The 127,417-nt window shown below is 43.9% G+C and overlaps 3 protein-coding genes across 4 annotated transcripts; 2 read left to right on the top strand and 1 right to left on the bottom strand.

Annotated features, from left to right (window-relative positions):
* Positions 1–64,702: 64,702 nt before the first annotated feature.
* On the bottom strand, positions 64,703–66,009 carry LOC128422088 (A-kinase anchor protein 4-like). The gene has a single exon (XM_053405660.1). The coding sequence runs from the start codon at positions 65,903–65,905 to the stop codon at positions 64,892–64,894; it is 1,014 nt and encodes a 337-aa protein (XP_053261635.1). The 5' UTR covers positions 65,906–66,009; the 3' UTR covers positions 64,703–64,891.
* A 17,379-nt stretch (positions 66,010–83,388) lies between these two features.
* Positions 83,389–90,180, top strand: CAV2 (caveolin 2). Its single transcript, XM_053405980.1, has 3 exons — positions 83,389–83,739; positions 84,272–84,459; positions 89,535–90,180. The coding sequence occupies exons 1-3, from the start codon at positions 83,590–83,592 to the stop codon at positions 89,683–89,685; spliced, it is 489 nt and encodes a 162-aa protein (XP_053261955.1). The 5' UTR covers positions 83,389–83,589; the 3' UTR covers positions 89,686–90,180.
* A 5,858-nt stretch (positions 90,181–96,038) lies between these two features.
* CAV1 (caveolin 1) lies at positions 96,039–122,778 on the top strand. 2 transcript variants are annotated; one of them, XM_053406043.1, is made up of 3 exons: positions 96,039–96,290; positions 98,250–98,420; positions 122,044–122,778. In XM_053406043.1, the coding sequence occupies exons 1-3, from the start codon at positions 96,261–96,263 to the stop codon at positions 122,383–122,385; spliced, it is 543 nt and encodes a 180-aa protein (XP_053262018.1). In that variant the 5' UTR covers positions 96,039–96,260; the 3' UTR covers positions 122,386–122,778. The 2 variants fall into 2 exon arrangements, with proteins under 2 accessions (XP_053262018.1, XP_053262020.1); XM_053406045.1 differs by lacking the exon at positions 96,039–96,290 and adding an exon at positions 96,329–96,654.
* The last annotated feature ends 4,639 nt before the right edge of the window (positions 122,779–127,417 follow it).

Genomic DNA, 127,417 nt, shown 5'->3' with positions numbered 1-127,417 from the left:
CAGAGAGGTGGTAACAACAATGTATTTTTTTAATACCTCTATGGGAAAAAAATATTTAAAAACTCCACTAACATACTAACCCATTTCCTGACCACCAAATTAAAGAGAATTCCTGCCTCTCCTTTAAATACTTGGTGTAATTTCAAGCACAGAATGGCAAAGCACAATGTGAAGCTTATATTTACGAAGCTTTGTAATCATTCCCTGAAGTTCAAGATGTTTGGCAGAGCTCTGAAAAACTTAGGAGGCAATAAAAGGTTACCAGCAAGAATGCAGAGCAGCCTTGTATGGTAACAAAATGTACACTAGTACATATTTCAAGAATACACTGTGTCTCTTATATCGAGGGTTGGGCTGTTGTATAGTTGCATAGTCTTGCCGCTTAGGAGGCACCACAATGTAAATACTCCTTTGAGGAGGGTGGGTGGGAAGAGTTGTATTAAATAGCCATGAAGAAAACTGTGGACACTCGGGATGGTTTTTCTGCTTGCCAAATCATTTGCATAAAAGCCCCAATCCAAATTAATATAGTTTCAAATTGCTTTCAAACACTATCCATAGACTAATGTGGTAAAACAATGGGATGTGAGTGTAGTATGGACCTCACATCTTTCAACACGCTCCTACTTGATCTCCCACTGTAATACATCCTCGGATTAGTACTTCATGAGGCTCTGCAAAGAGCCAGGTGTTGAAAAACTACAAGCTATACAAAATGCAGAACCTACCTACCCCAGGGTTCCCCAACCCTTTTAGGCTCATGGGCACATTTGGGTGGGTGCCACCCTCCTTCACTTTTTGGAGCCTTGTATCGCCTGGCTCTGGTAAATTGGAATAGTAATAAAACTGAACCTTTACAACGGACGTCATTAGCTGCAAGATGAAACAAGGTGCGATGAGAACAGTACTCATGCTCTGGCGGCGCAGCAGCAGCAGGAGGCCCCATTAGCTAAAGTGGTACATCAGGTTAAGAACAGTTTCAGGTTAAGAACGGACCTCTGGAATGAATTAAGTTCTTAACCCGAGGTTTGTTGTTGTTTAGTCATTTAGTCGTGTCTGACTCTTCGTGACCCCATGGACCAGAGCACGCCAGGCACTTCTGTCTTCCACTGCCTCCCACACTTTGGTCAAACTCATGTTGGTAGCTTCAAGAACACTGTCCAATAATAATAATAATAATAATTTATTATTTATACCCCGCCCATCTGGCTGAGTTTCCCCAGCCACTCTGGGCGGCTCCCAATCAGTGTTAAAAACAGTACAGCGTTACATATTAAAAACTTCCCTGAACAGGGCTGCCTTAAGATGTCTTCTGAATGTCAGGTAATTATTTATCTCTTTGACATCTGATGGGAGGGCATTCCACAGGGCAGGCGCCACTACCGAGAAGGCCCTCTGTCTGGTTCCCTGTAGCCTCACTTCTCGCAATGAGGGAACCGCCAGAAGGCCCTCGGCGCTGGATCTCAGTGTCCGGGCTGAACGATGGGGGTGGAGACGTTCCTTCAGGTATACAGGACCGAGGCCGTTTAGGGCTTTAAAGGTCAGCACCAACACTTTGAATCGTGCTCGGAAACGTACTGGGAGCCAATGCAGATCTCTCAGAACCGGTGTTATGTGGTCCCGGCGGCCACTCCCAGTCACCAGTCTAGCTGCCGCATTCTGGATTAATTGCAGTTTCCGGGTCACCTTCAAAGGTAGCCCCACGTAGAGCGCGTTGCAGTAGTCCAAGCGTGAGATAACTAGAGCATGCACCACTCTGGCGAGACAGTTCGCGGGCAGGTAGGGTCTTAGCCTGCATACCAGGTGGAGCTGGTAGACAGCTGCCCTGGACACAGAGTTAACCTGCGTCTCCATGGACAGCTGTGAGTCCAAAATGACTCCCAGGCTGCGCACCTGGTCCTTCAGGGGCACAGTTACCCCATTCAAGACCAGGGAATCCCCCACACCAACCCACTCCCTGTCCCCCAAAAACAGTACTTCTGTCTTGTCAGGATTCAACCTCAATCTGTTAGCCGCCATCCATCCTCCAACCGCCTCCAGGCACTCACACAGGACCTTCACCGCCTTCACTGGTTCTGATTTAAAGGAGAGGTAGAGCTGGGTGTCATCTGCATACTGATGAACACCCAGTCCAAACCCCCTGATGATCTCTCCCAGCGGCTTCATATAGATATTAAAAAGCATGGGGGAGAGGACAGAACCCTGAGGCACCCCACAAGTGAGAGCCCAGGGGTCTGAACACTCATCCCCCACCACCACTTTCTGGACAAGGCCCAGGAGGAAGGAGCGGAACCACTGTATGACAGTGCCCCCAGCTCCCAGCCCCTCTAGACGGTCCAGAAGGATGTTATGGTCGATGGTGTCAAAGGCCGCTGAGAGATCCAGCAGAACTAGGAAACAGCTCTCACCTTTGTCCCTAGCCCGCCGGAGATCATCAACCAGCGCGACCAAGGCAGTTTCAGTCCCATGGTGAGGCCTGAATCCTGATTGGAAGGGATCCAAATGGTCCGTTTCCTCCAGGCGTGCTTGGAGTTGTTCAGCAACCACCCGCTCAATCACCTTGCCCAAGGTGCTCAATCACCTTGTCCAACCATCTCGTCCTCTGTCGTCCCCTTCTCCTTGTGCCCTCCATCTTTCCCAACATCAGGGTCTTTTCCAGGGAGTCTTCTCCTCTCATGAGGTGACCAAAGTATTGGAGCCTCAGCTTCAGGATCTGTCCTTCCAGTGAGCACTCAGGGCTGATTTCCTTCAGAATGGATAGGTTTGATCTTCTTGCAGTCCATGGGACTCTCAAGAGTCTCCTCCAGCACCATAATTCAAAAGCATCAATTCTTTGGCGATCAGCCCTCTTTATGGTCCAGCTCTCACTTCCATACATCACTATTGGGAAAACCATAGCTTTAACTATATGGACCTTTGTTGGCAAGGTGATGTCTCTGCTTTTAACCCGAGGTACCACTATACTAAATAGTGTTACAGACTGGGGAGGACTCCCCCTAAACCCTAGAAATTAATAAATGCCTAGGATTTTGATTATTTGGAACATGAAAGGAGAAATACAAGCTTCCGAGGGATTCCTAGGCTAGCTTTGCCTATGCAAAATGACCTGGCTAAGCTAGGGCCATTAAGAAACAACACAGGGCCAATGAAAGTCATTGGCAATGCAAGAGAACTGTTCTTCCCCCGCCCCGCCCCCTTGCCCTGAGGTGTGAACAGAGAATGGGAGTTTGGAAGATTGTCAGGGTAACTGGGTGTGAGGTGACAGGGGAAGAAAGTTTTCGGCAGGGTGTTCTGGGAAGAAGAAGGAAGACTGGGATCCATCTTGAGAAGGCTGGCAGAAGGCTGTTTGTGCTGCTGTGGAGTACAAGCCCCTCTTGAAATGACCATGCTGTAAGATCTCGTCTCCCTCCATGCAGATTGAAGGTGTAAATAGGTGAATAAACCATATTTCTGCCGTATCTCAGTTCTCCAAAGGAACACAGACCCCTCTAGGATCCTGCTATCACTCAGCAGTGAGTAGGGGTGGCACACAGCTTTTGTAAAAATAGAAACCCCCAGTTTTGTGCTCAACATGAACATAAGTGGTTTCAGAATGCTGCCAGCAGCTTGGTAGTCAATATGAGAATGTAGCTTTAAAAGCATTTCAGGAAATCATAGTTCATGACATACTAGAAATCTAAAATACATTTGCGACCAAATATCTTTATTGCTATGGATTGCAGTAAAGCAAAGGATAAAAGTAGAAAATATTTTGGATAACTTACAGCACAGTCCACATCTACTCAGAAGTGAGTCCTGTTGAATTTAATAGTTGATATCTTTCAAATGCTGTGTGGTCCTCGGTGTCCTTAATAATAAACGATATTCCTTGTGAGACAAAACAGCCTACTAGAGGAATGTGGTATGTATTGACCTAACTGTGGGTCAAAATGATTCTTAACCCTTACTTAGCATATTTTCATATATAAATTCAGTGGTAGGGACTTACTTTTTCATATATAATTCAGGTTATTAGTCAACTAAAAAGTTTACTACAGTGAAATATTAAAACAGCATGACACCATCACAAGAAGATGATAAAGCCTAGCAGAGGTCATCATGTTGAGAACTGATCACTTGAACTTTCATGAATTCCTTCATACTTTGCTAGGCCTGGACTGTGCATCTGGCTCTTCTAAAACCTACTGTATGTATCACAGTGGAAAAAAGGAGTAATCAACTTTCTTCACTTGAATTGATCACTCTGTTGGTAATTTCTCCCTTTGGGAAGTTATAGATGGGACTGGTGCACCTTTTTTTACTTGGCAGAAGATTCCGTTGTACATTTCCAAGCACAATTCAAAGTGTTGGTGCTGTCCTTTAAAGCCCTAAACAGCCTCGGTCCTGTATACCTGAAGAAGCATCTCCTCCCCCATCGTTCTGCCCGGACACTGAGGTCCAGCGCTGAGGGCCTTCTGGCAGTTCCCTCACTACGAGTGAGGTTACAGGGAACCAGGCAGAGGGCCTTCTTGGTAGTGGCGCCTGCCCTGTGGAACACCCTCCCAGCACATGTCAAGGCAATAAACAACTATTTTACTTTTAAAAGACAACTGAAGGCGGCCCTGTTTAGGGAAGTTTTTAATGTCTGATGCTGTATTGTTTTTAATATTCAGTTGGAAGCCACCCAGAGTAGCTGGGGAAACCCAGCCAGATGGGCGGTGTATAAATAATAATAATAATAATAATAATAATAATAATAATAATAATAATAATATATTATTATTATTATTATTATTATTATTATTATTATTATTATTATTATTATTATTGATTGCACTGACAGCATGGACTGCAAGTGAAGAGAGGTACATTTGGATTCTGTCATGCTTAAATGTATTATTTTATGTGTCTGCAAAACTGGAAGTGAAGGCTGGTGCTCACTGGGTCCGGGGAGGCAGAAAACAGGGAGGCCAAGGGTGGGTGAATTCAGAGCCAATGACAGGCAGAGCCGATTAATTGTCCTCAACTCAGCCTCTTCCTCAATTACTTCTACAAACGGCAACACTGAAGCTAAAGAGGAAGCTGATAGCCACTGCCACCCCTAGCCTGGCTGTTACTAAGAAGGCAGGCTGGTGGGGAATGGATAAGGGCAGCTTGAGGTTCACATGGTAATGCTGCTTTCGCACTAATGGACAGCCTCCACTGAAAACTGGTGAATGTCTAGGCCAGCCTTTCTCAACCTGTGGGTCCCCAGATGTTGTTGAACTACAACTCCCATCACCCCTAGCTAGCAAGGCCAGAGCTCAGGGATGATGGGAGTTGTAGTCCAACAACATCTGGGGACTCACAGGTTGAGAACCGCTGGTCTAGGATAATGTGACCCAACAAGGGAGAGATGTTTGCCTCAAGTTTGTTTTCAGGCCGTTATTTTGCATAGAGAAGCATACACAAAGAGTCGTGTCCACTCAAAACATTGGCCTGCATTTTTGTTACTTTTCTTTGCCAATATCTTATCTTTCCTGTGCTCATACCCCTGTGTTAAAATGTCTTAACAAACTAACCTGCTTCCCCCTGATAGATACCTATTCCAATCACACCCTTTCCTTTAGTGTTTGTCTAGGCACCCGATAAGGGGAATGATTCATCTGAAGCCCAGAGTCTCTGGGCTACTCCTCAATACGCATAGAAATCTGAGCAAGCATTTCAACAAAGTACATCTTTTTTTCCGAATGATGAATGCTCCCCCCCCCCCAAGTTTCATATAGGTGGCGATTGCATCTCCTGTGCAATAATGAGGTTTGGAAGCCAGTTCCAAAGTTGTATGGGCAAAGGAACATAGCATCATGTGGCATCTTTTTGCACTAATGAGCTTTTTGAAAAGCATTTATTTATTTATTTATTTATTTATTTATTTATTTATTTATTATTAAATTTGTACACCACCCTTCATCCAAAGATCACAGGACGGTCCACAACAGAAAAATACAAAATGAGAACACAACATTCATAATAAATATTGTTGTGCTCTGGTTTTTGTCACAATGTCCCGTTGTGCCAGAAGAGGTTTAGTCATGCTGGCCGCGTGACCCGAAAAGCTGTCTGTGGACAAACGCCGGTTCCCTCAGCCTGAAAGCAAGATGAGCGCCGCAACCCCATAGTCGCTTTTGACAGGACTTAAACGTCCAGGTGTCCTTTACCTTTTCTTTCTTTCTTTCTTTCTTTCTTTCTTTCTTTCTTTCTTTCTTTCTTTCTTTCTTTTTTGCTGAGAAGAAGAAAGGAAAGAACAAAGTCTGAGATCCATCTTGAGGAGGTTGGCTGAAGGCTGACTGGGAGAGATGTAGCACCCTACTATTTGTCAAACCAGCCCAGTATTGTCTAACTTGGGCTGGCATCTGCTCTTCAAGGTCCCCAGCAGAAGTATTTCACATCATGTGCTAATAAATGTGGATATGGGATTTCTTTCTTCTCCTCATGAACCAACATGGCTGCTTCTGCTCTTTAGCTGCTCCTTGCAACCGCTGGAGGTTCAAACCTGGTTAAACCCTGCTGGAGTTCGAACTGCTGGGTCTCCGAAATTGCCCAGGCAGTTCTGATAGTTTTAACCATGGTGTGACTTCTGCCAGCAAAATATCCTGTTGGGGAAATGCAGTGGAACGTGTTGTTTTACCTATAGCATGTAATATTATATAGAAACAAGTTAGATTTGTATATGTGTGAGAGTGTTCAATAAAGCACACACGCAAAAACAGAATCAAGTAATCCTTTTTCATGGAAAAAAAATGAAGTCTAATTCTTGGTAGGACTGGCATGAGTGGAATAGCATACTGAAGCCAACAAAATCCCACAGAGTTGCATGATATATAGGGTTTTACTGACACCCAGTGCACAATTGAGATCTCTATATTTGCAAACAGATGTTTACCTGTCTACATTTAGCCTCCCTAAACAGGGATACCGTTAACATGGATACGTTATTTGTTTATAGAAATCTTGTTTCTTAGAGTTTATTATCAAAAGGGAGGAGGATTTTTCCCTTCCAACTTAACCCAGTCAATAAAGTATTCAACCCCATCTCTGACAACACCACCCAAATAACCCAGATTCCAGACAAATGATTCACAGATAAGGTCAGTCTGATATTGCTGAAAGCTCACATAATTTGCAACATTGACAGCTTCTGTGAAATGGGAATCTCTGAAACAGCTCCCTGGGACACCTTCACATCTTGTAGGCCTCTGAAGCATCTCCTTGTCATGATAACTTATCTTCCTCTGGCACAAATGAGCAATTTGAGAATCTGGATCCACAACGTCCTAGCATCGGAGTATAAAGCATTCAGATTCATGGACAATAAATCTCACCTGGTTTTATTATGCATTGTTTTCATCACAAATGAAATTGCCCCACCTTTGGTTATAACCAGAGGCATAGGTAGCAATTTTTGTGTCTTGAGATGGCCCCAAACTTACTGCCTAATAAAAAAAAAATGGGAAGGATGCAATATTAGGTCCCACTAGGGGACGCGGGTGGCGCTGTGGGTTAAACCACAGAGCCTAGGACTAGCCGATCAGAAGGTCAGAGGTTCAAATCCCCGTGACGGGGTGAGCTCCCGTTGCTTGGTCCCTGCTCCTGCCAACCTAGCAGTTCGAAAGTACATCAAAGTGCAAGTAGATAAATAGGTACCGCACTGGCAGGAAGGTAAAAGCGTTTCCGTGCACTGCTCTGGTTCGCCAGAAGCAGCTTAGTCATGCTGGCCACATGACCCGGAAGCTTTCTGCGGACAAACGCCAGCTCCCTCGGCCTATAGAGCGAGATGAGCGCGCAACCCCAGAGTCGGTCACGACTGGACCTAATGATCAGGGGGTCCCTTTACCTTTACCTTAGTTCATTAAAGACATCTTTGAGTCCAGCCACCAATTTTGTGCTCTCACTGGTTTATAAAGCACTGAGGAGTTAATGATTTCTGGGCAGTTTATTCTTAGCCACAACTAAATTCTTTTAGCTCCTTTCTCATTAAGCAATCAGTCTGTAATCCCTGAATGTACTTGGACAGCTTCTTAGCTCTGTCATTCACATTTGCTTCTTGGCCTTTGTAGATGGCTGTCCTTGAAATGATTTCAGCATTCCCATCTTGTCCTTGAAAATTCTTTTTTGCCCCAACCCCATTTTCACAAGGAGCATTGTAATGTGGCATGATTGTTACAGTTTTTTGCCTCATAGGATATGATGTGTTAAATCTTTCTCGTGATTTGCTCTACAACAAGGGCTTCAAATGGTGGGCATTTGACAGATGCTTGCAGCAAAGGAATCCTCCATAGATTCGGCACAGATAGGATATGAATAAGACAGGATCAACTTCTGCAGACTTGCAAACCATGGCCAGTTCACACTGCCAAGTGGAACAGACTCTTGTCTACATTTTTGCTTCGGTCTGTTCAATTTTCTGATGCCAACAGTAATTTCACCAGCAGAAAAGGTCACCAAACAGATGGTTCCTTTCTGATTACTCTAAATAAATTTTGAAAAGTCTGATTCAGGGGAGCAGGGAATCATTTGCCAGCTGTCAGGCTCCATGATAAAGGATGAATCAGTTTTTCCTTTTCTAAACAGATAGGTGAATCATTGCCATTATGACCAAATCTGGCAAGAATGAAAACGTACCTTCTTTGTACAACTAAAATATGACTGCACAATAGATTCTGCCCTGACTCCCTAGTCTAACAGGTGTTCATGCAGCAAGCCAGCCCAATGCTGCTAATAGATAGCACTGCAGACCACGCCCTTTGCGGTCATGTAATAAATTGCACACACTTTCTGTATTCACAAAATAGTTACTGGTGTGGGCAATGGGAGAAAATGAAAATAAAGGCTAAGGAAATAGAACAATGGAACATCCCATACCCCTTATGTAGACTGTGTTCATATTACCATATAAGAATGCATTGGAGTTGTGATTTTCTTTGATCATTATGGCTTGCTCCCCTACAAATGGAATGTATGTGACATTTGGACTGAAAAAGTGGCCCTTCCTCACATCTATGTTCTGAAGTGGCTCAGTGGCACCAAAATATTGTTGAACTGCAAATTCCCATCAGCCCCAGCCACCATAGGAAATGGTCCTGGATGATGGGAGCTGTAGTCTTGCAACATCTGGCTAGCCCCAGGTTTCCCATCCGTGCAGTAGAAGAAAGAGATGGTAGTACTTTGCGGATGTGAAACGTACTGTTAGAGAATATCTTGTTCCAATTGATCTGAAAGTCAACAGTTCTGGCTCGTACATTAATTTTATTTCCCATAATTTCATTATATGAATTCACTGCCATGGGAGCAAAGGAGAGAAGGCCATGTTCTTAATTTAAGAAGCATGTAAATAGAGCATCTTTTATATACAGATGAGGTTTGGCTTCCCACACAGCAACGTATTCTTAACATGCCAATGTAGAGCACAGGAAAACAGGCTAAAGGTGGTATTTAATCACTGTCACATCTAAACGAATTATTCCGTAATTTGAAATACCAGGAAAACGTTTAGGAGCTGAAGAATGTGGTGCTGAAGCTAGTGATAAGTTCTCTGTACTTTAGAAACTAAACTTGATTTGACCCCCCCGGGAGGGGGTTAGAATTCTTGATATTCTAACTTACTTGCTTATTTAATATTTCCCTCCCAATCTTTCCTAAACCTACAAAGTTGTTATTACATTCCTGTACTGATTTGAGTCTTCATTTACTCATGCTTCTAGAGCTATACTTGCACCACCATGAGAGAGAACTATCAAGAGATTGTGGGTAACCCTAAGGTACACATGATTTAAATAAATTTGAAGAGGGAGAACAAAGGGGGGAGGCTCCCCAAAAAACCTATACTAACTCAATGGCAAGGAATGATGAAGGAGGGAGTGGAGGAAAACTGGCAACTAGGTAGGAGGGAGAAATAGAGGTAATCAACGTAATTCTTTCTCCTTCCCACGCCATGTGAGTGTCTGCTTGCACACTCGCTCTCTCCTGCCCTCCCTCGAACTCCTGCCTCCTCCCCTGCCCTCTTCACTTTTAACTGTTCTATATTTAGCACATAAATGAGGGATGGGGAACCTGTGGCACTCCAGATGTTGCTGAACTACAACTTCACCCATCTCTAACTGTTGACCATGTTGGCTGAGGCTGATGGGAGCTGGGAGTCCAACAACCTCTTTAGGGCAGGGCCACAGGTCCCACCCACTCCATCCCTGACATAAATTAATCCGTCCTCTTAAAATTGGGACTGAATATTTAGCATAATACTTGTGGTGGGGAAGGAAAATGTTAGGTGTAATTTATTATTCTTCCTTTAACTTGGCTGCAAAGTTGGTGGCAGACCAGGGCATTTGCCTTTTTGAGGGTGTATTTGTTGGCATGGCAACAGCAGAACCGCCAAAGAATGCTGGAATATAAGGCCAGGCTGCATTTTGCTCTCCGACCACCGAAATTTCTGAAGAACATCCTTTGATAGATATTTCCTTTTTCAGCAGTGTTGTTGCCTTTGTAAACGTTTTTCTGTTTGACCTCAAGGTGTGGTGGGTTTCATCTCACCACTTTCTGAAATAAAGAGTGCCTTCTTCAGCATCCTGAACCTTATGCAGACTAGAGAACATTTTTTTGAGGGAAATAGAGAACTAAGTCCCCAAACCCATCAGCCATACAAAACTATCTAGTTAACTTTCATGAGTACAGTGGTACCTCGGGTTAAGAACTTAATTCATTCCGGAGGTCTGTTCTTAACCTGAAACTGTTCTTAACTAGAGACGTGCTTTCACTAATGGGGCCTCTTGCTGCCACTGCGCCGCCAGCACACAATTTCCGTTCTCATTCTGGGGCAAAGTTCTCAACTTGAGGTAACTCTTCCAGGTTAGCGGAGTTTATAACATGAAACGTTTGTAACCTGAGGCATTTGTAATTTGAGGTACCACTGTACTAATAATGGTGCTTTGTTCCATGTACAGTAGCTTGGTTTTTGAACAGCTTAGTTTTCGAACGTTTTGGCTCCCAAACGCCGCAAACCCAGAAGTGACTGTTCCAGTTTGTGAAGCCACGATTTGGTTTCCTAATGTTTAGGAAGTCGAATGGACTTCCAGAACAGATTCCATTTGACTTCTAAGGTACAACTGTATATTGGTTAAAAGGGATGGGTGGTGGTGGTGATGATGGTGATGATTGCACTTAGAGCTGCTGAGTACTGCACCATCAATTGCCAGGCACTGTGTATTAGAACTAATCTGAAACAAGTGTCCTCAAATACTTGCAATTTGATATTTTCTTTCCCACGTTGCTTTGCAAATCTTTGGAGCTTGAATTCTGAAGGCAAAATTTGAACATTATGACTATGAAATGTTGAAATCTGAATGCTTTTGACATCTTGGGTGTGTTTTCTTAGGAAACTTCAAATATAAAATCTCATAAATGGTCAACTGCCGAATACTAATTATTACAAGCATCTGCTCAGTCCTATGTGGCAGGCCTTCAGGTATTTGGAAAGTATTATCCTACTCCTCCTCAGCCTTCTCTTCTCCAGGCTAAACATACTCAGTTGCTTCAACCTTTCCTGATAGGATTTCTCTTCCATACTACTCACCATCTTTGGTGCCCTCCCTTGTTTCCACTAGATTCATTCTATCTCCCTAAACCCTCAGCTCCTAGTCCCACCTTCCTTTCAAAACAGTCGCTGGCCAGCCCAACCAACTATCCTCTTCACATCACAGCAACTTCACTGACAATCTATTCTACATCTAACCCTTTTCCATCACTAGCTAGATGTTTGTGAAGGTCACATGAAGTTTGGTTATAGAGATGCATAGCCTATTCCACATAGGCTTGAGGTGAGCACCCTGAACCAAAAAAGGGCAATAAAATTTCATCACAGCAACATATCCAATAATCAGTGAGCAGGAATTCATAAGTAACAGGTAGCAGGCATGCAGCCTCTCTTATTAAATATTTTATCTTGGAAGCAAGCTGTGTAACCAGCTCCAAACCTGCAAGTTCTCAATTGCTAAGGATTGTCATTTAATTATATCATCACTCAGATATAATTAATCTGCTGCTTTAAATATAGCCGCAGGGATTAACCATGACTCAAATTAATGGCTGTTCTTGTATCTTATGAGGCCGACTGGACATTCCTGCTAACTCCCCAGAATGAGAGTTCCTTGAGGACTGTTTAGATTACCCTACTCGCTAGCCTCTCAAAAGATCTTAGCTGCAAAGATTATAAAAAGCTTTGCAATACTCTCCCCTTAGGATACGTCGCGGGGACAGTCTGTGCAGAGTGAATCAATGCCATACGCCAAGCAGTGTTTGTATATGCTTCAATGTATCCAGGCAAAGTCTTTTTAACTTTCCATCCTACGGACGGAGCTGTACTTTCCTGAACGTCAGCCAGGAAAAAATTTGTACATTTGGCAGCTGGACTGTGGGAAGCCTGGTTTAAGACCAACCCAACTCCTGCAGCACAGCCCCCCTCCCCTTTAAAAAATAAAATAAAAGGACAGAGGATTCAATCACCTTCCTTTGTTTCACTCTAAAAAGGAGCAGAAATGGAGCCCCAAGATCCTAATCAGCTTCCATTGTATAAGCTCCAGGCCTTTCCATGAGTGCGTTGCATTTCTTGGCAGGCCGGCTCCTTATTATTTTTTCAGATGTAAAACCAATTAGAATGGATTCATTTTTATCAGGGTGTTAATGCTCCAGTGCTCAGGCGTTCTGCTGGCGTTCAGCCACCATAGGGGTTGTTGGGGGCTGTTGTTGCTGTTTTTTGGATCCCTGGGGCAATGCCTGACAAATTAAGATAAAGTCACGACTTAAATGCTCCCCTCCGAAGTGAAAAAAAACACAAAACAGCTTCCTTGTCTCATTAATTGGATGAAGTCAATTTCCATGTTGGTTTTTTTCTTTTCTTTTTTTCAAACATTAGCACTCCCCATGCAGCCTGGTGGTTCCTCTTGATGGAATGTGAAGAACCTGGTTGTCAGGTTTCACCTAAGCTGTCCAGGCTCTTGGAAACATCCTAGTAACAAACAGAGTCGCTTGCCAAGCCAGTGGTGCTTCTCTTCAAGGAACTCCCTCTGAAGAGCTGGAATTTGGAGGAGGAGGAGGAGAAAGGGTGGAAAAATGTCAATGTTAGGGCAGCACTTTGACTTACCTTAAAGAAACACCCTAAACATTCCAGCCATTGCATCTGTATTAGTCAGCACCATCGAATAGGTGTTGGCCTTTGCAACTTCAGTGGAAAGTGCACGATGTTTCCCCGTTTTGTTTTCCAAGGGGCAGGACACTCAAGTTCAAGCAGCCATGGGTTATATCGATGCATATTTTCCTTGCCGATCCTTCAAGCACAAAGCGGCACTGGTATGTGGGATTCCCCCACCACCACCACTCCCAGGCCTTATAAAAAAATACCTTGTAACAAACAACATTTGCCATGGCAATGCAATGCCACCAGGAAAGGGAATGCAAGCTGTGGAGTGAGTAAAGAGGAGAGGCAAAACTCACAGCATGGGGAATGTCTGCAAGACATAGCTGAAGGTCCAGAGAAGAAGAAAAGATAGCAGCCATATTTGCCATAGGAGGATAACTGATAAAACATGGGACTTGTGGCTGCTGGTGCCGGGAATATACATTCCTGCTTTCTTCTGTGCCATAAAATGAAGTCCCAGTTTCCCAAGCAAAACTGACTTCATTAAAAGGGCAGATAGTGAGCATGCCTCTTCCAAATATATTATTTTCCCTACCATAGGCTAGCTGTTTAGAAGGGAGCTTCCTATAGGAAGCAGGTCATATTCCAAAGGCTGTTGAACTTCATGCATTGCACACATTTCGTATTGCTACAGCGCTGTAGCTGTGAACTCTCCCACAAGCCGGGCCAGTTCAAGACATTTTGCTGCCTGAGGCAAAGGGCACACCCCAGTTCCACGAACAGAAAATGATCCAACTAGCAGCTGAATCTTGCTTTAACACTGGCAACAAGATAGCTTCCTCTGGTGCTCCTGTGGGTGGCAGGCTTGATTAAGGGGTTCGTGACAGGGATACATAGCTCCGATCCTCCAACAGCGGGTGTGGCTGGAGGACTCCAGAGGAATGGCTGGAGGTATTGCCACTGCTGCCCCACAGCATCTGTTGCCTGAAGCAATTGCCTACTCTGCCTAATGGCAGAGCCGTTTCCAAATTCCTAAAGGCCCACAGAAGTTACCACACACACATACATTTGTTGCTAACATGTACCAACTCGCTTCCATTTGGGAGTCCCTGCAATCAGAACCTTGGCTCAAAAGCCTCCATTGTGTCTGGAAACATTAGCTGGCAAGGTCTAGTAAGCTAGAACAAAACGTATTTGCAGCTCCAGGCTGACGCTATTGAAATGGAAAATGGAGTGTCCCACCCACTACGCATTGGCCTAAAACCACTTGGAACCACTACTGTCTAATCTACTTCCACTTCCTAATTCAATCAAGACAACATTGTAACACTTATCAGAGGGCTATGGAAAACCTTAAATTCTCATCTCAAGTGACTTCTCAAGTTGTATTGTACTACACCCACCAAGCAGCTAGAATCACTCTCATCCTTCACTTTCTTCAGCTGGAAATATATGATTTCAGGACTGGCATATCCATTTCATACACAGTCAACCCAAGCTGAGCATGAGACTCTCAGTCTTAAGGTTGTCGGTTTGAGCCCCATATTTCATGATGTTTTTAGTCGAATCGCTCCTTCTTGCCAACACTAGTTAAAGGACCGCATGGCAGTTATGTCCAGTCAAAGGCAACTATGGGGTGCGACGCTCATCTTGCTTCAGCCCAAGGGAGCCAGTGTTTGTCCACAGAAAGCTTTCTGGGTCATGTAGCCAGCATGACTAAACAGAAACCAGACCACACGGAAACGTCGTTTACCTTCCCACTGCAGCGATACCTATTTATCTACTTGTACTGGTGTGCTTTCGAACTGCTAGGGTGGCAGAAGCTCACCCTGTCGTGCGGATTCGAACCACTGACCTTCTGATCAGCAAGCCCAAGAGGCTCAGTGGTTTAGACGACAGCACCACCCGCTCCCCTTGTTAACATGATATAGACGCCTTCTTTGAATATCCCCAGAGTATCTGTAAGATAGTCTGTAGTCCTGGGCATCTTATAGAATCATAGAATCAGAATCGTAGAGTTGGAAAGGACCATGATGGTCATTTAGCCCAACTCCCTGCAATGCAGGAATCTTTTGCCCAATGTGGGGCTGAGTTTAAAAGTCCCAGTGCTCTACCAACCAAGCTATGATAACCCCCACAAAACAGCTGATTTTGAGGTAAGTGAATGGTGGAGACACCGTTGTCAATTCAGTACAGCTCTAGACTTTGTACTTTTGTAAAAAGGTTGCAACTTCTACCTGCCTTCATTCTGCAAGGCAGCATGACCTCAATCCATTTCCTCTGGAGTAGTTGCATTGAAACCAGTGGTACTAAAGAACTCTATAATGAGGTTAACTTGGAGACTACTGTTCAGCTTTTATTTGACCAAAAGCTTGATTTTCCATTTGTGAACCTATAATGGAGGATGGATAAATCCCTTGACTTAATGTTACGGTTCACAGGGGTGTGGTGTACCAAAGAACAGAAACTGTGTCTTATTTTTTCACTCCAAGAAGCCTTTGCCACCCTACGGGCATACTCTGCAGCATGGCTCTCACATGTTCTCTTGGGTTTGGATCAGATGCTCAGATGACTCACCCCCTTCTGAACATCTGCCAAAGATAAGGCCGTAATGAGAGAGGCTAGCATGCGTGTCCAAGGAAACCTCTAAACTCCTTGTGGGTAGGGGATTTTACATATGGAATGGAAGGGCATAATTCTAAATTACATTATAGCAATGTTCAGGCATTGTTCCTGAACAGTGAACTGCAACCTGAGTAGGGTTTTGTGGGCTGTGTGCACCAGCCCACAATGTCTTCCTTCCTGCCAGCTGGGTCTACTCCATCCCTCAGCCTTCCTGTGGTGAGTGGGAAGGTCTGAAGGAGATTTCAAAGCATGCTCAGTTGAACACACTTAGAAGCCTCTGCACAACCAAGAACCTGAAACAGTGTGTGGTGTAATGGTTAGAGTGCTGGGCGAGGAGACCAGGGTTTGAATCGTCACTTAGCCATGAAGCTCACTGGGTGACTTTGGGCCAGTCACCCTCTCTCAGTCTAAACTACTTCAAAGGGTTATTGTGAGGATGAAATGGGGAAAAAGAACTCCTTGAACTATGAACACCTCCTTGAACTTCTTGGAAGAAAAGATGGTGTAGAAATGTTATAATCAAATACCCTATTTGTTTAAACTCTGATCTAACCCAATCATATACCACACTAGGGTTAAGGGTTCTTTAAGAGCAAGGGTTCTTTATGTCCCACCACTAAATTCTCGATACCCTCTCCCTCCTGCCCCAAGTAATTTTCTCCCAGTCAAGCTAATTTCCAGTATTTCAGACCACTGTAAAATCAGAGTTCTAGGGTTAACAGACTGCTGGAAGTTTTCTGTCCCTCACACACACATCTGTGTGATTGTTTTCATCCCTCACTTTGTTCTTCTCTGGAGCAGTCTTGAGTTTAAACAAGCCAGTATGCTACTGTTATAGATAGTTTAGCTCCAAATTAGCCAGGTGGTTTAAGATGCTGAACTCAAGGGAGTGAAAAGTTATATCTTAAGAAAAGCAGAAAAAGGACAAAAATAATAGTTGATTTGACTTGATGTATTAACGGCAGCTTTATTCTATTTAATAGATCAACAGAAAAAGAATACCCCAGTGAAAGAAAGAAACGTAAAGACTGTCAAAGTCATTTTCTAAAGTTATTTTATTGCAGTCTTGATTCCCTCAAAGGGTGCAAATAAATGGTTTTCCACAGCTGCAAACACAGAAAATTAACCACACGGATTAAAGCTTCAAGTGCATATCAAAACACTGAATCATTTCCAATTGGACTGGCACACTGAATTTTTACTGTTTCTCTAGATATATTGTGTTTGCACGTACTCGGAAAGTTGCCCTGGTATCCAAACAATCTGTCAGTTAGCAATGTAAGAATGCTGCACACTGAGCACAGCAAGCTTAAGGCTGAAATCCTGCACACCAAAAGTGAAGAAACTTTTTCACTGTGAGGCACATTCCCTTCTCAGCAACCTTATGGCACATGCCATCAGTGGGCAGGGTCTAAGGCAAAAGTGGATGGAGCAATGAATGCAAGCTTTACTTCTGCACAGTAAGCTAGGCTGCACACACATGTACACCTCTGTTGTCCAATGAGGCAAGCAAGAGACATTATCAGGACACATTCCAGTTGGGCAAAAATGCTAAAGGGAGATGAAAAGTAGGACCAGTGAGAGGCATGGTCTGGGGCGATGGCATAAGGTGAGAGTCCTGAGGCCAGATACAGAGACTTGGAGGAGTGTATGTGTCCCTCAGGTTCTCTACCTCTGATGTACACATTAACCTGAACATGGTGTGCTTCTGAGTAGATATGTACAGGACCGCACTGCACAGATGTGTTTTATGGACACATGTGGCACATTCTCATAATAAGAACTCTTGTTTTAAAAGTGACCATGAGGTTCACCATATATGGCCGATCAAACTGAGTTTTTGGCTTTTATGTGGTCTAGTTGCATGCCTGTCGATGAAAGAAATTTCACTATTTGTTGTACTACAATGAATTGACCACTCACGCAGTGGCAAAAAAAGAGGAAATGCATTACCAAAAAAAGGAATACAGTTGACATATTTGCGTAAAACTGGCATATGGCAATTTCTATGCATACATGCAAATTTAGAAATACTTACTGTAATTTCAATGCCATATGTCTCGCCATAGTGGGGAAGACTGTGACTAGGTGACCTCTTCCAAAGCAACTACTCTATTCCCAACTCAAGAATGGAAAGCAAAATACCAGTGGACAACAAAAAGGTTTAAAGACGCTCTCAAAGCAAATCTAAAAACATGTAACAAAAGTACTGATAACTGGGAAACAATGGCCTGCGAGAACTCCACTTGGAGAACAGCCTATACCAAAGGTGTCATGGACTTTGAAGAAGCATGAACTCAGGGAGAAAAGGAGAAATGAACTAAGAGGAAGACACGTTTGGCAAACCCTCATTGCGATAAACTCCCACCTGGAAACCTATGCCCCCACTGTGGAAGTACGTGTGGATCCAGAATTGGCCTCCACAGTCACTTATGGACTCACTTTTAAGACCATGTTCATGGAAGACAATATTACACAGCTACGAATGATCACCAAAGAAGAAGTTCCTGTCCTGGTGTCAACTGTTGATGGTCAACTACAAGGCCTCTTCTTATGGTTCTTTAGCTAAAAACCAGACTTTGGCAGGAAGGCCCTTCAAATACAGGGCTCATTCAAATAGAGAGCTATCCTCTGTAAAGTAGGACACATGGCCACCCCAATTACAACCCATGAAGCACATTCTATATGTATTTGCACTAAACCATCACCACAGTACATTCTTGTTTCTATTTCTGCATCTGCAAAGTGTCACCTTCTACAAAGCACAGACTGTATGTTCTGTAACGATTGCACATTATTCATATACAGTATTGCCATGGGAGAAGTGGGGGCATCAAGAGCAGGATACACATAACTAAAGGAAGGTGATTTGTTTATTTTATTTAATGATCAGCAGCCCTGGGGGGTGGGTTCCTCTTCTGCAGGCACTTATCGATAAGGCCAAAGGTCCTACATTCCCACTGCTGCCACCACTCTATACAATCACATGCCAATTAATACTTGCAACAAGGGCCAAGACAAAACCTATACAATTATGCATTCATTTTTCACTTCCTACGTGCATACAAATAACAACTCATCCCTTGTCCTTCTTCCACTTCCTGACCTCCCAGACAGCACTCCAGTCCCAACCTGAACAGCACCACCATTCTGCCGAAATCCATTCCCAGTTCAGCCATCGGAGCAGAGCAAATCAAGGCAGAGCTGGTGGGAGGTTAGCAAGTGGAGCAAGCAGGGGGCAGAGCCCTCTAGTCATAAAATGGAGACTCTTTCTCTTCCCAGAGACAGGGAAAGGATATTAATGTAATAAATGTGATAAAAGTCCAGTTCCAAATCTTTTGACCTGTTGTGATAGATGGGGCTTGTCTCACTGAGAGTTTGGAATTCTCTAAAAGCACTCCATATAAATGAGTAAAAAATATATCCATAAATAGTGAACAACTGGGGGTGACCACAGCCAACTATAGATGAGAAACAAGGAAGGAATTTTCCTGCAAACAAGGGCCTCTAGGGACCATTCCCTTATTTCCAACCTCTTCAAGCTGCAAAATGGTGACGAACGACAAGCGGTTTCCATGACCTAATGCCCTGGTGGTTGCCCAGGCTGGGGGGGGCGGAGATTTGCATTGTGAGAGGGCTAAGTGAAACTACAATGTGTTTCATCTTTCCCCAGTTCGTAACAGTAGCCAATCTCCAAAGGAGTGTTTCTGCTTGTTTTGCATCAAATTACAACAGTTTAAACATCAGGAGTCCGTATTACAAGGATTAGAACAGGGCAAGGACAAATTGCGCAGTTCCTGCAGGCTTCTCTATGCTTTCTTGTAGCTTCCAAACATGTGTAATTGTGGTAAAGTGAACAGTTACACAATTATTCGCATGTTGCAACCTTCGTGGGTGTGGAGGGGAAGACGTGAAAATGTCCCCAAAACTTGCAAACATCACAGGAACCAAATATGTGAGGACTTGATAAATCTTACAAAAAAGGTGGGGTGGGGGGTGTATTAGAGATGTTCACAGAAGCACCTGGTATGAACAAAAGTAGACTTGGCTGCCGTTGTGTAAGTGGATTAGGACCAAACTACTTGTAATATTTGCACTTTGAGGGCAGCAGTGTAGTGGTAAATTCAGAAATGCAGGGGGCCTTATAACAGCCACAGTCACACACCCTTCTAAGATTGTACAATAATCTTATATAATAATAAGAAGAACAACAACAATAATAATTAGGGATGCTTTGCAGGGATCAATGCAGATCTCCACGTTTTGCCTTTTAGGTAGATCTGTGCACATACATGGGCAATTTCTTTGGAGTGCTCCAGTATCTTCTTTCAGAGTGACATAGGTTGTGTTTCCCTTGAAGGGGGGCAAGGGGCAAAATGGGCAGGGCAGATTTAGGTCGTGCTCGGGGGGGGGGGGGATTTCCCACCTTAAGTGTTGGTTCACAGTGCATGTTCATCATCTGATGAATGCAACATCAAGTGATGACTTAAGATATGTGAAACCACCATTCAAAATCAAGTGCCACAAACAGCTGTCATGCCACATGTTAGTACCACATTCAGCTGTTACTGATGGGTGACACTAAGTCATTGAAGGCTATGAAGGGACGAAGCTCCATGTATAAACCAGCCCATGAGAATAGCTGCATTGGCTGCTAGAGCAATTCTGCCTTTAATCTCTTCTGGTTTCTGGTTGTTGTCCTTGGCTAACCTCTGCAAAATTGTCTAAAACACTCTAGAATTTGCATTTGCATTCAATTGAATATTGCGATGTCAAAATTCTGGGAACTGATGAGGCAGGGCTTGGCCTACGTCTCTTTGGCTGTCAGTGTATGCCTTTCTCACTCACTGAAGATCTGTGTTTTTAATTATTATTTCCCCTCCAGATGTGTCAGCCTACATTTTTCCACACTGAATCCTATTTTGTCATTTCCTGTCCGCATTTCTACTGTTTAAAACAAGTTTTGTTGTTCTGCAAAATGGGAGAAAGAGGGGGAGAAACAAAAGGGGGTGAGATTTGAATAGGCATTATTTTAAAAATTAACCCCGCTTGCTTGTTTATGCTGTCCAAAGGGTGTCAACAATAAAAAGAAACATACTACAAAATTTCAATTTATGTTGCGCACAGGGTTCAAGTAAGCATACTTGTGGTGAGTCCCAAATCAAGAGAGTCATGGCAGATTATGCTATGTGAATAGTGATTAGCAAATTTATTATTATTATTATTATTATTTAAATTAAATTAATTCATTGCTTTCAAATAGTTGATAGAATAAAAAAGCATCATCATGTTTAAATGCCCAGCAACAAAGCAATGATCAACCACTCTAGTTTTTGCAATGATGATTATGTGAAAGAATTGATCATTGGCTGCTGCAAATCTCTAAATCACTTCTTCCACATTCTAGACATGTGTCCTTGTCATTGAGTGGTGAGTGCAACAGTCCACATCTTGCTAGGAATTTGAACTGTGAGGCGAAAGGGTCATGATTCAATCCAACATACAAAAACAAAAACTCTGCAAAAAGGGGGCTCTAAACATTAAAAAAAATCCACAAAGTAGAATGACTGATTATATGAAAACTTTACATTGTGAATATAAACAAATTAACATTAACATAACCCTTCAGGGGCATACTTAGGACTGCTTACAGACTTATAAACATTTAAAATTTTCTCTTGGGTACACAGCTGGAATGAAAGAGTAAGAAGGGGGGATTTTACCATCCTCTGAATGTATTTTGAAGTGTTAAAGCATCATTCTAGATATCTAAGTGGGCTTTCAGGAGATTTAATTATTACTTAATTGTTAATGCAAACTACCAGGTTGGGGATCTGCATCTTGACCCTATAACTCAAAGCAATGTCAACTCAAACGCTGAGGTGTTTGTTGTACTTATCTTCCAGCATTTTATCTGCTTCAAGTTAACTGTGGCAGGGATCCCAAAAGGCCTCATATCATAAAGGTCGGTGAACCTATTCTAGCACACATAGTTTCACGAATTATCCTAAGAATGATGAGTGGAGCTACTTGCCTTCTCGGGCTTGCCTGTGAATGCTCCTTTTCCTGGTACCCACCAAGACCTGCAGGCCTCCTTCACTCTCTGGAATGCTGCCCTGCACTGAAATTTACTAACTCAACAGCCTAAGAAAAATGGAAAATCCCTGTTGTGCCTTGGGAATCGGAGCAACAGTTTTATCAAGCTATTCTTTCCCCCAAATAATCTAAAATAAGACTTGGCATAAGACGCTTGCCAGCTGTTGCACATCTACCAATCCAGCCACATTTTTTTCATGTCGGAGAAGTTTCATAAAGGGCTACTCTTGGCCTTATTTGGATTAAACTTTGCATCATGTTGTACAAGATTTTTTTATTATTGTTATTTGCAACTTTATTTGCTGCGAGCACTTCATTTTATTGGACCCAGATGTCAGCGCTGTTCTAGGCTCCCTTAATTACCATAAATGCTAAATGCTAGGAGAAATGGAAAGGGAGTCTCTTTTGTGGCAGTTTATATCAGATTCATGCAACACAGGGTATCACTATGTCTTAAATTGCATTGTTTCAACTGTTAGGAACATAGGAAGCTGCCTTTTACCGACTCAAACCATTGGTCTGTCTAGCTCAATATTGTCCACTCTGGCGAGCAAAGGCTATCCCAGGTTTCAAATGAGATGTTCTCAATCCTACCTAGAGATGCTGGGAATTCAACCTTAGACGTTCTGCATTCAAAACAGATACTCGTCTACTGAGATATTCCCTCCCGCTCATGTTATCTGCCCTAAACTTTCAGAGTAGGACAGACTCTTCTTTTTTAACATTCAAATTCTTAAAAAATAGAGTTACATTAACCAACATCAGAAATTATTTCATTGAGCAATTTTGAATTCTGTTGCTTTTCCACCAGGCTAAAGCAAGTACAGTAGAATGATTCAGCAGCCTTTGGTGGAAATTCAGTTTCCTACCTAACAAATGTTGCCATGTGATTGCATGCTGTGCTCATTAACCCGACATGCATTCTTAAATTATCACTGGCAAAAAGTACCAGATTGACATCACTGGAAAACAAGTTTCTTTGTCCCTCGAAGAACAGGGAGCAGCTAAGCCTCCCTCCTTATGCCATCTTCAAGGAATTTCTGTGCCCATTTTCTGGCGTAGTTGCTGCTGACTATTCTAACAAGGGTGCCAATTACTACCAATTAGAATGGTATTTTGTTTTATGTGGGCATGGACTCACTAGCAGCTGGACCAAAGAACTGTGATTTCACAGATTTTCTAAAGGCATGGAGGATTACGTGTTTGCGCTATATAATGTGATTTGTTTTTTCTGGCACCATGTTGTGTTCTGTTTAAGCACAGAGTCTCGCTCTGCTCTGTTCATGAAGATGTGTTGCTGATCCTCATGGAGAAGAAAAATGAGTATCAAAAAACCTACATTTGTAATAATAATAAAAAAGTTAGGCCAACTTTCCCCAATCTGGTGCCCTCCAGATATTGCTAGACTACAGCTCCCATCATCCCTGATGATTGGCCATATTGGCTTGTACTGATGGGAACTGGAGTCCAAAAATATCTGGAGACCACTGGTTGGGCAAGGCTGAATTAGGATATAAGGAGGCATCTCTACAGTATGTCCTATGAATCTCTCTTTATGCTTTATTCCTGATTATCATATACAATAACTTTTACCACCTTAAGGAAGAAGATACAATTGGTTTGACTTGAAAGCCTAAGTTTCTTCCTCCTTCTCACTGATCTTAATGCTCCTCCCTTTGGACCCCTGGCCAGGAATTCCCCTCACACAGCATCCACTCACTTAGCGTCATTCAGACATGGTGATTATTGAGTTAGTTTTCCTGATTATAATGCTAGCGCTTCTATTCCGGATTCGAACATTCCTTTCAAAATACATTGGCTGTTGCATTGTGGAACTGTGGCTTTTTGGTGGATACACTGCCATATTGCACTAAATTTTAAAAGGCAGGAAAGAAAAATATGCTGGAATACGAGCCCAAATTTCTTCATATGAAATTACAATGCAAAACTCCTACAATCTCCTGGGTTAATGGGGTTGCAAATAGATTTTTTTTCCTGGAACCAATTAACGCGGAAACTTCCACTAGATTATGCTAATTCTCCGGAAGTGGCTTAATGTGAAAAATAGTGTAAAATGTGGAAATTTGTGGAAGAAGTGCTGTATGAATGCAGCTTTAGGCCCCAATCACATCAACAGAGTGATTGCCGTTAAAACACATCTCACAATAGTAGGGAATAACTGTGACCAAGAAACCTTTGTGCTTATTCTGATTGCTGCTGTCCAGCTGCTGTCAATTGGTAACGTAACTTTAAAGTCCTTGATCTCCTCCCTTCTTAGTGTTCTCTAACTTCTTCTTCTTTTTCTTTTTCTTTTTCTTCTTCTTCTTCTTCATTTATACCCCGCCCATCTGGCTGGGTTTCCCCAGCCACTCTGGGGGGCTCCCAACAGAATATTAAAAACACAATAAAACACTGGATCCTTTGGTGCCACTAAATAGAAGGCCCTCTGTCTGGCTCCCTGTAACCTCACTTCTCACAGTGAGGGAACCACCAGAAGGCCCTCGGAGCTGGACCTCATTGTCTGGGGTGGATGATGGGGGTGGAGATGCTCTTTCAGAGCCAAGATGGGCCAAGTCTGTTTAGGGCTTTAAAGGTCAGCACCAACACTTTTAATTGTGCTCAGAAACATACTGGGAGCCAATGTGGGTCTTTCAGGACCTGTGTTAAATGGTCTCAGCAGCCATACCCAGTCACCAGTCTAGCTGCCACATTCTGGATTATTTGTAGTTTCCGGGTCACCTTCAAAGGTAGCCCAACGTAGAGTGCATTGAAGTCCAAAACTGTACTTGAGCTGTACTTGACCCGGATAGCCCTTCAAATAGAGGACATTCCTCTGGCAGCTTTACAGATAGAGAACTATTCCCTGTAAAGTAGGACATAGGGCCAACCTAATAGGCAAACATGCACATCCTCTACAACAGCTCGAACTATACTGCCCCAACATGTCTGCACTGTGGAAAGGAAAACATTGTTCATGTTGTTACAGTCCAAATTATTTCTGAGGCCACACTTCAGCTTGCTTACACATAACCCTTGATCCCATAAACAAGTGATGGCCAATTCCACTCCAATAGCTCTGTAATATGAAGTGCACCTACTCCCTACGGGGAAACATTTGAAACTTTTTATCCCTCCTACTGCAAAAGCATTTCTCAACATTATTTTTAGGTTTTGGATTTTTTTTCAGAGCTCTGCCTGGTCTCTTATTTATTTTCAGTTTCCATTTTCTGAGAGAGGCACTGACCCTGCTTGGAAGAACATCTAGTTATTTAAACATAACTGCCATTGTGGACCTGTTTCTTGGCTTTAAAAAAAAGTTGTCGTTTGTTTTGCTAAATGCCAGAGTTCCATGAATAATTCCGAAGACGCATTTAATAAACATTTGGCTTACTAAATGGAGACTTTAGGGAGTCGAGGCTGTGCCAAACAGAAACAACCTGGGCAAATTCACATTCTGTGGGAGGGTGTGTCTCTGTACAGTCTATCCAAATGGATTAAGATGGCTCAAGACCTTTTGCTGCCTGAGGTGGAACAAGGAATATTGTCTTCCCACCACCAATAATGGTCCATCATGCCAAAGGTTGGCCAAGTTTTGGCACTTGAGGCAGAAAATCCCACAAGCATATTTCCCTGGGTGTATAACTCCACTAAAAATGAAAATGAAATAACTAACCACTTGCCACCCTATCATGACACCCAAAATTAGCTTCCCCTGGTCACAAGGGCCTTCAAAGAAGATCTCTTATGATACATACATGACCCATGACTAAATATCTGCTACAGTGGCATTATTTCCTCAGAGAGAAAGCATACAACATTACAGGCCAAGATCTGTTATCGCTTCTTGCCATCTGATCTTTCTTTTATTAAGATCCCTGGATTGTATGTAAATCGCAAGGCATATTGAAATTTCCACAGAGTCAGTAAGGCGTACTGGTGTTGAGAAATTGATTTCACAAACTTGTTTCTTCCAGATAAGCTGATAGGTATTTTGAAACACATATAAAATGCCAGAGACTCAGAGCCAAAACTGGCATGTGGAAACACCTTAAAGGTGTCAATTCTTTGCTATGTACATAGCAAGTATGGGGAAGCCTGAGAAGATTGTGACCATGGAAGATACGGTAATGAGCAACTAACAAGTCTAATAAATAATAATTGTACAGTGGTACCTTGAGTTAAGTACTTAATTCGTTTCGGAGGTCTGTTCTTAACCTGAAACTGTTCTTAACCTGAAGCACCACTTTAGCTAATGGGGCCTCCTGCTGCTGCCGCGCCGCCGGAGCACGATTTCTGTTCTCATCCTGAAGCAAAGTTCTTAACCTGAAGCACTATTTCTGGGTTAGCGGAGTCTGTAACCTGAAGCGTATGTAACCTGAAGAGTATGTAACCCGAGGTACCACTGTAATGTGCACCCAAACTTTAAATGTTGTCTGCAACCTTTAAATGCTTAATATTAAGGTTTGATGGTGGTTTGTAAGGACCTTTGCCCAAACAACTGAGAACCCTAGGGTTTCCATATTCCCAGAAATGAAAATTCGGACAAAGTTTTGGCAAAGTTGTTGAGCTTTTTTAAAAATAAATAAATAAAAAGTTTGGGGACTTCTGGGGGATTTTTAAAGCTTTTTATAATTAAAAGAAATCACCCTACTTCCCTTATGTCCAGGTTTCCCTGGACATTCTACCGTTTCATCCCGGACACCATTTTGCAGTCCAGTTCTCAGATGTGTCTAGGAAAACCTGGACCTATGGCAGTCCTAGAGAACCCTGATCAGGATTTATCCTCATGTGTCCAGTCTGAAGAGGATTTATGAGTTGCTGGTATGGAGCATCTGGGAGCGGTTCTTGCTTTGGTAAATCTCTGAAGCCGCTTCTGGAATATGTTGTGCTTTGTTTTCCCTTGGGAGTGTTTATTTCTTCTCCATGTGTGGCTTACGTGGGCGTGAGAGATTGTGGTGTGAGGCACCTTGGGAAGGCTTTAATAACCTTCCTCAGATGAAGTGGGAATATCTGGAAGGCATGATGAGAAAACAAGCTCTGTGATTGATCCAGGAGGATGATGGAGAAGCAAATGGTTTATTAAACTGGCTCACATGATACAGCTTCTTTTACACGATGGAGGAAAATTTTAGGAAAGGAAGTGTTCTGAAAATATTATGGAGACTTAGGGAAAGACAGAATTCAGAGTGCCAATTTGTACTCTGGTTGGCACAAATTCCAACCTTAGATCCAGAAGCTGAGTTTGAGACTAGGAGAACATAAGAGAAATTGTTTCATTTCAAGATGACGGGCTTTATATCCACCAGGTTCACATAACTGTAAAAGGTTCCTAAATAAAATGCTTACAAACAAGAAAATGCTGTACCGACAAACAAACTTGCATTATTCAGGTGTCTAGCTCTTAGGGTCCTTGAGTTCTTGCTTTCTCTAGCCCTTGTGGGTATTGTGTGTGTGTGTGTGTGTGTGTTGTTTTTTACAAGCAATACAGAACAATTGCCATGAAAATATGTATTACATTATTATTGAACTAAATGCACTCTTCCCTTTGTGAAAACAATGTATTGGTTTGTTCACTTAGAATCATAGAATCATAGAATCATAGAGTTGGAAGAGACCACAAGGGCCATCGAGTCCAACCCCCTGCCAAGCAGGAAACACCATCAGAGCACTCCTGACATATGGTTGTCAAGCCTCTGCTTAAAGACCTCCAAAGAAGGAGACTCCACCACACTCCTTGGCAGCAAATTCCACTGTCGAACAGCTCTTACTGTCAGGAAGTTCTTCCTAATGTTTAGGTGGAATCTTCTTTCTTGTAGTTTGGATCCATTGCTCCGTGTCCGCTTCTCTGGAGCAGCAGAAAACAACCTTTCTCCCTCCTCTATGTGACATCCTTTTATATATTTGAACATGGCTATCATATCACCCCTTAACCTCCTCTTCTCCAGGCTAAACATGCCCAGCTCCCTTAGCCGTTCCTCATAAGGCATCGTTTCCAGGCCTTTGACCATTTTGGTTGCCCTCCTCTGGACACGTTCCAGTTTGTCAATGTCCTTCTTGAACTGTGGTGCCCAGAACTGGACACAGTACTCCAGGTGAGGTCTGACCAGAGCAGAATACAGTGGCACTATTACTTCCCTTGATCTAGATGCTATACTCCTATTGATGCAGCCCAGAATTGCATTGGCTTTTTTAGCTGCCGCGTCACACTGTTGGCTCATGTCAAGTTTGTGGTCAACCAAGACTCCTAGATCCTTTTCACATGTAGTGCTCTCAAGCCAGGTGTCACCCATCTTGTATTTGTGCCTCTCATTTTTTTTGCCCAAGTGCAATACTTTACATTTCTCCCTGTTAAAATTCATCTTGTTTCTTTTGGCCCAGTTCTCTAATCTGTCAAGGTCATTTTGAAGTGTGATCCTGTCCTCTGGGGTGTTAGCCACCCCTCCCAGTTTGGTGTCATCTGCAAATTTGATCAGGATGCCCTTGAGTCCATCATCCAAGTCGTTGATAAAGATGTTGAATAAGACCGGGCCCAAGACAGAACCCTGTGGCACCCCACTAGTCACTCTTCTCCAGGATGAAGAGGAACCATTGATGAGCACCCTTTGGGTTCGGTCAGTCAGCCAGTTACAAATCCACTGAGTGGTAGCATAGTCAAGACCGCATTTTACCAGCTTCTTTACAAGAATATCATGGGGCACCTTGTCAAATGCCTTGCTGAAATCAAGGTAGGCTACATCCACTGCGTTCCCTTCATCTACCAGGCTTGTAATTCTGTCAAAAAACGAGATCAGATTAGTCTGACATGACTTATTTTTCCGAAATCCATGCTGACTATTGGTGATCACAGCATTCCTTTCTAGGTGCTCACAGACTGTTTGCTTAATGATCTGCTCCAGAATCTTCCCTGGTATTGATGTCAGACTGACTGGGCGGTAATTATTTGGGTCCTCTCTTTTCCCCTTTTTGAAAATAGGGACAACATTTGCCCTCCTCCAGTCTGCCGGGACTTCGCCTGTTCTCCAGGAATTCTCAAAGATGACTGCCAGTGGTTCTGAAATCACATCTGCCAGTTCTTTTAATACTCTTGGATGCAGTTCATCTGGCCCTGGAGACTTGAATACATCTAGACTAGCCAAGTATTCTTGTACTATCTCCTTAGTTATTCTGGGCTGTGTTTCCTCTGCTGAATCATTTGCTCCAAATTCTTCAGGTCGGGCATTGTTTTCTTTATCGGAGAAGACTGAGGCAAAGAAGGCATTGAGGAGTTCAGCCCTTTCTGTGTCCCCTGTTTGCATTTCACCATCTTCTCCTCTGAGTGACCCCACTGTTTCTTTGTTCTTCCTTTTGCTACGAACATACCCATAAAAGCCTTTTTTGTTGCTTTTAACCTCTCTAGCAAGCCTGAGTTCATTCTGTGCTTTAGCTTTTCTGACTTTGTGTCTACACGTGCTGGCTATTTGTTTGAATTCCTCTTTGGTGGTTTCCCCCCTTTTCCATTTTTTGTACACATCCTTTTTTAATCTTAACTCAGTTAAAAGTTCTTTAGATAGCCACCCTGGCTTCTTTAGGCACCTTCCATGTTTCCGTCTCATTGGTATTGCCTGAAGTTGTGCTTTTACTATCTCCCTCTTAACAAACTCCCAGCCATCATGAACTCCCTTTCCTTTTAGTATTACTGTCCATGGGATCTCACCCAGCACTTCCCTAAGTTTTATGAAGTCGGCTTTCTTAAAGTCGAGAAATTGAGTCCTAGTATGCTTGGCTGCTCCTTTCCGCTGTATAGTAAACTTCAGAAGAGCATGATCACTCGCGCCTAATGATCCTTCCACTTCTACCCCACTAACCAGGTCATCAACATTGGTTAGGACCAGATCTAAAATGGCTGTTCCTCTTGTTGCTTCTCCCACTTTCTGGACAATGAAGTTGTCTGCAAGGCCAGTGAGGAATCTGTTTGACCTTATGCTCTTGGCTGAGTTTGACATCCAACAAATATCCGGGTAATTGAAGTCCCCCATTACTACTATCTCCCTTCCTTTTGCATGCTTGGCCATCTGTTCCAGGAAGGCATCATCTATGTCCTCCGTTTGGCTTGGGGATCTATAGTAAACTCCCACAATGAGGTCACTGTTATTCTTCTCTCCCTTAATTTTGACCCAAATGCTCTCACTTTGGCTTTGAGGTTCTAAATCTTGGATCTCTTCACAGGTATACACATCCCTGACATATAACGCCACTCCTCCTCCTTTCTTGTCTGGTCTGTTTCTCTGAAATAGATTGTATCCCTCCATTATTACATTCCAATCGTGGGACTTATCCCACCAGGTTTCAGTGATTCCTATTATGTCATATTTAGTTTGCTGTACCAAGAGCTCAAGCTCATCTTGTTTATTTCCCATACTTTGCGCATTAGTGTACAGACATTGAAGTCCATTAATCATTCCCCCGTGTCTCTTATTTAAGGATTTATTCCTCCCACCACTAGGTCTGCGTGCTGTTTGCTCCATTCGGTCTATGACATTTGGATGATCATCTTCATCAATTGATAGACTCCTACCTTCAGGAGCACTGTCTCCCTCCCCCACATTAGTCAGTTTAAAGCCCTCCTGATGAGGTTTCTGAGATTTTTTGCAAAAACATTCCTCCCAACCGTTGTGAGGTGCAGCCCATCGCTTGCCAGAAGTCCATCTTCAAGAAACTGCATTCCGTGATCTAAGAATCCAAACCGTTCCTGTTTACACCATTTGCGAAGCCAGTTGTTCACTTCCACTATTTTTCCCTCTCTCCCTGGGCCACGTCGTTCAACTGGGAGGACAGATGAGATGACAATTTGTGCATTTAATTGCTTCAGTTTCCTGCCCAGAGCCTCGTAATCTCTTTTGATCTTCTGGAGGCTATTGCTTGCAGTGTCATTGGTTCCCACATGAACCAAGAGGAAGGGGTATTTGTCAGTGGGTTTTATGATTCCTTGCAGTCGTTCAGTTACATCTTGGATCTTAGCCCCGGGGAGACAGCACACTTCCCGAGACATCTTGTCAGGCCCACAGATCACTGCTTCTGTTCCCCTCAGTAGGGAATCCCCTATCACCACTACACGCCTCCTCTTAGGTCTGGCCGGGGTTCTTCCGTGAGCTGTCCGTTCCAAGGTCGCCTGCACATTCCCTGAGGACTGCCTTTGCTGCTCGTCTTCATATACCTGATCGACTGTAATGAGGGAGAGATCCTCAAATGGAGTCTGCTCTTCGTCTTCCATGCTAGGGGAAAGGACCTCAAAGCGATTGCGTATTTCTAAACAATCAGAGCGATCCCTGGGCCTCCTACTTCTTTGAGTCACGTTTCTCCATATATCTGGCTCCTGTGTTGGTGAACTAGCCTCCTTCTCAGGGGAGTCCCCTGTCTCCTCCTTGGTGGAGACGGTGTGCTCTGTTGCTTCCAAGAAGAGCTCCAGCTCTCTAATTCTTTGGAGCGTAGCTACACGTTCCTCCAGTTGCTGGACTTTGTCTTTTAAGAGGGCAATCAACATGCAATTGCTGCAGGTAAAGCTGCCTGCAACCTTTGGCAAGATGGCAAACATTGCGCAGGAACCACAGGCGACTGCAGCTGTTCCCTCACCCTCCATCTTGAGAAGGTGTCGTTGGGGGTGACTACAGCGGTCCTCCATCATAAAAAGCGTGAAGACAGGACAAATAAATCCCCCCAAATAAACCTATATCTCCCCCAACAAACGTTTGAGACTAGCTCCCCTAAATCTAAAAGATGGATCAAACTGCGCGCGCCGCTAGGCGCGCGACGCTGCCCTACAAGCTCTGACAAGCTCCTCCCACAGCTAATCACCTACCTCAACAGAAGCCCTGCCCCCTCTGACCTTTGCACAGAGAAAGCAGCTAATCAGCCACAAGAAACTCACACAAGAAAACCCTTTTTGTTCCTTCTTCAGCCGCTGCCCTACAAGCTCTGACAAGCTCCTCCCACAGCTAATCACCTACCTCAACAGAAGCCCTGCCCCCTCTGACCTTTGCACAGAGAAAGCAGCTAATCAGCCACAAGAAACTCACACAAGAAAACCCTTTTTGTTCCTTCTTCAGCTGCTGCCCTACAAGCTCTGACAAGCTCCTCCCACAGCTAATCACCTACCTCAACAGAAGCCCTGCCCCCTCTGACCTTTGCACAGAGAAAGCAGCTAATCAGCCACAAGAAACTCACACAAGAAAACCCTTTTTGTTCCTTCTTCAGCTGCTGCCCTACAAGCTCTGACAAGCTCCTCCCACAGCTAATCACCTACCTCAACAGAAGCCCTGCCCCCTCTGACCTTTGCACAGAGAAAGCAGCTAATCAGCCACAAGAAACTCACACAAGAAAACCCTTTTTGTTCCTTCTTCAGCTGCTGCCCTACAAGCTCACTTGCTTTATTATTTCCTATAACAGCTGAATCTAGAGTAGGCAACATATTGCAAAGAACAGCTAATGCAGTAAAACCAACAGCATAAAACCACAATCAACAATAAAATTAAATACTAGGTAGATTTCACTCCAAGCTAGATGAAAAATAAAATAAAGGCCCATTAAACCAGCTAGGAACTTTCCTCGATGGAAGTTGTACCTTTGCCAGAATACAGGGTTTACTCCTTTTGGACTGGCTCTCAAACGATAGTTCAATCTACAGTAGTTAGCAGGTAGTAATAATTATCTGCATGCCATGTAAAAAGGTTCACTTTCTAATTCCTGCAAACCGGACTGCTGCTAAACACACAAGGCCTAGTTTTATTTTTCTGCCCAGTTGGAAACCCCACGCAACGTCCATGCATTCAAGTCCTGTTTCCTCTGAGTCAGCTTCCTTATAAACACCACTCCTTTTCATATAATCCCAGAGCTATCGCCTCATTTCAGGGATTGTATTTAATACAACTGAACCGATGAGTTGCTACAAGCAAAAAGCCCTTGGAGCTAAGGAACCAACACCCTGTTCTTGGGCTTCTGAGCCAATGGGCACTTGCAAAGCAAGAAAATGCACTCCCAGTCCAAAAAAAAGGGGCATGCAGAGGGAGCCTGCTAGTGCACGGTGATTAATTTTACTTTGTGCTATAATATTGTTGTGCCTCATTTTACTGGGCTTTGTAACTTTGGCAAACTCCGGTCATTTTATTGGTTGGCAGAACTCTTGCTTAGTTGTTCTTTGGCTTATTTGTGGAGATGCTAAGCAAGAACAGAATGTCTCACTTAAGAACCCATGAACTGAGCAGTGCTTAAGTTTTCTCGCATTAGGCCCTGCCTCAAAACCTCCCACAAACAGTGGGCTGGTAACAGTTAGAGACACAGTGCTGGTTTGGATAAACCACTACTGGACTGATCCAGCAAGACTTTTTAATGAAATGAGCCCCGCGTTGCCTGGAACTCTAGAGAAGCAAGTAAGGACACTGAAGATGGAGAAACATACATGCAAATTTCAAAACATCTGCAAAATAAATTATTTTTTGAGACAAGGATCAGACTGGCATAAGAAACATACTGAAAGCTGAAATGCCCAGTTTTTGGTTTTGTTTTTTCATCCACAGTGGCTAGGCTGGGCTTTATTATGGGATGAATAAGGGCAACCACAACAGGCATGTAGGTCAACTTCCTGTTGAGTCTTCAAAGATCCCACCTGATCCCAAGGCCTTTTCCCCACATACCCTCCAACTGTCACAATTTTCCAGGGACAGTCCTGGAATTATACAAGCCACCCCAGCTTCTGATTTGATCCCAGAATGTTCCAATTTCCCCCACCTGTGCTGCCGCTGCCAAGCTTGGAGAGGAAGATGAGCCAATGCTTGTCCCAAGTGGCGGTGGCAAAAGAGCATCCTGTTCCTAGGTTTGATTTAGCTTCCCAAGTTAAACAATGACTTTCATTTTGTGCAGCATAGAAAATTATGATGAGCCTGTGCCCTAATTAGGTTTTGTTTTCCCCACCTTGCCTAATTTCTGAGAGGAAAGTGGGGGGGAAATTCTGATCTACACCATCTGTGTACTGCCTGCATTCTGATCTCAGTAGCACAGAGGGCTAAGCACAGTCCACCAATAAAATTCACAAAGGAATCCATGCGAATCAGATGAAGATGGTCTCTTCTTTCTCTTTTTTAAAAAGATATTTGATCTGCTCGCCCACCACCCCTCACCTATAAATTCCGAGCAAACTGTTTGCGTCTGCTGTGGAGCTCAGAGAAAATTCAACACAAAGAGAGCTTTCAGTTAATTATGCCTTAAACTGGCAGCTAGCTATGGTGGAATCCTTGAGTCACTCGGAGCTGGTACAGTAAACTCAATCTTCCATTTGCATTCATTTCAACCGGTGGCTTATATTTTTAACCTTCTCTTCAGGACACATACACACAAAACACGCACAAACCCCAGCACGTCGTCATAATATCCATGTCGTATCAAAAGCAGCTTCCCTCCTTTTCAGAATCTGTGTTGGCAGTATGTGATGCTTCAGGAAGGAAAGCCAAAGTGTGTGTGTGTGTGTGTGTGTGTGTGTGTGTGTGTGTGTGTGTGATGTCATTCTGAGGCATTCAGCCCTCGGATCTTTCTTGAAACATTTTGCAGGGCAGATGGTGACAGATGCCCAACGTTCCTCCAGTTTATGACCTAAAGAGTGATCAAGGACGAGGAGTTTTGGTTTTGATTTCAGATGGGGAGAAGGAGAATAAATCTGCTTGTGAGAAAGCAATGTGACCATTTGTATCAGAAACAGAGAGAGAGAAGGCACACACACAAAATATTATAGACCACTCCAGGACATCCTCTGTGGTATAGGCTCTGTGAATGCAGAAGCCTGTCAGAATTGGAGCACAGGACGAAAGGGCTCCACTCCAAGCCACAGTGGCTTCCTTGAGTCAGAGACACCCGGACCCTGCCAGGAGTGCATATAACTGACATATTAGCCAATGAGCGCTCTCAAGGGTGGACTATTTCATTACTGTTAATCATTCGGGCAAACAAAATTAATGCAGCTATCCATGGCTGTCCTCCCCAAACCGCTTGCTGTTAAAGAATCCAGGAACTGAAAGGAAGTAGTCCAGGTCTGTTGCCACTGTCTTCCATTCCATTCCATTCCTCCACCCACCCCCCTTTTTTTGAAATCTGCCTTTTCTGTGAAATGTTTGATAACAGTTGCTTAAAAATTAACACTGTACATTAACGCAATGTGCAATGTGTAATATATAGCATATATAATAAAAACGGAACCTTGCAAGACCAAGGATGGGCAACACAGCTAGCCAATAAACATTTTTTCTGCCTGTCCCAAATTTTAATCATGGGCTGTTAAAATGTGTTCTGAAAAAGCTGAAAGAGGAAGTCCATGTTTGTCATGCGTGTCTCTCTGTGATTCTTTTGTAACACCTTAACTCATGGATAGCTCACAAAATGGCCTCCATATAATAGCTTCTATCATTATTAACTATTGGCCAAACAACATCATCTGGAAGCCACCATCTTGTTTATCCTTGCCCAAGCTAAATGTATGTTTACTCAGTAGTGAGCACCACTAGCGTTTATTCCCGGGTACTAAGTGTGCATGCATCTGCAACCTCAGAAATTTTGCCAGAACTGAACTGAACCTCTAATAGGTCTATTAGAGCAGCAACCTCTTACCTTGTGCTCTGCAAATGTTTTGGAGCACAACTCCCATCATTCCAGGCCATGCTGGTTGGAGCTGATGAGACTAGCACCTGAAGGGAACTATGTTAGGGAAGGCTCTATTATGTGACCAAGGGAGCAGGTGGCACTGTGGTCTAAACCACTGAGCCTCTTGGGCTTGCCGATTGTAAGGTTGGAGGTTCAAATCTGTGTAAAGGGGTGAGCTCCTGTTGCTCTGTCCCAGATTCTGCCAACCTAGCAGTTCAAAAGCATACCACCTCTGCCCATAGCTGTCAAGTGTCCCTTATTTGAAGGGACAGTCCCTTATTCCAGGGCCATGTCCCGCTGCTGTCCCTTATTGATGGATGTCCCTTAAATGTCCCTTAAACGATGTTTCTTAAATTTCAATGGAAGTAGCTCCTCTCCCTCCTCCCTGCCGGGCAGGGAGGAGGGAGGCTCCAACTGTGTTGCTTGGCTATGTTGCTCACCCAATAAGAAGTCTAAGAACGACTGGGGGATGGAGCTTGCATGCCTTGTGTGTGGCTAGTTAATGCAAGCTGAGGGGGGTTTTGAATGCTGGGCGCCATTTTGTTGCACGTGCTGCTGCAAACTTTGCAGTGCAAAGCCAGGCCGGGGAGCCATCTTAAGTTGAGGCTGCATAGGCCTTGTGGTGCATGTGATTCAGATTCTATTCAGCTGAACCTCTGGTTACAAAGTTGGTTGGACAGTGTTCTCGGAGCTACCAGCATGAATTTGACCAGACTGCAGGAGGACAGAAAGACTGGAGTGCCTGGAACAGGTGAGGCTGCAGGTCCCTTATTTTGGCTGCTGGTCCCTTATTTTCAAATCTGTAAGTTGACAGCTATGCCTCTGCCATTGCAACATGCTAGCCATTTCCCTGTGATCCGCTCCCATGCTACTTTGGCATCATCCATAGAGAGAGTAACCATGTTGCTGGTCAATTGTGTGGCTCCTTAGTATATGAACCTTACCAGCTACAAATGTGATTAAGTGTAAGTTGTTGGGATACTGCCAGGGAGATAAAATCCATCTGAGCTCCCAAGCTCGGTGCCGGACGATCCATCGACCTCCCTTAGTCATGCAGTATCTAGCAATTATAGCGACACGAAGCCTCAAGAAAAGATAGCCACATTCTTGGACTTGTGCACACTCTATCAGCAGAATTCACACAACAGAAGTTGCACAGCATGAGAGCAGAACATGCATATTTACAGTTTATTAGGCATTGGTCAGAACAAAGAAAGCATGACCGTCTGCTCCGACTGCTCAGGCAAAACAGCCAAAAACGAAACGAACTTACAACATAAACATCCTGTGAGACAGGAACTTACGCAGGCTGTTATACAAACATCCTGCTCCCTTTTAAGGTGGAACGGAAATATCCTAACATCCTCCCCCTTTCCGTGTAACCTGTAGTACCTGTGGTTCAACCCAATTGCAACCTTTGTGCGTAAACCTTCAGTTGTTCTCTGTTAACAACCTTAGACAACAGATCAGCAGGAATTTCATTTCCTGGCATGTAGGACACCTGAATGAGTCCTTTCTGAATACACTCTCTTGCACGATGTAGCTTAATCTGCAAGTACTTGGTCCTTTGCTTGCAACTCTCCGAGTTCAGCAAAGCCAAACAAGATCTATTGTCTTGATACACTTGTATAGGACATTTCACAGAAACCCCAATGTCCTTAAACAGTTGCATCAACCATTCACAATCCATGAGTGAAAATGACAGAGCATTGAGTTCTGCTTCACAGGAACTTAGGCTAACTGTTGTCTGCTTTTTGCACAACCAGTCAAACAGGCAGTGGTTGTACATGTAGCATACTCCAGAAGTGCTTGTACCATCCGTGGTGTCACTTCCAAAACTTGCATCTGCAAAGATTTCAAGACCTCCAGTCTTCTGACTGGTGAACCTCAGCCTGTAGTGCATAGTCCCTTTCAAATAGCGGGCTATGCGCTTCAGAGCTTTCCAATCCTGAACAGTAGGATTGTTAGCATGTCTGCTAAGCAGGTTAGTGCTTACAGCAATGTCAGGTCTTGAACATCTAGCAATGAAATTCAACTTGCCTAGAATGCATCTGTACAGCGTTGTGTCAGAAAACGCTTCAGCAGTACTGTCTACCTGGTAACCTGTCACCATCGGTGTGTCTGCTGGGTTTGCATCAACCAAATTCAACCTGGTTAATACATCAGTAATTTTCTGTGTTTGGTGTACCAGAAAATTACCTGCTTGGTCTCTCTCCACCTGCAGAGAAAGATAGTTGGATACCTCACCAAGATCCTTCATGTCAAAGTGCTCCTTCAGCTGAGCTAGGGTGCTTTGGTAGAAAGCCTGATTCTTCCAAAACATCAGAAGATCATCAACAAAACATAAACAATACAGTTTGTTTTGCCCCTCCTCCTTGACAAACACACATGGATCAGCTTTGCCCTGGTGAAAACCTAGAGAAAGCAACGTTTCAGTGAGTTTTGTGTTCCAACACCTGGCACTCTGCTTGAGACCATACAAGGATTTCCGCAGTTTACAGACCATTCCCTTCTGTATCTGCATCCCGTCAGGTGGAAGCATGTACAGCTGCTCGTTCAAAATTCCGTACAAAAAAGCTGTATTAATGTCATGATGGGAAACATGCAGTTTCTCCTCCGCAGCGATCTTGAGCATCAGCCGAATGCTCTCATATTTGACCGTGGGTGAGTAGGTCTCGTGGTAATCCTGCCCTGGTACTTGTGAAAAACCTCTGGCAACCAATCTGGCTTTGTGTCTGACAACCTTGCCATTCTGGTCTGTCTTGGCCTTGAAGACCCATTTGCTGCCAACCAGTCTCATACCTGGGACTACCGGTACCAGTTCCCAAGTTTGGTTCCTATTCAAGGAATCAACTTCAGCCTTCATGGCATTAAGCCAAGGCTCAGCATCTTTAGAGGTTAACTCCTGGACCTCTTTGAAGCTTGAAGGTTCCCACACCTTCTCTGAGCTACTAAGAACAGCAGTTGCCATCTTAGCAAACTCATCAGCAAATCTCTTTGGAGGTTTGCCTTTGGTCGCCCTTTCAGACCTGCGAACCAGACGCAAGTCTTCTGGACTCATCTCCTCCTTCTTAGGAGAAAAGTGACCAATGGTGAACAGTGGTTCCTCCAGTTCATTGTCAGACTCATCAGATGGTCTGACTGAGGCTTTTGCGCTCTTGTAGTCTGCTGTGTCATCACTGTCACTGACAGCAGCAGCAGCGCCGCCCACTGAACTGGAATTCGAACTCTGATCATCATCATCATCATCCTCATCATCATCATCCTCAGTTTCCTCAGCTTTCTCAGCATGATCTGCTTTCTTCACATCACCTTCATCCTCCTCTGGGTAACTCTGGAAAATTCCCACATTTTCCCCCCACTTAGGATTGTACTCAACACTCCTTGTGAACTTTATGGATTTAGAGTTAGTCATCCATACTCTGTATGCACCTTTTTCGTACCCCATGAACAAACCATGTGCCCCACGCTTCCCAAGCTTGTTGCTTTGTGGGGTGTGTACCCACATGTCAGAACCAAAGATTCTCAAGTGCTTGGTGTTAGGTTTCTTACCAAACATTTTCTCATAGGGAGTGCAGCCAATAGGTGATGACAGTCTGCGATTAAAACTGTAAACAAAATTCGAGAGAGCCTCCCCCCAAAACTTCTCAGGGAGGTTGGCATCATGCAACAAGGTTTTTATTCCTTGCAGCAACGTTTGATTTGCTCTCTCCGCAAGCCCATTCATCCATGGCGATCTAGGCGTTGACAAGTCATGCTGGATTCCCTTCTCAGTCAGGAAAGCTTCAAACTGCTGAGAAGTGAACTCCCCGCCCCGATCAGTAAACAGACAGCCAATACGTTTACCGTGAGCATTCTCCAACCAAGCACAGAATGCCTTGAACTTAGGAAATGCTTGCGATTTCTGCTCGAGCATAAACACATGAATGTACCTGGAAAAAGAATCAATTAGAACCATGAAGTACCTTGCTCCTCCCAAAGAGGGCGCTAGTGGACCAACCAGGTCTGCGTGAACTAGCTGGTAGGGTTTGGAAGCCTGCCTGCTAGACTCCTTGCCTTTTGGAGCAACCTTCACCTTGTTCTCTGCACAAGATACACATTTCATGTGAAATTTACAAGGTTTGATGTCCAAACCTTCAACCAACTCAGGCATCTTGGCTAGCGCTTGCCAAGAGAGGTGACAAAACCTTCTATGTGCATCGTGAATGCATCCTGCATGAAGAACCTTGTTAGTTTGTGCAACACAACAAGAATCAGCATTTGGTGTAACAGCATTGTCATCATAAGTTAGACAGAACAAACCATCCAACAACTTTGCATGCAAAAAGTCCTCTTTGCCTTTTCTGATGACACAGACAGTCCTCTTGAAGGTAATTTCAAAACCACGCCCATTGAGCTGTGGGACACTAAGCAAATTGTCCGCAGCTCCTGGAACAAAAAGTACATCTCTGATGGTAGTATGCAGACTTGCAAGTTTCACAGTCCCAACTCCTGCAGCTTGCAAAGTCCTTCCATCAGCCAGGTGGATCTCTCCATCTTGAGGTGTGAAGGAGATGAACAGATGGCGGTCTTTGGTGATATGACGCGTGCAGCCTGAATCCACAATAAACCTGGCTTTGGCTTTTGCCTTTGGTGAAGCAGTGCCAGCAAACAAAACCTTGTTTTCCACTGGCGTGGGCTTTTGCTGCTTGCCCCCCTGCTCCTGGCCATCAGACTTGCCTTTAGCCTTTGGTGAAGCTGTGCCAGCAAACAAAGCCTTGTTTTCCACTGGCGTGGGCTTTTGCAACGTGCCCCCCTGCTCCTGGCCATCAGACGTGCCTTTAGCCTTTGGTGGAGCTGTGCCAGCAAACATAGCCTTGTTTTCCACTGGCGAGGGCTTTTGCAACTTGCCCCCCTGCTCCTGGCCACCTGCAAGCATCTTGCTCTGTTTACATCTGGTCTTCCGGCCTCTGCAAAGGCTCTGACCTTGGTTCTCACGAGAAACAGAGCTCTCAGCTGCCGACTCCTTGGCTCCCTCTGGAGGCTGGAATGCTGCCTGGGATGACATCACAGTCAGCTCCCCCTGCAGCTTGCAACCGGTGCCCTCGGCATCTCTGCATTCACTCGCATTCTGGGAAACAGCCAGGACCTCCGATGCAGTCAAACTCTGGGCTGGGATGACTGGCAGATGGGCTATCTTCAAAGCATTCCACATCTGACGTGCAGTCGTGTTGCCAGCTAGCGTAGCAATTTCCTCCAGAGAGACGGACAAGACTATTACGTCTATGGCTCTCGAATTCTGAGCCTCCCATCTCCCTGTCAGAGGAACTGGAGGGGCTTCACAGACAGTATGCCAGACTCCAAACTGACGCAGCAAACTCTCACACCATTTTGCCCAGGTCTCATAATTGTCCCGATTTAATTTTGGGCACTCAGCAGCTTCAGAGGCTTGGAAAAACTCCATACCACCTCTTAACGTCAGCCGTGAGTCTTCTTCACTTCAGAGACTCCTTATCTTGGCACTCATAAATCACGATGCCTCTGGCTCGGCTCCCAGGCCAATTAATTGTGCCGGACATCAAAGACTTCTTCCGCGGCAGAAAAGCCTCTGCTTCCACTTTCCCAGCACATACTTTTCAGCAGTCTGTCGCTGTCTTACTCCCCTGCAAGTGCCGTGAATCTGGGCCCATAACCTGTTGTTGGGATACTGCCAGGGAGATAAAATCCATCTGAGCTCCCAAGCTCGGTGCCGGACGATCCATCGACCTCCCTTAGTCATGCAGTATCTAGCAATTATAGCGACACGAAGCCTCAAGAAAAGATAGCCACATTCTTGGACTTGTGCACACTCTATCAGCAGAATTCACACAACAGAAGTTGCACAGCATGAGAGCAGAACATGCATATTTACAGTTTATTAGGCATTGGTCAGAACAAAGAAAGCATGACCGTCTGCTCCGACTGCTCAGGCAAAACAGCCAAAAACGAAACGAACTTACAACATAAACATCCTGTGAGACAGGAACTTACGCAGGCTGTTATACAAACATCCTGCTCCCTTTTAAGGTGGAACGGAAATATCCTAACATAAATATGGGTGACTAGGACTGAGGCAGGCCAAAGTGTTGCATCCTTCTTGTCAGGTTGAGCCCATGAAAAATACCCCTAGTCCCTCCCACTCCCCAAAACTCAGTAAAAAGCCAATCTAAACCGATTGAAAAGAATGGGACTTGCTCCTGCACAATTTGTTTAGCCTAAGGACGCTTGGGCTGGCTCATAAGGCTGTTCCGTTCAAGCTCCAAGCATTTTCCTTTGCTTTAATGTGGAATTAATTTGCACCACATTATTGGACTTGAGTTTTTTCATGTTCAATGCCATTATTTGAGAGAATCTCTTTATGAAATACAAAGAGCAGTAAAAAGCTCATTAATCCTAAATCTGCCTGGGAGGAAGGAAATTTTTACACTCCCTGCTGCTTCCCGGGGAGTGTCCAAGTGAATACACAGTGTTCCTACCTCATCTCCTCAACCATGAACTCTGAATCATACCAGCCATGCAGCAGTTTAGGGGCTCGCCACATGAATGTACGCATCTTGTCTGGAATAAAGCACTGTAACAAAAGGTGCATTTTTGTGGCAATTGCACAGGCTTTAGAAAATATTTTCCCCTAGTTACATCTTAAAGCTTCATTATCTTTTAATCGCAGGTGAAGAAAGCACGGCTGTACTTTCCATAGAAATATAAAGCATGAAGAAGCCTGCACTTGTAAAAGAAAAACATTTGCAGCGTTCTTTGAACCCAGCTGGCTCAGTCACAAGATGAAGATGGAACTCTGGGTGATATTCAACACAGGCCTGCAGCTGGGTGGCAGATCTGCAGAGCTCCACTCTCCCTGCTCTCTCCCAGTAAAGTTTAGACAGAACGGCCCGTGGTATGATGACCTCGCATCATGTGTCTGCTAATCCCAATTATACATCACCGACTGCTCCTGGGAGGGATGGAGAAATGTGGCGAAACAACACAACTAAGTCTGCCTAAAGTTCTTTGAAATGAGTTTGTAGCTTCCAGCAGAAAGCACTGGGATCAGAGGAGTGGGTTTGTGTTTGGGGGTTCAAACTCCAGCTCTGCCTTGCATTCCTGTTCTTGGGCAAGTTGCTTGTCCTTTGCAACTAGCCATAGCCTCCTGTCAAGCTCCGTGAACTCGGCTCCCCCCTGCTTTGGCCGTGGATAAGCAGGACAAAGCAAAAAAGAGTCACTTACTATTGAAAGAGTCTTTAATGATCACAGCAAAAGAACAAAGCAGCCATTCTCAGAATGAAGGTGTTCCCAATTAAGGTTTCCACCCACTTCCCTCCTAGTCACTTCCGCACTTTGCAACCTGATCTTGCAACTACTGTGCTTTTTGTGTAGCCACCTTATCTGCTCTATGTGACCTTGGATAGATAGGCTGGACACTGTTAACTCTCTCTCTTCCAGTTGCTCACTTTGCTGTTCACCCCCCAGTTCGCCCCAACTTTCATCTTCAGAACTATGCCCCTCTGCAAACCACTGTTCCAAATCTATACTGTTCCACTGCTCCTGGGCAGCTTCAGGATCCTGGTCAGGAGCAGGGGAAGGGGAGGCTCCCACCATTCCTCATCAGAGCAGTACTCCTCAACCTGGTCTCTGATACTTCTGGGCATTCACTATGCAGAAAACCACTTTCTCACATTTCCAAATGCACCCATGAGCCCGGAAAGGGTCAATGACTCCTATGCCATAAGCGTTGCAGGGAGGTGGGGAAAACAGAGGGGCCATTTTCCAGTGGCAACCACACAGTCTGTCAGCTACTCTGACAAAAAATAGTGAACTTCTGGGCTGTCCAGTTTCAAATGTTTATGCATTAGTGCATTACCTGTTGTGTTATGGAACTGTGGCTTTTTAATTGATATGCTGCTATATAACACAAAATTTCATTCACACCATTGGCCATGGAATTGCACAATTTCAGGTGTCACCAGACATGCCACCACCCTTTATGCGCATGATCATAGCAGGATACTTCCTATGTTTGTTGGGAGCGTGCATGCACACTCACACACAACATATCCTGACGGGGCAAGTATGTGCATTTAGTCTCTAGCTTTCAACTTATGGTTATGAAATGCAAGGGCAGCACTTATTTTTAAGCTTAATGTAGTCCCCCCTAAAAAAACACAACACTTTGGAAGATCTTCCCAACCTTCACTACTTTACGCCCCAACTTGAGGTAGTGCAAACCATCTGTTCCGCAGGGATAATCTGCAGATATTTGTATGTGTAGTTCCATGCAGCCTACTGCTAGGTGTAAAGTTCTGTGGATTGGGATACTAATCTGTTCTGGTGGCAACAGAACAGGGTATATCCTACTCATATAGAAAATCACTTATTATTATTATTAAAATTTGTATACTGGCCTATATCCGCAGGTCTCAGGGCGCTTTGATTGCAACAAAGCACCATTTCCTCCTGAGCTTGGCCCCACCTGCACTTTGCATTTAAATCAGTACCACAACACTTTAAACCATCATGGCGTCCCCCAGAGAATCATGGGAGCTGTAGTTTGTGAAGGGTGCTGGGAGTTGTTGGGAGACCTGACTCACCTCCGATTCCCATAGTGGTTTAACAGTCAACCCCTCTTCCCAAGAAACTCTGAAAATTGCAGCCCTGTGAAGGGGCAGAGATTTCCTATTCTTATTAGTTGGGAAGAGAAGGACCAGGGGTATAATCACCCTCACAAATCCAAAATGGATAGAAATCTACAGAGGCAGATTTAGGGCAGCACGACCGGTTCCGCTGCACTGGGCACCGAGCCTAGGGGGCGCTGAAGGGTGTTGCAACTACGATGTATTGAATGGAGCAGAACAGAAGGTGAGAGGCAGGGGGAGCCAGATTTTGGCCTCGCAGAGGGCACTGCTGAAATTTCAAAGACCAGCGTCTGCCCCCTAATCTAACACTAGTCAGGAACTGCCATGTGGAGTCTCCAGCTCATATCCTTCCCTTGACTTTTCAGGTGACTTCATAAAGACAAGTTAAAAGTATCTTATTACTACAGCCGGGGAAAGTACTGAAGGAAAAAGCTCTGTGCAACAAGCTGGACTGTAGCTGTGATGATTAGGTTTTCTAGAAAGCGTGGGTCAAGCCGAAAACCACTCGGACCCATGCTTTCTAAGGCATGGGACAGGTGGAAGTGTGGACGAGCTCTATGCCTCAGAAGCCCTGGTGGAACTAGTAATAGGCATAATGATTGCCTCAACAGCTTAGTAGAGTCAGGTGCTATGGCTAAGTTCCCAGAAGACTTTCCCCCCTTCATGTGCTTCATTGAAAACAGTTTTCCTGGCCATGACTGCTATGGAAAGACGGACAAAAGCCAAACTGGATGCCAACAAACAGACAGATTTTGAAACTAGACTCCTCTGAGGACTTTGTGGAAGAGTATTGCAAAGTTTGAGTAATGCACAAGAGAAATTAAAGATGGAGAGGACTTCTCTGAAATGTGCTTAATCTTTTGTTCCTATGGCTGAATATCTCCCATCTACAAAATGGTGGAGATTCAGCTTGGTTCATCATTAATTAAAGAAGTGTAAGAAAATCTGCAGTCAGTTTTTTCAAAATCTAATCATTATTATGCTTATTGACGCCTGCCTTTAAAGAGAAAGTATTTCTTCATCTCCTAGGACTCCTCTTTCTGTTTCAATGGTTTCATAAGAGCTGTTTTCTACTTCATGATTTTTACTGACATGAACGATCCCATTGGTGATGCCTAGAAGCAACATAAAATGGGGGAAATATATATCAAGTTATGGGTCAGTCCCGAAATCTGGGCTCATCTGGATATACTCTGGTAAAATGCAGAAGTGACCAAAAAACAGGACAAATATTTGAGAGGATGCCTCCTTGGAAAGACTGGACTTGATATTTTTAAAGTCCCCAGTGGGCACATTATTTTCCAAAAGCAACCCAGAAATAGATTCCTATTTCCATTTATTGAATCAATCAAATAGAGTGGACCTTTAAAAATGAAAAGAAACCAACAACCTGATGTGTCCACATTTCAGAACAAGTCTTTGAAACATACTTATTCACATTCAGAAAGAAACGTAAGAAAATAAGAAAATCCTTCCTGGATCAGACCAATGTCATAATGTTTAAATGAGTGAGGTTGTCCCCTGTGCACCACTGAATTTGCAAACACTTCCCCAAGGACCTCCATGCTTCCCCCTTCCAAAATAACGCATGGCTGGTGATTCATCCACCTCTTGATTTTAGTCTTCCTTGGGCTCCCTGGTTCTGGAGAGCTGTACAGGAAGATGAGTTTAGCAAACAGCTTCTCTTCCCCATCCAGCTCCACCCGCCTCTCTTGCCAAGAGGGTTATAACCTTGTCATTATAGATGCACAGCTCCATATTCTTGCTGCATCTATTACCCAAACAGCCAAGCTGTTTAATGACCTACCATTTGGGAACAAGGCGTAAAGACCCCTTGGCAGGCAGCTTCTGCAATTTTATGCTTATATATGGTTAGGTTATATTGCACCTATGCCCTTCTGCTTATAAACCTCTATCATGTAAATATACAACATAGGTAACAGTTACCAGGTTGTCCCCTGGGGATGTACACTGTACCTTTCAAACTGTCACCTCACTTAAATTCATTCCTGGGTCCTTTTGTCTGATTCTCTTCCCCCGACAGCTGTGTAGCACATCCAGAATCTTGCTCACTGGCATTGTTTCGAATCTGCAGCATGAATCTTAGGGATGCAATCTGGTAGCCCAAACACCCTGACTCAAAAGCAAGGTCTTCTCACTTTATGATAAAAATATTAATGGAGATTTAAATAAGACTTCACAGGGAACAAATTCCATGGAATTTTATGCACAGGGATTGATAGTCCTGTGTTCAGTTGCATCTGCACACTAAATCCCACTTATATCAGTCAGACCAATGCATGCCAATTGTTGCAAACTATGTGGCTGTCTATGTTTCCTTATTTATTTATTTATTTAAATTTAGCTGAAAAGAAGGGGACGCAGGTGGTGCTGTGGGTTAAACCACAGTCCTAGGATTTGCGATCAGAAGGTCGGCAGTTCGAATCCCCGTGACGGGGTGAGCTCCCGTTGCTCGGTCCCTGTTCCTGCCAACCTAGCAGTTCGAAAGCACATCAAAGTGCAAGTAGATAAATAGGTACCGCTCCAGCGGGAAGGTAAACAGCGTTTCCGTGTGTTGCTCTGGTTCACCAGAAGCGGCTTAGTCATGCTGGCCACATGACCCAGAAGCTGTATGCCGGCTTCCTCGGCCAATAAAGCAAGATGAGCGCCGCAACCCCAGAGGCGGCCACGACTGGGCCTAATGGTCAGGGGTCCCTTTACCTTTACCTTTAGCTCAAAAGAATTACATACTGTTTGATTGTTAAACCAATAACCTCAAAGTGATTTACAAAAAGATAATATCCTAAAATTGGGGGGGGGGGGTTTACAATACCATAAAACATACAAGAAGTTCAAATACAGTGGTACCTCTGGTTACGTACTTAATTCATTCCAGAGGTCCGTTCTTAACCTGAAACTGTTCTTCACCTGAAGCACCACTTTAGCTAACGGGGCCTCCCGTTGCTGCCGCTCCGGCGCCGTGCGATTTCTGTCCTCATCCTGAAGCAAAGTTCTTAACCCGAGGTACTATTTCTGGGTTAGTGGAGTCTGTAACCTGAAGCGTATGTAACCCGAGGTACCACTGTACTAAACAAATTAAAATTCACATGCTTCACATGGATGTAGTCAGATATAATGGCAAACAGGCTTTAAAAAAAGAAAAAGAAAAAGCATTACATCCAGGTTTGTCGTGAAATGGAATACAGATACATCCTTTTGCCTAGCCCTCCTTTCTATTCGCTGGTCAACAGGAAGCTGCATTGTTGTCTAACAATATGGAGCCAAAACCTCTGCCAAATTTCCAGCTTTGAACCCAGTAGAACAGGCTCCTCTGAAGACCATGCATCCCATTTATTGGTATTAATGTGCGCAGATGGCTTTTTCAAAGCAACATATTTTTATGATATAAACATTCATCCATTAAATGCTGGTACTGAGACTATAGCTGATTATTTTGCACTGGTTTCCTTTGGGAAGTCCAAATCATTCTCCTGCTGTTGAGAACCCGGAGAACATTTTTATTGCAAGTGACACAGCTGCTAAAAATATATTTGAGATAAAAGTTAAATACAGGCCGGCCTCTGGATTCCAGAGGACATCTCACTCATCCCCAAAACAAACTGAGAACATAGGCTCCCTCCCAAAGATGAAGCTTAACGAAATAAATATTCCAAACTGTCAGAGGCGGACTGCATGCATCACTTTTCAACTTCTGAGCTTTCGTTTCTGCATGATCCAATTAAAGTTATCACAAGTATTTCCAGTCAATCACAGCAAGCTGGCTTAAGGACATGCTGCTTTGAGGGTGATCAGCACTCTGAACCGTAGGGTTCAGTAGGAAGTACTATGTCTTTGAGGCACTTCCTGTTATGCTTCTTGTTCTCACTTCGCCACTGCTTGGATCACCATCTGGAAGGCTTCAGTTTATGTTAAGCAGAGAGGAGGGCACTGCCAACGAACAGGAAAAACAAGAGGGTGTGGAAGTCTCTGGGAGCTGAAGAAAGCAAGGAGGAAAGGGCTACGTAACCTCAATATTATTTCAGGGGGGAAACCCTCTGCTTCAAGAGCAGCTATGAAACCTCTCATATAAATATAAGTCAATAAATATAGCTACATCTTATAATGAATCCATTGCCTTGCACCCATACTCCAAAATTAAATATCCCACATGTTTAACAGTTTGTGTCAAGTTCCAGCTTTCTGGAAACAACTTTCAGGTTCCCCCACCAGCCCTACAAGAGTGAAATAGTATAGGTATATCACGGAAAGTTAGCTACAGATAGTTGCAATGACTGTGTACCCGTCTGATGTTTTCAGTGAAACACCCACTAACCATTTAATTACTTCTATTTTGAAAGCAAAGCACTATTGATTCCATTTTTGCTTAACAAGGCAGAGAATAACAGTATGCCATGATTATCCACACTTACTGCACCTTTCCTCTGCTCTGTCCAGGCACAGAAATAAATAGTTCATGTGTGCTATAATAGTCCTTCAACTCTAAATATGATGGCAGTTGAAAATATGTTAAATTTGGATGTCCAATGGTTTCTGTGTCCTCTCATTAAAATATGTTTATCTCCAGCATCAGAGCAAAGATCAGGATATTCAATTTGTAGGAAGGGTTTGTAAAAATAGCCTGATTTTAGATAAGTATTGAACACTTTTAAACCAGCCCTATTAACCGTACTTTTCAAGGTCAAGCTAACTTTGCAATGGGCATCTCAAGCCAAGTTATTTGTCTGCTCTGCCTGTTACTTGAACGGTTCTGGACAAAATATAATTTAGTTTAACGTTTTAAGATTACTTGAGACGTTGCTTAAATAGGAAGAAATTTTAAAATGGTGTTTGTTTCAGCTAAGAAATGCTAATAGCAGAAGATGCATTTTTATCAGAGAGTAATCAGCATCCATTCTAGTTACTCTGAGCTACTCCTGAGCTAGTTCTCTGAGCTACTCTGAGCTACTCTAAGAAACAGAATTATAATTTACATAATTTGTTGCATAGTTTGCACAGTGAGCAGACTTTGGCTTTTCTTGGAGCACAATTTGGATATCCTTGGCACATTTTGGTTTCCGAATGCTGCTCCTAGTTATTCAAAGTGGGTGAAGCTAGCAGTGGGTAGCTGCGAATCCAGCAGAAACTCCTGGGTTTTCTTCTGCACTCACATCTCTAGGATCTGTCACACTCCATCTCAGATAACCAGGCACAAGGGAAGTTGGGGAACTACAGGGAATTTACAGCTTATATGCATTTAACTTGCATGCATTCAGGTTTATACTCTTGGCAAAAAAAGAGGCAGCACAGGGGCAGGTGTTTGTGGGAAAAGACATTGGCAATCCCACCTGCTATTGAACCTAATGTGTTATGACTATATACGACTATATACGATTTTGGCTTTACGTGCTATCTCCAGAATGTAACCCTCGTGTCCACTTGTATTTCCTGCTTCCTTATATTGATCTGGTTCTGAAATGGTTTGAAGTTCAGGAAAATGCAATTGACTCAGAGCTTAGAAGGTCCATTTTTAAAAAAGAAACAGGCATAGTTCTAGTTCATCATGTCCAAAAAGGAACTGATTCCTTTTTGATGTTCATCCCTTTGCAAAATGAACTGCTGCAGTTCACAATCAGCTCACAGTTCAGTTCACAGTTCATCCACATGATCCTTGGCATTTCCTCCCTCAGCATTCATAAAGTTTCAAGCTACTGTACTGAACTATAAAATATACATGTGCAGACTCAGAAAATATTAAAAAACACACACACAGTGGAGTGTTAATTGTTTACATTGTGTTTCCCAACAATTTAAGCTTAACAGCCCAAGGAGTAGAGAGTAAAAAAAAAATGGATATAAGAGTAAATTTGAAGATGAACTAGAAGTTGTTCAAAGTTCAAAAATGAACTTCATTCGTGTTCCATTCACTGGCAATTATGGGAACTACTTTCTGGTATAGTTCAGAGATGTTTGAACTAATTCAGTTAACTCAATTAAATCTAACGGATTCATTCCAAGCATGGCATTGACTCAAATGTTCACCACCTCCTCCCCAACTTCTCTTATGAATTTATCTTGATGAGTTGCATCTAGAAGAGCATTAGTAATCATTATCATTTCATGGACTTGAATTTTGTGAATTCTTTCGAAGCCTGAGAGTTGTGATTGGGTATCCTATTTTTAACCGTAATGAGCTTTACAGAGGTTCAAGATAGCATCTGCCTTTTGGAAAACTGGGCTTTGCTTCAAGTTCAAAGCCAGGCAAGTTTCAACTATGCATGCTGAAGTATTTATTCCTTATTTGGCTCAAACTCTTTTCCATAGCATTGTTCATCCCAACAATCCTTGGGCTATATATAACAGATGCAAAGGTTGGTATGGGAAGAAGCATTTAGCATTCATCCAGTCTTGTTCTCAAGCATATATATCTAATTTTATTTGTATGCTGCCTTTCCACAGTCCAAGCCATGCTCAAGGCGGCTTATGACATGGAAAACAAAAAAAAAGCATCGCTGCAAGATAACAAAAGTAGTCGAGAAATAAGACATTAAAAAGTATATGACCAAACTCAACAATTTCCACTTCAATCACAAGATTAAGAACTTGTGGGCTGGGATGTTGTTTGGGAGGGGTTATTGCTGTGGTTTTTTTAAGAAGATACAAAAAAACCACAGCAACAACCCCTCCCAAACAACACGCCAGCCCAAGTCTTTTCAGCAGCTTCAGCTTTTACAGCTGGAGTCAGTTAGGTCCCCACCCTCATTCCTTCGTTCTCACCCACTCTTGTAGCCACCCATGCTACCCCAAGTCTCTCTTGAGCTTCAGGAGGCCATCCTGAGATGGAGTCAGTGCACTGCTGGGGAGGAAGGATTCCAGCTTCAGGAGATACTCCACCCAATTAGAGATGATTCCATCCCCAGGAGACTCTTGTGTCTCCCATCTCACATATTCAGAAGAGCCTCATTACCACCCAGAGAGGCTTGGGGTAGTGCAGAGGGCTGGGGTGGTGGCAAGGGGAGAAATTTTCCTATCATGTACATCCTTCCATTCACTTATCTGAGGGTTGAAGTCATAAAGTTTAAAGGTGAACTACTACGACTAATTCTTATTATTGAAACTTTATATAGCTGGAAAGGAAAGGAGGCAGCTGAAAACTTTCCTTCCATCAACTTCCTTAAGTAAGTCCATGATTTTTCCAAGTTGAACAAATAAAGCTGTTTATGATGAAACTTGCGTAAAGAAAGAAAAAGGAATGCTTTCAACCCATAGATGAACAATGCTAATGTGATTGTTACACAAAAGAGTTCACTGTTCTGTGACTCTTTATGCTAAACACCCAATGATCCTGACTTTTTGCTTCAGAACATTTCTCTGTGTTGCAGGAAAAGCAGGATTTGTTGATTCCACTTCCCTTGGTTGGAAAGCTGAGCAGCAGGGCTGAAAGCAAACATGTCCATGGATTTTTTGACTATTATTTTTTTAAAGCTTTTTAAATGGGGATATTTTCTTACTAAGCTTTCAATTTAGAGTGAGTCATACTAGCTGTTACAGGAGGGATTCCTCTCTGGATTCCATACAAGGCACACATTATCTATTTACATTTGGATCAGTTGCAGGAAGAGATTATCAAATTCATTTCATTAACTTTAAACCACTCTGGTCTTCCCAAACTCCAAATTAGTGCCGATTTACAAGTAACGTTCTGGGCTCTGTACAGAAGAATAATAAGGCTATTATTCCTGGAGGGAAAATGATCTGTTGATTTAGCACACGATATTCTTATTAAAGGAAATCCCAGAAATAAAACTGAGCTTGTGCTGACATGAAATGGGTCAAATACTTTCAAAGTTCTGGGTGTGTTCCTTTTTTGTGCTATAGCAATACACAGAAACAAATATGGAGTCAACAAAAAATGCCTGTAACAGGGCTCGGCTTCCCATCTAGAAACGTTATATGTAAAACTATGAACTATTAACCTAGGATAATCACAGTCTGCTAATCTGCAATGGACCAGAGAGTACTGAGTAAACAGAATACTAACTGCTTTTGCAGAGGTTACTGTGCAAAGTTTTGTGAATATAGGAAACCAACAGCAGAAGTGAAGTTCACAGTATTTCACAAGAGGTGCCAATAAAGAGAGGTGGTATCTGGAATGGGTGTAAGAGACATCAGGGCTTAAAGACTCTTGTCTGAATGAACTTTCAGCTCCAAGTTTCAGAGGGGTGTGTTTACTCCTTCTGGAACTTCCTAGGCGGCCTTCAGACTGGTGTTTTATTGCAGGTGTATTCCGCAACAGGCTCTTGACACAATAATAGTGCATTAGTGTTGGAATTAGTCTGTTTTGTTGTTTGTTAGTGTTGCTTTCCCAAAGCTACCAAGTTATCACTGTCCAGAGGGGCTACAGTGTAACAAAAGCAGGACAAAACAACAACAATCTTGGAACATTTGTGATGTGAAATTGTTGTGTGGTTTCAGGCAGATGCTATAGGCTATACAAACACTGACTGGAAATGAAACAGTATGACCAACCCTGAAACTTTTTTCAGGCACAAACAGTAATGAAAGCGAGATCACATCTGACTGCCCTGATAGTTAAAAAAGGTAAAGGTAAAGGACCCCTCACAGTTAAGTCCAGTCGCGAACGACTCTGAGGTTGCAGTGCTCATCTCTCTTTACTGGCCGAGGGAGCCGACGTTTGTCCATAGACAGTTTTTTCCGGGTCATGTGGCCAGCATGACTAAGCCACTTCTGATGAAACCAGAGCAGCACACGGAAACGCCACATTTACCTTCCCACCGGAGTGGTACTTATTTATCTACTTGCACTTTGATGTGTTTCCGAACTGCTAGGTTGGCAGGAGCTGGGACAGAACAACGGGAGTTCACCCCGTCACAGGGATTTGAACCGCTGACCTTCTGATCAGCAAGCCCTAGGCTCAGTGGTTTAGACCACAGCGCCACCCACTTCCTGATAGTTACATGGGTACAAATAATCATGGCAGTGCAATAGAAAAGAATGGCTAGAGGGGTCTTAGGAAAGGGATGTTTAGTGGGGGCAGGGCTTCTCTTTGCCTATCCCAAAGCTGCAGTTGTTGGAAAGCCACAGCTGTTAAACCTTTTCCTGGTAGATAGCTTTCAAAGGCACTCGAAGTCAATTTGAGTCAGGTTCTAGTGATATTAGAGCATTTCCAAACATGACGCCAAAAGCTCCTTTGAAGCAGTCGTTTTGTTTGCATGAAATTTGTTGATAGACATTTCATTTGACATGTGCATTCTTGCCAAGTGAAGTTTTACATGTGTGTAACAAATATCCAAAAATACCTCACGGCCTAACCCTAAATGTACTCTGAATTGAGGTCTCCTCAGTTCATTGAGATTTGCTTTCTAGTAGGCGTGCTTAGGTTTGCAGTCTTAATATTGCATACAAGATCACACTTACTGCTTTATGAAAAAGCAATTGCACCATATTCTTGCACAGCTAACCGTCCATTTCACAGCAATATTCGAGGCAATGGTTTTTGACTATTCAATTACTTATGAGATTGATAGCATATTTCCATAAAGCTTACAATGCATTCATCAGATGTGGAAAGAGTATTCAAACAGGCAACCTGCATTCTGAAATTACGCACTACAGGTGATCTGCACCATATGAGCTTTCTGAATGTGTAGTTTGGTTTTCAGCCATGGGCAGCACAGATAGAAGAATCAATAAAAACAAAGGCTTTGACATAACCATTTACTTGGGACTGCGGGGAAGCCAACATAAATTAAGCTTTTGTTTGTAATATTTAATGCTGGTTTTGATGTAAGGAAGGCGAACCAGATAAGCCTTTGTACTTCAGATATAAACATGTTCCATTTCTTCATTTTCAACTAAAGGCACAGATAGCATGAGTCATTTCTCTCTTTCCTTCTGATTTGATCCTTTCCATGCTGAGAGGGTAAGAAGATCACCTACTAATGTTCACTAGGTACTCCTCTGTTAATGCATAGGATCTCTCTCCACCAACAACCTACCCCATCACTCATAATAACTGGCATTTTGCTAGCAAATTAAATAAAAGACACTACTGTGCCAGGAGGGATTATGAGAGAGCCAAGAAAATTTTGTACCCAGAAAGGGAGCGGAGGGAGGGAATCTTCCCAAACAAATATGTTTGAAAGGACTCCAAGTCACACATTCCAGGGGCATAAGGAAGCTTCCTTTAATTATGATGGATTTATGCATTTCAGGAGATCAACATATGATGTCACATGCTCAATTCCTTTTTGATTCTGCGGCTCTACTTTTAGGTTTCAATATGTATCTTCCATGTGGTAAGTCCATTATATATAGGGTCTATAACCAAGACACTGTGCTAGTTGTTAGCAAGAATTTTACATTTCCTCAGCTGCAAGTGTGTTATGTTTGCCTGGGGCTCAGAGGATGTTCCAATCACTCTGAACCACTCCAGCCTCCTTGGCTTGCTATAGAAGAACCTTATCTGCAGAATTAAATAGCCCTACTTCTTGCATGGCTTTTGTTACCACCTGCATCTCTAAGCTGCCTGCTTCAGCTACCAGCTTATACTTTCTTTTTCTTCTTTTATTTTTTTGGGGGGAGATCAGTTGCCAAAATGACTAGATTTGACAAATCCAATATTTACAAAAGAAGCTGCAGCTTATGAAAGATGTACATGATTGTTATCATGTGTTACGCCCAGTCCTGATGCAGAGCATGTTTCCAATTCCTTGGGTGACAAACCAGACCCGCCACTGATCAAAGACATGAGGAAGCAGACAGGGTCTTCTTGGTGCTAGCCCCAAAGGCTCAGAGATTCTGCAAGAAACCTCCAGAGGAATCTCTTTAGGAGCCTTCAGGATCTGATCCAATACAATTGCCAGCAGAAGAGCCTCTGGTGGAGTCAGAGGGAGAGACTGGGCTACCCTCCATTCCTCAAGAGTGCAAGCATCTAAAGGTCCACGCCTGGGTAATGCCTGAAGATCTAAAATTGGTGTGACTCTGGGGGTAAAGAACCTCTTATGAATAAGGGGCTCTCCATGCAACCTCAAATACCCAGCAGCTTCCGTCAATTCAACTTGCATCTTCAAAATATTTGGGGGGGGGGGAGTTTCGGTTTCATCAGAAGCTTTCGTGGTGGTGTAAAAAAGTATGAAAACAATTCACTTTGAAAGATGTTGCAGTGGAGGATACAAATAAATATCATGTAGGGCAGGGGTGTCCAACAGGTCGACCGCGAACTACTGGTAGATCCCCGGGAGGTTTTGGTAGACCGCGGTCAATCACTGGCTCCCTTTCCATAGTGGTGGTAAAATAGAATCCAGCCCTGGCCCCTTGCTCTGTCCTCCATTGTTGCATGATCTCCAGAACAGAAGTTTTTGCGGTGAGGCTGATTGTTTTGATAGCGATTTTTTGGTGAGCAACTCTTCCCCTTGCCTCCCCCCCCAAAAAAGTTACTTAGTCCTGAACCCCCCCAAAAGGGGTAGATCACTGCCAGTTTTTTATTATGTGAGTAGATTGCAGTCTCTTATGAGCTGGCCGTCCCTGGTGTAGGGTGATGATAATTATCATCATTAAGCTTTGAAGACCTGGTTTCCAAATCAGTATTTTACAAACTATGCAAATGACTAGACACCCATGATGGTGCTGTTGTTGCAACAAGGCCTTGAATTTCCTTGAATTCATTTCCCTCCACTGTGTGTGGCTGAAGTGTCCATCATTTACCAGGTTAAAACATGGCAACTTTACTGGCTCTGTCAGCAACCTGCTTACATAGGGGCTGAGCTATGTATACCAAACACGTCATATACTGCTTATAATAATGCCATGTTAGGATAACCTGACACCGAAACACATAGTAAATAACATAAAGGTAAAGGGACCCCTGACCATTAGGACCAGTCGTGACTGACTCTGGGGTTGCAGCGCTCATCTCACTTTATTGGCCAAGGGATCCGGCGTACAGCTTCCGGGTCATGTGGCCAGCATGACTAAGCCGCTTCTGGCAAACCAGAGCAGTGCACGGAAACGCCGTTTACCTTCCCGCTGGACCTACTTGCACTTTGACGTGCTTTTGAACTGCTAGGTTGGCAGGAGCAGGGACCAAGCAATGGGAGCTCACCCCGTCGCGGGGATTCGAACCACTGACCTTCTGATCGGCAAGTCCTAGGCTCTGTGGTTTAACCCACAGCGCCACCTGCATCCCTAGTAAATAACATATCTATATTTTATAAATGCATGGTGAAGAAGACCAGTCACGCCTGCCTTGTCAAGACTCTGACTTCCAAAAATGCAGAGTACACCTACTGCTTGTTGGTGATTAAGTTTTGTCATGCATGGTATTTATTTTATTTTGCCAAATGTTTAAACTCATCCAATCTCAAAGGCAATGACATTACACATTACATGCATATACATGTAGTTGTAATGTTCTGCTGTCTACCCTCAAACTTCCCCAGCCTAGTACTCCATTTACTTTGTGAGAAGAAGTAGGGAGGGTGGGGAACAGGCCTGTATGTATGAAGACCATGCATTGCAATCTCCATCGGGCAGTTGTCTCCCGTTTAGAAATTTTGGAATACCTACATGTGTGATTACAGTGGTACCTCGGGTTAAGAACTTAATTCGTTCTGGAGGTCCATTCTTAACCTGAAACTGTTCTTAACCTGAGGTACCACTTTAGCTAATGGGGCCTCCCGCTGCCGCCGCCACACAATTTCTGTTCTCATCCTGAAGCAAAGTTCTTAACCAGAGGTACTATTTCTGGGTTAGCGGAGTCTGTAACCTGAAGCGTCTGTAACCCGAGGCACCACTGTAGATAGTTACTGTGCTAGCAACTACCATACCTGCTGGGCAGGATTGAGGCCTATTCATCCTGATTTCAAGCTTGCCTCACTTCTACATTATTTTTGTAAAGCTCTGGGATAGTCTTTTAAAGAACTCATAATTTCAGCCACATGCATGGTCTCCTTGCTATTCTCTTGCTTGCTATATTCCCTGTTATTTCAGTGAGGGCTTAATATCAATACTTCCTCTTGACTCGTACTGAGAAAAAGAGAGAAAATGAAGCAAAAGAAAAGGCAGCAGAATATGTTTGGCACAATATAGGGAATGGAAGAACTAGATTTATAAAGCCTTTATCATGTTAGAACTTGTTAATGCAAATACTGAATGGTCCAAATTGTAAGTCAGCTTTTGTTCCCTTTATGTCTTTTCCGCAATGTAACATTCCAAAAGCTTTCTTTATGTCCATCCGTCCAACATAAAAGTACACAATACATTCAATGTATTTATGGTTTGGAGAGGAAAGGTATGTACAAGGTTTATGAGGATAGGACCTTTAGCTTCAGTTCTCATCCCTGCCCTACTACTTTACTCAAGCTTTTATATTAAGGCTGCCTTTAACTTGAAGTATGAATGTTTCTTCAGGTTTATGTCAGACAATGTACGGCAACATATAGTAACTTGCAGTGTGAAATGATCAGCACTGCAAATATGCCCTGTTCTTCCATCAGCTGAACATTCTAGCCAGTGTCATACAGTTGCTTTAGTGTCAACTACATTAAGCACTTTAAGAAACGAAAGTATGCTTAACCCTGGGCACTTTTATTGAAAGGAAAAGCAGGGTCTATATAGGTTTTTGGACTGTATAGGTGTTTGGTCTGATCCAACAGGGCTTGAGTTCTTTTATACGCAGCTACTCTCTGACTCCAGGGGTTCTGTTTATTGTGCAGGTAATTATCTCTCCATCCATTACCTAATCAGCTCACAGGTTGTGAGTTAAACTGCTCAGGCTAGCTTATTGCAAAACTATAGCTAGTCCCAAGTAAGTTGGTATGAAATATTAGGCGATTGCTTTTCATCGCTAAAGTATTGGGACCTGCTCGAAAAGGAGTGCACTGGGGATGCTGTACTTATTCATCTAAATTAAGGGATGGTCTATATCCTTAGGTGCCCCATTGTCTCTCCAGAAACTAGGCTGAAGGCTGAAATGATCTGTATGATGGTCAGATTATACAATAACGTTGACATCTCTTTAGTGCGGCTTTCAGTGTTATGAAGCACATGTGCGTGGATAATGTGAGGTCATTGCCCTCACCACTCTCTCAAAATTCAAACTGTGGCCCTTGGTCCAAAAAGGCTGGTGAGCCCTGTTAACAGCTGAATGCAAATATACAAGTCCTTACAGAACACACATTGGAGTATGCCAACAATTCTAGAACTGACTTGCAGAACGGTAAAACAATTCACTATACTCTGAACCTATGCATGATGTTTTATTTGTTCCATTATTACACAAGAAATTTAAAAAAGAAAGGGAATTGCAATCTTCCTTGCTAGAGCATTTCAATTCATACATTCAAGTATTAATGAAGTTACTCTGGGGGAAAAGGGGGTTTATAACCATATGAAAGCACCTAAACAATTTCCACTGGTTTCCTCTCCTGTACTATAAACTGAAGATTGGCAGGTTTCATACCAAGCAAGCTGTTAGCTATCTAGTGCACTAATGCTAACACTGACTCATGCTTGTAGCTGTTTTCCCCGCACATAATAAAACATGCCTGTATCTGTTCAGGCAGGAAGGCATTTCCAAGAGAATGTATTGAATGCCAAGGATTTGACCATCTACCACTTAAGCCATTAGGAGTTTTGCCTGTGATTTATTGAGGACAAGCTGGACCCAGGCAGTGAAAGTGTGAGCAAACATCATTTAAAGCCAGGAAGCTCTTGATAAGATTTTTGTTGTTGTTGTTCCTTGGCATAGCTTGCTGATTCATTTCTTTGCAAGTGTATCACAACCTATCCATCTGTGTTGAGGCAGATTGCAGCATTGGGTATCTGTGATCAGTGCAACTGCAAAATGTTCTCTGCCACACATGCATTTCAAAACATGAAAGTACGAATATATAAATAAGACCACCCCATGCTCCTCCAGCCATTAAATGGCTACCCAATGTTCAAACTTGTGCTTTGGCAGACCTTCACTAAATTGAATTTCAGACTTAAGAAGAAACCCATTGAATGCCTCTGTATTCGCCATAGTTTAATGCCTGCCCATTAAAAAAAATAGTGGGGGATTATGCAAAATTGTTAAGTTTGCATTGTCAATACGGGTCACAGAATTTGTCTTTTTCTAGAATGTTTCTTAAGGGCTTTGCTGTTTTTAAACTTAGAATACACACAGCAAAGATAAGTATGCTTATCTGAGACCATGAAGGAGCCTGAACTCTTCATACGTTTCATAACCTACTTTAAAGTTCAGAATGCCCCAGATATAAAGTTCAAAAAATGTCTTCTGGGGCAACGTTCTATATCTGTGCTTGGAAAGGATTGCTGTTTCTACAGCTATTACCTGAACAATACTAACAACAATAGATGAGGGAGCTATTTATTTCCTTGGAAGGACGCAAAGACTACCAAAGTGAAAATTTCCTGTTTTTGAATGCTTCTGAAAAGTGGAGAATGTTGATTACTATGACAGCCATAAGGAATATGCAGATGTTGCTGGAGATGTGTCATTTGCACCATAATCCAATAAACAATTGGTGTTTTGAAGCCTATTGTTTACCATTAAGCAAGTCTTGCCTGAATGGGAGTATCAAGGACGTTCTGTCCTGAACCTAACATATTAACTGAGTTTTTTCTCATTTAAAGATGTTTAATAAGCAAATTTATTATATAGAAAACTACAGAATTATAGAGCTTGGCCTTAACATACAAGCAACAAGGCATATTCAACAACAGAAACATTTGTGTCCTAAATTATCAATAGGAAACTCATTCTCTGGTTGCCTATCCTTACGTAGCCCAAATAGATCCATCATTTCAATTGATAAGAAGAAGGTTGCAGCCTGGAGTGAACCCTAATATTTGCAGTTAAGAAAAAAGGGGGGACCCCCCCCAAAAAAACCCAGCCCATGATAAGCATAGAAATCTGTCTTATACCAAATCAGACTACTGGTATACACGCAGCAACCAATTTGTATGGGGCTTAGTTTCCTGATCCCCTTATGCATTGGTGGTGCATGCATAAGCTTCACCCCGCCCCATTCTGCTCCATTCCGCCTCCCATTCTGCCCCCTTTTCCAGCCACTTCCAGGTCACCACGATGTGCATGTGTGTGGTCATGCATGAATCAGTCATTGCCTGTATCTAGTACAGCATTGTCTACACCAGCCTTTCTCAACCTGTGGGTTCCCAGATGTTGTTGAACTACAACTCCCATCACCCCTAGCTAGCAAGGCCAGAGCTCAGGGATGATGGGAGTTGTAGTCCAACAACATCTGGGGGCACACAGGTTGAGAACTGCTGGTCTACACCAATTGGCTGTGGCTCTCCAGGGTTTCAGACTAGTGGCATTCTCATCCCTACCAGGAGATGCCAGAGACTGAACCTTCTGCATGCCAAGCAGATGCTCTACAACTGAGTTTAGCTCTTCCCCACTGATGACTGAGCATTCTCAGCAGGCATGGAATCCTAGAAATTAATACAGAATTTTTCAAAATGACACCAGATGGGATTTGAGTAAAAACATTATCAATCTGAATAATGGTGAAAACTGTAATCCATCTTCATTTGCCATTTCTTGTTTTATGGGGGGGGGGGGATATAAAGTAGCCAACTGGTGACATAATACTTAATTGCCCAGCAGGAATATAAAAGAAGATATAACACTTTTGATTTCATGAGGCCGTATTTAAAATGTTATGTTCCTAGTACGTGTACCGGAATCACCACACTCTGAGGGGGGAAAACGCTTCCTGTTCTGCCACATCTGAAACATTAACCTACTAATGGAGAAAGGGTCAGAAGAATTTATTTACCACACTGTTGTTTCAAATACCTCATACGCTTATCAAAGGAAGTCTGTGGGCATGGTTCTAAGGGCATTATTCAGTATGTGACGTCCATTGTTAGCTTTTTCCGTGGCTTCCCAGAGTTAAGCCATGGAAACTATTACAGAAGTCAGGAACACAGGAAATATTCGTAAACTGGAGGCTCCCTCTGAGGACGTGGAGAGTACATTTCTCTTGCCACTAAGTAACTGAAGAATTTTCAGCCACAGGGATGATGATGATGATTAGCAAGAGTAGATAAGGCAGAAGCAGAATCTGGATACGCAAGGCAAATAGAGGCAAAAGACTGGATTAGGCTGAACCAGGGCCATTAGGAACCTTTAACTGCTGATGCTGACTTTGTCCAAAGTGGCAGGGGAACCTCTCATCCTCCTACCCACAAGAACTGAAGGGGTAATCTAGAATCTACTCTGATATCCAGGAGGATTCTAGGAACTGTCCACATTGAAGCCACAGCTCCTGTGTGGCTTCTCATTAGGTGCAGTAGTGGCCAAAGTGGCAGGGCACAGAAACGGAGGTACTACCTATTCAGTTTTGGAAACTTGCTGTTTTCAACAGCAGCCTGCCTTTGATGCTGCACTGGGCTTGGCCTCCTCTTCCCCCTCAATGTTGGGGTTGTTGAACCCCCTGCTAAGGAATATTGAGGGGGCTGACAACACCACTCCCCTGCAATGTGGGAATCTCAACTAGACCATCCATGACAGATGGCCATCCAGCCTCTGCTTAAAAGTCTCCAGGAAAGGAGAGTCCACCACCTCTTGTGGGAGTCTGCTCCACTGTTGAACAGCTCTTACTGTCAGAAAGGTCTTCTTGATGTTTAGTGGGAATCTCCTTTCTTGCAACTTGAATTCATTGGTTTGGGTCCTAGCCTCTGAATCAGGAGAAAATAAGCATGTTCCATCTTCCATGTGAAAGCCCTTTAGATATTTGAAGATGGCTATCATATCTCATCTTGGTCTTTACCAGGCTAAACATACCCAATTCCCTCAACTGTTCCTCACAAATCTTGGTTTCCAGACCTTTGGTCATCTTCGTCACCCTCCTCTGCATACATTCTGGCTTGTCAATATCCTTCTTAAATTGTAGTGGCCAGAACTGGACACATACATACATACATACATACACACAATAAATTATCCATGATTCAAACTTAAATTATCTGATATGTCTGGATATAAGGATACAAATGTGCTCTGAATAAATGATGGAATTATACTTCTGACATTAGTAGAGGATCTCAAGCTCAGTTATCTTCATAGTGCAACATCTGGTGGGTTTCCTGCCACACAATCTCATGAAACCTCTGCATTAAATTTAGTTTACTAGAGTGCACACTAGACTGAGACCTCATTGGTGTGAAACAGAACAAGAAATCATGCAAATTTATTAAAAGCTGGGAAATCCAGTGAGAAAACTCCTGTGTTTCTGTATGCCTCTTCCCTCTAATTCCCTACATGTCCAGTTCCTTCTTCCACTCTACCTCAGAGTCCAGTAAAAGATGCCCCCAAATTCTTCACAACATCTACTAAGAACATGGATTAAATCCTTGCATGCAGAGTTTGCTTCATCTGCATGCCAATGGAAGGTTCCGGGTGTTATTGGTTCCAACATTCTAGAATGCTAAACTAAGAGCACTCAGAACCTCCCATTGACATGCACATCTAGCAAAACTCTGCATGTGGCTTATAAGTAGTGGTCCTCAACATCAGTGATGGGGCAGGCCCAGTCCATATAGTATACAGGTATGGCTAGCAGAGGGCTACCACCATAAACCAGTCGCCTCATTGGCCCTTGTGGATTGCTAGAGGCCTCCGAATAGGCACTGCTCTAGTCCTGTGGAAACAAGTCCATCTCACTTCCTTGCTCATCACACAGCAGTACATGACATGGCAGTAAGTCATGGGTGCAGAGAGAGAGAGACAACTGGAGTGCCTCAGGGTCCCAGAAGGCTAGGGGCCCTTTACAGTCATCTGATGCAGATGAAGGAAGCATTGTGACCTATGCTCAGTTAGTGTATCATACTTAGATGGGCATTTGGCTAATGGAGTACTGTGTCAAGCAGCTTTGGCTTTCTTCTTAAAATTAAAAAAGACTCAAAATTGTGGCACATAAAAAAGCACCTTGAACCAATTTACATGAAAGTTCTGGAAAATCTATTTTGGCAAATGACATTACCCAAAGAATGCTCAGTTGCAACCTCATGTTGCTTGCGTTAGATGAGCGAGCATACCTTTATTAAACTGAAACTGGTCAAGAATGAGCTGGGCAGCTTTTTTTTCTGTGCTAAATCCCAGGAAAATTCCAAGCCAGAATGGAATTAATGATGGGTGAAGCCAGAGTCAAATGTGATCAGAACTTCCCCTTTTTTTCTCTCTTACATGGGCATGGCCCAACCCCAAGACATGGGGTCTTATCCCTGATCTCACACGGCATCTTTGAGATGGAGTCAATACAAAAAGGAGCACTTCACCCCCATTGTCCTCCATCTAGGAGCCAAGAAGAAATGGCAAGCACACGTTGGCTTTTGCTGCCTATGTTCCTGACAGTTGGTTGGAGCTCCAAGGCAAAGTGTGGCATAATGGTTAGTGTGTGTTGGACTATGACCTAGGAGGCCAGGGTTTGAATCCTCCTCACCCAGCCATGAAGCTCACTGGGTGACCATCTCTTAGCTTAACCTACCTCACAGGGTTGCTGTGAGGATGAAATGGAGAGGGGAGAACCATGTACACCACATTGAGCTTCTTGGAAGAATATGGTGCTATATAAATGTAATAAATAATAAATAAGAGAAAGACTGGGAGATGGGCAGCACATGCTCTTAGGCTACTTCAAGCAGTGCTTCCCTATGATCTCACCCCACCCAGCCAGTCATTACCAAGGGTAAGATTGGGGGAGCCAGGGCATGAGTGATATTCAGCCACCAGCTGAATATCCAACCAACAACCCAGTGTTTTCCCATTGAAGTGATAGGGCATAACCTAAGTTCTACTACAGGGCAAGAAAGCCTTAACCACCTTATTATGCTCTCAGCCAAAAGTGAGCTTGCTAGGCAAATTTCTTTGACAATTTCAATAGGCTCATGAGAAATGAAAGCAAGGAAGGAGCCATTCAAGTTGGCCAACTGTGTAAGTATCAGGTGATTCTTTAAATGCTATATTAAAGCAACATTTTGTTTGAATTGTGAGAATGTTCGATCGTTTCTGCTCTTCATTTTAGTGAGCATACCGTTTATAAATAATATGGTTATTTGTAATTTCCTAAGGTTGTACAATATTCCTTTTTACATTTCAATAAAGTAGGTTAGATAAAGCAGATTAAATTAATTAACAACCACGAGTGCCAGTTCACTAGATAGACAAACCATTTGCCTACATAGCAAATCAGCATTCGTGGTTATTAATAAATTTATAATAATCAAATACTACGTACTAAACTGTATAGTTATTATGCCAATGTTCCATGTTACCCACTGGCAGCTGGGGGGGCATGAGGAGGACCCCAGGATGATGCTTTGCCCCACACTCCAGGTTACCCCTCTGCAGCCCTGCAAGAGAGACCATGAACCCTCCTGACAAAAACAAGCACAACTGCACAGACATCGACTACCAGGGTCTCTACATTTTTGTAAGCCTCAGTTCAACTGACGATGAATAAAATGGACTCTCTCTCCCAAATTCTCACTTTAATAAAATGTCTTTTATTGACGATCTTGCCCAGCTATCATGTAGAATGATCAGATGAATTTGGTGCGTCATTGCTTGCAGTCATGCTATGGTGGTACGTACATATCGGGTGCATTCGCAAAGTGTGGTTGTGGGTGCCTGTTGCTGGGACGAATTAATATGAGAGGGAAGAGGTGGCTCTTATAAGTTGGCAAGAAGCCAGCGGATCAGTCCACACTGAGGCCTTTTCCCCATCGCTTCCTCCATCTGCACTCTTTCGAGGTACCTCATTACTCTCTGAAGGATATCTCCCACGCTGTAGCCCTTCTTGGTTGCCTTCTGAGCCAGCCGTGGAAGATCAGCCAGCTCTCCTTCTCTGTCATTTAAGAATGTCAGGTTGGGCACATTGAAGTGAGAAGCCACCATCCACTGGAGGACAGCCTGGAGCTCTTTGTTCAGTGAATCGCTTTCGCCATTCTGGTTAGTCACGATCACCCCATTCGGACCCATTTGCCTCATATTAGCTCTTACTAGGGAAGCTCTCCTCGGCACTCCTAAATGTTGGGATGAACCACTGTATTGCTTATGTGATGTGTCGCCACTGGCTAAGTTGGAGCCATTGCCCCCAGTCTCTAAGAGACACAACTTGGTCATAGACTTCACCAGTTGGTCAATATCCAGCATCTCCATAGGGTCCATGTTGCCATACATCTCCCATGGATTCGCATTTTGTTTTGCAACGGCCTTTATCCTCTGGGGCCTGCTTTCAGGAGGAGGGGCCTGTCGGTGGCCCCTGTTTGTGCTGCTGGAATTGTCTTCTGCATTGGAAACAGCTTCACGCATCACCTTCTGGATGGTTGACGAGAGGATACTTGTGAGATCTTCCTTTCTAGGTTCTTGGTGTTGAGGTTGGTGTTGAGGTTCCTGCCGCCCCCCTCGTCTCGAAGGGCTAAGGTTCGGGAACTTGGAGCCCATGCTTCCCGTTCCCCTCTCAAAATTAGTATCGGGGCGATTGAAGCCAAATGAAGAACTACTTGGCTTAGGAGCTCCACCATGCTTGCTTTTGTCCAATAGCTGCTTCTGTATCTTCGTTAATGCACTATCGATAATGTGTTTTGCACACTCATCCATTGAAATGAGCTTTTCTAGACATTTGCTTCCAGAGGGATGAGGCTCTGTCTGTCGGCTTCCCTTTTCCTTTCCATGGCTATACATTTTGCTGTTCTGATTGCTGGAGCTGTTCCGATGACCTTGACAGACTCAAGATGTTGTCTCCTCTCTCAGCTTTCTGTGCTTTTCTGCAGGCCCCTGGTGAATACTCATGTGTGGACAATGCCGTTTCCATGGTGGCAATGACATCATAAAGCACCAGTGTATTAACCAGCAGCTTGTGATTTGCCAGCTATGCCTTGGCAAGATATTGCTTTGCAATGTTCCTCAAGTTTAACTCGGTTCTCTATGTGTAGAGAACCTCAGGCCTGGGGTCTCTAGGCCTTGTCTGTCTGCTGCTTGGGACACTCCCCAAACCACACCTACTTTCCCCAGGGCAATCTCCCCATGAGCCCTGCTTTGCACTTTACTCAAGTATTTTTGCCTGGCTGGAATGTGTCTTTAAACTCTGATAATACTTTTTTGCTTTCCTGGATGGAAGATGGGAGGGTGGATGAGTTTGTGTAGAAACTAGTATACTGTACAAAGGTAATATTCACTTTCATAACTTAGCCCACTTTTGCCTCTGAACCCATTAACCACAGGCATCTGGACCCTAGGGGTTGTACAGAAGGGAATGAGGTCTTTGGTCTGAAAAAATGCTCCCCGACCCCTGTTTTATAGCCATGTTCAAGAATGTGAAAATGGAGCATTTCACTGTTGGGGAAATTTGGAGAGGTAGTTGATCTGCCATAGCAGAACTTACCACTACCAAAAACAAAACAAAAAACAAAAAAGCTGGCGATGGGCATAAGCCTCCCACTGTGATTTATGAATCAGTGTCCTATCCCCAGGAAATAGAGTTGTGAAAAATGCAGCTGGTTATATGGACGTTTGTGTGAGGAAGTTTGTGCCTTTGGAATCGTGTTAATGTAATTGTCATGTCTGTTATTTTATTTAACATACTTTTATTTCACGTGAGTTGAATAAAATTCAGGCAATGGTAGTTTTTAATTGTATAAAATATAAATGTATAATTGTACCAATGGGTTTCATTGAAAATCAATTGAAATGTTTTGTTCATACTCAAATAAATATATAACTTGTGCACTGCATAAAGCAGCCCAACAGCTAAAGATGCTTAGTTAATTAATTGTTTTAGTTATTGTTATATATTTTATGCATTGTTTTGAAACTGCAGTAGCATCACTCTGACTTGATGAGGTGTGGCTTGTAAATTATAGAACTAAATCAGTCGGTCTGATCTAAATCAAGGAGAAGGGAGGCCCACGCAGATGATTTAGGGCAACCAACCCATTTTATCACATTGTGGCTTTTTGCAGGCTAACATTCAGAGGTAAGCACTCCATTCAAGAGGTGGGCCAAACAAACAGTTGATGGACAAAAAATTATAAGTAATTCTTTAGATTGTTCTCTCTCTGTGTGTAGATAGATTAGATAGATAGATAGATAGATAGATAGATAGATAGACAGACAGATAGATGTGTGTTTTTTAATATGTTTGTTGTTTTCTGTTAACGTTACAGATGTAAAATATTAAATACTGAGACCCCAAGACAATAATAACTAAATATAACGGGCCCACCCTATAGAACAAGCAGACAGGCTGGAGCAGGTCTACAAATCTTGCTCAGTCCCATGTCTCTCTGGATGGCTTCCTATGTTCTAATCAAACAGGATATATTATCTCCTCCCATCACACACACACACACACACACACACACACACACACACACAAATGCCTTTTACGCAAATGTAAACACACAGAGGGCTCTTTCTCTATTGTGACCGATCCCAAGCAAGGGAATTCTAACTGCCATGTTGTGCTGCCTATTAATAATTTTATTTTGCAGCAGGGATAGGGGCAAATGTCCGTGACAGTTGATCTTCTACCATCTACAGCCTCTATAAATATATTTTGAGCTGTGGGAAACCTTTAAAAAGCGCTAACAGCATTCGCACACTTTTCAGTCCAAAGAGCTCTTTGAGAATGCTGCCAATTTCACTGGGATCCGAAGCTATAGCATAGTGGTTAACTTTGCTACGCAGAGCACTGAGAACTGTTATCAAGCAGCACTACTGCACACTGAACAAACTTGTTCTTAGCGAATATGCCTTTAGCAGCACAACATGTGGTTAAGGAAAGATTTGCATTTTATTCCTATAGGGGCTGATTAAAAAAAGAGAGAGAGAGACACAACAGCAATTTTCTCAAGACTTGTTTGTGCAGTCCAGAGTATGGAAGGACTTAGCATTTCTTTCCAATCAACGTGCTGTGCAGTGTACTTTCCAAGACACACATATCTGTACCAAAGGTATTACGGATGCCCCAGCCTGAAGCAACTCTGCTTCTTTCACTTAAGCAGAGACTAGCATCAGATATTTGCCAGGGGACAGAAAAGAGCCTGATGTTTCAAAGGGTATAAAGAATTTCAAAAGCCAACTCACTAGCAAAGAATTCATCATCAAAACAACAGGGATTGAAATAAGATGGTGGTGATGTTTTAAAAACATTTTTACCCTGCTCTTCAAATGAAAGTGGGTCCCAGAAGGACTTGCAGAATAATAATAAAAAACACGACAGTCGCTACTCTCAAGCCTACCATCTAAAAGACATGGCTCAAGGGGCGGAAAGAGGTCTGGAGGGATTATGGAGGGAAAGCAAATTCTGGCACCAGTTCTTACGATTACAGAGAAGAGTCGGCATAATAGATATTCTAAGAACCAGAAGTTTTAATTTCAAATGATGTAAAATGCTTTCTGTTTTGATCCCTGTTGATTTTGAACTCTCCCCACCCTGGTCTCCATCCACGTATCCACCAACTCACCCTGTATGAATATATCTGAGTAGAGTTAGCATAGGAGCTTTCCAGCTTTCTGCACAGACAAGTCAATGGGGAACCAAAAATGACTGAAGCACAAGTGCCATCGTGTTTGTGGGGAACAGTTTCATTGAAATAACATATCTGATCAGGAAGATTGCCTTTGTAGTTGCACCTTTAGGGCTGGTCTACTAGTTTAGATGGGTTTCTTAAACTGAGTTTCTGATTAGCTGAAACACAAAGACCAATTATGACCTGACGGCTGCTGAAACCATCCTCTGATGAGTGGATTTGTCAAGATTTTCTATTGTTAGCAGAATGTAAAACTAACAAAACTGGTTGAATAAACAGGAATGTATGTTTACAGGGTGTTCTGGCTTGCTTCAGAGGGTTCTTATATTTAGAACGTCAAAACCAGTTGTGTTTTCTGAAAGCCTTGCAAGAAAGTATATTACCTATGCTACACCCAGGGCTCTTTTTTTCTCTCCATGTGAGTTCTGGCGCCTCTTTTTCTAGAAGAATAGCACTGGCTATATCCCAGGCCTAAAAAGCCCAACAAGGTGCCATACTAAAGTTCCAATTTTAAAACTGTGTACCTTTGTATTAGGGGACGCGGGTGGCACTGTGGTCTAAACCACTGACCCTAGGACTTGCCACTCGGAAGGTTGGTGGTTCAAATCCCCACGACGGGGTGAGCTCCTGTTGCTCGGTCCCTGCTCCTGCCAACCTAGCAGTTTGAAAGCATGTCAAAGTGCAAGTAGATAAATAGGTACCGCTCCAGCGGGAAGGTAAACAGCGTTTCCGTGCGCTGCTCTGGTTCACCAGAAGCGGCTTAGTCATACTGGCCACATGACCTGGAAAAACTGTCTGCGGACAAATGTCAGCTCCCTCGGCCAGTAAAGCGAGATGAGCGCCACAACCCCAGAGTCGTCTACGACTGGACTTAACTGTCAGGGTTCCTTTACCTTTTACCTTTGTATTGGTGACTTTCATACATCCCAGTAAGTTCCTAAATCACTAGCTATTCTCTAGGTCAATAACCAGTTGTCCTGAAATTGGTTTGGGTATCTAAATATTATTGACTCATGATTTTTAGAAAGGACAGATTGATATGTCTTGGGGGTGGGGAAGGAGAGAAGAATCAGTCCCAAAACAACCTATTGTTTGAGGGAAAACGTAGATATTTGCATTGCACTTTGCAGTTACACAAGGCAGCAAGAAAATGTTATATTATACTGATGTATTTAGTACTGTGCACTGACTTCCTGTTAGCCACCATGCCTAATTCAAGGTATAAGACCCTACACAATCTGGGACCAAGTACTCTACCCAATATCTCCCCATCTTTTAAGGTTTGTGGGTGCTCATAGTGCCACCAATGAGCAAGGCCTGTGAGGTAATGGCACAAGGAAGAGCCTCCCTATGGAACTCCCTCCCACCTGACCTTAGTTCACTTGAACACTGCTGACGTTTCAGCATCGCTTAAAGATATTTTTATTGTGCCAGGCATTTGGTGGTTAACTGTAGATCTCAAAAGAGTTTATTGTTTTCATGGATGTGTTTTTAAAAGTTGATGTTGATTGGTTGTAATTTTAATTATTGGTTTATGATATTTATGTTGGGTGGTTTTTAGGCACCTAAGGCTAACAGGAGACACAGTTGGGTATTAGTACAATCAATAAATAAAATTAATGATTGTATGTCAACCAAATTCTGCAAGAGTAACACAACATGCCTTCAGTTGTCAGTGACTTCTTCCTCCACATTTACAAGACCCGTTCAGCATCCCAGGTAAACTAACCTTGATGTGATATGCATTTGCATAATACCAGCTCATAAGCTTTGTGATGCACAGGGGACTGAAGCCAGTTGCCAAGCAACCTGAGCAGAGACCTAGGGTATCGCTCCATGGCAAGGTGACCTATTGACATCAGCTTGTGCTTTATGATTATCAAGCCACTGACAAAGAGTTATACTTTTTAGGTAAGGTCTTAGTCAGGCCTTTAAGAGACTTGCTATAATTCTGTTGAAAAACCTGTGATGTAGGCATTTTGCTGGCATTTTTCTTTTGTATATTCCAGTGAGGCACAATTTGAATGATGTGCAAACATTTACAAATTAATACTGAATTAATCACGCTGCACTGTCTCCCTCCATCTATATTTAAAGCCTATAAATTCTCAACTAATATAAATCACTGTAGCTCAACCAAAGTTAACAAGCCTGCTCAGATTTACTCCAGCACAGGCTGGGTCCATAAAGTTTAGAACGGGGACAAACAAGGCTGTAGTGTGCTGGATATGCTTTGCCTTTTCTGGTCTTCACCCAGCCTGAAAAAATTTGGCCAAGATGTGCAGGGATTCCAGAGGCCAAGCAAATGATTGTTATGACAAGCATTCTTTGATAAGAAGTTGACAGAGATAGATTTTCATTCCGTTCCCCATAGGTGCTCAACAAATAAATGAACACACACAGCTTGCACCTGAATTACAGGATCCGAAAGACAATGAGCCTGCAGGAAGCCATGGCTTAATTCTGCCTTCTCTCCATTGTTTGGGGTGTTTTTTTTTTCTGCACAGGAAGCAAATTATTCGTATTACTGATGGAGACAAGTGAACATTCAGAGCTCTCAGAGGAGAGACAGGCAATGAGGAGCATTTTTGTAAAGACTCGGAAACATGGGAGGGGCTGTAATCAGGCTTACAGCACGGTCCGGCCAAGAAACTTCAAAGACTGGGGAGCAGTTCAAGGCTCACAGCTAGATTTGAACCTATGTGCTAGGAACACAGAGAGGTTAGGATTTGGAAGAAAGTCATCTTCGGGTGGGTGCTTATATGAAGAATTGCTTACAACAGCACCTAGGTGGTGATGAAAAGAGTCGCCAGCCCAGTCACTGAGACAAGTGGAAGTGAAGCAGAGAAACTAGTTCTGTTAATCCCTGCAAATGGATTGTGCTAATAAAAGTGGGGGAGCAGGGATGAACTAGCTTTGCCAGTACATTTACTGGCAGAGGGATCTTGCGCCTTTACCATGAGTGGGCAAACAACTAAGTAGGGTTAATATGTGCTTTCCACAACAAGCACACTGGGCTGGCTGTGTGCTCTGTGTTAGTGAAACACCTACTTGTGCTATGCTATCACCCCAAATGCTTTCTGAATGCAAGAATTTTTCCTGGCATGGGCATTATCTGAATCCCAGATGACGTCCAATTTAAATGTTTTACAAGTGTGATAGATATGCTGGCTATGTCAGTCAAGACCCTGATAAACCTATTTTATTTTTTTTTTGTTGCCCACCTAGGACTACTAAACAAACAAACAAACAAACAAACAAGGTCAGTCAAGCACCTGGAAGCTGGGTTCAAATACATGCCTGATAGGCTGCACCCAGCAGAACAATAATAAATCTGAGGACCTATCTAGTTTAAAATGTATTATTGTGCAAGGCTGCCATCTTTGCTTACTGGGAAATAAATCCCAGGAGCTTACTTTTAAGAAGAGATGCATAAACTGTAAGAGATTAACTGGATTCCTCTAGGAAGCCTACAAGCAGGCCATTAATTCAACACATTTTTCTGCTGTTTCCCAACAACTGGTATCCAGTGGCTGTACTGCCTCTGAACCCAGGGGTGCTAAACTACAAGTTGATGGGAATTGCTAGTTGGAAGAGTGCTGTTGTGTTCATGTGCAGCTTACAGGCTTCCCATAGGCATCTGTTTGGCAACTATGAAAACAGGGTACTGGACAAGGTAAGTCTTTGGCGTGATCTAGCAGGCTCTTCTTACATTATCATATGGCCACCGAGACTAATAGTTCCAGCTGCTGCTGTCTTTTCTCCTGTATCTTGTGCATCATCACCTCTATCGTGTTAACAAAACTCAATGCATCCAAGCAGTGCTTTTCCCCCTAGAAAAATAGGTGCCAGAACTCAGAAGTCGTTACAGTACGTGGCACACTTTTTAACAACATAAAGAGGTCTAGTACTGAGTACCCCTGAGTACCCCTGAAAGAAAGAAAAAGCACTGCATCCAAGAAATATGCCACTTTATGTCCAGAAACCACTGCTAGCATCTGCAGGTTGGGTGGAGTTTCTATGGCACCTTTCTTCAAAAGAGGGTTGCCTCAAGCAAGTATTTTGTTGTCAAAGTTTACATAAATGTTACTGGAAAGACAAGCTATGTCTTGTTTCTGAAATCTGTGGATGTACGAAACTAGCCCAGATACACACAGTCACCCCACACATACTCACAAGATCCAGTCTCCAGAAAGGGCAAAATGCCATTGGGGAACACAATACAGACACCTCTTACTGGGGTAGGGGGCAACTTTTGAGTGTGCAAAAAGACAGCTGGAGGAGAAAGAAGTTTCCTACTAGTCCTCTATTCAATACTGCAGTGTCCTGATGTTGTGACTGCCAGGGCAATCCTAAACAAGCCTTCTCAGAAATAAGTATCACTGAGTTCAATAAAGTTTATTCCTAGGTAAGAGCATCTAGAGTTGTAGCCTGCATGCCATGACTAGTTTGGTCTATCATCTTCTTGCCTTCCAACAGATGCTTATCAACTTATTCAGGGCTGCATGTGAAATACTGGAGCCATGTATGGATGCAGGCAATTTCACACACATCCACACACACACACACACCCCTTGCAGGAGACTTTGGTACATATGGGACGGGACATCTATGCATCCTGTTTCCACATGGATCCCTCTTGCTAGGTTGCAAACTGATATTAGGAGAGATCAGGAAGTGGAGTATCTTACTGCTCTTACTAGATAAGGCTTCTGCTTTGGGTTTACAAGCACCAAATTTGCACGTATGGCTCTGTCCCACCCTTAATTTTAATGTGAAAATTGCCTAGTTGCTTTTTTTGTGGGGGTGATTTATAAATTCAATAAGAGATGAATAAATTGAACCAATGCTCCATCAAGCTAATAGATAGAATCTCTGGTAAATGTCTTTATTAGCTCTGTGATTATGTGTCCCACTTTACAGTATTATTTATGGATTTCTTTGAAGGACTACCTTTATTTGAAAGGCTGCATTGGTCCAAGTATGGTTTAAAGGTGAAGAGAGGAGAGCAGAAGAGGCCTCAAAGTTGCCCATTAGCAATAAGCACTTTTGCGTGAAAAAGAAAATGAAACAATGAGACATGGATTTGGGGAATGAAGACAATGTTTATATAAAGTGGTTTTGTTGGGGTGGATTAAGTGACTATTGTTTATATAAAGTGGACAGATAAAGAATCAGAATGTCTTTAACTTAAGTGTTTTATCTTTTCTATTCTCTCTTTTGTTTTCTATCTCTTTCTTATCATTTTCTCTCATTTTGTCTTCTTTTCCTTTCTCCTCCCTACCTTTTCCTTTTCCTTTTTCCTCTATGTTTTTATTTTATTTAGATTAATATTGGATATATATATATATATTGTGTGTGTGTGTGTGTGTGTGTGGTATTATGTTTTATATCTCTCTTTATAAACTCTAATAAAATTAGATAATAATAAGCACCTGGACAGCAGAATAACCAAGCATGCAGCTCATCTGGTCATAGGTTTCTCAACTACGGTGAGATGTATTGTATTTCTGTTTATATCATAAATAATATATTATTACTTTTACATTATATTTAATTGTTTCTACATTTCTACAGCTTGGAAGACAAAACTCTGTTTTCAACAGAAAATAAAAGAAAGAAAAATCACAACCCTTGTTTGCAGAATGAGAGCATTCTGGAAATCTGATTTTGTTCCAGGAATGTACTTTGAAAACAAACAACTTGAAAATTCCTGAGCCCTACCCATTGGCTTATTACCCTGGTTCTCCATCTGCTCAGGCAGACCTGAAGACCCTTTGCTGACATTTAACACCAAACCTTCCTAATCCCAATTTAATGAGTTAAGTCCATTGCTAACTGAGAGGTATCGTGAAGAGGAGGCCACACAGAGGATGCATGAGCAAGTACTTCAGTGATAATGGTTTATGGAGGGAAAGCCATGCGGCAGGCTGCTGCTAGGAATGTATAATTGAAGCTAAAAGCACAGCGCCCGAAAGCTGTCAGCAGAGTCACAACACTACACTCCTAGAGGGTTACTAGCACCAGTGCTTTTGGGGGGGGGACGCAGGGGTACATATACGCCTAAACATTTTGTGAATCTAAGTTTGGCCTCATGGAGGGACAGTATTTCAATACGTGTAGGAAAATGAGAATACCCCTAAACATATTTTTTTTTGGGGGGGGGAGCACTGACTAGCACTGTACTTCAGGAAGTCAAGTGGCAAATTTTCAATTTTGGATTTGTTTTGGCTTGAGAAGCTATGGCACATACAAACACTGTCTTCTAAATAATATTGTTTTCTTAATTTAATATATATGTAAGCCATGCATGCCTTCCCTGTGTTGCATATTTGCAAAAGGCACATTTGATTTTTCTGCATTTTATACTCGGGGAAAACTAGTAATGATGTGTGTGAGAGAGAGTGGTGGGTGGAGAATGTGCATGTGTAGTGTTCTGGAATCTCTACAGTGCATCAGACACATTATCTCAATAATGCCCTGTGAAGTAAAGGTAAAGGGACGCCTGACCGTTAGGTCCAGTCGCGAACGACTCTGAGGTTGCAGCGCTCATCTCGCTTTACTGGCCGAGGGAGCCAGCGTACAGCTTCCAGGTCATGTGGCCAGCATGACTAAGTTGCTTCTGGCGAACCAGAGCAGCGCACTGCGGGGGTCAGCAGGCAGGCAGGGAGGGAGGGTAGGAAGGTAGAAAAAGGATTAAGTGTCCTTAACTCCCCACCTTAGCCATTGATAGGTAAAGGTAAAGGGACCCCTGACTATTAGGTCCAGTCGTGGCCAACTCTGGGGTTGCAGCACTCATCTTGCTTTATTGCCAAAGGAGCCGGCGTACAGCTTCCAGGTCATGTGGCCAGCATGACTAAGCCGCTTCTGGTGAACCAGAGCAGCGCACGGAAACGCCATTTACCTTCCCGCTGGAGCTGTACCTATTTATCTCCTTGCACTTGATGTGCTTTCGAACTGCTAGGTGGGCAGGAGCTGGGACCAAACAACAGGAGCTCACCCCATTGCGGGGATTCGAACCGCCGACCTTCCGATCAGCAAGCCCTAGGCTCTGTGGTTTAGACCACAACACCACCCATGTCCTACGCCCTGTGAGGTAGGTCAGCATTATTATTTGCATATTGCTGCCTGGAGGCTGAGCCAGTGACATTCCAAAATAAATATAATATCAGGTTCACAGCTGAGGCGAAAATTGAACTGGGGATATGGTACTGTTGTAAGTTGTCATCTGAACAAGTAAAAAAAAATGAAGCATAAATGGAGTTTTGCCGGTAGAGAATATGTCTATTTTGAAACACTGACATCAGCCAACTTTGCTAGGTTTAGGGCTAATTTGCATTACTATTGTTATTAAAAACTATAAATTGCTTGCTCAAGAAATTATCCAAGAGATGTACAGAAGTAGGTATGTTGGCTGCATTCTCCATCCATATTCCCTGCAACTGACTGCCAGCCTCTGGGATGAGCTTGCTGCATGTTTTGAGATCTGCATCTCCTTCCTCTTTGCCCCGCAGGGAACAGTTGCCTAAAACAGCAGCAAATGTTCTTGCTACTATGAAGTGCGGATCAGCCCTTAGGTAGTTTTTGCACCTGAAGCAGAAAGTCAAAATGATACATCCATTGTTAATGGCAAGCTGAGTCAGAGGCAAGAGACTGGAAAATGTCTGGAATCTGTGTAGCTTACAACCCTCTCTCTATAATGCAAAATCCACACGCCAAGCATGACCACCCTGAATGTTGGGAATGTTTAGAGGCAACTATAGATTTTGAAATCACTTATCTCAGGAGCGCTGTTTTGTGATACCTGTCTGATCTCGTCTTACCACACCCAATTAATTGCCTGTGGAGGTAAATAAATGCTTTCCACCCTCTTTCACCATTGTGTTGGTCAATTCTATGCAGTTTTTAAAAGATTTATATTGCACAGCGCCTTGTCATTCCCACTCTACCACCATCCCGGGCAATACAGAATCAGAAAAAGAAATGCAATTAACAAGTATTGGATTAATGGTCACAGCGTTAGCCAAAGGTTTTGGTTTTCACATTGCTCTGCTGGTTCTCTTTCAGACTCCAGCAGGGAGCTTGAGGGGATTAAAGTACACAGTAATTTCATTAATCAATCAAGTAACCAGTGGACACATACACACCACCACACAGTTAGCGCACACAAACACACACCCCACTATGTGCATGTTCAGCACAAGCCAGAAGTGGCTCTACATGCATTCTTAAATATGCATATATAGCTCCTGTACAAGAGAGGGGACCTTGGCTAGTCAGGTATGGAAGAACACTACACAGGTATAGCACTTCCCCCTTCTGACACACACTAAATGCACAGGCAGCAGGGGGCCAGGGCTAACTCAAGCGTCCTCACAGCCTCCCCCAAGGAACCCCCTTGTTCCTTTGACATCATGAGATCTTGGCCATATCTTTAAAGCTTGATCGAAACACATTCATTCCCTCCAAGAATTCTGGGCACTGCAGTTTGCCCTCACAGAGTTAAAACACCCAGCAACCCTTAACAAACTACAGTGCCCAGAATTCTTTGAGGGAATGAATGTGCTTCAAACATGCTTTGAAGGTATAGTGTGTTTACTCACCCTATTTCTGTCCACATTTCTGTAAGGATCACAGCTACTGGGTGATGTTTTTAGGCTAGGAGTTAGGCCACAAACTTGAATATGCTTATAGCAGAATATGCTTACTTATACAAACAATTTTTTGTTGACCTTGTGGTTGAGCAAGCTCAAAGTATGGCTTTCCCATAGTCTATGGATATGTGTACACAATCAATTTTGTTGTGAGAATTATCTAACTAAGAGATTGAGGTTTTCTGTGCTGAATCTCCACTGAGATGGACTGGAGTAAATCCCGTAATCTAGGTCCAGAATTGCAAAACATCTCCTTGCCTTTATCTGCTGATTGTAAAAGCTGCAGCTTTCTGCAGCCTTGTTTCACTCACATTCTTCATCAGTTGGAAAGAAGTTGTGTGACAATAGGATGTTGTGCGGCCAAGTTTTACATATTGATTAACATTAACTAACCAGCTCCTTGGTTTCTGGTGAATTTTACATAAGGTGTCAGTTGATGTAAAAATGTACATTCCACATAAACCAGGGGTGACCAATATGCTAAGATGTTGTTGGGTCCCATCAGTCCCAACCAACATGACCAGTCATAGAACTGTACAGTTGGAAGGAACTCCAAGAAACAAGAAGTCTAGCTCCCTGCAATTCAGGAATCTCAACTAAAGCATCCATGACAGATGGCTATCCAAGCTCTGCTTTAAAAGGAAAGCCCACAACCTCCCTAAGGAGCCCATTCTTACTGCCAGAAAGTTCACCCCGATGTTTAGTTATAATTTGCTTTCTTGTAACTTGAATCCATTGGTTTTAGTCCTACCTTCTGGAGCAAGAGAACACAAGCTTGTAGTCCAGCAACATCTGAATGGCACCATGTTGGCTACACCTGACCTGAAGTACATATATTGCACCTTCCTTCAGAAAAAAAGTTAGCAAGTATTTTTAAAGTTTGGAGAAATGCAAACCTAGCAGATGGCTGTGGAACTGGCTTATAACCAGCCTTCTCTTGGAGAGGAGCCTTCCTAATAAAAACAAATGTAATCCTAAACCTTTCAACCAGCTGAGCAGTATGTAGAATCCTTTTTATGTTCAGGGAAGATAGCTGCTTTTTGTATATAAAATACAACAACAGCCTGTGGCTTGCAGATTAAACAGGAACATCCTCTACTTACGGATCAAAGGATAAACGAACTTGACCATTTTTCAATGTGGTTGTGCATTGTTTGGCACCTGACTGGCTCTGACTTGCCCATTTTTCACCAGTTAGGAATTCAAAAATACGACATACAGGTCAAGTGAGGGGAATTGGAGGTTGTGAATTCCTGTGTTTTTGTCCCTTAACTTGCCCCACTGGTAAATTAAAGAAGTCGAGATCAAGTGCCAACATACCACTACTGGTTTTAATTGGTCTTCACCCCAGCAAGCAAGCAAGCAGCATGAAGCAGCCCCACCCCCTCAAAGTTCCAAAGCAAATTGCATTGGGATGTAAATTCAGAATTTTGCCTTTAGGTGTGGTTATTCCTCATGCTCCAGAAAAGATCATAGGTGAGATCAGAAGTTGTTATAATTATGAAAATAACAACAAATCTGCTACTGATGCTTGCAGTATGTTTCTGCATGAGCTCAGACAGAGAAACAAACTCCTTTTTAGTGACTGAACAGGAATTTTACATTGAGAGATTTGCACTCCACACATGCTCAGAATCAGTATGTCATATTTTATAGGGTTGAGGACTACAACTACTATTATCGCTAAATCGAGGGCTAGACACTTTACAGGTCTGAAACATTTATTTCTGCTTAATAAATGCACTTTTAAGTCCTTAGCACTCTTTACAGTAGTTCACACTGAGAGAGGACTTTAGTTGAGGACATACACTTTGTAACTGTTGGAGAAGAATTAATAGGAAAATAATCAGACTTGCTTGTTTAGGGGCTGTTTGAATTGACTGAACATGGAATCTGATAGATTTCCTCTGAACCAGGAGACAGTGCTAAAATAGCATGTATGTCTGTAGTAACTTTAGTAAAGTTTAGGTCTACAGACAACTCAGGTAGCTGTCAAGCATTCCTATACATGTCTACTCAGAAGTCCCATTGAGCTCAACAAGGTGTACTCCCAGAAAAGTGAGTACAATATTACAAGCTGAATGGAATCAAGTAAGACAAAACTCCCAAATGCATAACTGGGTGATACCTAGAACCAAAATGTTAGTTGGCAAACTCTGGCTGACATCCTAGGGACCAGGATCCCCATACTTTAGTGTGTGTAGCCACAGAGACTACCAGTGGCAAGGCTAGACCACACAGCCCCACAACCCTTGCCCCCCGCCATCGGTAACAGGGTGCAAATTCTTTTTTAAAAGGGTACACAACCATACCCCTGCAGTGCTCGTTCATTTAAATATAATAGAAGTTCAGTCCTCTACATTCTTCTGTCTTCCTAAGAGAATGTCCCCTACAATGCTTCTGTCCTCTACAATGTTCTCTACAATGCTTCTGTCTGCCTCAGAGAATGTACAGTAAAAGAGAGCCTAGAAAATGTTTATGTCCTTTGTTTTTATACTTGTAGGCTGCTTCGAAACCTATTTTGGCATTGGGTGGTATATAAATTAATAAATAATAATAAAGGGTGGGGGTGACAATATTGAACATGGTTCTCTGGGTATGCAGAGGGACAAGGTTATGAAATCCTATTCATAAATGTGCGCAGACAGCGCAAAAAGTAAGTCAGACCCTCTTAAGCAATTCTTAGAGAAGCACTAGCAGACTTTAGTTATTTTTTAGGAACACAGAGCCAGATAAGTGAAAAACAGGGTCCTATCTCAGAAGGCTAACAGTTCTCAGAAGGAAGATAAGGAAGAGATAGGTGCGAAGCCAGAATCGATACAAAAGTCATGTTGATGAAGCAGTGGAGGGTAAGCTGAGGTGAGGTTAAGGGAAAACATTGCTGCAGAAGATGGAAGTTTTAAGGAAAGACTTGAAAGGGAAGCCCTAGCAATAGAAACCGGATCGGGGCCTAATGCCCATGCATCTTCACGAGGCTGCTTTTATTTCCATCTGCATCACTTTCTTAACTTCCATCTGTTTCAGGCATGTCAAGAAAAAAATTAAGCAGCTGCACAAACTGAGGCCATCAAGACAGAAGAGTAATGCACTTCTAAACACATTTACTTCTTAAAAGCAAATTCATACAAAGATTTGTTGCCACTCACTTTCAAGTAGGTGCCAGTGGCGTAGGAAGGGGGGTGCAGTAAGTGCAGGTCGGCCCAAGTTTCATCACTGAGGGGGGTGACAAAATGGCAAAAATATGTGTTTTTAAAATAAATAAATAAAAATTGGGCTCACGACACTTGTTTTTTTAAAAATAATTCCTACACCCAGCGCACCCCCCTTCCTACGCCACTGGTACCTAGGTGAGGCGGGGGGCACTGGGTGCCTGCAGTGTACCTGAGCCATGTGTTCCTCCTGAGGGTGAGGCAGTGGGCAGACAGCCTGCAAGCTCCGCGCTGCTTTTTCAAGAAGCACAGGGTTTGCGTCTGCCCACCGCCTCAGCCACCCTACAGCTGAAGGGGAGGCTGCAGAGAGGCTCCACACAGCGCGCCCTGCCTTGGCTCACCCCGCCCCCATGGGCAGCTTGCCCCACCCCTATGGGTGGCTCACTCCGCCCCCAGCTGCAGGACACGCACATTGCACCTGGCACCCGAGCAGCTAGCTATGCCACTGGTAGGTGCAGGGCTTCATATGAGTTGGAGTCTGCCAAACCTAAGCTGCTGGGCCCGTTTTCAGTGCCACAGCTCAGCCTCGAACCTAAGAAATAATAAGAGTGCCTCTGAGCACATTCAGAGTGTTTTCCTTACAGCATTTACTAATACAGTCATACCTCGGGTTACAGACCCTTCAGGTTGCGCGTTTTTGGGATGCGCACTGCGCCGAACCTGGAAGTACTGGAACGGGTTACTTCTGGGTTTCGGCACTCACACATGCGCAGAAGCACTAAATTGCGCTTTGCACATGCGCAGAAGCACCGAATCATGACCCGCGCATGCGCAGACGCGGCGCTGCGGGTTGCGAACGCTACGGGTTGCGAACGTGCCTCCCGCAAGGATCACGTTCGCGACCCGAGCATCCCCTGTATATATGTGATAAGAAGCATTTACACTCCTCTGACTATCTTTTTCAGTTTTTTTCCCTCATTTCCCAATAAGAACAACATGTCATGCATCTGATGCTATGGGCTTTAGTCCATGGAAGTTATTTATTTTGTTTAAATTATTTTGGTGCTGCCTTTCAGGATCATAAGATCTTGCCACAGAGAAGCATAGATTTAAAAATTCTGTAAAACCACTACAGCCGACCCCTTGTTCCCAACACATGAGTTTCGGGTGTTGTTGTTATTGTACTTACCAGGTGTAGTGGTACAGCTGCTGTTTAATCCAATATTTTTAAGAGTGAATCTGTAGCTGATTATCTGCATCTTTGGTCACACATCGCCACAATTAGAGAGTGGGTGTAAGGTTTTCTTTTCCATAGTCATGGTGGGTTGTGTCCAAATTGAGAAAAGTACCATGGCTGTAGACATGTAGCCACCTGTTCCTTCAGCCAGTAAATGTTTGAGTTATGACCATGCACAAGGGAATACCCTTTTTGCAGATTATTATTATTAGCCTAGTATTCCAGAATTCTAATCTTGCGGGGCTATAGACTAGAAAAGGAACTACGCATTGGCCTGAGTTATGGCAAACCTGGCTATTGTTATGAAACTTTGCTTGCAGCTAACAATTACTGCCACGGGCAGGACTTTGACTTAGTACTTTGACTTGGGAGTGGGTGGCGCTGTGGTCTAAACCACTGAGCCTCTTGGGTTTGCAGATCGGAAGGTTGGCAGTTCGAATCTCTGCGACGGCATGAGCTCCCGTTGCTCTGACCCAGCTCCGGCCAACCTAGCAGTTCAAAAGCACGCCTGTGCAAGTAGATAAACAAGTACCGCTGCAGTGGGAAGGTAAATGGCGTTTCCATGCGCTCTGGCTTCCATCACGGTGTTCTATTGTGCCAGAAGCGGTTTAGTCCTGCTGGCCACATGGCCGGAAAGCTGTCTGTGGACAAACGCCGGCTCCTTCGGCTTGAAAGTAAGATGAGCGCCACAACCCCTTTGACTGGACTTAACTGTCCAGGAGTCCTTTACCTTTACCTTTTACCTGACTTGGTACCATCATCTCAACCTGTCTCCTCCAGAGCTGGACTTACAAACTAACAGAGGGAAGTGCTGAGATGTCCAGGAAAAGCAACAGAGTTGGCACTCTGCTCCCTCTGTTTCCCTGCCTTATGTCTTCCACCACCAAAGCTGTTTCTGACCCATGGCCAGGTGAAGGGCTTTTTTCAGCTGGAACTTGCCGGAACTCAGTTCCGGCACCTCTCAGGTGGGCTCCATTGCCATTATAAGAGAACAAAGGAGGTGTTCATGGTGAGTTCCGGCACCTCTTTTTCTAGAAAAATGGCGCTGGGATGGCCCAGGTGAAATGCCAGTCTGCAATGCACCCGACTGACCAGTACCTTTGAAAAATGCTGGACGTTGCCGTCACTGCCCCCACTACCTCCAGTGGTGACATGGGGTGTGTGACACACACACCAAAAAAACCCACATTTTCTCTGAGGTAAGCCTCATTGATTCTGATGGAGTTAACGTCAAAAGAAGCATTGCTTAATATTTCAGCCTGGTTTAAAATTCCCCGTGTGTGTCTAACTTGTCTGCGAAAAATAAATGTGCTTTCCCTCAGGAGTAACCACAGGGGTCCAGCGATGAAAAGAGGGGCTCTGCTTTTGGCAGGAAGCGAAAGATCGCGCGCAGTCGCCCCTTTAGCGCTGGCCAAGTCTCCCTTTGCAAACGAGGCCCCGAGAAAGGTCGCTCGAGGTGGCCTCCTGGCTCCTGTTGCCTCAGAGGAGAGTGTCGGGTCTGAGCATGCGCGGGAGCCAGGCGGGCACCATCGGCCGCTTTCCAGTGTCTGCTGCTAAGCGCTGCTTTTTTTTTCCCACTCCAGCCTCGCTTGTGGCTTACGGGAGCGGCGGCGGCGCAGCTTGCCGTGGGCTTCTCCGGGGCGTGGTCTCGGGCTTTGCCCACTCCACCCAGCGACGCGATCCACGAGCACCCAAGGGTGGGGGAAAGAGGGGGACGTGGAGAGGAGGGGAGGAGGGGGGAGCTCCCCAGCCGCAGCCCAGGAAGACCTTCGGGACCCAGGCGGCCCCAGCGACGATGGGGCTGGAGAAAGAGAAAGCGGACACCAAGATCTTCATGGATGAATACGGCTTCAACCGAAGCAGCAGCCCCGCTCTGTCGGACGCGGAGAAGAGCCTGGAGAAAACCCCGGACAGGGACCCGCGCGGGATTAACACGCATCTGAAGGTGAGCGAGGCCGCCTGACTCGGGTTTGCTTTCCGCATCCACACGTTACCGTGTCCCTCCTCCACCTGTTTCTGCCGCCGCTTTGCATTGCAGCGATCGGGGCTCCCTCCCTGGGCCATTGACTGTTGATTCCATTTAAGGCGATTTCAACCCAGCCAAAGAGCTACAAGTCACCGTATTTTTTATTTTCTCTTTCCGGAGGTTGGAGGGGTAGCATGTCTTGTGGTGGTCCTACTACTACTACTACTACTACACGTTGGTACTTGTGCCGATCGACTTAAAATGGATCGGAATTGCATTTCCACGTTCTCTGCGGTGCATTAAAAAAAAAGCTAGATCCATTTCAGGACATTTGAGTCGAAAGCGTGTGCCTGTTTGATTCAGCAGGATTCTTTCAGAACTGTAACAAAAGCAGCAGTTTAGCTTTGTGCTGGTTGCCCACTCGTCTCCCCCTCCCTTTGCATAACTGTCCTTGTTGCGTTTCAAAACAGAGGCTTATGTCGCTGCTTGCTTGTTGTGTCTCTTGTTCTAGCTGGGATTTGCGGATGTGATTGCGGAGCCGGCGTCCACGCACTCCTTCGACAAAGTCTGGATCTGCAGCCACGCACTCTTCGAGCTCAGCAAATACCTGATCTATAAGATCCTGACGCTCTTCCTTGCGGTCCCCTTGGCCTTTGTGGCAGGGATCCTCTTTGCTGTGCTCAGCTGTCTGCACATCTGGTAAGAACTAAGCTTCTTCTGTCTGCTGACATTTTTAACATTATCCCCTGTATGCCATATAGAAATAACACGGTGGACTTTGGTAATTATGAGGAACCATCCTAGGAGACCTGCCCTCGCCACCTCTTCAGCTGGTAATTTTAGGGCCACTATTAATTATTTTATGTTAGTTTTGGGTAGCATTCTGACAGCTTCTGGATCCAATGGGAACTTACTTAAATGTGTGCAAAAGATTGCATTTTTAAAGTCCTCCTTTCCTTTGCACCACAATTGGAGTTGACCTTGCTCAGAAGTAAGACCAGGCCCATCCATTCCCATTGTTTTATTTCTGCACCTGACGGCAGAAATGTGCAGACTTGACCCACTAAAAAGCATTGCTTTTGATGTGACAGCGGGTGACATGTTCTATCTTTGATGGCCATTCGCACATACAGATTGTTTCAGCTGCAGCCATCAGGTGGTGAGCAGGCACATGTGAACCAGCCCTGTGTCCATGCACATAATGGGATGTCAGCGGAATTCTGCATCCTACCACACATGCCTAATATTTGCATCACAGTACCTCTCTTAAGAAGGTCACTGTTCTTCCCATTTTACAGATGGGCTTCTGAGGCAAAGAGATAACTTGGCTGGAGCCGTCAGGTAAAGTTGATTCTGACGCAGGCCCACAGGTTGGGATGCTACAGTGCTTGTTATGCATGTGAGCCCCAATCCTGCAAATAGATATGTATATGTGAGGCAGTAATATGCACATTAAGAGCACCAGCTTCTCCATTCTGGCTTGGAGTGGCTAGGAGCCTGCCCACCTGTCCCCACGCTTCCTGGGCTGCTCCTCCACTTCTCCAGGTGGCAGGGAGGGTGGAATGCTGATACATTTCCTTGCCGTGGGCACAAGGGAGCTTAGGTGTGTGTCTGTGCCAGTCTCACCAATAACTAAAGTGCCAGAAAAACCAGGAGGTGAAACAGGAAGTACTTCATATGAAGAGGTATCATGAGAGTTAAAGGACACATTCCGGCCAGGCAAAAATGCTCAGTTCTGAGTGCCATGTGAAGAGACCCATGGCTGTGTCAGATTCCTGCACCTGAGGTTCCCTACCACCTCTGTGCTAGGTATTTGTCATTCCAGATTTTTGAGCTGCTTTCTCAATATTTGTGCTGTGCTTCCCATCTTGATCCCATGAGTCCATTTTAGCTTGCAGCATCCATTGCAGGGTGATACCTGAGCTGACTCAGCATGTCTGGTACCTGCAAAAGCACCACAATAGCTAAAGAAAACTGAGAGCATCCTGTGTGTTTCTGGCTGAGCTGTGGCCTGTCCCATGCTGACCTAGTTCCTTGCTTGATTATTTGCTCGTTGAAATGTATCATTTCTTACTTTGATTTGATTTTATGGACCTTGTGGACACATTAAATGGGATTACACTGAATCAAAGTGCTCAGCCCATTGAGCCCTCTGTTGTCTACTCTGGCTGGCAACCGCTGTCCAGGGTCTCAGGCAGCCCTCTATCCCATCATGTTCCACCTGATCCTTTCGCACTGCAATGGGGAACCTGTGGCCCATTGGCAGCATTTGCCATAATTTTGCACAGCTCAAAGAGATGGGGTGGCACAGAGATAGATTGGGGGGTAGAGGGAAAAGAGGAAGAGAGAGGTAGACAATGCTGCAATGCTGCTGACTCCACCCACTTTTGGCTATGGCTCCACCCACCATGAGTTGACTTTTCCCATGGCTCAACAGCCCTTTGTAGGAAAGGATTCCCCAGCCTGCTTTCACTGGAGAAGCTGGAAATGAACATTGGGGACTTTTGCAAGTAATGTGTGTGCTCTACCACTGAAGTACAGCCCCCGCTCCACATAATTGGGACTGCATTTTCTAGTTGTAACCCTCTTTGAAATCGATCACTGTTTTATGTGTCTCCCCACACTGAGAAAGGAATCAAGAGTGCGATATTACAACTGGGGAGATTCATAAATTCATACTGATGCTCTTGTTCACAGTAATCAACATTTGACAGAAAGAATTCGGAGGCACGTATCGTCTGTATTTTGTAAGGGAGAGGCTTTGGGTCAGGGTTAACAACTATCAGAAATGAAAGCATTGAGCAAAATCGTATGAAAGGGCATCTGTTGCTTGTGCCAAGTATTTGCTAAATGAAAACCTATACCCTTGAGAGAAACACCATGCCATTGCTGATGCCCCATCACTTTGGTGCTACCGAAGAGACAATTGAAACAAAATATTTTAAAAGCGCATATTCGAAATCTTATTCAGTTTCATTTCAAAAGGTCACATCCCTCCCACCCAGCCATAACTGTGTACTCAACTATATTGACTATGTTGGAGAAGTTTGGTAATCACTTTGGATGAATGTGTCAATACAACCTTGGTCAAATGGCAGTGTTTAACCCAACTTGCATGCTTGAAACTCCCCCTGCCCATTTTATTCTATCAACAACCCAGTGAGGTAGATTAGGCTGAGAGGCAGTGACTGGCTCAAGGTCGCCCAGGGAACTTGGTGGCTGAGAAGAGGGGACTTGAAACCCTTGGCTTGTCCACACCAGAGTTTACTGTGTGATTGCCGCTATTCATCTTCCCATTTAATTTGCATCATCCCCATGACATTACCCTCAAAACACCACCAATGATTACACTTCCCCCCTGTGAATTTGGGTTTATCCAATAGGGGGATCATCCAATAAATGGGAGGAAATTGGGCTGCACTCAGGGTCACAGGCAATTTGTTTCAGTGTTTTAGGGTGAGTGGCTTTCTGCTTCTCTTTTGATCCCCAAAAACTGTGCAAGGGCTGACATGTGGATGAGAGGCTGCTTGCTCTTTCCACCAACCACTCCACGTTGTATGATGCTCTGAAGGAGGAGTACGGGCCATACTTGTACTTCTCTGCAGAATCAGGAGCCCTGAAGACACAAGGCTCAACCTTTGCCTAATATGTGGAGCTAGAGGTGTGTGTGGATTGGTGCAGGGTGAGGCCAGGAGGCAATTCCCACCCCCCACCCCTACAGAAGGCTAATATCGGCTGAGAGCAATTTATTAAAAAATGTTTGCTTCAATGTAGTGATTAGTAATAGGCCCAAATTGCTTGCCAGGATCAAATTTGGCTTTTATTACAAAGTACAAAAATTAAACAAGCATTATTTCATTTTATTGTTAAACACCTTAAAATACATTGAAAAACCTTTCAGGTGGCTTGTGTATGGATCAATCATCCTGATTTGAGAATGGTGGCTATTTACTGATGTGCTGATTTGCTTGAGGGGAGGTTACCCCACACTTTCCAGGGTGTGTTCCCATCACTTTCCTTATTGCAAAAAGTCTGATCTTCTGGGGAAGCAGATGTGTTGCACAAGGCCTGCCAATCAACTATCGTTGTGCAACCCAAATTTGCTGGTATGTGATTGACTCCTGCTCCCAAATAGCAACAGGCTTGAAGCACCCTGGGAGAATCCTTGCCTGGTGCCAAAATGAGGTTGGTGCCAGCAAGGCCTCCCTAAGGAGGAAATTCCACAGGTGGAGGGGCCACTACCGAGAAGGCTCTGTCTGTGGTTGCCACCAGATGTGGGAACACTAAGACAAAAGCTTCTGAAGATGACTTGGATACACAGGCAAATTGGAATACATTTGATTGGGGTTCTTTGGTGCATTTGATATACAATTCAAACATCTGAAAAGCTAAAAGAGAAAAGACTTAGATCAATTTATTATTTTTTTCATAACAATGTCACTTAATGTCTTCCTGGTTTTCACCCTACAACGCCCCTGAAGAATGTACTCTCATTTCAGCTGTGCTTGTAAAAAAATAAATAAATAAAAATTCTAAAGGTGGAGTCAGGTGGGTGGAAATGTTGGGCCATTGTTCTTTTTTCCTGTGGAATCCCTTTGGTTTGGGAGCATGTAATTCTTGCTTGTTTTGAGGGCAGGGTAGTGAATTCCTCTCGAACACTCCCAGTGCCCTTTGGGAAAGAGCCAAAGCAACTCCACTGTGGGGGAGATTGCTAGATACCCTGGCCTTGGCCAGTTCCACAAGAGGCAGTTAATTCCAGCCACAATATTTTGTTTCTTCGGCCTGGAAAAGCGAGACCCTGTTATTAACCTGCCTCAGAACGATGTACGTTGGGAGGAACAACATTCTCCTGTGTGGAGAAGCGTTTTGGAAACCCTCCTTTAGGAAGCATTGCTGAAGTGCCAAGAGAGAGGAGTTGTTGCAGTGTTAGCATGCCAAAAATTTGCACAAGAGCTTGACCTCGCATTCCTCCAGCACCCAGAACTCTCTGTGACTAGAGAAGCAGTTGAGTTGCAGATCCACGTTGGAGGGCAGGATGTTTTACCTCTCTGTGGTCTAAATTTTGCACCTCTCCCCATCCACAGACAAGCCTTGTTACATTGGGAACAGAATTAGGTTTTGTTTTGTTTTGGGGGCAGGATACAGTAGCATGCTTTTAAAAAAAAGTGCTACTGTTACTGTTTTAGCATTCCTTGAAACTTTCCCCTCTGGCAGGTTTAGTTACATTGGTGGCCATAGTTACACTATCTGTTAGGTATGAAAGAACAATCTGAATCTGTGCCAGTACCAACCACCAGTTGAGTGAGCTGTTTGCAGGCTTGTTAAAAGGAAGGTTGCCTCTCCACATTCCTCTGTTGCTTTGAATGGATCTTTCTCCTTTCCTTTTGGCCGTAGACTTAAATCAAGGAAGAAATGTCAAGAAGCACATTACATGTCCTGCATGAGTATTTGCCTATGTATTGCCTATGCGTTACTTCTGAGTAAACAACGGTAGCAAGCAACTGCAAAGCGGAAATTTGGGGGCTATGAAGATATTGTAGCCATTTGTCTTTTTGTGGATTTCTCTGTAAATCCAGCTTTGTGTTGGAGTGCTAGAATTCAGCCATGCCCAGGATTTCTCAAACCATACCCTGAGCAAACGTGTTGGATCAATGTTATGCATAATAACAATAATTCTTTTTTTTTTTTTTAACAAACCATGAGAATAGTAGAACTTAATGGCTGGTGTTTCAGAAAGTGTCGTTCATTTAAACTTTCTCTTTTCTCTTTTCTAGGATTGTGGTTCCTTTCACAAAGTCCTGCCTTATGGCTTTGCCCTCTGTGCAAGCTGTATGGAAGAGCGTGACAGATGTTTTCATTGCACCGCTATATCACAGCGTAGGAAGGTGCTTTGCATCAGTCGACATACGCCTTGTCCAAGAGTGAACACCTGGGAACTAACGCTACTCTAGTCTTAAACAATGTTAAACCTCCTTGCTGAATAATTCATTCCAAATTACTACTGTTTAAATGGCTGACTTTTGTTTTTACCTCTTCTTCCATCAGGGTTGCACTTTTCTGGAAGCAAAGCTTGCTTTGGGAATGGGGAAAAATTGTTAAGAAAAAATGATTCCATTTTCTAAATGAAAAATAACAGGCTGCATTTGGCATCACTTTATTTTAATGGTACTATCATTGTCTGGTCCCCACAGATGTGTCATGGGGACTTACATGACCACATCACATATGCCTGCCCAGACATGTATTACTACAATGAATCCTAACTACAAGAAGTCACTGTGCACTGTATCAACTAAAACGGTATCTATTGTATTACCCAATTTCTTTGACAGCTAATACCTGGCCTATTTTATGCATGTTTTACTATACAGCTCACTCTCAGAATTCTAAATGTATCCAGAATATTGTTTGTTACTCCTGGGGGGGGGAAAATCTTCATCTGAATCCTAATTTAAGTCTTCTCTTTCAGCAACAGCTAGCACCCTATAAAACAAAGGTAAGGAACATCTGGCCCTCCAGCTGTTGCTGCACTAATCTACGGCTCCCATCATCTCTGACCATTGGTCATTCTAGTTGGGACTGATGAAGTCCAGCACTGTCTGGAGGACCACGGGTTCTGCAAACATTTTCTAGAATCAATCAAGTCTACTTGGCACAAACCTACCAGCAATACTTGTAGTCTCTCAGATCCAGTGGCTTCCAGTGCACTAAGTGCACAGCTCAAGGCCAGATTGAGTCTGTCTGGGTGCCCTTGGTCATTAATGGGATCTAGGGACTTGGGCCATAGTTGGAGTCTCAAAAGCAGCAGGTAGGGAATCCATATTGGTCAGGCAAGGGCCTCGGCTAATGTTTATAGCAACTCATAAGCATTGCCAAATGCAGGGATCAATTCTGCACTTCCCTCCTCCCTTCCATGCTTAAAGAAAACCATTGGATGTCTGAATACCTATTCCTTAGGAGTTCATTAGTCTCAGACTAATCTCAGACTCAAATAATGAAAATCCCAGTTCAGACACCAGAACCCCTGACAACATGGTGCTCAACCATGTTCCAAGATGCCCATGGAGGAATGCAGGCAACTGCTCTTTTTTGACCCAGTGAATTGAGAAGCTCATACATTAGCTCTATATTTTGCATACATGGGATATGGGGTTCTCAACTGGGGTAACAAATCACACCACCCCTAAAGGGCTTTGCTGAAGATTGCCCTCTTATTGCCTCGGGGTGGTGGGTTACATTTATGTGGCATTTTCTTGATCATAGTGTAACTCTTGGGATTTTATGAGGTTCTTCTGCAGATGTGGACACAGTTCAGGATCCACAGAATTGTGTGCACAGATTTATACAATACTGTTGCATAAGGGAATTAAGTACTTGCCTACTATGCAAACCCGTAAGAATCAAAAGGAAGGGAGAAAGGTTACTTCAAAATTACGGTAACTGTTTGAAACAAGGTGTTAACTTGGGTAGAAAATCTTGATGCTTTTATTTAATGAAACTCTTCTGCTGTACATATTGTGTTTTTATGTAAATGGTATGTAACGAATTGCCTTGAAGTCTTATTTTTACGGTCTCCATATTCTTGCCAAGCTTTTATTTTAAAGAAGCAGGATGCTTCAGCCAATCACCTGCTCATCACTCTGTAAGTGCCATGCATACAAGTCCACAAAGGTTTCTTGAAGGGAGGAGCTACTGAACTGCCTTCTCCACAAGAACCTGAAGCAAAATCCTGTTGTGCCTGAGACAGTAGTAGAGCATTCCACATGGAAGTGCGTATTCTCTGCTTCTGATCTCCCCAGATTTCTTTCCAAAGAGGGCTGTGTGTGGTTGTAGATATATGGCCTATGTTCCCCACTTGTGCAGTTTCTGTGCATGGAGATACTAGCATGGAATAATTTTGGGTGCCTGAGAATCTCTAGAGGGAGGCCAATGACCTTTTAAATGAGTGGGGTTTGTTGTCTAGATTTTGAACTGAAATGAAAATCACTGAAATTCTGATATGCAATTCATAAATACACCAAATACTCTGTATGATTCCACTTCGAGACCTAAATGCTGTGTTCTAAGCTATGCCAAAGATTCTGAACAAAGACTCTGTATTTTCAAAGTATTTTTATTAAAATGGTATGTTGAACATTTGAGCTTTTCTGCCTTTGTTGTTTAGCAGCAACACCCTTTAATAATTCACATGATAAACATGTTCTCTTGCGGAAGAAAAGAGGTGCATTTAAAAATTCTGTTCTCAAATCTTTGCTGTCCCCAAGCTTATTCACTCTCAGCCATGTTACTTGAAACCCTAATAACAAAGGTTATTTTCCATGCATTTAATGCAGCTTCAATAAATAGTTTTATATGCATGCCCTGACCCAAGCAAATTGTACTTACTTTAAACTAAACTGATGTTGTATGAATAATATATATAAGCACAAAATAGTAGACTAAAATTTATTTGGTGTTCTAAAAGACAAAGGTGCTACTACCGGAAGACATGGATTCCCCCCCCCCCCATTAAAAGTAAACACTTTTGAGTTCTTCTCCTTGGTCTAAACTAGGGCTGCACCACCATGTGCATCTACCTGCCAGTAAGTCTCATTTAACACAGTGGGATTTGGCTTGAAGTAAACATGCCTGGGATTGGGCTTCCCAATTGCAGTTCTATGCCTGTGTCCAGTTCCATATAATTTATTTATTAAATTGCTTTTAAAAAAATAGAAATGTCTAAGCAATTCATATAAAAAAACAATTTAACGGGGTTTGCACACACATTCCAAATTATCAAGTGTATTTTGGCAACCATAAATATTTTCAGAGCAGAGCTACTGCCTGACTATTTTTCACACCCTTGTTCTCAAATTTCCAGGCAAAATTCAACCTTAAAACATGAAAACGTACAAAGAGCCTTGCTCGGTCAGCCCAGAAGCCCAGCTGGTCCTGTATCCTGTTCTCAGTGACCAACCAGGTGCTTATGGAGACTTTCAAGCTATAAAGCCCATCACAGTTTGGGACTAGGGTGCTTGAAAGACTGCCTGTCTCCACATGTGCCTGCTTGTACAGTGAGATCTTGAACAGATGCCCTCATTTGAGTGTCCCCACCTTCTGAGTTGTAACAGGAGCCTACCAGAGAAAAGGTAGAGTTGGTAGAGTTGGAAGGGACCTGGAGGGTGATTCTGCAGTGCCGGAATCTCAACTAAAGCATACATGGACTGCTCACCCCATGGATGGGGCTTGCTTGGCACCTACATTTTGCTGCCATGTGAAGCCAGTTTTGTCCTTCCAGGCCCATTTATGTGGGGGTTTTTTAATCTCTGCTGAGATTTTATGCTGCCTTTTAAATAGACTGCCTAGACTGACCACATAAGCATCACCAAAAAAGAAGAGCCACGTCACCAAACAACGAGACAAAGGGGGCACAGATTTGCCTAAGATTTGCATGTGCTAATTGATATGCATAGATGCCATTTTAGAAATAGTTGCCGTCATTTACATAGAAATTCAGTACATCTCAGCAGGGTGGGGAATACTGTGGTCTTGTGTGTCTGCCCTGTCTGCTCTTCAGCAGCTAACGGTTGATGAACAACTTGCTCTTCCTGCATGTGGTTCTTTATATTTGAACTGGGTGCAGACCAGACAGCCCTTCTAACAGAAGACACTGTCAGATAGAAAACGGTCCTCTGTAAAGTCGGGCACACAGCCTCCTATACTTTGCTATGTTCAATTTTGCTTTGTATGTTCATGCTTTGTTGCATTTTTATTTATTTAAGGCACTTCTTAACTGCCTAGTGAAAATGTATCCCCCCCAAAAAAAATGGTACAAATAAAAAGACATCAAAAATTCACAATCTAGGTTGCAACACCCTTTACAACAGAGCTTGGTGGGTCTTGAATTGAGGGGAGTGTCCCTCTGCTCAGCTCCACCCAAAAAGGGATGCTAGTGTCCTCCACTAATGTGGAGCATCTCGTTCCACCTGACCAACAGGCAGGCAGGAGAATCCCTGGTAGCGTTAGCTCACAGGAAGCCCCCAAATAGGGCATTCCATGGGAAGAGATGGTCTGAACATGCCTGGGATCCACTGAATGCTGAGCCAGCCCCACTGCTGTCACTTGATGGCATCAGGCCTGATTGGGGTCTGATTCGTGTCCCTCTCCAGATTGATGCAGCAGTTTGCCTCTCCCTGTTGTCTTCTGCCCTGGCTGGCACGAACAAGAGTGGAAGATGTGACCGTGTTTTGGCTGTTTCATCACTCCGCACCAGGCAGTGATGAAACAAGAGATATGGACTGTCCTGAAAGATAAATGAAACTGCCAACAGCCATTTAATCTCTGGCCCACAATCCTGTTGCAAAATATAAAATCTGAACTCAGCCAAACAACACACAGGCAACAATATTTTGTGTGGTAAGTTGCATTTAGGAAAGTTTTAAGGGTGGGGTAGAAATGGCTAAGGGACGCGGGTGGCACTTTGGGTTAAACCACAGAGCCTAGGACTCGAATCCCCACGACGGGTTGAGCTCCCGTTGCTCGGTCCCTGTTCCTGCCAACCTAGCAGTTCGAAAGCATGTCAAAGTGCAAGTAGATAAATAGGTACCACTCCAGCGGGAAGATAAAGGGCGTTTCCGTGCGCTGCTCTGGTTCACCAGAAGCGGCTTAGTCATGCTGGCCACATGACCCGGAAGCTGTACGTCGGCTCCCTCGGCCAATAAAGCGAGATGAGCGCCACAACCCCAGAGTCGGCCACGACTGGACCTAATAGTCAGGGGTCCCTTTACCCTTTAGTAGAAATGGCTATTTCTATTACCGTACATTGGCATTTTACGAGTGGCAAAATTAATTCCTTTGCACTTGGAAGGATGGCAGAGGTGACCAAGCTACCATAGGGTAGAATAAGGTTACCAGATTTTTTCAATGAATCCGGGGACACTTTTCAACTTGAATGGATTTTGTATGGGGACTGATGTGTAAATCCAGGGACTGTCCTCGGGAAATGGGGATATCTGGTAACCTTAGGGTAGGAAGGTCACCAAAGGCATGTTTTGACATCTGCTGCTGGGGCTTAAATGACCAGTATACCAAATGAGATGTACACCATGGTAAGTTACCAGATGATAATGGGCCTCTGGGTCGGTATCTACATCTGTATCCACCCACTCTGTTCATTCTCAACACTAAACTATCTGCAGTGTGTCTGAAAGATCTCAGTGGGACACAGGAAAGGGAGGGGCCTTTAAAGTATGGAACACTGAACCAACAAGATGGAAATATAAAATAATAGGAGTTTTGCAGCATCATTCTTCTTCAGGCTACCTTTTCCACTGTCTTTCTCCCAGACACAACCAGCAGCCACTCCCTGGATTCCATCATTCCAACACAAGGAAAATAGCTTGCAGGGGGTGGGTGTGTGGTTCACCTCCATCAACGTTCCTAGAATGTACAATGTAATTTTGGCAAAACAAGGGACAGGACTTGGCCCTTCATGTACATTGTAAAAGCCCAAGCCTTGTTCCTGGTTTTATTATAATTACAATCCATCCTAGTAAAACTTCTTCTTTTTTATCCTGGCACTGCCAATATGTTTGCATCAGCATCAGTAATAATAATAATAATAATAATAATAATAATAATAATAATAATAATAGGGGACACATAATCTGGAGGCTGTTTATTGGCATGCTTTTTTCCTTTTGTCACCCACCTACAGATGACTCCAAACTTCGGAGGCAAAAGCTGCTGCATGGAAGAAAAAAGCTTTTGAAACTGTTACTCCGGGTGGAGGCAAAAGAAAGCCCCATGAATCCACGTGCATTATATTATTCTTTATTTCCATGGCAGAAGCACCGAGGATCCTCGTGATCGCTCATAAACCCTGACTGAATCAGGCTTCTGGTGTTCATGGGGAAACCACGCAAGACATGGGGAGGCGGCGATTGGAAGGAAGCGGGAAAGGCCCTACTTCTTTCTCCAAACATAAATTAAAAAAAAAAAACCCGGACGCGCAAAGTCAACACGGCGACCGTTTTCTTTAACCAGACACTAACCGCTTGCCCTTGGATAACTCAGGGAATAAGCGTGCACATGTGTGTTCTTTTACGGTCGCTGCAACTGGCAAGGAAACAAGCATCGCCTGAGGCTTTTCCAAAAGGAGGGAAATTAGCAGCAGAGCGCAGAGCGCGCGTCCTGTTTGTGTGGATTTTACCCTTTCCAACTCCGCGCTGCTCCTCGAGCCTTGGGGATGTGCCGAGATCTACCAGCCCTCTACCTCCGCTAGAGCTGTAGCGGGGAGAACAAACCCCTGGCGCCCAGCCAGGACTCTAACTTAGAGATACCGCCCACTCGGCAGTCTTCTGTTTGTGTGCGTTGTTGGGGGGGCGGTTGTGGTGTGTGTGCGTGCGCGGTAGTTGTTTTTTTTTTCCCCACTCCAACAATTCCGGATCTTCCTTCGTCGGATCTTTTAAATTACCGGTCAGTAACGCCCTCCGCAAAGCCTCGAGCAAGCCCAGGACAGCATGTCTGGGAGCAAATACGTAGACTCCGAGGTAGGGCATGCTTTTGCAATGTTTCATTCTTTTCGCGAAGCTGCTTTGCGTTCCTGGCACAGAGTACCTGCTTGCGCCAGCCATCTCTTGAGTGCTCTTGGCTCGTCCCTTATCTCCTGCTCTCCACGGTGGAGCCCTTTCCAGAGCTGGAACTGCAAAGCCTGTTTTCAGGGCAATCGGGGGTTATTTGTCTGTGTTGTGTTGGTAATCTGATCTCCTGGACGGGCACTTGTTTTTTCTTCCCCCCCCCGCCTCCCTCCGTGCGCCCTGCGCTCCCAGAGAGAGCCTTCCTGCTTAAACCGCTTCCCCCGCAGCATTTCCAAGGCTGTAGTGGCGCCCACCCAGGCTTAGGGACAACTCTAGAGTAAGTTGTTGGTTTTTTCCTGGGGGGGGGGGTTGTGTTTTGCAAATATGTTCTCTGTCACTGCCCAGTGCAAAGAAAGGACTGGGGTTAGAGAGAAACCCCGCCAACCCCACCCCGGTCTCGGTTAATTCTTACAAGGCCGGAGAGGGAATCTACTGGAGAGCGTCTCCAAAGCTCAACTTGTAACGAGTGTGCAAAAGGCATTTCTTCTTAAGGGGAGCTGCAGTTTGCTAGTCTGGAGAGTGGCGTGGAGTTTGGATTTTCTGAAAACGAAAGCGGCTCGTCTTCGGGCAACGGCGCAACCCAACCGACTTGCGCCAAGAGCATTCAGATTTGAATGGGTTTCGAGAAATCTGTGGGTTGTTGTGGGTCAGGTTGGGACAGCACTCTTTCGCCTTAACTTTAGAGAGGTCCTTTTATTTTTATTTTTTTTAAAAAAAGGAGGAAGCGGAGTGAGGGACGGCTGTCAAGCAAGCGACTCTTTGAATGGGTGGCATTCCAGGGAGGCACGATTAGAGGGACTTTTAGAGCCCCGTACTAACACTTATCGCGGATTAGTTCTGCCTTTAACCGTCTTGTGTCCCCCTCCCCCGTCCATTCAGGGATGAATCCTAACGCATGTGAGGGTTTACGACTGAATGGACCCAAGGATGAGGTATTTGTTCTGCATTAACGGATCCGGAGTACGAGGGGTGTTAAATCGTAGTGGCCTCGTTGCAGGAGACGCTTTTCCCCCATCCAGCCTTCCTCCCAAGGCAAGGAGCGCTCTTCCATGCCAACATGTTGGGGTTATTTTCTCAACGGTGCGGGGAATTGTCCTCTGTCCCATTTACATCCCGGTCTCGTCTCGCCTTTGCCTTTCCTCCTCCTTTTGCTGGGGGCATTCAGGAAATTGGCGAAGAAGGGGGTGCTTACTGGGGTGCCCACATTTGCCACTGCATATGCTGGGCGCGGCTGCGATCTTGTGCGCTCTTTCTTATGAGCGGGCCTCCTGGAACTTGCTGTCGAATGAAAACGCGCGTGGGATTAGGCTGCGCGGTGGCGCGCCGGTTGGCAGCCAGCGCAAGAGCGCAAAGTACTCCTTTGCGCGTGAAACGCGAGGCGGGCAAGGTGCCAAGTGTCCCAGCTGATTTGTTGGGGGCAGGGAGCGTCGGAGTCCCCCCCCCTTGCTTTATTAAGGGAGAGCTCTCTGCAAGAGGAAACTTTGGGGATTCCAAGCTGCGAATTCTCCAAGCGCGTGAACAGGGGCGAGGCGGCTGCGCCCTCCCCGGCTGCAAACCTGCCCAATTCTTGCGCGCGCCAGGAGAGGACCCCTGGCGGCGCGAGCGGGAGTCGCGGCTCTGCCTGGTACCGAGGGGTGTGGTGTCAGATACTTTCTGTCCATTTAAAAAGCCAGCCTCTGGGGCATTCGCTGGATGAAGTTTCCCCAGGCTCCGCGCGCTCTCCCTGACCAGTGCAGCATAGACAGCCGCTCTCTGAACGTCCGATGAGCGAGTGGGATTTTTGGAGCGTGCATCCCCTTCCCAGGACCGCGCCGTTCACTTAGTAGTCGCATCGGATTCACTGACCGCTTTCCCACACCCCTCCCTTTCCAGGACTTTCTTTACACAGCGCCCATCACCATCAGGGAGCAAGGCAACATCTACAAGCCCAACAACAAGGTCATGGCAGATGAAATGAACGAGAAGGAGTTCCATGACGTTCACACCAAAGAGATTGACCTGGTCGACCGAGACCCCAAGCATCTCAACGACGATGTGGTCAAGGTAGGAAGTCCAGAACTTTTCTCAAACCCACAAAAAAGGGGGAACCCATCCGAATCTGATCAGAAGACATGCTGGGGTGGGGGTGGGGAGGGGGAGAGAATGAGACTGGTTGGTATGGGATGCTTGGAGGAGGACTGGTTTTCGTTTGGAAAATCAGCCAAAAAAGCAGATGGTGCTGAGGGCTTTCTAAGGAAACAGATCACATTTGTGATTGCTTTTTAGCAAAATACTTTAATTCTCTGTCCGCTAGAATGTTTGAGAACTCCACACAGTACCTTTGCAAACTTTTAATAAATTAACAGCATGTTCAGAAAATGTCATGAAGGAAGCATATCCTGTTTCAGAAATGGAAGCTTCTTCCTATTTACTTTCTAACGGAGCCTTCATTTGAGGCTATTTACTGGATTTTTCCAGGGTGGTAGGCTTGATAAACATAGTTATGGAAGAGCTGGGTACAAGCTCCACCCCTTTTCATGGAGGGATTATGTACCTTCTTTTTAAACTCAGCTGCCCTTCCATAGCCTCGCAGTAATGTGAATGTGAACATGTCATAGATTGCAAAGTACCTTTGTAAGTGAAAAAGAGCAGCAGCAGCGGCAGCTCTTGCACGAAAGCCATTTGCTGCAATCCTGTTGTCACTTGCCTGGGAATAAACCCCATTAGTTACAGTGGCCCTTACTTCTCAATACACACACATTGGATTGCACTCTTGGACTGCGATCCTAAACACACATACTACAGCAGATTTACGTATAAGCTAAACAAGCTATAGTTTAGGGCCCCACCCTCTTGGGGGCCCAAAAAAAATTTAAAGGGAAAAAAACCTGGACATACATTTCCAAAATATAAGATAAAAAACAAATAAAATAAAACCTACATACAGCAACAGTGTTTTGTGTTCTGTAGGCTCCTATGATGTAAGTAATGGGCCCCGCCTGCCAGCCTGCTCCCTAAAATATCACTGGTTTGCTCATTTCTATATGGCTTTAGATGCGTATTAGGTCTATATAGCATATATTCAACACAAAAAACAGTGACAATTTGTTGCTGACAAAGGACAGCTGGACATATAAAGGGCCCCATTACCTTCAGTAGCTTAGGGCCTCATCAAACTTAAATCTGGCCCTGTATTAGAGACTCAGTCCCATTGGACTTGCTGGGACTTGCTCTGGGTAAACCTGCTTGGGACTGCACTTCTGATCAATGTTTGCGTTGATTTCTAGGCATGACGGATAATGCATATTAAAATGACTGTCGCTGTGTCAGCCTATTAACATAAGCCGTGCATTTTGCTCCCATGCAGGAGTGCCAACTTGAGTAAAATATTGAGGGTGCACAAACACCATTTGAATGGCAATGCTCATCGATTTGAGGGGGGGGCTGACACCCTCAAATATTGTATTGGGGTGGGTCAAAGGGGCTTGGCCCCTAGGAGTTGACTCCTTTGTTCTCATGCATAGCTAGAGTATTACTTGGTCCCAAAACATAACGTCTTCAGGTTGCCTGACTAAATAGGAAAAAAACATGTTTGTATATTTTTCTCATTAAGTATCAGGCTGCCCACAAGGGCTTGGCTTCAGAAGGCGGGGCTAGGAGCTTTTTGGGGTTTTTTAAAGCAAGGCCGTAATTTGCCACTGGATGCTGAAGAAAGAGGAGAATAATAAACCTGCAATATTTTGTCATGTTTTGGTTATTTATTTAATCTGACAACATTTTTTTCTAAAGAAATGCGGGGGGGGGGGATACTAATGCTTGCAAAAAAAACCTACAGGTGGCAAACATCCCCTTAGAGACACTATTCCCTTTTCTCGCTCACATAGAAGGGAATGTCAGTTCTAAGATGGTATTACAGCACACAAAGGCATAGTTGGAAAAACCAAACAAAAACCCTGTGAACAATTGCTTATTCGTATACAAATGTAGGCAGATTTTGGCTGCAGTGCTATGCACATTTACCTGGGAGTGAACCCAGTGGAACTTTCTTCTGAGTAAGCACAGGATTGTGCTGTTAATCAGTGAATCGATTGATTAAAACTTACAGAGTATATTGTCTGAGATTGATTTTTAACATGTCGCAGCCTCAGGGAAGATTGGAGGGCTTAACTGGGGTGCAGACTCGCTGGTTTCATTTTCATGGTGCTCAAATCACACTACTTTGCTCCTCCCTTTGCTAAGCCAGGAATAAACAAATCACAGCTCTGGGTTAATGCTATGTCTCCCAAAGAAGCCATGAGCATCTGCCATGAACACTGATTTATACATAATGCTAAGCCAGCACTGTGGTCTGTTGCTTTCCAGCTGCACAAAAGGGAGTAATAGGGATGAGCATAATTTGAGCAACAATGGGGCCAACCCGCTGCTCATTCATGGTAACCTGTAGTTTGTTTCAGACGATGGCTTACCCTGAAGGGCCCAATGTTAATGAACAAGGGGGGAAATCATTTATTCCATTTCTCAACTTCAGGGGTGAGTATTAGCAATTATGTAGCCAAAATGGCACCACACCCACTCCACAATATAAAGAAAGAATTTAAAAACTCGTTGCAAAAACAGGGGGACAAAAAAACCACCCCAAAACAAATTCAATGATGACTGAGTATGTTGAGGGGCCATGGAATGCTGGTTGGATGTTTAGCTGCAGAACAGAAAACTGGGAGGGTGGGCAAATGGAATGGAGTCTCCTGGAAAGGGTATAGCTGCATGGCTGGAACCCTGAAACAGGAGAATAGCACTTTTCAACATTTTGTTGCAAGCCTCACTTGTGTGCTTATTCTGTCATATGGACCTGACTTTCCACGGAATCGTTTTTGCAAAAGCATTGCTTTATTCACAGATGGGAGCACAAAGGCAATCTGCCTTACCCAATGGAGATAAAAGGGGGGCAGGACGGGGGATCCTTTTTCCAAACTAAAAATGCCAAAAGGAGAAGTCATTAAGTGAACTGGAGCAAAGGCCCTTCTGGATCTCTTGTTAATTTTGTAAATGTCACATTTATACTAGTCCAACGTATCTGGGTCAATGGAAAATACTATCAGGGCCCATCTAGGTCAGGGAAAATCATGGATGTAATCCATTCCTGGCAGAGGCGCATCATGCTGCAGATGTGATGGCCAAGGATGGTTTGTAGTCCAAGTTTTGCTGAACTTCTGGAAAAAACATATTTCTGCAACTCACTCATTGTAAGCAATCTGATGTTGCAGCGCTACATCATGAAGCCTCTTGAGTGAGAGAAGAAACCTTTGCATCTAGGATGGGGGGTCTTGTTCCCATCCCAGGTGCTGGTTGATTCTCCACTCCCATCAGCCCCAACTGTTTTGGCCAAGGATCACAAATGATGGAAGCTAGGGTACAGAAAGGCTTTCTGTCCCAGATAGAAATCTGTAAGGTTCCACCTGCCCAGTGAAGGTATTATGGAGAAAAATAGTTTATTCTGTTGGTGTAGAGCAGGCATAGGCAAACTCGGCCCTCCAGATGTTTTGGGACTACAACTCCCATCAGCTCTAGGTAACTGGACCAGTGGTCAGGGATGATGGGAGTTGTAGTCCCAAAACATCTGGAGGACTGAGTTTGCCTAGGCCTGGTGTAGAGGGAAAAAGTAGCTCCTTTTTATAGGCTGATTAGCAACAGAATGTTTGCTTGCAGAACCAGACTTTCCAAGTTTTCTAAACCCCATCTTTCAATCTAAAGTGTTGAAAGGGCCACAGCTCAGTGGCAGAAGTCCATTCATTTACTTCTGAGCAAACTTGCATAGAACTAGACTCTTGATATCTTAGGTTTCTCACTATTAGGCTACTTTGGCCTGCAAAAAAACTGCAAAAGTTAAAGAATCGTGCAAAATGAAGCACAAGAAAACAGGTTGAATAAATAATATAATCTTTCTCTTTGAGGAAGAGAAAATAAGCCTGAGAAGGGGAGTGTTTAGGGAGTGAGGAGAATAACATATTTTCTAACTCATTCTTCAGCATCAGCTGAGGTTCCCAAAGCAACAAAACCTTCTGAGGATTAGTGATATGTGCAAGGCTGAAAGGAATCTAGATAGCTCTCAACAACATTACAGAATGAAGAAAAAAGATGGATCCTACTGGGAATAGGAGGCCAATCACTGATGAGGAAAAAACACATATCTTTAAGGAAATGTTTGCAAGCATCTCTCAAGGGAGAGATCAAAGATGTCAGTTATATCCTGTGTCCCAAAGGAAAATGAGAACATTGGGAACAACTTCAGATAGTGGACCCTCTCAGAAACAAAAGATATTTTCCCCTACTCAAGATTCTTATTTTCATAATTTACATGCAGCAACTAGTTTTGCAGTTACATATTCAAACTGCTGCTGTAGGAAAATGTCCTTTAGGTGGCTGCAATTGGGGAACAGCAGCAGTAATGCAGTGCTGAAGCTTTGAATCCAGCTGAGGGCTGGTCTGTATGAACCACAGACCGAACAGAGAAGCTGTGTATGTGTGAATTGTCCCTGCTCTACAAAACAAAACAAAAGCTCAATCCTGAATGCAGAAAATGAGCATGTCAGGGAAGTGGCTAGACTTCAAACCATTCTTCCACAAATTTAATTTACTTCTTCGTGTATATTTGTGGGTAGACTCACTCATTCAGATGTATCAGCATCTATCTCTACTCTGAAATGAAACACTCTTGAAGTAACAACCAAGAGACTTGTGGCACCTTTAAGATTAGCAAAGCTATTATGCCATAAACGTGTTTGGACTAGAGTCCATTTCAACAGATATGATGCCTAGGAACAGTTTTACCACATAATCTGTTTGTGTTGACCAGTGTTTCCTGAAAGTTACAGGGTGGCCATATTTCCAAACCTTTATGGTACTTGGCCTAGAAAGGAATAAATCAAGTTCTGTTTTCCTGTGCACAAAGCTAATCCTGAGTTTGTAGCCCTGTTCCCTTGACATAGGTTCCCTTCACGCCTCTAGCTAGAAATACGGTACTGAGGGATGACGGTGGGTAACCAAGGGATGATATAATTGCAACCAGAAAAATATCCCTACGGATAGCCTTAAATGTATAAAACAAGTTAATTGTATTAAACACTAAAAAAAAATGCAATTTTCTTATTGTAACATTTGGAAACAAGGACCTAGCACATGTCATTTATCCTGTCGGGTTAACTAGGCAGACCACTAAGACATGGAAGCAACAATTCTTTCTTTGCGAGCCACTAGTTACTGTCTTTACATTTTCCCTTATATCACCACAAAGCAAAAGTGCTAGAGACTTGGTGTGTGGGAAAGAGATAAGCTGAACTATCAAGAGCTTGGAATATTTCTGAGGGGAGCAGGTTCATACAGGCCTTTCTGTGGCTACTGCCCTGGTTTCCTGGAATGTGGAGTTCTGGGTAGGCTAACTTGGTGCAATTCCCCCCCCCCCAGGTGTGGCAGATGTGAGAATCACTCATGCTTCAGCATACCAACAAAAAGAAAGTAATATACACATCACAAATATTATTATCTCTTAAGGGAGCAGCCAGGCCAGACTGACTGTTAAATAACGTTTAAGGGGAAGGTAGACAGCTGATCTCTTGCTTCAAACCACAGCTTCTTTACTCAGGCCTGTCGCAGCATGGCTCATGGTATCCCATAGCGACTGTCAATTCTGGGCATAGCACCAACGTGTATCAGTAATTAAGGTCCGACAGTCCTCTTTTTGCTATGTGGTTCTGGGGTATTTATCTCAGTGGAAGCCTGAGGGGAGCCCTTGAAGTGTTAATAATAAGGTTACCCTGAAGGTGTATATTCAAGATCCTAGAAATAGATTGATCATCCTCTAAGAGCAGGGCTGGCTCCAGATTTGAGGGAGCTTTGGAAATGTGGGCACCCTTTTCAACCACCGGGCCCTTGGCTGCCATTTTAAATTTCCCACAATGCCCCAGAGCAATGCAGCATCTGGTTCTGCAGTGAAGTGTAGGAAATTTAAAATTTAAAATGGCAGGTGGCTTCCAGGGCCAGCCCAGTTATCCCAGGACCAGCAGCTGTTTGAGGATGACTGGTGTTGATCCTGACCCTGTGGCCATACAAACAGAGTGGTTAAAAACGTGGACGTTTCCAGCTTTCAGTGTGAAATGGCAGTTCTAGCGACTGATAGTATGGAAATCAGGATTAGTCATTTTTCCATATCTGTTAACACAAAATACAAAAGTGCAACCAGGCTAAATTGCCATAATTTTTTTTAAAAAAATATATTCAAAGTCTGGTTTTTGCATGTGTCACACCTCTGCTTTAACTTTGAATCCTGCTACCCCCCTCGCCCCCATTTCTGAGCATTTTAGCTATTTGTTCAGGGCTTTTGCATTTCTTGTTGCTCGCTCCGGGCTGACACCTACACAGCGCCATAAAAGCAAAGCCAACCACAGAAGACAAATGATTAGGCTGGGGACAAGGAATCTGCTCTGTAAGCAGTTCATCAAATGGCTTCAGCATTTTTTTATTTTTTTTAAAAAATGCCTTGTAACTCATAAAAAGCAGGGGATGTGCTCCCGTGATGTGCATTGCAAGGTGCTACATAAAAGTCTATTGCACCTGAGGTTTCAAAGCTGAAGACGAATACCGTATTTTTCGCCCTATAGGACGCACTTTTTCCCCTCCAAAAATGAAGGGGAAATGTGTGTGCGTCCTATGGGGCGAATGCAGGCTTTCGCTGAAGCCTGGAGAGCGAGAGGGGTCCAGGCTTCGTGGACCTCTCCGCAAGCAGCAGGAGCGCTCCCGCTGCTTGCGGAGAGTTGCCAGCATGCCGAAGCCTGCGCGCGCTGAGATCAGCGCGTCCAGGCTTCGCGGACCTCTCAGCAAGCAGCGGGAGCGCTCCCGCTGCTTGCGGAGAGTTGCCAGCATGCCGAAGCCTGCGCGCGCTGAGATCAGCGCGTCCAGGCTTTGCGGACCTCTCAGCAAGCAGTGGGAGCCAGCGCTGGGCTCCCATGGCTTGCAGAGAGCTGCCTGTTTGGGGGCTGGGGTCGGGGGAAGCTTGGGCCTCCCCCGCCCCAGCCTGGGGGAAAAATAATTCCCCCCCCCTTTATTTCCCCCCAAAAAACTAGGTGCGCCTTATGGGACGGTGCGTCCTATAGGGCGAAAAATACGGTAGGCTTCGAGGCAGAGGTGAGATATATACAAGTAATAGGAAGCCAAACAAGTTTCTGAAAGGATCGTGCTTCCTTTAGCTTGGTAACCACTGCCAGGGCAAGAGGGGGGCTGTATCCTCAGCTGAGCCCCCTTCCTGTGTCAGTGGGCCTTAGCAGGCTTACCCAGCTGCACTGGCAGTATTGAGCAGCTGGCTCTATGTGTTAAGTTGTGGGTGAACATATTAGACGACAAAGCGATTCTTCAAACAGCTCTTGTTTATTCACAGGCCAGAACACAACTGAACTGAAGGGTTCAGCCAGCCTGCTTATATACAGCTCCACTAGAACGCAACAGTAACCATTTTCTGTAACTATCCAATCACTGAACGTCACTTTCAATCCCTTATTTGCATATGTGGACCTGAGTGAAAACTATCTACAGTATCCCCCTGCTGGCCCAGGGCGAGAACTTCAGTACATAACACTATACACCTAAAATTCCCTAAAGTGATGCCTACCCAGGGGCATTGAATAAATAGAAGGATGGCTAGATCTAGCTACCTGGCGCTCCACAGACTGCCAGGCTGTAAGAATGGCCCACCGGCAGTGGACTCCGGCATGGTTCTGGGGCCCTGGCAGCTGCCCCAAAGTGCCAGGCTGCTATCTCCTGCCCTGGCCACTTTGAATTTGGGGGCATTGCCTGGGTTTTTAGGAGGTTTGGCTTCATTTCCCCTTGCTCCTCCTCCTGTCTCATAGAATAATAATAATAATAAATTTTTATTTATACCCCGCCCTTCCCGGTTCAGAAAACCGGGCTCAGGGTGGTTAACAACAAATTTAAAACACTTAATTGATGCAACAAAAAACAGCATAAAATACAGTATAAAACGTGAATAACAATAAATTCAGAATACAAAAAATCATTTATTTATTTTTGCGGGGGGAATCCATCCAATAAACATTAGATGATCACCAGGGCTAGCTGGCTAAATTAGTCCTATTTGGGCCAGTGAGGAGACCAGGGGAGAAGTAATTTTCATAAAATGGTGAGGGAGAGGGAGGGAAGGAAGGGGAATAAAAGATCAGGCTAAGTTCAAATTGAAAGCCAGGCGGAATTGTTCTGTCTTACAGGCCCTGCGGAAGGAAGTTAAATCCTGCAGGGCCCTGGTCTCATGGGACAGAGCATTCCACCAGGTCGGAGCCTTCACTGAGAAGGCCCTGGCCCTGGTGGAGGATAATCTGACTATCTGACTTCCTTAGGGCCCAGGACCTCTAAACTATGATTATTCATGGACCTTAAGGTCTTCTGAGGGGCATACCAGGAGAGGCAGTCCCATAAATAAGCAAAATAAGTTAGGTGAAATAAGGTAAACATGCAAACCTCTCCTTAGGTTGCACAAAGCTTTAGTTCACTATTTCAGTTACGTTTAGTTCACTATGTTATTTTAATGGGCAGGGGGTGCACATATGGGTATTGTGTCCAGTATGCACTTCACAGTTAAGTGTATGGTATGGATCTGATGCTCTCCCATATGCATATGTATTTGAAAATTCTGCCCATACCAAAGTAAATAGCAGCTGGGAAGGGTCTTTGAATAACCTTCTCCCTGACATGCTGTTTCGCATATATAGAGAAAGAACTCCTGAAACATGTACACATATACACTGCAGTCTGAAGTGGTACAGACTACAGTTTTACCATCTGATCAGGCTGTTTGTGAAGACTAAGCCAGACCTGAAAATTTTCTTTTTAAAAAAAAAAGTTATCCACCGTCAGACAATTCCATTATTAGGATGAACCAAGATGTTACAAAATAGTGGGTAATTTTTTGATATCTCTGGAACTTCTGCAGAACTTAAAATGATTAATAGCATCATAGAATCATAGAGTTAGAGGGGACCCTGAGGATCATCTAGTCCAACCCCCTGTAATGCAGGAATATGCAGCTGTCCCATATGGGGATCGAACCTGCAACCTTGTCGTTATCAGCACCATGCTCTGTCCAACTGAGCTCCCTGTTTTGCGGCATTTTGGTTGTTCCTAAGAATGGATGTGTGGAATGGATGCCCAATTATAGATTGGGGGGGGGCAGATTTTTTTTCTTACAACCTAATGTAAATTTCAGTCCTACCCATACCTAGCCTATGCATAAGTAAGCCCTATTGAGTTCAAGGAACTTACTCCCAAGTAACCGTGGACAGGAATGCACCATAGTTTCCTTTGCCTTTTTACGTTCCTTACAAAATCATAATATATAGTTCCCAGAAGACACTCAGGTTGCTTTAGAAATCAGCAGAATAAATATTCGCTTATTCTCCTGTTTTGCCCTTTGATTATAACCCCCAGTGTCAGTGAAAAGGCTTGAAATTTGCATTTTAAAAGCAGAAATTTAAAACAGGCATGATCTGACCCAACACCTGAGGATGGAGAACTTTAAAAAAGAAAAGAAAAAAAGGATCGTACAATAAAATCACAGCACGGCGCATAAAGGGTGTGTATCTGGGGGATAGGGAGGAACTGCAAAATCCTTTGCTACTCCAAGACTCTGGTAGCAGTGGCTACACATCCTTACATGTACAAAGAATCTGCTAAAGCCTGCGGAGTTTATGTGCACCGTTTATATATATTAGGATTTATGCCATAGTCTCTCTGCTTTTCCAATGCTTTCTTGTTCCTTCCCCAAGCACAGCGTCTCCCTACTCCCACACATGGCCTTTCTCTGAATCATTAAATGTAGCCCCGGACGCTTGTTGCCTCTTCGTATCCCTAATCACAGCCAGCTCTAGATTATGCCAGCCTCCTCAAAGGATGGGGCAAAGTGAAAGAGGCCCTTGTGTGCGTTCCCTCCGGCAACTCCTACTCACGGTTGCCTGCAACTTGGTGCTTAACTTTGTTTCTGCATGTTTCGGGTTGTGTTTGTTTTCGTAAACTTAGGCTGCAACCCTGTGTTGTACTTTACAAGGAAGTTACCGTAGGTTAGCACACCCTCCAACATTTCTCCAAAGAAAATATGGACGTCCCATTCCGTAATGATAATTTTACTATTTATACCCCACACATCTTACTGGTTGCCCCAGCCACTCTGGGCAGATTCCAACATATATAAAAACATAATAAAACATTAAACATTGAAAAACGTCCCTATATAGGATTGCCTTCAGACGGCTCGGGGGTCGGATAACTCCATACCCTCCAACATTTCTGCAATGAAAGTAGGGACATCCTAAGGAAAAGTGGGAAATTCCTGGATCAAATCAGAAACTGGGATGGCTTCTCTAAATCAGGGACGTCCCTGGAAAATAGGGACACTTGGAGGGTCTGGCTCCGAGCATCAGGCTCCAAGGCCCACACCAGACTTCACACATGGATACTGACGATCAAAAACATCAGGCTGTTTCTCAAGTGCAGCTAATTATTTGAGCCATCCACTTAAGCAGCTGTTTCAGCAGTGTGGAATTCAACTCGCATCAGGATTAAACATATTCCAGATTCTTGGTCTGGAGAGCCACCCACCCAATAGGTATGTTGGCATCTGAGAGAGTGGCATTATTTGCACATCCAGGCAGATTTGGAATTTGTGTTTATTTGCGATGACTTAAAATGTCCAAAAGCAAAGTGGATACCTAAGCTGAAACAACAATTTCTGTCTGTATAACAGCAATTATTACAATTAACCATTTCCAATGTTTAGTTTAGCACTGGCTTATGATGATTGCTATTGCCATGTTGGAATTATGGTTGCTGGGTGTGACCTTCCAGTGTTGATGATCAGCTGCGTAGTATGGGGCGGGGCCACAGGAGCAGTTGCCCAGGGTGCAAAAGTGTTAGGGGGCACAAAATTTCAACACCCGGCGCTGCCTTAATATAACTGCATGCTTCCATCGCTGGGTTCTGTTGAAAACAGCTTCTCCATGCAAACCAGGAAGCAACATCTCCAGGCAATGTGGCAACTCTTCTTTTTTTATCTCTGCAGCTGCAATCTCCTGGGTGATGCAGATGCCGTAAGGCAACTGAATGTGCATGTGTACTCCATCTGTTTACCTCCCTCCCACCCACCCCCTCAGCCCCGGGCACTGGCAACCTATGCTGGTTTTCTCCTGTTTTTAGGGGGAATGCTTTAAGAAGCCTATAAGGATAGCTAAGAAATAGAACATAAGCAGAAATAGTTGAATTGTATCCCCTTTCACACTCCCTTGCTCAATATAGGGTATGTGAGAAAATAGCAGCTTCTCTTCTCAGTAAAAAGGTAAAGGGACCCCTGACCATTCAGTCCAGTCATGACTGACTCTGGGGTTGCGGCGCTCATCTCGCTTTATTGGCCAAGGGAGCCGGCATACAGCTTCCAGGTCATGTGGCCAGCATGACTAAGCCGCTTCTGGCGAACCAGAGCAGCCAGCAACCAGGAAACGCCGTTTACCTTCCCGCTGGAGTGGTACCTATTTATCTACTTGCACTTTGACGTGCTTTTGAACTGCTAGGTTGGCAGGAGCAGGGACTGAGCAACAGGAGCTCACCCTGTCGCAGGGATTGGAACGCAGACCTTATCTCTGCAGGAGTTAGCAGAGAGTTAAGTAGCTTGAGGCAGTTTACACAGCAGCAGCAGGTGGGGTTGTGTTGCCCTTCTAGCTTCCCAACACCATGTGCTGTTTTACTGAAAGGCAGAGCAGGGTGCTCAGCAAGGAATGGCTTTTCCACTGTACCTGCATTGGCTCCCTGCTGCCTTCCCCTTCTGCCTCTCAGTAAATAGCAGTGACACACAGTGCTGGGAAGCCCAGAAAGCAGCACAACCCTACGTGTGCAGCCCTGCTGGCCCCCACTGTTTCTCATTCTCTCCACCCCCGTTTTACCATCACAACGACCCTGTGAGGTAGGCTAGCCCGTGCTTGAAATGCAATCCGTGGACACACCTCTAGGAGGCAAAGTGCTCTGATAACCTGTAAGAAATGCATGCATCACCTCAGAGGGAAAAGGCGCTGCACTTGGCTTTATAGGCCCTGGATCATGGAATTGTAGAATTGGAAGAGACCTTCCTGCAATGCAGGAATATGCAGCCATCTCATACAGGGATCGAACCTGCAACCTTGCCATTCTCAGCACCACGCTCTAACCAGCTGAGCTATCCAGAGTCAAGTTTCCTCCCCTTACCACAAGGCCCTGGAGCCTGGACACATACAGTGGTACCTCGGGTTAAGAACTTAATTCATTTCGGAGGTCCGTGCTTAACCTGAAACTGTTCTTAACCTGAAGCACCACTTTAGCTAATGGGGCCTCCCACTGCCGCCACGATGCTGGAGCACGATTTCTGTTCTCATCCTGAAGCAGAGTTCTGAACCCAAGGTACTATTTCTGGGTTAGCGGAGTCTGTAATCTGAAGCGTCTGTAACCTGAAGTGTATGTAACCCGAGGTACCACTGTACAGAAATCATTTGCACATTCCCTGCTGGCACTTCTGCATTACAGTGGTACCTCGGGTTACATACGCTTCAGGTTACAGACTCCGCTAACCCAGAAATAGTGCTTCAGGTTAAGTACTTTGCTTCAGGATAAGAACAGAAATCGTGCTCCGGTGGCGCGGCGGCAGCAGGAGGCCCCATTAGCTAATGTGGTGCTTCAGGTTAAGAACAGTTTCAGGTTAAGAACGGACCTCTGGAATGAATTAAGTACTCAACCCGAGGTACCACTGTACACACAGAGCCATCACATCATGACAGGTTTTAAAGATTGTTTTCAAAATCCACCTACATCTCAGTTTTCCTGTATCAGGCCTTGGCCTAACTCTGACACAGGCTGTGGCCAGTTTCTGGCACAAACAGGCAAGGATTGGAAAGGCTAGAGACAGGCCAGCCAGACAAAGACCAGAGCACCTGGCACAAGTGCAGAGTGGAGCCAAACAGAAGGCCGAGTTCCAAGATAGCAGTAGAGGGTTGGACCAGAAGCAGATGCAGGAAGGTGTCGCCATTTGAGGCACTAACTGGGGAAAGGAAATTGCATCAACAGCAGAGCCCACAGCTTGGCAAATTGACCAGACTGATTCCAGCCAGGCAAATACACTTAAAGAGGGCGTGGAGCAGAGGCAGAGAGGGGAGTGGTGTGAGAATAGGGGGTGTGGCTTAGGGAGGGGATGTGGTCTGGAAAGAGTTTCAACAGCTGGACAGGAAAACTTGGAGGATGGCAATGGCACCCTCCCCACTCAAGCCTGATGTCCCCCACATCTGGTGTAGTTAATATGCATAAGTTGGGGTGCAGCTTACCATTATGAGCTCCCTTCCCATCACTGTGTGCATTCACTGTACACACAGTTTCCATCCGGAAAGTGCTTTAGGGCATTGCATGTGTGCCTGTCTATTTTCAACGTTCTCACATATATTTAAAAAATCAGGTGATTTACTAATGTCCAGACATAGATTTGGAACTTCAGTTCACAGGTCATATTACAATATATTTCTATTTGTCGTTTTAGCTTTCATAAATCCAAGGATTCCTAAAATTACCTAAGCTCTGCTGACTCATTGATTGATGCAGAGGCCAGCTCGGTAATATCCGTGGGCCGCTTGTTTTACTTTGGCGCCCTGATAGAAAAGTGAGAATTTTATCTATCTTGGACGTTAAGAATTATTCCTCAAGGAATGAACCAGCGGCGGTGTTGATTAGGATCAAGGACTAATTTTGTTTATGCCTCAGTTTTTTCAGCATAATTGAACCCTTATGTACTGGTTTTCACTTCGCTGCCCATGCCCATGAGTCATACCCCCGTAGGAAAATGTTTGCTTGCTATAGCTACGTGTAAACCATGTGCATAAAAGTCAAAACAGCAATTTATTGGGCAGGGCCAATGGCCCACCCAGGACAGTCTCCAAAAATGGCTTGTTGACATCCATCTGTCGGAGCATATGGTACCCATATTTCTGTCCAAGGGGAGTATATGCCACACACCCCTTTAGACATTATGCCAGAAGCCCAGAAAGTAGGTTGGTGTGCTCACACATCTGGTTTTCCCACTACAGCATAACATCCAGATCCAGCTTCAGTATTGGAGTCTGGAAAGCAACATTTAATGCCTGGGCTGTGTCTTGAATTCCAGCATGAAAGCACCTGCCACCAGTATTGTTAAAAAGCAAGACCACCGTTCCACTTCCTGTATGCATGCTTCTGCTTTGAGGGAATGGACAAAGATTGTCAGAGAGTTGTGCTCAGAGTGGAGGCTGCTGGGAAGGTCAGAAGAATAGGCATCCCTGATTGGCTCGGGGAAGTTGCAGCTATTCCCGAAGATTCCAGCTCATCATAGAATTTTCAGCACACGTAGGCAAACTAGATTGAGGGCATCCTATCTAGTCCTGTTCGCTCAACATGGCATATATAGTCATGCACTAGTTTCCTTCCCCCTGCTCCTCACTTGCATGTAGAGCCAGTGTGGCCTAGTGGTTAGAGTGTTGGACTAGGACCTGGGAGACCCGTGTTCAAATCCCCACTCAGCCATGAAGCTCCCTGGGTGACCTTGGGCCAGGCATTGCCTCTCAGCCTAGCGTAGCTCGCAGGGTTCTTGTGTGGATTAAATGAGGAGAGGGAGAACCACGTACACCACCTTGAACTGCTTGGAGAAGAAAGGTGGGCTATAAATGCAATAAATAACTAAATAAATGCTGCAAGCCTTCAACCTACACAGGGGTTACGTTCCGGGGATCACGCCTAAAGCCAAAATAGAGTATAGCCAAAACATACGGGGTGCAGTGGCAGGTGGGATTGCCAGCCTTCCTGCCCCCCTGGCTTCTGCCCCCTTTTTAATTTTTTAAAAAATATTTGCCAAGTGCATTAAAACTGAATGTGCACAAGTTCAATGTGTATAAGTTGCGGACTTGCTATAGATAAATAAATAAATGTTTTCAAAGGACCTTGGCCCTCTTCTCATATTCTTTTCCATGCACTGATTGAGTGGGAGAGGAGGAATTTTCCCGCATAATGGAAAGAGACAGTGAGGGGCTATGCATGTCCATTGAGGCAGTGGACACAATCTGCTCCCTTTTCATACATTCTATCCATGCATGGAGGGGAACATGCCTAAAGGAAAGTTTTATGAGCTCTGAATGTGTGATCTGGGACCAATCAAAAAGCAAGGTCACCACTCACATAGTAAGTAGAGTCTGTTTGCAAACCTGTAAGTCAGGATAGCAGGTGTGATCCCAAATGCAAGCACCTCTCCAAGGATTTTGCCATACATACCATGTTACATTGACTGAGCATGTGCCTTTCTAGTTTATGGATGTTCTGTGAATGAAAATGGGTACAGAAACAATACATGAGAGAATTCTGCATTTAGACTTTATTTGTGCATGGCTAAAACAAGAACACATGATTGCATTTTTTGTCCGATGCCACTGAAACAGAGATAAACTTGCTAACCTCAAAGTTCTCAGGTCCTTCAATGGACTGCAGTCCCCTCTACCTTCCAGGACATTTCTGTTAATGGCTTTAAACTCTAGACCTCACTTGAGAGACTAATATCTTGTAGGATGTAGGGTTCATGGGTTTCGGGTGAATTACACGAAGGATAAATATGGCCCAAAGCTTTGTTTATATCTAGCGCGCTTGCTTAGTTTTCAGCAAAGTGCTGGCTGATAAGTTCAGCTTCTCAAAATAGGAAGGAGGAAAGATTCCATCACAGCTAAAGGTGAAAGTGCTGCATTCTTTGGTTGGTCTGCGCCTGTCAAATTCATACGCTAGGATTTATAAAGGACAGCAACGGAGCTGAAGTTATAAATGTCCCTTTATGCAGCGTGCATTTCAAGCACATGCACACGCCAAAGAATCCTGGGAACTGTACAACTACAGTTCCCCTCACCCTTAACAAACTACAGTCCCCAGGGTTATTTGGAGAGCTTTAAATGTGTGGTGTCTAGGCAGCCTACGACAAAATGCACTTTGGCTGCACAGTCTTTCAAGTCAGATATTATGCCCCCTTCTTCGAGTGAAAGAAGATATTTACAGTATTTGCAAATGATCATAAGGGAAAGTGCTCTTTGATGTCTAGCACTCTGAATAGAGTAGGTCAGTCTTCCCCAGCCTAGTTCACTCCAGAGTTTTTCGACTACATCTCCCATCAACCCCAGCCACATGGCTGCACCTATGTTGAGGGAAACCAGCATGCGGGATTAAATATTTAGCTAACTACACACTACTTTAAATGTGCAGTGTGCAGCTTCATCAGGTTCCTGACCCCACATTTAATACTAAGCATGAGACTCCAGGATGCAGGGAAAGGTAGATTGAACCCTCCCCAAGTGTGATCCCAACGAAAATTGACCCCAGTGCATCCATTAGCACCATTTTCATCGGTATTGAAGCTGGGGAGGGAAGAGTTAAACTGTACTGCAGCCCAAATAAAAAGCAAAGGCTGCACTTAACTGTTCTTTTAATTAAAAAAATGGACCTGATGAAGCTGCATACTCTGCATTTATCCTAAGGTGTAGGCAAGTCAGCCTTGCCAAACAAATGCCCTCCATCTTGGCTGTGAGTCCTGGAAGACCTGCTCTCTGCCTTGCAGGCCTTTTCCACCTGGCCTGAGGGGTTGGGGCCCTGGACGACTCCAGGTAGAAAAGCTGAGGGTGTTGGACAAGAATCCTGGATTATGATGTCCTTTCGAGGGTTTTGTTCGATATGGTTGTGTGCTTCTTGATATTTTGTTTATTTGTTATTCTGACTACTTTGACGTTGGCCGGCATGTAATTTTTTTACATTGTAAGCCGCCTCGAGCGTGGCTTTAACTTTGGAAAGGCGGCACACAAATAAAATGATTGATTGATAAGTCAGGATTACAACTCCCATCAGCTGCAGCTAGCATTAGCCTTGCTAAAATACAGTGGTACCTCAGGTTACATACACTTCAGGTTACAGACTCCGCTAACCCAGAAATAGTGCTTCAGGTTAAGAACTTTGCTTCAGGATGAGAACAGAAATCCTGCTCCAGTGGCACGGTGGCAGCAGGAGGCCCCATTAGCTAAAGTGGGGCTTCAGGTTAAGAACAGTTTCAGGTTAAGTACAGACCTCTGGAACGAATTAAGTACTTAACCCAAGGTACCACTGTACCTTGATTGTGTGGTTGCGAGACAACACAGATCCACTGGATCTCTGGCTGCTTTTCCCACTGCAGATGCTTTGGTCCAAAATCAATCCCACATTCTTCTCCTGTACTTGATACCTTTCGCAGATATGTGGGTGTTGACCTGTTGTGGTTCTCCATCTGCAGCATTCCTTTGATAAGTTGAACATCCGGATGTCTGCTGGTTATGTGTATGTTCCAAAGGAAAGGGGAAATCTCTGTTCAGAAAAAAAAAACCCAGGCTCGTTCCAGTACTTGCTCCACAATCTCTGTAGCTTTTGGCACCTCGTGGTAAGGCTCTTTGTTTCCTCTCAGTTCAGGCTTAATTTACAAGGTTCTCCAAATGATCCTTAATGGCTTTGTAATTATAATATAATCACAGAGCCTAAGAAAAAGCCCCCCAACCCACTTCTCCCCTTTTAAGGAAAGTGAATCCATTCTCTGGTGGCATTCCAATTTTGATCTGTCTCCCCTGTCTGCCTGTTCCCTGCAGCAAGACTTCCATGACTCATAGCTGTGGTCATTTTATGAGCAATGCATATTTGCTCCAAGTGAATTGTTTCAAAAAGGAAACTGAGCTCTATGGGAACACGAGTGTGATAAAATCTTTCCCTATTGTAATAATCTTATCTGTTTTCAGCTGTACAGTTTGGGTCATTAAGCATGTGAGGATGCATTATTTGCCCTTGAACATGACAGATTTTTATTATTTCCAGAAACAGCAGCATCCTCTGATGGTCCTATTTAACAATGAAGTATTTAAAACACACACAGAGTCATTCAGAGAATGGTGGTGATTTTAATGGCAGCCGTGGGTGGGGGAACCTTTAGCACTGAATTTTTCCTGGACTACAACTCCCGTCATCCTTGACCATTCGCCATGCTTTCTGGGGCTGATGGGAGTTAGAGTCCATCTACCTCTGGAGAGTCGCGTGTTCCCCATCTCTGATGTAAATTTAGAGATGAAGGCAGCCACCTACAAATGGTATGAATTAATTCACTAATAATCAGAGACCTCAGGGAAACAGGGATTCCTAATACAGTGGTACCTCTGGTTAAGTACTTAATTTGTTCCGGAGGTCCGTACTTAACCTGAAACTGTTCTTAACCTGAAGCACCACTTTAGCTAATGGGGCCTCCTGCTGCTGCTGCGCCGCCAGAGCCCAATTTCTGTTCTCATCCTGAAGCAAAGTTCTTAACCCGAGGTACTATTTCTGGGTTAGCGGAGTCTGTAACCTGAAGCGTATGTAACCTGAAGCATATGTAACCCGAGGTACCACTGTAATATCTAGGACCTAACCACTAGGAGCAATAGCAGTGTGGCAGAGAGGCAGGAAGCACCCTTTATCCTTTGGGATTTTACTTCAGAAATCCCAGCAAGGTTTGTTACTTAATTACATTGTGAAGGCGCCACTCTGCATATTTTACAAAGGTTTCTAAATCCCAACACCTTGAAGACTACAGCTGAATTCAAGAGAGCACGACTAAATGTACCTGCGCAAAAATTCCCACCATTGAAAGATTCCTCTCTTCGACATACCTTCCCTTTTGACTTTATAATGCATAGGCCTGCAGGTCTTCAACAAAAATTCAAACTTTCCTTAAACTTCTGCAGCTTTCTGGTGGATCTTTCCCGCCCCAAGACTCAGAGGCCTTTATTTTGGCTGCAGTCCTAAACACACTTCTACGGGAGAAAGTTCTATTAAGATCAGAGGGTTTTGCTTCCAATAAAACAAATTTAGGATTGTGCTGCATATTTATTCATTTAAACCCCCCCACACACACACTCAGTCATTTGAGCAACGAGCCCATATGCAAAACTAAGCTTTAATATTTCTTATAGCAAACATGAACAAAAGCTGTTATACAAGTGGCATTACCAAATTGAATGGTAGGAAGCCAACCAGTATTGAGATCAGGAAATGGGTTGTGGATGAAGCAGAGATGATCATACCGTTTAAAAACCTTGACCCCAGCAAAAGGTTTTTATGGAGTGTTTTGGTTTTTTTTTTTATCTTGGTCAATTTAGAGTGAGGAGAGAGAGAGCTTCATTTTCTCCACATTTTCAAGCTAACCAGCTTGATTTGCACCCTCTGGATGAATGCACAAACTGGAAGACATTCGAGTTTCATACTTCTTGAAGTTTTGCGGTACAGTTCTCAGCTTGAAAAATCACCAAAATGCATTCTTAAGTTTATTTTAAGAATAAAACATGTTTAGCAATGCATACATTGATATGGATGTAGATTTTTATACGGACTTTACAAAAAAAGATCACAGACTAATGCAGAAATGGGATGGAAGAGACAAATGCAAAACAGCTTTTCAAATGAGTTGTGCTCATTCCGCTACATTCCCTGGAAGCTGCAGAATCAACAAATTCCCCTGTGTACATGTACTATTAAGGAACAGGTGTCTGCCTACCTCTGAGCATGAGCAGCATGCAATTAAGCAGCTATTAAGTTTTTAATAGCTACTTGGAAAATTGATTGGAAATGGAAATCAAAAACGACCAAGCAAAAGTATATGCCATTTCTCTGGAGTGGTGGTTAAAGAACTAGATAAGGAATAGGACTCAGACATGTTGTTGTTGTTGTTGTTGTCATTGTTAGAATTAGAATTTAGAATTGCCTTCCACATATATGCCCCAAGGCAATTAACAGACATAATTTTAAAAATGGTTGAAATACACATACACACACACACCATGAACTACGTGGTATATAAAGGAACTAAGTATTTAATATTTCTGTGCATGGGAACACAATACAGTGGTACCTCGGGTTACAGATGCTTTAGGTTACAGACTCTTCAGGTTACAGACTCCGCTAACCCAGAAATAGTACCTCGGGTTAAGAACTTTGCTTCAGGATGAGAACAGAAACTTCTTTTTACCACTCTCATGTCTTTGCCCCATCCAGCTGTTTTGATTGAAATGCTCTGTTCTGCATTGGATGGTATGGCAAACTGAACTGCAGTTTGACACCACTTATCTAAAATGACGCCAAAAACAGTGACCTACCATATGCATTAAGGATTTGATGACAGGTCCATCAAGCTTTCTTCAGCACGGCCATCGTGGAATGATATCATGATGTACAGTATTGGGGTGAGAGGGGGGACTTGACTAACTGTATTGGCTTTGTCCCTCTAGATGAGTTAAGATGTCATTACGATAGCATAAAATGCTTTGAAAGCATCCCCAAGAGCCTTCAGTTGACATTAGAGGAGGCATTTTGCAGGGCCTCATCCCAGTGCCTAGTAATAATAATCAACATTTTTACTGAGGTCAACACATGAACCTAGAATGAGTCTCAGCCTACAATACCCTTTCATAGGTCCTCAACCCCTCGAATATATCATCACAGTGACTAAATTTATTGCGCACATTTATCGTGCAGTGTACAAACTAAAAATTTTTTTTTTTACAGCTTGCCACTGGCACTAACTCTGCCTTCACACACATTCGCACACTCTCATACACATGCAACACACACAATATTTCAGAAATGACCTAACATAGTAATGGATTTGTCTACTAGATTTGTCGCTGCTACATGTAGTAGCGTGTATGGTTCACACCTTCAAGACTAACCACTGCGGACATCAACCAAGTTTATGCAGACCTTTGAGTCTTTATTGTTGGACATCAACCAAGTTTATGCAGACTTTTGAGTCTTTATTGTTGAATCTGCTTATTGGGGAGAAATCAGGTTGCATTCCCACAAAGCCTATTCATCAAATGTCTTAAAGTCTGTAATGCTCAGAAGAAATAATTACCGTTCTGTAAGCGATAGAATCCTGTTTCAAAATAACAGGTGGGATATCAAGGTTTATTCTAGATTGCTATGTTTGTTGAAAGGTAAGCGATAAGGGAGGTAAATAATTGTCTAGGACATGTAAGCTGTATTTGCCACAGAATTGCTATTCAGCTCCTTCCGGGGCTGTTTTGGGGAAATAGGAAGATCCCCAGCAGAAGCTTTTCTGGAACTCTGAGGTCTGAAAGCCCTGCTTTCTAACCTCAGCTGCTGTGAAAATGCCTTTAGCTCAGATGGTAGAGCATGGGACTCTTAATCTCAGGTTTGTGGGTTCAAGTCCCATGTTGGGTGAAAGATTCCTGCATAGCAGCGGGTCATTAATTATTTTATTTATTTTTTTTGGCGTGTGTGTGTGTGTGTTGGAACCTCAGTGGAAAGGAGGCAGAAAAGCCTGCGCGTGTTCTCTGAATCCATGCACAGTTCAGTGGATCTGAGCCTCTGTGTTTTCTTTTTCTTGACGTACTTCCCCTATTTGGTTATTTTGGCGGCAATAAATATCCTGTGCTGTGGATTATATCAAAAGATGCGTTCTTGCGATATGTGGATGAGCTATTTTGTTTCAAGATGTTTCTGTGAATTTTCTCGCAGAAAGAAATGTTATGACAGACTCTGTGGATATTTTGGCATTTCTGAAATATGTACTCCTTTGGATACCTTTCTTTCTTTTGTTGCTTAGAAAAAAGGACTCAAGAACCCCTCAAATAGAAAGGAAGGGTAGTTCCTCCTAATAGCCAAACTACAGTACATGTAACTTGCAAGTAAGCTGGACCCTGGAGTTTGAAAGGACCAGAACAAAAGCCATTTCATGACAGAATACACTGGGGCTATGTACACACCACACCTTTAAAGGACATGCAAAGCACACAGTTTCCCTCAAAGAATTCTGGGAACTGTAGTTTACCCCTCACAGAGTTACAGTTCCCAGCAACTCTTAACATACTACAGTGCCCCAATTCTTTGAGGGAAAAAATGTGCCTCTAATGAGCTTCAACAGCATAGTGTACACACGGCCTAGTACTACAATAAATGAAATGAACTATTCAGTGCTTTTTTCTGGGAGGACGCATACCCCTAAACATTTTGTAAATATAAGTTTGGCCTCATCGAGGGGCAGTATTTCAATATGAGTACTCCTAAACATTTTTTTTTAGAAAAAAAGCACTGGAACTATAAAATGCACATATACTATGAACACTTATGGCATGCCACAAGCTGTTTGTATTGAATCCAATATAGCAGGGGTGAGGAATCTCAGGTCCAGGGACCAGATGTAGTTGTCTACGCTACTTATTCTGAGTCTTGGGATTCTCCTTAGGCTGCATCTCCTTTCTTTGGGCCATGCCCCTCACTGCCTCTCTTCTGTGTCCTCCTTGAGTGCTTTGGCCTGGCTCAGGCATAGGCAAACTCGGCCCTCCAGATGTTTTGGGACTACAACTCCCATCATCCCTAGCTAACAGGACCAGTGGTCAGGGATGATGGGAGTTGTAGTCCCAAAATAACTGGAGGGCCAAGTTTGCCTATGGCTGGCCTGGCTGGCCTGTGTCCTTGGGTGGTGGTGATGCCTTTTATTTTCCTGGATGGCAGATGGGAGAGATGTGTGCATAGGCCCCTCTGGTTTTGACGCGAAGCGGTCACATCCATTGCTGAGACTACCTTTTGCTTGTGGCGCCACCCTTCCCTGGCATGTGCCCCCTGGGAAGCAGCCCAGGGGCTGAAAGAAAAGATTCCATACCCCTGCAATGCAATAAAAATGCTGGTCATAAAACAGCAAGAAATGCTCACTTTAAGCCAAAATAGACAGCCTAGCCAAGATGCAGTGGTGGTTGATATCCATTGGTGGGTTGGTGGTAGTCTCTGTGGGGGTATATTGTATTTAATTATGGGGTATCAGAGTTTTTAGGGGGTTAAGCAGGCTGGGATAGCTGGAATAGCAGGCTTGTTGGTTTTGAATGTCTGATGTAGATTTTTTCAATTCCGTTGCTCTGTATGGGACAATGACAATAAAGATTATTGTAGCGTATCGTGGAAAGCAGGTTGGCCAACTGTAGATGGAGCCAGAGCCAATAACAGGTGGACCAAACTAATTCTAACTTTGTCCCCATCCCGATGCTTGCTTGGGGCAGAACAAATTAAGGCGGAGGAAGCAAACATTCAGAGCCACCCTCTGGACTGGATGCAAGTAAGAAAGCAGATGGACTTGGAGGAAGAAAGTCTGAGCTTGATAGGGGGCAGCGCTTCATTTGCCCTAGTGTTTGGTACAAATGTCAAAAATTGCTCAGATTATGGCTGATTTGTGTCTCAAAGTGCAGCAGCTGAAAAAGCAAACTAACCTACTGCATCCCCACACACACACCTCTGCTTGCATATAGGCAAGACAAGATGGTAAGCCATCGTAAAGGCTACCATGGTCCTCCCAATCTTTTTCCTAGTGCCAGCATCTCAACTCCATCTCCTGTGCCTCTTTTAAAACACGAGCGCTGTGTTGATATAGGTTACTCTGGATATCAAGTTGCATCGCTGCTACCTTCAAAGTGAAAGAAGTGCCTTGTTGAGTTTATTTGTCAGATTTGATGGTTCAGGCTTGGTTGTCGCTTTTTGATTTCCCTCCTGAACTTATGTCACCTTTTGTCTGCAGATTGACTTCGAAGACGTGATTGCCGAACCTGAGGGAACCCATAGTTTCGACGGGGTCTGGAAGGCAAGCTTCACCACCTTCACTGTGACAAAATACTGGTTTTATCGCTTACTGTCTGCCCTCTTTGGCATCCCCATGGCTCTCATCTGGGGCATCTACTTTGCCATTCTGTCCTTCCTCCACATCTGGGCAGTGGTGCCCTGCATCAGGAGCTACTTGATTGAGATCCAGTGCATCGGCCGAGTCTATTCTATCTGCATCCACACCTTCTGCGACCCGCTCTATGAGGCTATTGGCAAAGTGTTCAGCTCCATCAGAGCAACAGTACGGAAAGAAGCATAACTGACGTTTCGAGGAGCCTGAAGGGAGGGTCTTCTCCCCTCCCCTCCATATTTTTTTTTGTGCCAGTCCCAAGGCTATATCAACGATGAACAAAACAACTGGCGCACGTCATCTAATGAAGCAACCAACCTGAGTGCAGCAAAGAATCACTTGCCCAAATTTCCCCCCTACTTAATCTCTCCTGGAATTATATCTTCCCTTCTTTTTTCAGGAGGGATCTGCATATTTTTTTTAAAGGCCAAATATAAAAATTGCTGCTCTCCCATTCCTAGCTGCCTATTGTTTTGCTGACCCTTTGACGAACTGACTCATGTTCTGCTTACCCTTTCCGTTCATTTGTTGCAAGTTCAGTTCACAACGCTATAAAATAAAGAACCGAAACATTGCTTTCCAGCGCTATAACGCTACCCTTGATTTTACTGTGAGCGAGAGAAAAAAATAAAAAGGATCTAAAAGCTATTGCAGCATAATGGACGTGACAAACTGGCAGATTTTAAAAGAATGTTCTTTTTTCAGATGTATTGTCTGTCGACTGTAGCGCTTTACTGTAGTGGGCCACATCTAACTGCTACACACAGATAGATCTAAGTAAATAACTATAATATATATATATATATATGGTGAAGAGAGAGACACACAGAGAGAGAACAAATGCCTTTAGGATAGCGCCTTCAACCCAGGCAGCTGTCCCTGCCCACAAGATGCTACAGCTGTTGCTTCGCCTTTGATTTGTTTTTGTGGTTCCTCCTGAAAGATTCATTGCAGATCTTTATCGCATGTTACTAAAAGGAATACACAAGGAGCCACCTTAGTGCCTTTGAATATGAAACCCAGTGCCAGGAACTCCATATTGGTGGCTTTTGCATGTGACACACTAGATCTGCCTGGGATCGAATGTGCAGCTTCGCAGGAATGCACCACACATGCTTCATCATCAAGGTGTGGTTCCGGCCGATGTCAATAGCCAAGGTCAGAATCCAAGCCAGAAATGCATTGTGGATTTGTTTTCTGGAACTGGGATCCCCATGTAAAACCAGCAAATGCCCTGCAGCGCTGCCTGTACCGGAGGATAATTTATCTCCCAAGCTGCTATTAACTGCATGCCAAAGTACTCTTTTCAGCAACACATGCAAGAAAAGGTTCCAAGGGGATACGCCGACAGTACAGCGGAGGGACGAGGTGTGTCCAGCTCCTGCAGTCATGACAACTACGAACTGGGTTTGGAAGGGTGTTTTGGTTTGGTTTGTTTGTACAAGGGGCTCTCTTTAAAATCCCCTCTTCAGCCAAGGTCAGCATGTTGCTGGTCCATTCACGCTTTGCTTACTTCACACTAATCCACCGCAAGAGTGGCTTTAGCATTATGTACTACATTGTGATTCCCCCCCCCTTCCCACCCCCACTAAGCTGAGTTGTACACATCAATCAGGAAATCTTCATGGAGGTAATTTGTGTGAAATTGTCAGTGACCGGGGGGGGGGGGGCGGTGTACAGAAATAAAGCCTCTGCAACATGATGTTGTGCTATGACCAGCTTGGAGATTTTGCCCTCGACGTAAATGTTAACTGTGGTGAGAAGGTATCTTATTCAGCCTTGCAAGAAATCTGTTTGTTGCTGCTGCTTTTTAAAAAAAATAGTTGTGAGGTGGAGTTAACTGGGATAAACTTCCTTACGTATCCAAACTGAGGAATTCTAAAGCCTGAGCTTCCTTTTGCTGGGGGTCATTCCCAGTGAACGGCTTGTTTGCAACCTTGCATAAAGTCTGTAGCAACTTCCAGATGGCAGCCAAGCATTATTAGCCTTGAATAGTTCTTGGCGCAATATGAATGCTTCAACGTTTTTTTAAAAAAACAGTACAATCCTAAACATGTTACTTAGAAGTAGGCCCCATTAAGTTCGTTGGGACCAAGACATTCCACTGCTGAAAGTGGAGTCCGAATCTCACCTCCTGGCCAGCCCTGCTAAGGCCAACTCTTGCTGCAGACTGTTAGGATATTTCCGTTCCACCTCCCCACAGGTACACACCCCACAAAGGGGGAGGTAACACAGACATCAGTCCCTGCCTTCGTTTATCTCCCAGCCCAGTGTGTCATTTGAATCAGGTTGCTTTGCTCCTGTGCAGAGCTGCACCTGTAGTTGACCAGCACTGCCCAGCTTGCAATATACAGGCAACTTTCGTCGCTAGGGCTTACTGGAGACCACTCTCAGCTTTCTTTTCTGAAAGTGGTTTCTCCATCATTTTCACAGGGTGTCTACATACATAATGCCAAGTCAGGGCAGCCCAGGCTATGCAGCTGATTTCACTGATCTTCCAGGTGCCATGAAGACTGGACTCCAGTGCACAGATAGTCAACCCAATGCTCTTCAGATGTTGTCGGATTCCATCTCCCATCAGCCCTGGCCAGTATGGCCAATGGCCAGGGGTGCTGGGAGTTGGAGCCCAGCAACACCATGAAGCAGGGGGGCCAACTTGAATAAAATATTGGGGGGCACAGGTAAGCCCCACCCTGCATAATCAATCACATGAGACGGTGCCCACACATTATTTGAATGGCACTCCCCATCAACTTTGAGGGGGGGCTGAAGACCCTACATCTCCTAGGAGTTGGCTCATATGTCATGAAGGCACCATGTCGACTATCGCTGCTCAGCCAATGTGGGCTTTGTGGTGTCCATTTTATCACACAATGGACAGATCTGTGCATCTTTCCAAATGGCAATGATTCCTGCTTGAAGAAAATCACATTTCCCCAGCACTCAGCCAGGAATATTCTGTTGCTGGGGAAATGCAGCTCTTTCTCAGACAAGTGAGTTTATTGCAGTAAAGGGACGTTCAAGTTTTCTGACAGGAAACACTATTTTAATAGCTTTTTTAAAAGCCTTACATTTAGTTTTCATTTTTACACAACATCGAGCACGTTCCCACTGTTATTTAAATAGTGGAATTCGCTTTGTCCTTTTAACATAAAATCAGTGAGTAGTGCACTAGGAAAGGTGCTGTTCCTCCAACAGGTGCAGTGCCATTTTATGGGGGTAACCATATTTTGTTCATCACCTGGAAAAGACTGAGGCTGCAATCTCAACTCTTTGTTTTCCTGGAAGGAAGCCCCATTGAATACAACAGGACTTAACTTCTGAGTAGACATGGTCAGGATTGTACTGTTGGTGGCTGGATACTAGGGCTCCAATCCTGTACCTGCTTACTCAGGAGTAACCCCACTGAACTTAGTGCAACTAATACATGTAGAGGACTGTCCTGTGATGCCCAAGCCAACTTGCGTCTGGTTGCAAGGATGCTAAAGCTTCTACATATTTATATGCATTTTGCTCATGAAGGCCCAGGCTGTGCTTGTTTGCCACAAAACCTTGTTAAGTTGGCAGCAGCAGAGAAAATATAGTCAACTTTTACTCAGGATGCAAGTCACTGCCGAAGGCAATGAGAAAATGCCAATGAATTTCCAGTAATACTAAATAACTTCTGCAGAGTTCTTTTAACAGGTCTATAAAAATTAGGAAGAAGTTTTGAAGGATCCCTTATTTTTGGCACATAAATTGCAAGCCTAGTAGCTGTTTCTCTCTTCTTGCATTTAAAACAAACACTGGTCTGGTTATAGTTTTACATTTTTACTATGTACATAAGCAAGAGTGTACTATTAGATATATATTTTTGCAGTATTGAGAAACACCTTTGGTGATAATGAAAACAAGATCTTATTTTGTCTTTACCTAAGGAAAATCACTTTGAAATTGATTGCATAAACTCTGTACCCAGAAAAAGTTCCCAAATGCAAATACATTGCTGATCCAAGATATTTACATAGCTATTGTATGCTTACAAAGTATAATAACTGACACTTTTTTTTTAATTCTGCATGTTCTACAGCCAAGGCTACAATCTGCACAATAAAAGCCGTTTTAATAGAAACTTTTGCCTGAATACTTATTTTCTCAAAATATCTGCTTGCAAACAAAAGTTTAACATAAAAAAGCCAATCCATTGAAAACTCCATACAGTGGTGCTATCAAGCTTTGCCCTAGCATTGACAACTAGTTGTTTAAAACCTCCGCAGCCATGTTTTGCCCTCCCCATACAATTCCTGTCCCATTTCTCTTAGGGGAGCTTATTCTACATTCATTCAAGGCAAATGGCAGCAAGGAGCTCTGAACCACTGACTATTTCAGAAGCTTTAGAAGCACCTCTTCACCATATGCAAAACACCAACATTTTTGGAAGTCTACTCTGTTACTGCCAGACTGTTTTATTGGGTACATAAGAGCAGCTGTGTGAGTTCGCCCTGTTCCCACCCTAAATCTCTCTTGGCAATTCGTCAATCGCTCAAACATTTTGTTTGCTGCTCAAATATTTGTCCTTTATCTTTCATGGTGGTGAATGCAAAGTTAAAAGACATCGCTTTGAGACACCTGAATGATGTGACAAACATCCAGCAGATTCTTTGACTAAGCTAGCTTAACGCTGCTGTGTCTAGAACGTTACTCTTGAATGCACCAACTAGGGAGTAAACTTCATTGAAAACGAGCAGAATTTAGGGCTTATCCACACTCACCTTTCGCCCCTCACTTTCCAAGCAGAGGTCTGCACTTTAACTCTCCATGTATGAGCATTTGGGGGGGATTTTGCCCACAAAAACCCACAAATTAAAGCTGAATTGGAGTAAACATCAATTCGGATTTTCCATGGGGGAAAACCTTAGGTATAATTTTGATTTTTACTCATTCTATCTGTTTTCTATCTACCATTCTCCTTCACTGGAAGTTTTGAAGCAGAGCTTAGATGGCCATCTGTCATGGATGCTTTAGTTGAGATTCCTGCATTGCAGATGGATGGACTAGACTTTGGGGTCTCTTCCAACTCTACAGTTCTATGATCTATGTCTACAGTTTCCTTGTCCCATTGTCTTTTGCCTTCTCCTTCCTTCTCAAAAATGTTTATGCTACCTCTACAATGACTGCCGTTGGGTCAGTGTGCAATCAGCCAGATGAAGATCAATTAACTTGGTGTAGGGGAGGACAGAAG

The sequence above is a fragment of the Podarcis raffonei genome, chromosome 10, assembly GCF_027172205.1.
Source record: "Podarcis raffonei isolate rPodRaf1 chromosome 10, rPodRaf1.pri, whole genome shotgun sequence".
Taxonomy (NCBI): Eukaryota; Metazoa; Chordata; class Lepidosauria; order Squamata; family Lacertidae; genus Podarcis; species Podarcis raffonei.
This window is presented reverse-complemented; position numbering and strand designations above follow the sequence as displayed.

What these genes read in the sequence shown, in the direction of transcription:
- CAV1 (XM_053406043.1), top strand. Translation starts at nt 96,261, where the DNA reads ATGTCTGGGAGCAAATACGTAGACTCCGAG. An exon ending in GCAAATACGTAGACTCCGAG is followed by an intron (nt 96,291 to 98,249) that starts GTAGGGCATGCT and finishes CTCCCTTTCCAG; the next exon opens with GACTTTCTTTACACAGCGCC. An exon ending in TCAACGACGATGTGGTCAAG is followed by an intron (nt 98,421 to 122,043) that starts GTAGGAAGTCCA and finishes TTTTGTCTGCAG; the next exon opens with ATTGACTTCGAAGACGTGAT.
- CAV2 (XM_053405980.1), top strand. Translation starts at nt 83,590, where the DNA reads ATGGGGCTGGAGAAAGAGAAAGCGGACACCAAGATCTTCATGGATGAA. An exon ending in GGATTAACACGCATCTGAAG is followed by an intron (nt 83,740 to 84,271) that starts GTGAGCGAGGCC and finishes CTCTTGTTCTAG; the next exon opens with CTGGGATTTGCGGATGTGAT. An exon ending in CTCAGCTGTCTGCACATCTG is followed by an intron (nt 84,460 to 89,534) that starts GTAAGAACTAAG and finishes TCTCTTTTCTAG; the next exon opens with GATTGTGGTTCCTTTCACAA.
- LOC128422088 (XM_053405660.1), bottom strand. Translation starts at nt 65,905, where the DNA reads ATGTATAGCCATGGAAAGGAAAAGGGAAGCCGACAGACAGAGCCTCAT.